The sequence below is a fragment of the Somniosus microcephalus genome, chromosome 14 (assembly GCF_052327205.1).
Source record: "Somniosus microcephalus isolate GS21.2 chromosome 14, FLI_Smic_1.0, whole genome shotgun sequence".
Classification (NCBI taxonomy): domain Eukaryota; kingdom Metazoa; phylum Chordata; class Chondrichthyes; order Squaliformes; family Somniosidae; genus Somniosus; species Somniosus microcephalus.
The window spans coordinates 80,197,655-80,341,833 of record NC_141000.1 but is presented as its reverse complement, the minus strand read 5'-3'; positions in this window follow the sequence as shown (position 1 = coordinate 80,341,833).

Here is a 144,179-nt window from a genome sequence, read left to right as displayed (position 1 = left end):
GCTGGACAAAGCTTTCAGTATGGCAGTATCACACGAAGCAGCTGCAAGGGGCGCTGCAGAGATACAATGGAGACCGCAAGAATATGGCACCAATGAAATGTCCTATGGAACAGGGAAGTGCTATCGCTGCGGCAGAACAACACATGACCAGAAAGATTGTTGGTTCAAGGACCAAGTGTGCAGACAGTGTGGGAAAGCAGGACACATAGCAAGAGTCTGCAGGTCTGGGAAGAAAACCAACAGTAAGAAATCTCCACAGGAGAAGTACAAAAAGGTACACCAGGTGATGGACAGTGGTTCAGACAAACAGAAAAGTGACACAGACTCCGGAAGCAAGGAGCTGGGTTGCCTGAAACTACATAAGGTAACCGAAATGGAGGATCACCAGACTATCTGGGTTACACTCAAGATAGACGGAGTCCAAGTGGAAATGGAATTGGACACAGGGTCAGCTCTAACAGTCATAAATCAAAGAGACTACAAGCGGCTATTTTCACACGTACCCTTGAAAGCTACAGAGATTGTCTTGAAGACGTATACGAGGCAAAAAGTCTACCCCAAAGGAAAAATAAGGGTGAAAGTGACATATAAAGGCCAGGAAATACCTAAAATGGATATATATGTATTGCCAGATGGAGGACCACCACTGCTAGGCCGTGAATGGATCCGGAAGATACAATTAGATTGGCATTCCATACAGGCACTGAAGGCTGAGGCTAAAAAGGATGACGACGTCACACCTGGACGACTGTCAAAAATGCTAACTGACGCAAAAGAAGTGTTCCAGGAGGGACTAGGAACACTAAAAGGAATAACAGCAACGATTAAAATAGAGGAAAATGCAAGCCCAACGTTTCTGAAGGCCAGACCAGTGCCTTATGCGATCAGACCAGCTGTTGAAGCAGAGCTGGAAGGGTTGGAATGTTCAGGAGTACTGTCCAAAGTGGACTGGAGCGAGTGGGCTACACCCATCGTTCCTGTAATGAAGAGGTCGTTGAGTAATACGCCTGGGGAACCAAAGAATGTCTGCATCTGTGGGGATTTTAAGGTGACAGTGAACCCAGTCCTTCACATGATGCAATATCCGCTTCCACGAATTGAGGATATTTTCGCCTCGCTATCTGGAAGTAAACGCTTCACCAAAATTGATCTAGCCCAGGCGTACTTGCAAATGGAGGTAGAAGAAGCTTCGAAGCATTACCTTACGATCAACACTCATAAAGGTCTCTATCAATACAACCGGCTGGTGTTTGGAGTAGCCTCGGCTCCGGCTATCTGGCAAAGGGCGATGGATCAGGTCCTGCAAGGGATTCCAGGGTCCCAGTGTTATTTGGACGACATCTTGGTCACGGGCGAAAATGACGGTGATCACCTCGCCAACTTGGAGAAGGTGCTCCCCAGATTAAAGGAGTATGGGCTACGAGCTAATCGCCACAAGTGCGAGTTTTTCCAGAAACAGATCTCATATTGTGGCCACGTCATCGATGAAGAGGGGTTACATAAGTTCCCTGACAAGATTGAGGCAGCAGTCAAGGCTCCAGCACCGGAAAATGTGTCACAACTGAGGTCGTTCCTCGGGCTGGTAAACTACTACCACAAGTTCTTACCAAATTTGTCTACGGTATTACACCCGCTGAACACCCTACTGCAAACAGGGGTACCATGGAAGTGGGATGACGAACGTAGATGAGCTTTCCAGAAGTGTAAAGAATTGATCACATCAAAAGAGGTGTTGGCCCATTTCAACCCAGCACTACCAATTCGTTTGGCATGTGATGCATCACCCTACGGTATTGGAGCGGTGCTGTCGCACAAATTCCCAGACGGGTTGGAGAGGCCAGAAGCCTTTGCGTCTCGGTCACTAACCTCAGCCGAGCACAACTACGCCCAGATTGACAGGGAGGCCCTCAGCCTAGTATGGGGAGTAAAAAAATTCAACCACTATCTGCATGGGCAGAAGTTCACCTTGCTGACTGACCACCAACCACTTGTCTCCATCTTTAATCCTAAGAAGGGTGTTCCAGTGATGACTGCACAGCGGTTACAAAGATGGTCCCTGTTTCTAGGGGCGAATCAATATGAAATAGAATATAAAGGCACGAAACAGCATGGGAACGCTGATGGGCTATCGCGCCTGCCACTGCCTACTGTGGAGGAAGCATCAGCAGTGGACCCTATCGAGATATTTTATTCGTCAATAATTGAACAAATCGAAGACCTAACTAAGAGCTGCTTAGGATGCCAGAAGGTCCAAAATGCACCACCACATGCCCCTCTACACCCATGGGAGTGGCCCTCCTCTCCATGGCAATGGGTGCATATTGATTTCGCTGGTCCATTCATGGACTCAATGTTCTTAATAGCAGTGGATGCTCATTCAAAGTGGCCTGAGGTGATAAAAATGTCTTCAACCACTACAGAGAAAACGATTGCAGTCCTACGGACCATATTTTCCAGAGACGGTTTGCCAGAGCAGATTTGCTCTGATAATGGACCACAGTTTGTGTCCGACGAGTTCCAAAAATTCATGAAAAGGAATGGGGTAAGGCATTACACATCCGCCCCGTATCATACAGCCACAAATGGATTTGCTGAGAGGTTCGTACAAACCTTTAAGAAGGCGATAAAGGCCATGTGCGACGATGAAATTCCACTACAGCATAAGATGGACAATTTCTTATTAGCCTACCGAAACACGACACATGCAGTTACCAACCAGACCCCAGCCATGATGTTCTTTAACCAAAGGTTGAGATCTCGTCTGGACTTGCTCAGACCAAATGTGCGAAGAAATGTTGAGGACAAACAATTCCAGCACATCAATGAGAAGCCGACAAGGAGCTTCAATGTAGGGCAACCAGTCTTGGCCCGTGACTATCGAACAGAGAAATGGCAACCCAGAACGATATGTACAAGGCAGGGGCCATTAATGTACACAGTGGATGTCGGGGAGAACATTGTGAGACGCCACGTCGATCAGATCTTAGCATCACAGGAACGCGTCAACCCCATGTCTCGAGTACCTGGGGATGAACCCAACATACCGGTAGCATCTACTTCAGACCCAGTAGCAGTGGAACCCGATGAACTACCCAATGAAAAGGGGTCAGAATCGCCTCTGCACCAAGAACAAGAACCTCCGGAAAGGCGCCATCCTGAAAGGGTCAGGAGGCCGCCCCAAAGACTGAATCTATAAATGGACTTTTGTTGTTTAATGTACATGTTGAAATGTTAATTGTTATTTGAATATTAGGGGTATTACTAATCTAAAAGGGGAGGAATTGTAGTGTATGTGCCTTTAAGTCAGAACTACTTTTACAGCTCCTGTATACTGTAGTACCGGCAGTGACCACACCGGTATATAAGCTTTGCGCATGCCTCTGTACCCCCAGTCTAGAGACTACCCTCCTCCAGTAAAGACCTGTTATTTGTTAATGTACAGCATCCGTGTGATTATTTAATAATAGCATATCCACTGAACCATGGATCCAACAGCCATTGAGAACAACATGAATGAAACCAACCCGCAACCCCTAAGCCGGCCAAGACAGCAATGATTCCAAAGACCAAACATGTACATTTTCAATACAAAAACTTATTTATTTTACAGACTCTGTGTGTGTCATTTCCTCATGATAAACTAATAGAAAGAAACACAAAAAAACAGTCATTACCATAACTGGTTCTCACAACCTGGGGATAATGTCCAAAACACTAAACAAAAGTTTGACCACGAACCTCGGCCCTTAATGAAAAAATGACCAACATTTTGTCACACCTCCTACTTCGAGGGTGATCTCCTTCTCTTGCGCACTTCCCCCTTTCCCACCCTACTGCTCCTCCGTAATGGGACCCCAGTGGCTGCAGCAAGGCTGGTGGGTGGCTGCTGATTGTCAGAACGTGAGACTGCAGATGCCCTTGAAGGACGGCCTCGACCAACTCTGGGCCTGGAGGGCCCAGCTGCAGACTGCACCAACTCTGCATGGGCAGCAGCAGTCTGTCCTACAGACGGTGGCAAGTGCAGTGGAGAAGTGACAGTGATGGCAGCAGGAATGCTGTCATCTTGAGAGAGGACAGCAACTCCCTGCTCGACCGACACACTGGCACTCCCACGGGGCAGCACTTCAGCATCCGGAGCAATCTGCTGGAGCACAGATTGCTGGCCTGCTGCAGCGCGGTCAGAGCCCCGGGGAAATGTGTCCAAACCAGCGAGGATGGCAGCAGTCAGTGCTCGCGTGGCATCAATCTGAGTCTGCATGAGAGCAGTCAGAGATGGGGTCATGGCAGCAGTGACTGAATTGCAGCACTAAACATTTGCATGGCATCCGCCTGAGCTACAGTGAAGTGCTCCACACTCCTTGCCAGTGATTCAATGCATTCGGGCACCCGTCCCACTGCACTCATGAGCTCAGTGTGCATGTCCACCGCCTGGGTGTTCATTTCAGTGATGAGCTGCTCCTCCTCTGCGTCCAATGCAGTAGTACTCGCTGGCCTACTCTCCCTCCGGGGAGAAGGCCCCCGAGCTTCCCTACCCCCATCGCGTTGCTGCAGCCCGCTGGGTCCTGGAACTTCACCCTCATCAGACCCTTCCCCCCCTGCTCCCCTCCAGGGAAGGCGTGTTCCCAGTGTGGGCATGGGCTTCCTCAAGAGAGGGTGGCGCTGATGCTCCGGCTTCATCTTCCTCCTCGCCTGCAGCTTCACTCCCACTGACAGCTTGAGGGCCCGTCTCCTCAGCTGATGAATCACAAGCTGAAAGCAGGGAGGTACAAGAGTGGCTTTAGCGTGAGGACAGGATGGCAGTAAGGGAGGAACGAGTGCAGCAATTTAGTAAGTTGGATTGAAAGTGTCAAAGGTTGGTGTTCTGAGGGGCAAGTGGAAGGAGAGAGGACAAAAAGGTGATGACCTTACCATTGCTGTCCAGAACGGGATCGGCCTCTCCAGTGTCAACGGGACCGATCACCCAGCTTTCCACAATCCTTTGGATGCGCGCCTCAAGATCGCTGAGGGTTTGCAGCTGAGGCCGCCCTCCACTCGTCCGTGACATCAGCGCCGACCTGTATGGCTGCTGTTTTATGAGCTCCTCCCCAACTGGTATTTTAATGTTGTATTTAATGTATTTAATATTGTATTTTAATATATCGTACTGTTAGTTTTTAGTATTCTACTGTTTAGTATTTAGCACTCTAGTTTTAGTATTGGTAATTTAGTTGTTTTAAAAAAAATATTCTACTGTTTAACCGACCTATATGGCTGCTGTTTTACGAGCTCCTCCCCAACTGGTATTTTAATGTTGTATTTAATGTATTTAATATTGTATTTCAATATATCGTACTGTTAGTTTTTTAGTATTCTGCTGTTTAGTATTTAGCATTCTAGTTTTAGTATTAGTAGTTTGGTTGTTTTTTAAAAAATATTCTGCTGTTTAATCCGACCTGTATGGCTCATGAGGGTAGCCGCTGTTTTACGAGATCGTCCACAACTTTCCACTTTATTTATTATTTTATTGTTATTATTAAACAATTTTGTAAGTACTGTTTCTTCGCTTATCCGCTACCACCGTCAATCACTTCTGGACATAAGATCGTCCGGAGATATAGGACCTACCCCCGATTTTTCGAACTGGGATTCTGCTGCTACTACCATCTACCTTCCCACCTGCTTACCTGACTTCATTCCTGTGATCAGGAAGCGACGACGGCGCAAGCGGGGCAGACGAGCAGGTGCATTAGTGAAGCTGAGGCGACGTGAACACCACCCCCCCTTCCGAGTATTCTCCCGGCGAATGTGCAGTCACTGGACAATAAGCTGGACGAACTCAGGGGGAGGCTCACCTTCCAGCGAGACATTAAGAACTGCAACGCCTTGATTTTCACTGAGACTTGGCTTGATCCATCGATATCGGCTTCGGCCATTCAACCAGAGGGATTCAACATTCACCGGCTAGACCGAACAAAGGACTCGGGGAAGAATAGAGGGGGTGGAGTATGCTTTATGATCAACAATTCTTGGTGTTCCGATGTGGAACTACTTACATCTTCTTGTTCACCCGATCTTGAACACCTGATGATCAAATGCCGACCCTTCTACCTCCCGAGAGAGTTCTCATCCGTGATCATTACAGCGGTGTATATTCCACCACAGGCCGACGCAAATAGGGCACTAAACAAGCTGTATGGGACCATTAGCAGGCTTGAAACTTCCCATCCAGAGGCTGCATTCATCGTGGCTGGCGATTTCAACAAAGCCAATCTGAAGAAAGTACTGCCTGTTAAGTCTGTGTGTTATAGTGAGAATTACTACACAGACCACAAGAGTAAATTCAACAGGTCTTTACTGGTTGGAGGTCGGACTATACTGAATACAATATTATTACACTGTGCTTATATACCGGTGTGGTCACCACCGGTATTACGTATACAGCAGCCAAAGAAAGTAGTACCTTTCTTAAGGTGGACCAGGCTTAAGTTCTCTTAAGGTGGAACAGGTTACATACGCCACAATCCTCCCTTTTTAGCTTAACAGTCATATCCCCAAAAAGACATAACATATATACATATATAACTTCAGGTATAACAGTTCAAAGGTTCAGTCTCTCAGGAGGCTTTCTGATTCGGCTTGGATAACGCCTTTCAGTGGTCTCTGATTCTTGTTGTTGAGGTGCCTCCTCTAGTTGGTTGCCAATGTATTGGGTGTCATCATCATCAAATACATTCTCGGCCGAGGTAGATGCTTCAGGTTCATGAACGTCTTCCACAGCTGTCTCTGTCACAACCATGGGTTCGACCCTTGCTCTCGACTCTACCAGTTGATCCGCATGACGCCTTATCACATTATGACCAATATCTACGGTGTACATCAGAGGTCCTTGTCTGGCCCGGATTGTTCCGGACTGCCATTTGTCGTTTCCATAGCCCCTTGCCATCACTGGTTGTCCTACGTCGAAAGTTCGAGTGGTCTTGCTGTTAATATGCCGAAACTGTTTGTTTTCCACTTCCCTCCGCACATTTGGTTTTAACAAGTCCAACTTGGACCGCAACCTCCTGTTATAAAACATCATAGCAGGACTTTGGTTAGTCACGGCATGATCGGCGTTTCTATATGACATCAGGAACTTGTCGACCTTGTGTTGCAGCGGAATCTGATCATCATTCATGGCCTTAATAGCCTTTTTGAATGTCTGGACAAATCTTTCAGCCAACCCGTTTGTCGCCGGATGATATGGGGCAGAGGTATAATGTTTAACTCCATTCTTCTTTAAGAATTGTTGGAATTCTTCCGATACAAACTGTGGTCCGTTGTCCGAACAGATCTGTTCTGGCAATCCGTTCCTTGCGAATATTGTTCTTAACACCGCAATTGTCTTTTCTGAAGTAGTGGTATTCATCTTGATGACTTCTGGCCATTTGGAATGTGCGTCCACCACGATTAGGAACATGGAGTCCATGAATGGACCAGCAAAGTCAATGTGTACGCGTTGCCATGGGGCTGAAGGCCATTCCCATGGGTGTAGCGGTGCTATCGGAGGTGCATTTTGCACTTTTTGACACCCAGCGCAGCTTTTCGTTAACTCCTCAATCTGTTGGTCAATACCCGGCCACCATACGTAAGCCCTAGCAAGACTTTTCATTTTAACTCCCCCCAGATGACCTTCATGTAGTTCTTTTAAAACTCTTTCCCTTAACTTGGGAGGAATAATCACTCTTGTCCCGTACATCAAAGTACCATGGCAGACGGACAGCTGGTCTCGCCTTGCCGAGAATGCCGGTAACAGAGGATCACCCCGTGTTGGCCATCCTTTCACTGTCACCTCGTAGACTCTGGACAGTGTCGGGTCATTCCTGGTTTCTCTTTCAATACTTGCGTTGGTGACAGGTAAACACTCGATAATGGTCGAATGAAATAACTCAACAGGGTCAACTTCCGTCGTGTCTTCATCTTCAGGTAGTGGCAGGCGCGACAGGCCATCAGCATTGCCATGCTGTTTCGTACCTTTGAATTCTATCTGATATTGATGTGCCCCTAAGAAAAGAGACCATCTCTGGAGACGCTGTGCTGTCATCACCGAAACACCCTTCTTAGGGTTAAAAATGGACACCAACGGTTGATGGTCCGTCAGAAGTGTGAATTTTTGGCCCTGTAGGTAATGATTAAACTTCTTCACTCCCCATACAAGGCTAAGAGCCTCCCTATCGATCTGCGCATAGTTGCGCTCAGCGGAGGTCAATGATCTGGATGCAAACGCGACTGGCCTTTCCATGCCATTTGGCAATTTATGTGAGAGTACTGCCCCAATACCATATGGAGAAGCATCACAAGCCAACCGAATAGGCAGTGTCGGGTTGAAGTGAGCCAACACTTCCTCTGAGGTGATCAATTCTTTGCTTTTGCGAAATGCCTTCTTACAGTTTTCGCCCCAGTCCCATGGTACCCCTTTCTGTAAAAGAGCGTTCAATGGATGCAGCACCGTGGATAGATTTGGCAGAAATTTATGGTAGTAGTTAATTAATCCTAGAAACGACCTCAACTGAGAGACATTCTCCGGAGCGGGAGCCTTTACAACTGCCGCTATCTTGTCAGGAGACTTATGAAGCCCCTCCCGGTCAATGACATGACCACAGTACGAGATCCGCTTCTGGAAGAACTCACATTTCTGCCGATTTACCCTAAGTCCATACTCTTTCAGTCTGTTGAGCACCAGTTCCAAGTTAGCGAGATGCTGTTCATCACCATCACCTGTGATCAGAATGTCGTCCAGGTAACATTGTGTGTCTGGAATTCCCTGTAATACCTGCTCCATGGCCCTCTGCCAAATTGCTGGAGCCGATGCCACACCAAAAACCAGCCTATTGTACCGGTACAACCCTCGCTGCGTGTTGATCGTGAGGTATTGGCGTGACTCTTCTTCAACCTCCATCTGCAAGTACGCCTGCGCCAGGTCTATCTTGGTGAAGTGTTTCCCGCCAGACAGTGAAGCGAAAATATCCTCAATCCGTGGAAGCGGATACTGCACCGTGTGAAGCACCGGATTAACGGTGATCTTGAAATCTCCACAGATGCGAACCTTCCCTGGATCTCCTGGCTTATTGTTCGCAGGACGTTTCATAACGGGAACAATGGGCGTAGCCCACTCACTCCAATCTACTTTAGACAGTACCCCTGAACGTTCTAGTGCTTCCAGCTCCGCTTCAACCGCAGGTCGTATTGCATAGGGTCTGCCATTAAAAAATTTTGGTTGTGCATGTTCATCAATCTTGATGTTTGCCGTAATTCCTCTCAGTGTTCCCAGTCCCGGCTGGAACACCTCTTTAGCCTCATCCAATATTCTGGACAATCGTTTAGGTTTGACAGCTGTTTCCCCGGAATCTACCGTTAGTGCTTTCAAGGAGTGCCAGTCCATATTCATTTTCCTAATCCACTCCCGTCCTAGTAGTGGTGGACCTCCTTCAGGTAGCACATATAAGTCCATTACTTGGCTTCCTTCACCCTTGTGGACCACTTCTACCTCTATTTTTCCGATGGGGTACACTCTTTGCCCCGTGTACGTTTTCAATATAATCTCCGTATCCTGTAAGGGAAAATGTTGGAATAACCTTCAGTAATCTTTCTTATTCATGACCGTCAATGCCGATCCAGTGTCCAATTCCATTTTTACTTGGACTCCTGCTATCTTAAGAGTGACCCAAATTGTCTGGAGGTCTGTATCCTTACCAACGTTGTGTATTCTTAAGCTATCCAGTTCATTACTGCTAGCGTCTGAATCTGACTTCTGTTCAGTCAAACTGTTCTTTGTCACCTTGTGTACCTTTGCATATTTTCCTTGCGGTGACTTTTTATTGCTGGTCTTCTTTCCTGACTGGCATACTTTAGCTATGTGGCCAAACCTGCCACACGTTCTGCATTCTTGGTTTTTAAACCAACACTGGTTCTGATCGTGCGTTGTCTTTCCACAACGATAACATTTGACAGAACTCAAACCCAATTTGTTTGTACCGAGTTCCGGTGGCCGTAGCTGCATTACTGCCGTGCCTCTCGCTGTGGCCTCGTGTGCTGCTGCCATAGTGACCGCCTTCTCGAGAGACAGCTCATTCTCCTCGAGCAGTCGCCTTTGTGTATCCTGTTTAAATAAACCACACACAAATCTATCTCGAAGTGCCTCTGTCAGTCCCGTTCCAAACTGACAATATTTTGCTAGCTTACGTAATTCCATCAAATATTCAGCATTGCTTTCATTTTGCCGCTGTCTTCTATCGTAAAATTTAAATCGTTCCGCTAGCATCAGCGGCGTGGGGCTAAGATGATTTTTTAGGACAGTAACAATCTGTTCGAACGTCTTATCCGCCGGTTCATCTGGTGATAACAGGTGTTTCAATTGCCCGTATGTCTTCGCACCCATTAAGTTTAGTAATGTTAGTGCTTTATCTGTCTCAGGAATTTTATTTGCCTTACAATAGTTTTGTATGCGTTCTACATACATAGCCCAGTCTTCTATATCACTGTCGAAGGCATTAATGTTCCCATGTTTAAGCATCGTAGCAATTTATCGTATTTTTAATGTTATCTAAGATGGCGGCTTCCCGCTCTTGCCGTCGTCCTCCGCCCACAAAATGGCGGTTTTCCCGCGCTTGGCGGTCTTCACCCGTCCCCCGACGCTGTCTCCGCTTCACCGCAGCTCTCGCGCCTTCAGTTTCCCCAGACGCTGCGCCTTTAGCCCGAATGCGGCCCTTATCTCCGGTCGCGATCGATGTCCCGCGCTGTGCCTCTCGCTCGAAAGCGGCCCGGCCCTTATCTCTGGTCGCGATCGACCTCACCGCCCTTATTCCTCCGTCTTCCCAGCCCCGTCTGTACAGCCAACGCGGTTGACTTTCTGTCGCGTCGCTGCCCGGCTTACCCACCACGAGGTAGTAGAAGAAGCTGACCGTCGCTGATGGAGGCTTCGAGGTCAGGATGTCTTCTGCACTCCGGTTGCTCGATGCCTGCCGCTCGACGTGTCTTCCCGTAGGTGATGAGGGTGGAAACCTCTCTTCGACGTCCTGTCTGTGGACGAAGTCGCCGTGGAAATTACTGCAGCAGGGTAAGAATCGGACTCGTCGCCACTGTTAAGTCTGTGTGTTATAGTGAGAATTACTACACAGACCACAAGAGTAAATTCAACAGGTCTTTACTGGTTGGAGGTCAGACTATACTGAATACAATATTATTACACTGTGCTTATATACCGGTGTGGTCACCACCGGTATTACGTATACAGCAGCCAAAGAAAGTAGTACCTTTCTTAAGGTGGACCAGGCTTAAGTTCTCTTAAGGTGGAACAGGTTACATACACCACACTGCCTAAAAACCATCAGCATATCACCTGCCCAACGCGAGCCAAGAACACACTAGATCACGTTTACACTCCGTTCCGGGATGGATACAAGGCCCTCCCCCGTCCTCCCTTCGGCAAATCAGATCACGACTCCATCCTGCTGCTACCCACCTATAGGCAGAAACTGAAACAGGAAAAGCCTGTGATGAGATCTCTACAACGGTGGTCGGATCAATCAGACGCTATGTTACAAGACTGTTTTGATTCCACTGACTGGGATATGTTCCGGAATGCCTCGGACATCAACACGTATATAGATTCAGTCATTAGTTTCATAAACAAGTGCATAGATGACGTTGTTCCAAGGATTGTTGTACGAACATTTCCCAACCAGAAACCATGGGTAAATGGCGATATCCGTGCTATGCTAAAAGCACGGTCCATCGCATTCAACTCTGGGGACATAGATGAGTACAAGAAATCAAAATACGAGCTAAGAAAAACCATCAAAAATGCAAAAAAAAATACACGGATAAAGTGGAGTCACACTATAATAGCTCAGATTCGCGAAGGATGTGGAGTGGACTACAATCTATTACGGACTACAAAGGGAAACCCAGCTGCGTCATGCCCAGCAATGCCTCTCTCCCGGACGAGCTTAACACTTTTTACGCCCGGTTTGAGGCCAACAACAACTGGCCTGTTACAAGGGCGCCCGCGGCTCAGGACGACCGGGTCTTCTCAATCTCCGTGGCTGATGTGAGCAAGACTTTTAAGAGAGTGAACACCCACAAAGCACCCGGTCCAGATGGAATCCCTGGGCGTGTCCTTAGAGCATGCGCTGACCAGCTGGCAGCCGTGTTTATGGATATATTCAACCGTTCACTGTACCAGTCTGTAGTCCCCACCTGCTTCAAGATGACATCGGTTATTCCAGTCCCCAAAAAAACAAAAGTAACCTGTTTAAACGACTACCGCCCCATAGCACTCCGGTCATCATGAAGTGCTTTGAGAGGCTGGTCAAAACCCACATCAACTCCTTACTAACTGACACACTGGACCCACTCCAATTTGCTTACCGCCCAAAAAGATCTAGGGATGATGCCATCACCACTGTACTGCACACTGCCTTATCACACCTGGATAAGAGGAACACCTATGTGAGAATGTTGTTCATTGATTATAGTTCAGCATTCAATACCATTATCCCCTCCAAGCTTGTCAACAAGCTCAGTGAGCTAGGACTTAACACCTCCCTATGCAACTGGATCCTGGACTTCCTGACGGGCAGACCCCAGGTGGTGAAAATAGGCAGTAACACCTCCTCAACACTGATCCTGAACACGGGAGCTCCCCAGGGTTGTGTGCTCAGCCCCCTTCTGCACTCCCTGTTTACTCACGATTGCGTGGCCACGCACAACTCCAACTCCATCATCAAGTTTGCTGATGACACTACTGTTGTAGGCCTGATCACAGATGGCGGCGAGACAGGCTACAGGGAGGAGGTAAGAGCTCTAGCAGAATGGTGCAAGTACAACAACCTCTCCCTCAACATCAGCAAAACAAAGGAGATGATCGTGGACTACAGGAAGCGGCAGGGGGAGGGACACACCCCAATCTACATCGAAGGGGCTGAGGTGGAGAGGGTCAGCAGCTTCAAATTCCTGGGTGTATTCAGTACAGAGGACTTAATGTGGTCTCATCACATCGACGTCATAATGAAGAAGGCATGCCAATGCCTGTTCTTCCTCAGGAGACTGAAGAAATTTGGAATGGCCCCCCAGATTCTCACCAACTTCTACCGGTGCACCATCGAGAGTATCCTGTCCGGCTGCATCACTACCTGGTATGGCAACTGCACCGCCACAGACCGCAAGGCTCTACAGATGGTGGTGAAAGCTGCACAACATACTATAGGAATTAAACTACCTACTGTCCAGGATATCTACCCCGAGAGGTGCTGGGGGAAGGCCCTGAGAATCATTAAAGACGCGAGCCACCCCAGCCACAACCTCTTCGCCCTGCTCCCGTCTGGTAAGAGATACCGAAGCATACGGTCTCGTACCAGCAGGTTTTGAAACAGCCTCTACCCCCAGGCCATAAGACTCATGAACGTATAATTTATTATTATTTATTACTGTTGTTTTATTTATTATTACTGTATTTCTATTAGTATTTTATCATTGTTATGCCATATTTATTCCAATGTTGGGAGGACTCGTAAAAATCAACATTTCATTGTGCAGTACACACGTCTGCTGCATATATGACAAATAAAATTGAACTGAATTGAATTGCTGCTGTCTCCTATTATGAGATAGCTTGGCCTGCAAGAAAAAGGACGGCGTCTGAGTAAATATACAGCCATGGTCTTGCCTGATGTGCCTTCCATAGGTGAATAGCCCTTACTGTATGCAGCCATGGTCTTGCCTGATGTGCCTCCCAAAGGTGAATAGCCCTGACTGTATAGAAAGTGTGGAATGTGCGTGTGTGTTTCATGAGCGGGCCATAGGTGTTGGATGAGTGTTGGGCATTGGGGTTTTAAGAGCCTCTGGCCATAGAGTGAGGTTGAGCTGGAGGGATGGAGAGGTATTGAAAAAAAGCCACTCACCCTGACGACCCGAGTGAGGTTGTTGAGCTTTTTTCTACATTGTATATGGGTCCTGGGCACCATGCTCCTGGAGGAGACACTCTGAGCCACCTCCCTCCACACTCTTCTGTACTCGCGCGGCAAAGGCCTCCCGCCACTCTCTGGGTACAGTATTGATCTTCTGCGCTCCACCACGCCAACCAGAGCCTCCAAGGCCCGCTCGCTGAAGCGCTGTGCTCGCTCCCTGCCCCTCTCCATAGTCCTTGGCTGCAAGATTTAGCCACAGGTCTCTCCAGGCCGAGATTCAAGGCTCCAATGCACAGGGTGTGGCTGGAGAGCAAGATCAACCCTCCCCTTTAAGAACTGGCCAGCGCCAGTGTGTCTGTGTTCCATCTCTAACTGACATTGCCTGCGCTGCGCCCGGGCTCTGAGTTAGTGCCTTGCTCCCCGGCCTTTGCGCCTTAAGACAGGTGTGTAGCTCCTGATTTAGCGCTCCAATCAATTCCCGGGGCGATAAAAGCCAAGTTTGCAGTTGGAGGCGATAATTAGCGCCAGGCACTAAACTTTGCACACGGCTGATAATCGCACCCCAAACGGGGCGATACTGAATTTTTCTCCCTAAAAGTCCTTATTCAGTCTGAAATTTGGTACTGCAGAGTGTATCCAGGTGCACTTTAATGTTAAGGAGGGGGCAAAGAAAAAATGTTTTAAGCCCTGTGCTCGAAACAAAAAGATATCAGCAGAATTTGATCGCATGGAACGTGAGGGCAAAATTGAGAAAATCGCCCACAGCGACTGGGCAAGCCCGGTCATGCTTGTGGTAAAACCTAAACAGAATGCACGTCTTGCAGGACCTGTTTCCCATTTTCGATCGCCCCAGTACTTTACTCGCCATGTGTTGAACTCACACAGCACAACATGGTGCTAACCGGCAGGAAGAACCCCCATACTTACCTGAATGTGGAGCCAGGAGGAGCAAGAGTTCTCCTCCTGACCGCGCATTAAAAACCGTAGGCCCCACACCCATGCGCCCCCCGCTACCCACTCCCTGGGGTACCATTCCACCCTCCAACCACCAATCACCGCGGTATTACAGGCCTCCCTCCACTGATTAAAGGGGAGGGGCCTGGCACAGTGCGCACCGGAGCCCTGCTGGACCACCGGGGAGCGGGGCGCCGGGAAAACAGCCCAGCACTCAAGAGGAGCGCCGGGCTGACCGATTGCCACCGGCACCCTGCATGAGGAAGTGAAAGGGGGCAGGTGTTGGCCGGCGGCTGAAAGAAAAATGGCTGCCCGGCACCTGCCCTTTAATTTGCGCCGCCGCAGCCGCAAAAACGGCCCCTGACCCTGTTGGACATATCGTCCGGTGGTAGGTCAGGGGGCGCAACTGAAGTTTGCGGCCAGGGCATGAGCGGGGAGCTGTGCTTGGTGATGACGTCATTGCTGGACGGCGCAGTGCTGCGGGGCGCTACCAGGTACCGCTGCCACTAACCTCCCACTGAATTTCGCAGGAGGCGTTAGTGGCGCAATGCTCAGGCGCTAACAGGAGGCGCAAAGCAACCCAATTTTTCCCCCACAGTCTCTCACCCACCAAGGCAGGCAGTTTCTATCCCCGCCCTCTCAGCTTCCAATCCCTCCCCGATCCCCCCTTTCCCCCGCCCCCACCCCGGGCCACGGTTCTGGCATCACAAGTGGGTAATGGCTAGCTTCCCTGTCCTACTCACAGTGTAAAATACTTTTCCAGATATTTATCATGTCACTGATTAAATACAATATTCTATTCCATCTGTTTAGTTAAATTTAATAAGCTAATAGCTTTTATAGCTTAAGACAATGAATTTAAACTATTGTATGATGTTATTTTGCAATTATGATCCCATGCATGTAGGAATATGATTTTTATTTCCAGTTTTATTTTTCCACACAATTTATAAAGCAAAATAAAAATGGGAAATGCAGGATAACACATTTTATCTCATTTATAATTGATAAGCTCTTCATAATTCACTTACAATTCTGTCACCTGTGAATTATGAAGTGTTCAGTTTCCATAGATTTAGTTTCAACCCAATGTAAATGATTTTTTTATACTCTTAATTTTATTTTTCCCTATCCTTGTTTGGCACATGCAGAATTGTAGACAATCTGTTCCCCACAACACACACACAACATGGGCCTTATTGACATAGCCATTTTGAATTATTTAGACAATAAATGGAATTGATAGATTAAACAATTAGTTTACTCCAGGTACTGTAGTAACAAGCATAGATGTCCTCCAGTTCCATTTTAAATTACATTCAAGGTCTCATTTGTAATAAGTGAGTCATTCATCATTACTAAAACACTTTTTAAATTTAATCATTTCACACCTGCTCCTATGGGTCCCACAAAATTAATTTCAATCTTACCTTTTCAGAGCCTCTTTGTCACTGTCGCTCCTGGAACAGCATGCATAGCGCACACTAAAATGGCAATTGGCATAAGGCCCTACATATTAAGAAGAGCCAACCACCTGAAACATGAAGGCACTTTAAGCACCCAGTGAAAGTCGCAGCAGGCTGATTGCCGGGATTAACGGGCCGCTAATGTTACTGATCCCATTTTTATGCCCTTACCACACAGTTAACGTTGAATTTACCAGGTGAAAATCGGCCCCTTTATTTATATATACTCAATTTTTTTGTTTATATCCATGAGCAATGCCATGGGAGATCAACTAGTTAATATCAAAATTACCAAAACAATTCTTGCAGCAGCATAATTCTCCACAGAAATGGTTTACGTTTAGAGTTACAAAGCCATTTTTTGTATATTAGGTGGCACAACAACAATGCAACTAGAATGAACTCTAACAAGCACAGTTAGTTTATGAATTTGACCCTTATGGTTGCTGGGGGGTTAACAAAGGCTTGAGAGGAAATTGCCTCAATAGCCAAGTCACAGATTTCCAATCGCTTAATGCAACAACCCGGAAAGTAACTGAGGTCACAATCTTGGTCTGGTTAATATATCACCATGGGAACTATATGTTCTAACTGTCCACATCTCTTACAAATGGAACAAAGTTCCAAAGCAAGGCGGCTTTGAATGGAAAATAACCTTTGCTAAGATTGCCCCAGGCTCATATCAGAATTCTGCAAGGATGTGAGCTAAGTGGCATTACCTTTCTGATGGAAAAAATTCAAGCAATTTATTTTTTAAGAACCTCTATGTCACTAAATTACTCAAACACGATTACCCATAGATTGGCAACATTCCTAATCTTTCATGTAAAATACTCTGAAGATTAAACAATTTTGCTTTGGAGACAATTCTGGCAGTCCAATCTAAAGTAGTGTTGGTTACATAAATAGTGATTTTAAGGTTTTACACCATAATTAAAATGCGCAATAATTATTTCTTAGAGTTACAGAATTATCACATACGCAAATGAATAGACTAATTCTACTACAAGTGGTTACAATTATTTTATTTTGATTTTATTAAAATGTAAGTGAGATATCACCCAGATATTAAAAAGAATAAACACATATTAATTGTGCATTATTATTCTAAAGGGGGTGCATGAACAGAGAGACCTGTGGGTAAAGGTGCACAAATCGTTGAAGGTGGCAGGACAGGGTGAGAAAGCAGTTAAAAATGCATAAGGGATTCTGGGCTTCATAAATAGAGTCATAGGGCTGGATTTTGTCACTGGGACGGGCTGGGGTCATGTAATCCGCTTTTTGTGTTAGCCACCCGATTCTAAATCGATGTGGGAGAATGAAGCGATTTTAACTTAAGTGGGCAATTGAGTTCCAGCATGTGGAAACCCATGGCCCAATTAGTTTTTTCAGTCTGAAACTCGCCTCCGATGACATCATTATTGCTGCTGCATTTAAGGTCTACAACAAACCTTGCTTCTTCTGCAGACTGCCAACCTTTTGGCCTTTCATGTTAGAGGGACCTGGAGGCAGAATGACCAGCGAGAGACCTAGGTCTGCTCCCAGGTTTGATGACGTTGCCCTGTAAGCTTTAGTGGAGGGAGCAAGAGCCAATAAAGAGGTGCTCTTCCCTTCTTCAGGGAGGAAGAAGCCTCCCCAGCAGACCAAGGCTGTGTGGATCCAGGTAGCCCAGGAGGTCAACTCTTTGTCGATAACCCGCAGAACCTGGCTTCAGTGCAGGAAGAGGTTTCATGACCTTCTGCACACAGGAAAAGTGAGTATGACTTTCCCATCACCCTCAATCTGATCCCCATTGCCTCTCCTCACCAGCACTCAGCTTTAGCAATCTCTTCCTCCACATCCCACTTGACACTGACATCCATGCACCCTTACCCATTCCCTCTCTCTCTGTGGTCACATTCACCTAACTATTCGACTATGCAGCCCTCACACTCCCTATCACTGTGAAACAACTTACAAAACACAGGGAGGGCCCTTGGTCTTGCCACCTCACTCCATCTTTGTCTCCTTCTAAGCATCTATGCTATGGATTCTCTACACTCACTCCTTCATTCTCACTCAAACTCCATTTGTCTCCCTCATTGCAGGAAAAGAGAGCTCACAATAAGAGGGAAAGAGCGAGGACAGCAAACTGGTGACAGAATAGTTTACCATCTCTCTCATTGACATTGCATGAGTCGCTGATAATGATTCTGAAGCTCTAACAGATGGACTTATGATCATCTGCAATATGCAATGTACATGTAACCTTGGCATCACATCTCTGACTCTTTCCTTTATTCCCCCACAGGACCATCGACAGCACCCGTCCCCACTAGCCAGGAGGAAGAGCCTGAGCATCCAGACTCCTCAGAGGAAGCTGCAACCTCTAGGGGCGCAGCGTCAGCAGAATTCAGTGCGCCCAGCACCAGCGCAGACACTCACACCTCGGTGGGACCTTCACGAGATAGAGTAGTGTTGTCACCTGGTGTATCACAGCTCAAAAGTGAGCATCAGCAGATGGTGGAGACAGGGACAGCAGTGGAGAGTCCTCATCGGAGGGCGCAGGACTCTGCCAGCTCGGCTCAGCTGCATGTCGACCCTCTGCCTCTGGGCCACAAGATCAGCGGTGCTGGAACTCCAGGAACAGATGCAGGAGTCTCTGGCAGGTTTTGTCTCCAGGGTCGCTGCGAGTGTGGAGCGAATGGAGGAGTCCATTGTGAACATGAGCAGAGCCTTTGTGGAGTCATTGGCGCATGAACGCATCACCATGGAAAGGATGGCAACCTCCATGGAGGTGATAAGTCGCCAGAGTGCAGAAAACATGGTGAGTGTTCAGAATAGAATGACGTCTCTGGAGGAGCGATGGTCATCTATTGAACAGAGAAACCAAACCTTCATGGAAGTCTTTCTGAGTAGGACTGCCAGTGCAGATACGGGTCCCCATGGCCCCCCTGATGTGCAGCATGTTGCTCTCAAGCCACTTGCAGGCGCTGAGGGGGACCTGACCCATGAGAGGGAAGTTGGTGGCAGACACAAGGAAGTGGGGGCTCCTCTCCAAGTGCTCACACTTCCATGCCACTGCAGAACCCTCGGTCAGAGCCCCACCAGAGTCCACACCCAACTGAGATCAGTGCCTCAACCCCTGCACAGCCGCAGGCGGCAGCAGACTGTTGGTGAGCCCTCACAGGTTCGCAACCCCAGAGGACGCCCGCCAAAGGTGTCGAGACAGGAGCATCAAAAACTGAGCAAGGGGCCTCCACATCTGCTGAAGCCACAGGGGAAGCACCACGTAGGAGCACGCGTAAGAGAAAGATACTGCACAAATAGTCACAAGGGTAGTCACTTGGGTGAAATTTGATGTTTTAAGTTAAAAAGCCATCAGATGGTTACTGTAAATAAAAAATCTGATGGCTACTGCTGCAGTTGTGGCGTGTGTCATTTCGCTAATGGGACTTCCACATTGAGGGCTTAAATTACTTGGTATATGCCTCAGTTGAGGAAGTGTTCAGTGAAGGTGGCGAGAGGGGTTTCCCAGGAGGTCACACTGGAGATGGGTGTCAGGCTCCAAACTTCCACAGCTGTGGTTATGCCTTCTAAAAGTTCCCCCAGACCTGAGACAACAAAGTCCTGCCACCTGCAAATGATGGTTGATCAAATATCCTATTTAATGGTGGAGCTGCAGCTAATAGTCAGCAATGCAATTGTGCTCCCGCCAGGTTTCATGTTTCAAAGCAGGTGTGCTTCACGTCGGAATAGGGTTAAAATCACAAAGGCCTTTCAAAATGGGATAATAGAGGCAATTTAGTGCCTGTTAAGGGCCTTAAGGGCCTATCCCACCTCTTGGAGGCGGGACGGAGACGGGAGCAGTAAACACGATTTCTTGAAAATTGCTTGGAGGCGGGATGGAGACGAGTTGGGCCCACCCACCACTTTTTGCAATTTTAACACCCCACACGCCTCCATTCCCGCCTCCACGGCCCTGTGAAATTCGAGCCAATAGAGTACGAAAGCAAGGAAGTTATGATGAACCTTTATAAAACACTGGTTCAGCCTCAACTGGAGTATTGTGTCCAATTCTGGGCACTGCTCTTTCGGAAGAATGTGAAGGCCTTAGAGAGGGTGCAGAGAAGATTTACAAGAATGGTTCCAGGGATGAGGGACTTCAATTACATGTTTAGACTGGAGAAGCTGGGGTTGTTCTCCTTAGAGCAGAGAAGGTTGAGAGGAGATTTGATAGAGGTGTGCAAAATCATGAGGGGTCCGGACAGAGTAGATAGAGAGAAACTGTTCCCATTGGCGGAAGGGTCAAGAACCAAAGGATGCAGATTTAAGGTGATTGGCAGAAGAACCAAAGGTGACACGAGGAAAAACTTTTTTACACGAGTGGAAGAGCGGGGGAGTGGGACTAGCTGAAGTGCTCTTGCAGAGAGCCGGCACGGGCTCGACAGGCTGAATGGCCTCCTTCTGTGCTGTAACCATTCTATGATTCTATGATTAGTATTAGTATTATTAAAAGAAGGTTAAGTTGCCCATTAATAATAGTTATGACCTAGCAATTCGAGACCACTGGAAACCTGCCGGTGGCACCATGAGCCGCAGTTAACTGCCGCAAAATTACTGGCGCTGGCAGCATCGGTAAATTGGTCTGCTTGGTAATTAACATTAGCGCAGCGCTAAACTCACTGTGCAAGGCTGGTTCTCCTGGTGGTAGTCCCAACAGGAGGCCAATGTAGCATAGCTTTAGCATCATTGCAGCAAGAACAGCCTTCTCTTAAAGCAAGGCTGTCATTTTAGAAAGCAGCGAGGTCCCTTAAAGGGGAACTGCCTTCTAAAGTGAAAAAATTTAATTCATTTTTTAAAAAAAGGCAGTTTTTAGCCCTTAGAGCTCAACTGCCTTCTCATTGAATCATAGAATGGTTACAGCACAGAAGAAGGCCATTCGGCCCGTCGAGCCCGTGCTGACTCTCAGCTAGACCCACTGCCCCGCCCTTTCCCCGTAGCCCTGCAAATTATTTTCCTTCAGATACTTATCCAACTCCCTCTTGAAAGATAAGATTGAGTCTGCCTCCACCACCCTTTCAGACAGTGCATTCCAGATCTTAACCACTCACTGTATAAAAAAGTATTTTCTTACGTCGCCTTTAGTTCTTTTGCCAATCACCTTAAATCTGTGTACTCTGGTTCTCAACCCTTCTGCCAATGGGAACAGTTTCTCTCTATCTACTCTGCCTAGGCCCCTCATGATTTTGAACACCTCTATCAAATCTCCTGTCAATCTTCTCTGCTCTAAGGCAAACAATCCCAGTTTCTCCAGTCTATCAATGTAACTGAAGTCCTTCATTCCTGAAATCATTCTCGTAAATCTTCTGAAAAGAAAATTAACATTAAAATGAATTCCCAAATAGGCGTCTTCAGCTCTTAAAACTGAATTGTCTTCCGCACCTGAAAAATGGAAAAAGTGCTTCAGCAAGAACACAAATGGCTCAGCAAGCCAGGGAAGGGACACTTACGGCCTCACACACAGCACTCCAGCTTTGTGCTTGGGGCCAACATTGCAAGAGAGGTCCTGTACCCACAGGTACTCAGAGGCCCTCCAGAAAGAACAATGTGGGACCAGATCACCGAGGCCGTCACTGCCAGCAGTGTTACCCCCACGACCTGGCTCCAGTACCCAAAGAAGCTTCATGACCTCAAACCAGTGGCCAAGGTCAGTGAATGCATCTTCAAAAGCCATCTCCTACCAACTGCACCACTAGCCTTGCACACTGCTCAATGCATGACCCCCCCCCCAATCATTCACCGACCAAAAATCTCTACCAAACACAAGGCACACCTCCCATTCCTAGCTTCACCGCACCCTCTTGGAGGAGATGGTGCTGGCCATTCTTGGCAGGGGCATGGCTGAGCCCTTGGCCAGCGGTGGGGCTGAAAGGATACAAGATGCTGGTATCATATGTTATCCTCCTTCTCACATGCACCTCTTGCTTTCCCACCCTCCCCTCACCACAACTCCACCCTTGTGCCTTCCTCATTTCACACACCCAAGAAATGCAGTCTGCTCAGCCAATGGTTGACCAAGAAGAGGGAGAGGAGAGTGAAGAAGAAGAAGAAAAAGAAACTTCGTCACTCGATTTCACACTCCCAGTCACCAGCTCCTCACAGTCGACCTGCAAGGTCATTTGCAGTGTCCCCCACTGAAAGGTAGCAGCCTTCCACCAGCCATGCTGCAGCCACTGGGGTAGCACTGTGTGACATCAGTAGGATAGGCAAAGGCACACATGAGACAGTCACTAAGGGAATGCATAAGGGTGATGAGTTGATTTCTTGATATCATATTGGATGGATAGATGTATAAAGTTGGATTGTAAAGTTTGCTTTGTGGTGGTTTTTATTTCAGTATTGTGGCCAAGAGGACACTGTGATGGTCAGTAACAGAGGGAAGGTAAGGTGTGAGCCAAATGTTGAAAGGGGAATTGGTGTTGTGGTCACTGGTACCGCAGGCAGATGATTCCATCCCGGATTAACCGACCAGAAATGGGCTGTCTGGGTTGCATCCTTCCTTCCGCTTCCTCCTTGTCTACATCTTCCTCTCCTGCGCCTGTCTCTTCCCTCTGCGAGCAGATGCTGGAAATCTGAAATAAAAGCAGAAAATGCTGGAAATACTCAGCAGGTCAGGCTGCATCTTGATCTGAGCCGTGAACTCTGTTTCCCTCTCCACGGATGCTGCCTAAGCTGCTGAGTATTTCTAGCATTTTCTGTCTTCTCAGAGGCCTTTCTTTACCATCTGAGGCCTTGCAAGCATCTACCAGTACTCCTTGCACACTTTAAAAACTTTTAACATGTATTGCACCAAGCCACTACTTAAATAAAATATTAAAAAATCCAGTCCAAAAGCTTAACTGCAAACTTACCTAAAAGATGTGTGTGTCCCTTTTAGAAGTTCTGACAGCGTCTCTGTCAGTCTGCTGCACGCTTGCTTTTCAGAGTGAGCTTAGGATCCTGCACGAAACTCAACGCAAAGGTCCAAGTCCGCAAAGCGTGGCGTTAAGTCGGCGACATCACACTCTCTATATTTGCATGTCCAGGGCCATCACTGCCATCGGCAGCACTATGGCCTTCACCAAAATGGTGGCCACTGAATGCTGAAGGGGCATTAGAATTATTTCAGGATTCCGGTGCTAATGGGTGGCGGTATGTAGCCCAAATTCTGGGCCATAGTTTTTCTTACACTATATAGAAATAAATTATTTTTGGCAGCCCAGTGCCTCAAATGGTAATGCAGACTACCTAGTGTCGTACTGTAAGGGGTGGTGTGTGTGGTCAGCTTTGCCTCTGATTCCCTGAGCAGTTCGAATCACTCCCACTCCTTTGGTTCTAGACTTTGGACTTATTTGGGGGTTGTAATGAAATTGCAACAGACACCTGGGTTGGTCAAAAGAATTGAGATCTTTATTTTTGAGACAGGAAAATATACAATACAATAAAACTTATACTCTAAAAGGGTGGGGAACACTCAGAATATACGAGATGGAATTACAATATACAAAAATCCCTTACCCTCCCAACCCCACTATCCTAACTAGGTTGAAATCCAGAGGACCAGGAAATGCTCACCAAAACGACTTTCTTGACAGATTGTAGAGGTTCGCGATTTCGGGGTTCTCCTTAGTTGTGGCGGTTGGGGCCTGCTGTACCCTGGACGTGATAGAAGACTGCACCTGCGCTGGGTCTTCAGTTTGGATTTGTCTGCAGATGCAGTTAGCTGCGTACTTTGGATGTATTGGGTAAGTACCCAATTTTCTTTGGCTAGGTAAAGTTTTAGGGTCTTTTGTGTCCAAATCTTACCCGGGGGTAAGTCAGACTAGCCTGTAGAGTGGAAACAAATTTTGACTTTCGAATTTTCGGTGGTTGGTTTCTTGTTGGTCGCAGTGGCCCAATATTACCTGGTTGGTGGTAATATTGGTACAGGAAACTTTGGTTTATCCAGAGGTTATATGTCCGGAATACTCGATCTAACGGCAAAAATCAGGAGCCATTTTCTATAAGTTTTTTTAGTTCTCGTTGCTTTTTTTTTCCAAGTCAGGCACTGCAAGGTCTGTAGCTATAGCAACAGCTTCAGCTAGACGCTTGCAGCTGCAGCCGACTGTTTTGAAGCTGTTGCTAAGCAATAGGGTTTGTTGATTCACACGGAGCTTTTCAGTTCCGTATGTTTCAACATTATGCTGGTATGTCCGGCACTTTTGATGGTACGGCACCAGCTCGGTCCCGTCAGTGCCGGATATCAGAAAGTTTCCTGTAGTTGTTGGTTTCTTGAAGCCTTTGGTTGCTGCGACTTTCTTTTCTTCTGTTTCTCCTTCTTTCTTCAAGTCTCCGATTCTCCGACTCAGTACGATAATGATGAGATCTTTTTCTGAACCGTACTTTCTCTCCTGTACTGAACTTGAGCCTTCTTTCTGTGTAACGACTCACTGATGCTCTTTCACTGCCGAATGTACTGATTCACTGAACAAGTAGGCCTCAATTATACTGGTTTGAGGCCTGGCTTATCTGACCACCAAATCTCTGGTTCCTTTGTTAAGTTTTGGTGGGCTCATTATTTTTAATATGTTTTAAAACTTTAACGAGCTTTGGGGATGGCCCATCTATTCTTAATTGGCCTTTAACTGGTTTCGGGATTGCCTTGAAACCAGTTTAAAATGTAAAACGTTTTGGAAATCTCTCTGATTGGTTTTGAACTGCTGTTTGATTGTTGTTTCCTGTTGGGCCATGTTCTTTCTTTTGTTTTGCTGTGGGCATGTACTGTTTTATTCATATACTTTGGGGCTCTGCGAGTTTCAGCGGGAACAGATTTTATTGTCTTTATGTAAAGGTTAAGGTGGTCCAGGACATTCCCAGATGGTCCAATATTCAAGCTGTCTGTTTTCGGGGGCCCATCCCACCTTCCCTTTGTCACAGCTTTTCGCAGGTCTAAAAATGTCTTTCTTTTTAAACCAGCCAAATCTTCCTGGGGTTTTGATTTTTAAATCACTTTGGCCCAATTTCCTTCAAACAGTCCAATATTCTCTCCTTTCTTATTTTGGGGGAAATTGCATAATTTTGCGAGCCTTACACACCCCCCTGTGATACTTTATCACTATAGTATCATGCAGTTGTGAGCAAAATGTTCTGATCCTCGGGAACCAACCTTCCCCTGTATTATCTAACGAAATACCCAACAACAAAACACTCTCCTATTCCCTTTAGGTGTAGTGTTTATCAAAATACATAATACAAAACCTTTATTACATTCACATCCAAGCATGGAGGGAGTCCAACACCCCTGCACCACTTGGCAAAATTGCATACACATAGGAAAAATAAATGACACACACACTCATCGAACTTTATTTTTAATAATGGTCAAGGTTTGTTTTATACCTGGTCATAGACTTTATTTTTGGTTTTGTCCCATGCTCCCTCATGTTGAGAGCGGAGCATCTGGTGCCTTCCTTTGCACTTTGTACACAACAGGTAGAAAACTATGCCCAGCTGGCAAACCACTAAAATGTGTGAAGCCAGCCTAATCCAAGAAGGGACCTCTATATTTTCAAAAATATCCCACAAGGGTGGAACTACAATATCCAAGATTTTGGCCCCTATCTTGACTGTCTTCTGCTCTAGTGTATAGAAATGTTTTTGTGAGATGACCACTGCTTTTAATAGGGCGGTAAGATGTCCTGGTAGAGGGGGAATCTCATAGCCGAAATGTGTCACATAATTTTGCAGGTTGGTAATGTTTTCCCTGACAGTGAGGTGAACAGTTGAGGGTTCAGGGATGGGTACAATCCGTTCCTGGGCCACTTGAACTTCTGCCTCGGGTTTAAAACAGAAACTGCTGTCACTCACCGGACACCAGATGTACTGTCCATGCCGGTAGTGGGGCGCACTTGTGGTGACACAATATGTCCCACCCCCTATGAATGCTACCTGTGGGGAAACATGGCCTTGTGCCATTACCTCCATGGTACAGTTCACAGGTTGTGTGCCAGCAGCTTTAAACCCGCACTGTGGTCTCGAATAGGCATTCAAGTGCTGGGGACACAGTATTATGTGTGCTCCCCGGCTCCGGCACCCAGAGAGGTCTGTACCTGTCATAGCGTGCTCCCACTTTATGACATAAGGTGGGACCTCTGCAAAGCGGACGTGTGCACCCCCTTGAATGATCCCAATGTTCTCCACCCTGTATACCAGTGCGGGTCGGGCTGTCCCACCCATGACCGGCATCCTCACTACTATCCCCATGATAGTGTGATTGGAATGTCCACAATCCACTGGGACAGGGTAGGCTTCAGAGGCTAGGCGGAGCTGAAACAGACTCAGCGAATTACTAAATGGGTGGAGGGCTGCGAGGTGCTTGTGCTAATCCAGGAGGGGACTAAACCTTGTTTTAAATCCTCCAGGTTGCTGCGGCCCTCGCCCAGCAACCATGCCCCGTATAGCACGCACACCTCATTCTGTGCAGCTTGATCCGAAGCATTTCTGCCCTCCCGTATGAGTGTATCTACTGTTTTGGCGTATCTCTCTAGCTCAGCTATTATCTCTTTTAAATGGACCGTCATGGCCTGGTCCTCATGCAGCTCTGAGCCGACCATTGTGTTCTTCTCTGTTAGGAGTTTTCTTAACTGGGTCTTTAAACCATTTAACTGAGTTTGTAACTCTATATCGTCTAAGCTATTTATTACTGAGGATCCTGTACTATAAGCTGTAAAAATATCATTCCAGGTTCCCCTCCTTTGTCTCCCCGCGCCCATATTATGTTCAGGATGTAAACTGTACAGTTTCGCTTTGTCCACACTGGCAAAGTCAAATTCATAAAACTTTCTAAACATTTCCTTCAGCAGGGCCTGGTATAGCTGTTCTGTCTCCTTAGGGCACCACTCAGGTAAATGCACCTCAGTCAGTTCAGGATTACTGAGGCCACTGCATAGTGCACCCCCTGGTACAGCAGCTTATCGGTTGGCACTAGTACTAACCCATTCCCTGGTCCCTTGGTGGTGGTAGGACTCCTCTGGATTATAGTCCGTGATGTTGTGGTCGTGGGCAGGGGCTTTCGGGGGCGGGTTACAAGTTCAGTGGCATTCACTGGGATCGGGGAGTGTGGGACCGCGCACGCATGCAGGCTGGAATCCCACTCCATCCCCTCCCCGGCATCTTGCCATTGCTGGTGGAAAATGATGGATATGCCTGTGGGGCAGACCTTCTCTGACCCCCACATACAAACATAAATCCCCTGATCCGGTTCCCACCACTTGTCCCAGCGCACACTCAGTCCCCCTTGGGTCCCTGTAATCGTCCGATGGGTATTGTTCCCCAATCGTTCCCAATCGACTGCAGGGTTTCCTATGTCCTTGCTCAGCTTTCTGAGCCACCACCACCTATCCAAAGGAATCTGTCCCTTACATGTCAAGCACACACGTTTCCCCTCAGTGACGCTGACCCTTGTAGCAACGACCTGTACCCTGGGGCACAGGAGGGACGCCTCCCCGTAGGTGAACCCCGTCTGGCCAGAGTATTGTGTGGAGTTAGACCCCAGCCACCCTGGCCACCTTCCCTCGTGGAAGTAGATGGTGAGCTCCTCCACACCCCGTTCGCCACCCCCTGCGGTAACGATCGGTGCTCTCTCTCCTGAGCACCCATAGATGTGGGAGTTCTCCACATCTCCTTGGTCACTGATGCTCACCCCTACCAGGGCGAGCAGGAGCAGAACCTTTCTCATCCCGATTTCCTTTCTGTAGGCACACACACAAACAAAATAGCCATGTCCCGAGAAGGTTCTCTGGCCTGACACAGTTATCAAAATTCAAAACTTAAACTTATCCTATACTAAAATTAAACCACTAAAATCCCCAACTTCCAAACTGTAAAACACTCTTAACCTACTTCAGAAAGCTATATACATCCGCCGCCCGTCTCCGGATGGCCAGGCTAATTCCTGTTAGGCCTGTACCTTTTATGGAATCTGGGCAGCTTGTACGCCTGGGCGTAAGGTGACCTGTGCCACCAGACCCGGAGAGTCCTCCTTAAAATACCTGGGAGTTTCCCTGACTCCCAGTTAATCGGGGGAGTGTGTCCTTCTGTGCTGCAGCACACTACCCCTTTCTGTGTGGCTGCCAAGTCCCTATCCTGTCCTGTGGGTTCCCCGCAGCCTGATGCCGCAGGCTGGGGACCTTTCTCTCTCTCTTTGCCCAACACTACCTCTCCTGTGAGTCCCTCACCTTGGGAGGCTGTAGGCTGGGGATCCATATCCTTAGACTTGTCCCTCACCTTTGTTTTTCCCCTTTTGTTAAGGGTTCTCCTGGGGCTGGACCGTTTAAAGTGATACTCGGGTGACCAAGGTAGTCTAGGCTGTGGTGTGCGAGGGGACCTCCTTAAGGCTCCGGCTACTGGGGGTGTACCTGAGTCCCACTTAATTGGTGGGAGGACCTCTCCAGTCACACACATCACTGCTCCCACCTTTGCGGTCTGTGAGTCTAGCCTTAGTGCAGTTAACCCTTGCTGACCATTCTCCACTCTCAGCATTAAACAGCTTGCACTGATTAATGTGGAACCACTTTGTGCGGCGGGGCATCTTGATGGCATACACCATGGGGCTTGCCATGTCCTCCATGTTGTATGGTCCCATATACAATGGTTCGAAACTTCCCAACCGGGCAAAGTTCCTTACCATGACCTGATCCCCTATCTCCCACTTGTGGTGCCTGTTGGGTTCTAGCAGCAATCGGTTGCTCCAATGCTGTTTTCCCATGTTGCTAGCAGCCTGCCAGTGAATCTGTTTAAGGTGCTCAAACAGATTCCTGACAAAACTGTCCCGGTTCACCTCTCTGAGCTGACCTTCCGTGAGCACCAGGGTTAGCACATGCGTGGGGGTCCGCATAACCCTGCCAGTCATCAGCTCGTGTGGGGAATACCCTGTGCTTTTTGACTGGCTGGCTCGGATCCCCATTAGGACCAACGGTAAGACTTCCACTCACTTCTTGGGTGAGTCTCCCATCTCCTGGTGCAGCTTTTCTTTTATAGTGTGGTTTAAACGCTCTACAGGGCCCAGTGACTGTGGGTTGTAGGCGATGTGCCATTTCCCTTCAATGCCGAGTACCATGAGGGTCTCTTACATGACCTGTCTGGTAAAGTGACTCCCTTGGTCAGACTCCACATATTGTGGGAGTCCCCATCATGAGAACACTTCCCTGACCAGGATCTTAGCTTTACCCAATGCGGTAGCTGTACAGCAGGGAAAAGCTTCTACCCACATTGAGAACACATCCACCAGGACTAGGCAGTACTTGTAGCCTCCCTGGGCGGTGGGTAGGGGCCCGATGTAATCGATCTGGATCGACTGCCATGGTCCCTCTACCCTCCTGATGTGTCCCAAAGATATCTTCCTTTTCTGGGGGTCAGGGTTATTGGCAGCACACTCCAGACAGTCGGCACAGAACTCGCGGACCTGTTCCCTCAGTCCTGGCCACCATCCTGCCTGTTCCACCCGCTGCCAGGTGGCCTCAGGCCTGGGATGCCCTGCTGCTGGACCCTCATGGGCCAGTTGGAGGAATTCCCTTCGGTGCTGCTGCGGCACTACCCATTGCTTCCCCCTGAACAGCATGCCTTCCTTGACCGTGATGGTTGCTGTACCATATGGGCCCTCTATTTTCTCCCCCTTGGTGAGCTTGTTCAAGACGGACGGCTCTGAGGATGGGATCCCGTACCTGGGCCTGCTTTAGGTCCGGGAACAAGGCTACCCCTTGTGTGCCTCCCTTGTCCCGGATTGCGGCTACCAAACCTGTCTGGTAGGGGTCCCAAAACTTTCCTTCCCTAGCTCCCTGCTTGGCCAACTCATCTGCCCTTTGATTACCCTCCCTCATGGGTTCTGTCTTTGAATGGACCTTAATCTTATGGATATAGACCTTCCCTTCTTTTCCTACGGCTGTCATGATTTTCTCCAGCAGAGGCTTGATTGCCAGGGGTCTCCCATCGGCGGAGGTGTATCCCCGACGGGACCAGATGGCCAGGTATTCCGTACACGAATTGCACGTGAACATGCTGTCCGAGCAAATCGTGTATGGGGTAGGGAATTTCTCTGGGTGTGTAACCACGTACACTACCGCGGACATTTCAGCCTGCTGGGTGCTCATGGTGCTGGGGAGTTTAATTGCCAGGGCAATGTCTGTCCCTGGGTCATAAACTCCACACCCTGTGAGTCGTTTCCCAGCAGATACTGTGCTGGAACCATCCACATAGATTTCGCGGCCTGTGGGGTGTATCCCGGCCCGAAAACCTATGTTGACTTCCCATACCCCTTCAATGGAGCACCCTTAAGTCCATCTGGGAGAGAAGCAGGGTCCAGCGAGCAATGCGGGCACTGCTCACTGTCCCATCTTTAATTCTCCCATCTAGGAGCATCTGGGTGGGCGTGTGATGGGTGAGGAGGGTGATGGGCGAGGTGCCTGTGAAGATCAATGATCTTTTCACAGCCCAGTGAGTGGCGAGGAGGTGCCTCTCACAGTTGGAATAGCCCTTTTCCACATCCATGAGTATTCTGGAGGAGTAAACCACCGGTCTCAGCTGACTGTGCCGCTCCTGGAGCAGCACTGCACTCAGACTGTCCTCGCTGGCTGCTACCTCCAAGAAAAACTATTTCTCCCCATCAATGGCCCCTAGAGCTGGTGCGGTCTGCAGATATTGCTTGAGGCTTACAAATGCTGCCTCGTAACCCTCATCCCAAACCCACTCCACCCCCTTGTGTAGGAGTCGGAGTAGAGGGGCTGCTGTGGCGGCGTAATCGTCAATAAAATCCCTGCAGTACCCTGTCAGCCCTAGAAAAGATCTGACTCCTGTCACTGTACTGGGGGCTGGTAACTCCTGCTTCCCTTCTGGCTTTATCTATGGCCCTTTCCCCTGCTCGTACAGCCAGCCCTAGGAACTTGACTTCCTTTTGGTCGATCTGTATCTTCTTGGGGTTTACCTTAAAACCTTCCTGCTTGAGCTACTCCAGCAGTTCAGCCAGCAGTGGATCGTGTTCCTCTCCTTCATCAGTGAATAGGAGCAGGTCATCCACATACTGGACTAACTGTCGGGGTCGGCTGAAGCCTTTTAAGCAATCTGCCATACACTGGTGGAAGATGTTGGGGCTATTGTGGAACCACTGTGGTAGGCAGTTCCAAGTGTATTGTTGGCCTTTAAACGTGAAGGCGAACTTGTACTGGTCCTGTCTCCGCAGAGGGATGGACCAAAACCTGTTGGAAATATCCAGCACCGTGAAGGTGGTCGCGGAGGCTGGAATACTTCCAATGAGGTCGGCGACAGCTGCGACTGTGGGTGCACAGGCGGGGATGTTCCTATTGAGTACCCGATAGTCCACCGTGGCTCTCCAGGAGTTGTCCGGTTTCCTAACCGGCCACAGTGGAGAGTTTACATGGGTGACTATTGGTCTCAATACCCCCTGTTTGACCAGAGAGGTCATGGCCGTTTCCATGTCTGCCTCTGCCTCTTTGGGGAAATTATACTGCTTTTGTAGTCGGGTCATGGGGTCCCCATCTACACTCACTTCGACCCCGTTCACCCTCCCACAATCATGCTTATGAGTGGCAAATGCGCCGAGGTGTGCTCGCATAAATGCCTGGTACTCCACTGGAGTGTTACTGACCATTTGCTCGAGGTCGTAACCCTCCTTGGGTTTTAGGGTACCAAGGTCCCCTTGCCCTGTTTCCCTGGGATAACTGCCACTTCACTCTCTTTGCCGGTGCATGCTCCCCACAGACAGTGGTTCCTAAGATCCACTAGGATCCTGTCGGCTATAATATAATCAGCCCCCAAGATCCCTCTCCCTTCCTGCTCCCACTTCTTAAAACACAAGTCCACTTGGTATGGAGTGCTCCTAAATGAATAGACAGCGGGATAGAGAACGAGCCAACCTGCTCATTACCTGTGAACCCCACTAAGCTGTATGGGACCCCGTTAGACAGAGGTGAGGTAGCGGGGTTATCTGAGTAGACTATGGTGCTCGAAGCTCCCGTGTCCAACAGATAGGTCCCCTTTCACCTTTTCCACTTCCATCTTAACAAGTGGTCTTTTCCATACATCGTACTCAAGGGGACACAGATAGACCGGCTGCGCTGGCTCCAGTCATAAGTCTGCGTTAACTGGGGGGGCAGATGGAGTTTAAGCACCCGTGGCTGTGGCTACCCTCCCTGGGCCAGCCAACAAAACTCGAAGTGCAGCTACTAACTGTTGTGTATGTAACCTGTTCCACCTTAAGAGAGCTTAAGCCTGTTCCACCTTAAGAGATGTACTACTTTCTCAGGCTGCTGTAGACGTAATACCGGGGGTGAACACACCGGTATATAAGCACTGTGCAGTAATCTTGTATTCAGAATAGTCCCTACCTCCAACCAGTAAAGACCTGTTTTATTGTTACTGATTAAGTCTGAGTATTAATTACTTGAACAACTCACAGACTTAACACTGGCGACGAGTCTGATTCGGACCCTGCGGCAGTCACTCCACGGCAGCTTCGTCCACAGCCAGGATGTTGCAGAGAGGTTTCCACCCTCTCCACCCCACTGGAAGACATCCTGACCTCGGAGCCTCCATCGGCGACCGTCAGCTTCTTCTCCAGCTTGGTGGTGGGTAAGCCGTTATCTGAGCCGGGCAGCGACGCGACAGGCAGTCGACCGCGTTGGCCGCACGAACGGGGCTGGGGGAGCCGGAGGAATAGGGCGCGAGAGCTTCGAGCGGGAGGCGTTTCAACAGAGCGATCGCATCTCCTGATAAGGGCCGAGAGCCGCGAGAGCGATCGCATCTCCAGATAAGGGCCGAGAGCCGCTTCGGTCGGGAGCCACTTCGCGATCCAGCGATCGCATCCGCTGATAAGGGCCGCACTCGGGCGATTGCGGCGAAGATAAGGGCCGCACTCGGGGGCTGAAGGGAGACGGCGTTGGGGGGATGGGTGAAGACCGCCAAGCGCGGGAAAACCGCCATTTTGTGGGCGGAGGACGACGGCAAGAGCGGGAAGCCGCCATCTTGGATAGCAGTAAAAAAAAAAAAATCTGAGAAATTGCAAATCTGATAAAGTACTACAATGCCTAAACACGGGAACATTAGCAACTTTGATAGTGACATCGAAGATTGGGCCATATATGTTGAACGAGTTAAAAATTATTGTAAGGCCAATAAAATTCGTGAGGCTGATAAAGCACTAACATTATTAAATTTAATGGGTGCGAAGACATACGGGCAATTGAAACACCTGTTATCACCAGATGAACCGGCGGATAAGACGTTCGATGAGATTGTTACTGTCCTGAAAGATCATCTAAACCCCACGCCGCTGATGCTAGCGGAACGATTTAAATTTTACGACAGAAGGCAGCTACAGCATGAAAGCAATGCTGAATATTTGCTGGAATTGCGTAAATTAGCGAAATATTGCCAGTTTGGAACGGGACTGACAGATGCACTACGAGACAAATTTGTGTGTGGTTTATTTAAACAGGATACACAAAAGCGACTGCTCGAGGAGAATGAGCTGACGCTTGAGAAGGCGGTCACTATGGCAGCAGCACACGAAGCCGCAGCGAGAGGCACGGCAGTAATGCAGCTACGGTCACCGGAGCTCAGTGCACACAAATTGGGTGTGAGTTCTGGCAAATGTTATCGTTGTGGAAAGACAACACATGATCAGAACCAGTGTTGGTTTAAAAACCAAGAATGTAGAACTTGTAGTAGGCTTGGACATATAGCTAGAGTATGCAGGTCAGGGAAGAAGACCAGCAACAAGAAGTCACCGCAAGGAAAATACGCAAAAGTACACAAGGTGGCCGAACAGGAGTCCGATTCAGACGCTAGCAGTAATGAACTGGCTGGCTTAAGCAGTATTGAACTGGCTAGCTTAAGGGTACTCAACGTTGGTAAGGGTGCAGACCTCCAGACAATTTGGGTTACTCTTCAGATAGAAGGAGTCCAAGTAAAAATGGAATTGGACACTGGATCGGCATTGTCGGTCATGAATAAGAAAGATTACAGAAGGTTATTCCAACATATTCCCCTACAGGATACGGAGATTATATTGACAACCTACACGGGGCAGAGAGTGTACCCCATCGGGACAATAAAGGTTGCAGTGGCCAACAAGGGCGAAGGAAGTCAAATAATGGACTTATATGTGCTACCGGAGGGAGGTCCACCACTACTAGGCCGGGAGTGGTTTAGAAACATAAATATGGACTGGCATTCGCTAAAAGCCATAAAGAGTGAGAACTCGGTGCAGATAATCAGCCCAGACTCTAGAACTGATGATGGTAAGACCAACCCATGTGCAAAAGACAAAGTTTCAGCACAGAATTCCACTGAGCAACAACAACATAGTTTAACAGAGAATTCTGAGTCTGTCAAGTCTACTGATATGCACATTTTTGAGGGACACTGGGCTCGAACTCAACTCCATTTCAAACTACAACAGCAATTAGAACAAATGATTCGCCGTTTTGAGCAAGAGATGAATGAAATAAAAAAGTTCTTTGTTACAGAGTGGGAGAATCTGGAAAGGCAACAGAAGCAACTGATGGAGAAAATGGAGCAGGAGCACACCAACCACCTGCGCGAGGAGGCCGAACGAATCAAAGCTGATTCAGGTTCTGAAGGTGCGTGCCATAATCTGGTGTCAGAAGAGTTAACGGTCAGCCAACTCCTTCATATGCTGAGGGACAAGACTCTGAAATGGGAAAAACTTGAACACGAGCTGCGATCTTCAAAGGAAAAGGGTTCGGAGCTCTCAAAAGTCATTGAGATGGCTGATGTGACGACACAGACTGAAACGACTGCAACAGAGCAGCCATTGGATGCCAAAAGTACGCTGACTCATGTCAATGTAGAACAACAGACCGCTGAAACAGCTGCTCCGGTAGAGGGATTGCATAGTCCGATCAATCAATCTCCAAAGGAAGTTGAAGTATTAAAATCACAAATGAGGTCACTAGTAAACGACTTGCTGAAAGCCCAGAAAAAGCTGGATGCAGAGGTACACATGAAGAAGTCTCTTCAGGAAAGATGTCTGGATTTGGAACAAGAGCTGGCTAACGTCCAGCTGGGTATGGAGGAAATAGACGACCCTCTCGCTGACCTGTTGGACGACTCCGAATATTACTATGTCCTGTCCTGCCCAACTTGTAACTTCGACTCCCACCATACAGAAATCATGGAGGAGCACCGAAAGTCTACGGAACATCGGGAGAAGGTGGCTCTACTACAAAAAAAGGAGGAAGAGAAGGAGGAACTGCGCATGCAGCTGGCAGCTGTGGCAGCTGACAATGGAGCCCAGAGAGTCTCCAAGAAGCAGAAAAGGAAAAGTAAAAACAGAAGATGACCCATCTGAACTATTATCACCTCTACCAGATCACACACGTGGTCCCTCCGAACGGAGCCAAATCAGTTCGGAAGTTCAAGCTGTTAAATCCATGAAAGGACTATTGAATGAGTAACGTGAACCGACTACACCACAGAGATTGAATCTGTGAACTGTTTTCCGCAGAGACTGAATCTGTGATATGTTACGTTAAACCTGAAGTTATATATGTATATATGTTATTACGTTATGTTAAATGGGGGGGATGACTATAAAGCTAAGAAGGGAGGAGTGTTGTGTATGTAACCTGTTCCATCTTAAGAGAGCTTAAGCCTGTTCCACCTTAAGAGATGTACTACTTTCTCAGGCTGCTGTAGACGTAATACCGGGGGTGAACACACCGGTATATAAGCACTGTGCAGTAATCTTGTATTCAGAATAGTCCCTACCTCCAACCAGTAAAGACCTGTTTTATTGTTACTGATTAAGTCTGAGTATTAATTACTTGAACAACTCACAGACTTAACACTAACGTATCTACTATGGGGGGAGAGGTCGGTGTTTCTGCCTTTGGGGCAGGAGCTGGGGCATTCTTTCCTGCACTATCCTTCCAAGGATTTTTACAGTCCCTTCTCCAATGCCCACTTTTCCCGCACCCGAAGCAGTTACCCCTCGTATCGGAAGGGTTACCCCCTTCCTGGTGCCATTCCTTCTTGCCCTGGCTGGGTTTTAACTCGTGAACTTTCCCTTTAGTTTGTGATTCTTCCACCCCTCTACCGTTGCGGCAAGCCAGGGTCAGTTGTCTGACCACTGTCTCCTCGGTGACTTGGGGGCCTTTTGGGTCGAACCACAGCTCGGCCTTGGCTCTGATCCGTGGCAAGCTGTTTGCCACCAGACTGCGGAGCCAGTGAGCCAGCTCATCCTGGTTCAAGTTAGCCCGGTCGAGATCCCCATTACAGGCACTCCTGCACACAGGCCACAGCCTGTCTGCGAAAGCCTGTGGGGTCTCACCTGCTAACTGTGTAGTCTTCTCCACCCGGGAGAACGGACTACCATCATTCATCCCCATCGCCTCCAGAATTTGATCCCGGATGGCAGCGTACCCTCCCTGTCCCTTCTTGCACTCAGCAGAGAGGGACTGGTACGGCTTGCCATCCAAGGTGAACAGGAGCGTGCCTTTTGCCCTGGACAGAGCAAGTTTTAAACTGTCTATCTGCTTTTGACAGGGGCCGTGATCTCCCGCTTCAAAATCCCTAGTGCTTGCTACTTTATAAGCTGCCTTTACATCTCTGAATCTTTCCTCCTGTTCTTTTAACTGTCTGGCTAGGCAAGCGTTCTCCTCTTTCAGTACTAGCTCATTTCCTTTTGCTTCGGTGACTTGACACCAAAAATACTCATGCCTGTTCCTGTGTTTCTCTACTAACTGTAATTTCTCTTGGTTCTGGGCTTGTAATTCCTGCAATAGTTCTTCCCCTGCCATAGCTCTTGCCTGAGACAGTTTGGCTGCCTTCTGCAGCTCTGCTGTCAAAGCTTTAACATGCTGATCTAAAAGCTGGATCTGTCGTAGGGCACAGACCAACCAGATGACCTTCTCTACCGACTTCTTATGATCCTTGCTCTCAGTCCATTTGGCTGCAGCGTCCATGGGATGCCCAGCATGCAACAGACTGGTCACCCACTTCTTTGTGATATTCACCTTCTCAAAAACGTAAGAGGAAATCCTCTCTTCCATCTTTGTTCTTTCATCGAACACAGGGGGCTAGATTTTTGGGGAGCCATCAGGCGGGGTTTCAGGCATGTGGGGAGGGAAATCCTGAATTTGGGGGTCCTGACACCATCCCGCCCAAAACCTCGCCCCATGTAAGTTTCAGGGGCGGCGGGTACCCGCCCCGCACTGGGTCCCGCCGAAACCAGGCGGGAAGGGATTAGTGCCAATTAACTGCCTGTTAACAGGTAGTTAACAGGCAGTTTTTAGCCTAATCCCTATTTTGAGGGGTTTCGTGTTGGTTTCCCGACGGCTCCAAACCACGCCAGGTTAGAGCAGGTGGGCCGTCGGGTTGAAGGAGTTGGAGGGGTCGTGATGTCGGTGCTCAGGTGAGTGATGGGTGCATGAGTGCAAAGGTAAATGTGTTTGGTGTGTCTAAAGTGTGTAAAAAACTTTTACTTACCTGTACTTACCTTAATAGCCTTTCTTCCTGTAGCCGTCGGGAGCGCATCACTCAGCCGGAACTTAAAGCTGAACGGCTGCGATCTGTCAAAAGTGACAGCCTTCAGCTTTGAGTGCCAGTGTGAGTTCTAACTGAGCCTGTGCAGAATGACTCATGTCAGAACTCAGGCTGTCAGTGTTTCACAGCTTCAAACAGCTGTGAGACACTGATATTTCATCTGTCAAGGACTCTTGACAGATGCAATTACAGTCTGTGACGTCACCTGTTGCCGGGTGGCCCTTATTTGGCCTGCTGAGCCCGCTGGGCGGGCTCAACAAGGTCAATCAAGGGAAAATCACACGGGTTGGCCGGATGTCGAAGTAGGCGGGCCAAAAACCCGAAAGGGGAAGTCCCGCCTTCTTCCCGGCAGGATCGGCAAAATCTACCCCAGGTTCTATTGCATTGCTTTCCTTTTGCCAACGTCCTGCCGCAGTCGCCATTTTCTGTAAGGGGTGGTGTGTGTGGTCAGCTTTGCTTCTGACTCCCTGAGCGGTTCGAATCACTCCCACTCCTTTGGTTCTAGACTTTGGACTTATTTGGGGGTTGTAATGAAATTGCAACAGACACCTGGGTTGGTCAAAAGAATTGAGATCTTTATTTTTGAGACAGGAAAATATACAATACAATAAAACTTATACTCTAAAAGGGTGGGGAACACTCGGAATATGTGAGGGAGAATTACAATATACAAAAATCCCTTACCCTCCCAACCCCACTATCCTAACTAGGTTGAAATCCAGAGGACCAGGAAATGCTCACCAAAATGACTTTCTTGACAGATTGTAGAGGTTCGCGATTTCGGGGCTCTCCTTAGTTGTGGTGGTTGGGGCCTGCCGTACCCCAGACGTGGTAGAAGACTGCACCTGCGCTGGGTTTTCAGTTTGGGTTTGTCCGCAGATGCGGTTAGCTGCGTAGTTTGGAAGTATTGGGTTAGTACCCAATTTTCTTTGGCTAGGTAAAGTTTTACGGTCTTTTGTATCCAAATCTTACCCATGGGTAAGTCAGACTAGCCTGTAGAGTGGAAACAAGTTTTGACTTTCGAATTTTCGGTGGTTGATTTCTTGTTGGTCGCAGTGGTCCAATATTACCTGGTTGGTGGTAATATTGGTAGTTGTTGGTTTCTTGAAGCCTTTGGTTGCTGCGACTTTCTTTTCTTCTGTTTCTTCTTCTTTCTTCAAGTCTCCGATTCTCCGACTCAGTACGATAATGATGAGATCTTTTTCTGAACCGTACTTTCTCTCCTGTACTGAACTTGAGCCTTCTTTCTGCGTAACGACTCACTGATGCTCTTTCACTGCAGAATGTACTGGTTCACTGAACAAGCAGGCCTCAATTATACTGGTTTGAGGCCTGGCTTATCTGACCACCAAATCTCTGGTTCCTTTGTTAAGTTTTGGCAGGCTAGTTATTTTTAATATGTTTTAAAACTTTAACGAGCTTCGGGGATGGCCCATCTATTCTTAATTGGCCTTTAACTGGTTTCGGGATTGCCTTGAAACCAGTTTAAAATGTAAAACGTTTTGGAAATCTCTCTGTTTTTGAACTGCTGTTTGATTGTTGTTTCCTGTTGGGCCATGTTCTTTCTTTTGTTTTGCTGTGGGCATGTACTGTTTTATTCATGTACTTTGGGGCTCTGCGAGTTTCGGCGGGAACAGATTTTATTGTCTTTATGTAAAGGTTGAGGTGGTTCAGGACATTCCCAGATGGTCCAATACTCAACCTGTCTGTTTTCGGGGACCCATCCCACCTTCCCTTTGTCACAGCTTTTCGCAGGTCTGAAAATGTCTTTTTTTTTAAACCAGCCAAATCTTCCAGCGGTTTTGATTTTTAAATCACTTTGGCCCAATTTCCTTCAAACAGTCCAATATCTCTCCTTTCTTACTTTGGGGGAAATTGCGTAATTTTGCGAGCCTTACAGTACTGTGCAAGTGAGACCAGGAAGATATCAAGTTTAATCCTCGGTTTGTGCAATATTCTGAGCAAAACGGGGGAAAAATCAGCCAACATGCCCACTCCTGGTCACTATCTATTAATTACTGGAGTTTGGCAAAGTGCTTTGAGGCAGCAATCTGAGATATACACAAGTAACAACAAAGAAATGTAAATTGTTATCGTGGTTAGGTCAGGACAGGATAGGAAACTGTTGTGATGTCCCCCAATTGTTGAATAGCTTCCTGGCACCCAGTACAGAATTTAGACAGTGAGGCCGAAATTCTCCCAGACAAGTGAGACCTCACACACAGTGGGAAGTTCAGCAGAAAATTGCGGGTGCATTGCCTATGGTTGATTTTTCATCCATTAATGTCAATGGACAGAAAAATGTGGGCAATGTACCTGTGATTTTCTAATAGGCCACCTGTTGGAAATGATGTCCCTGCTTGTGGCTTGAGGCCTCCGAAAAGTCCACTTGCACTGTCTAGATTCACACATGAATTATGGTCAGGCATCAGAAGGCAGCTGATGCCCGTGGAACCATTCCCGAGAACAAGTCAGTGCCTTTGTGGGGCGTTGGGGATTTGGGGAATTGAAAAAATACATTGTTGAAAGCCAAACATCTGTGAGGTCCAGGATTACAGTTGAGGTGAGAAAAATGTGCTGAATCCATTCGTGACATTGCTATCCATAGCGACAACATTTTACCCACTTTTCATTTGCTTGCACAGCTTTTGAGCATTGTGCTTTCCATAATTTGTCATGACATTCTGAGCAACAAATCTGAATGCAGCTCCAATAAGATCCTATAACTAGTTGTAAACCCAATCATAAGGCACTTTACCTGTACTTAAGGGTTGAAAATTCATGACAACAGTTGAGGAATGAGCAATACTAGTTGGCAAATTACAGCTGCTAGGCAACAGCATAAAGTGTGGTTTTCTGATGAAGCCCTTCAGGCACTCATAACGTCAGTAATGCAGCACAGAGCTGATATATTTGGGGCAGCCGGACAGATAACAATGTTACAGCACAGATGGCAAGCCTGGAATGCTCTGACAAATAGTGTAAATACTAGAGCCAAATTTCCCGTCCTCACCTTACCCTCAAGTGCAACTCGGGCAGTGCGATGCCTAAGTGGTCCTAAATCCTCTGCTTGTCTTAGTTCATGTTATTCGCATGTTATGCGGGTCATATAATAGCTGGGATTGGGTGCATGCCCAATAAGGGGAGTGAAATTGTATGCTGCTGCTGGTCATGCAAGGCAAGAGAAGTTATTTGACACTGCTAGCATTTCACAGCACACACCATCACACACTCTAACCCTCCCAAGCACCAACTAAAAGACCTCAGAGACCTAAATGCACCTCAGGGAATTTAGAGAGTGAGCCAGATGGGAGGGCACGGGGAGACATACCAAGCACAAGTCAGCAAGAGTTGGTGTTGGAAGATGAGGACAAAGATGTTGCTGGCCAGACTATTAGGATTCATCACCTCTTGATTAAAGAATATAGAAGAATTTAAAAGAACAATGCTGGCACACAATAAAGCATTGGTGTAGGCATTCAGGGCCATATCAGACATTGTACTGCAGATGGCGGTTCAGATGGAGCTGTCCACCAGCAGCATGGTCAGGACATTTGAAGACAGTTTAACAACACTATAGGTTACCATGGAATGTGTGGCTGCTCCAGGGACATCTCCAACAGAGGTCTCTGTGACAGAGGCCCTAAGACCAGCCTGTGCTTCTTCCATGAATGGTCAGACTGCTTCTATGGGGTGCCAGATTGGAGCGGGCTGCCTCTTCTAGCTTTGGCAACTGGAAATGGACAAACATGAGTCAAGGGCTCAAGGGTCTCATTGGTACCATTAATTCTGCTTTCCAGTAGATTAGTGGCCATGCTGCTCCAGTGTCCACTACCCAGTACTAATGATATGGCAGGAATGCACACAGGTGATGGTGCTGTATCTCAGTATAGGAGCACATACCTGCCCTCTCACCAGCCCTTCCAAAGCGTTCACATATGACACAGGCCTTCTCAAAATGTGGACATCGTTGGTAAGGCTGGCATTTTTCCCATCCTTAGTTACCCTGAGAGGGTGGTAGTGGGCTTTCTTGAACTGCTGGAGTCTATTTGGGGCCCCCATTCCCTCCCTGCCTCCCCATAAAAATCGGGGCCTATGTGTGATTTGTTCGCTTCTGTGCATAAAGAGGTGAAAGATGTCACAGGACACACAGGACAGACCTAATAACTAAAGCAAATTACAGATTATAAACTCACTATTAGAAACTTATCTTCATATCAGGGTCAGTGAAGATACCCTTAAGACAGTAAGATGATAAGCCTCACTTATGACAGTAATTTCAAATAAAGAAGCTGAAGTTTATGGAGTAAAAGGGCAAAACAGATTCAAAGTGTGACAGCTTCCTGTGGCTGCTACAAATAATGGTGGAAAATGAGATGGGCACTAATGTGGGCAGACCTCTGCTAAAACGGAACTCCAGCCCATTTTCCAATCCAGGCCATCTGATAGGAAAATCTAGGCTTCCTTGTTCTCATTGTATCTGGTCTCAACTGGGTCTCAGGCATCATGAATAGCTGGTGCTGCAGCAGGTAGGCCAGATCCCTGAAGCCAACCATCCAACCCTTGTTCTCCCTTCAACAGTCCCGACACATGATTGCTGCCAAATGAAGGACTCCTGCAAACTCCCTGGATGTCCAGCATTCACATCAATAATTCTTATATGATTATCATGTACCATCGGATTATTCATGGGGAAATTTCACCTCCTGTACGTGTTTGTCACAGCACATGGCACAAAAGTGTGCGGAACAGTACATGGATACAGTCAATCACACCTTGTACCTAGAAAAAGCTCCATTAAAAACTTCCTTTGCCTTTCCACCTGCTGCTGCTGAACAAGGTACAGAGAAACTGATTGCTGTAGGGGGTTACTTGTGAAAAACCAGCATCTGTCACATTCCTGATGGCACTTTGGACTACAAATAGGCTCAGGCCAGAGATATCCCCTGGCAGGAAATGAAAATACAAAAGCAAAATACTGCAGATGCTGGAAATCTGAAATAAAAACAGAAAATGCTGGAAATACTCAGCAGGTCAGGCAACATCTGTAGAGAGAGAAACAGAGTTAACGTTTAAGATCGATGACCCTTCGTCAGAACTGGAAAAAGTTAGAGATGTAACAGATTTTTAAGCAAGTGCATGGGCAGGGAGAGGGGGGAGGGGAGGAAAGAACAAAAGGGAAGATCTGTGATAGGCTGGAAGGCAAGAGAGATTAAAAGACAAAAGGGATGATGGTGCAAGGCAAAAGGAAATGGTAATGGGACAAGTTAAGAAACAAAAGATGAGTCTAGATGCGGTGTAAATGACAATGGCAGAATCATCAACAGCTGCCATGTGAAAACAAAATAGGGGCCGAGGTTATGATCTGAAATTGTTGAACTCAATGTTGAGTCCAGGAGGCTGTAAAGTGCCTAATCGAAAGATAAGCTGGGAAAAATTTGGTTGGTCAGCGCCTCCCGTTAGCGCCTCCGGGGGCGTTAACAACTTACTGCCTGAGTGTGGGGATTTTAGCGCCGCTTGCAAAATTGACCTGCCGGTTTGCGGTGGCACGAAACATTACCGTCACGATCTCCTGTGCCCGGAGATCGCGACGTCATCCAAGCGTGCATCACCCCGTTAGGGCTCCGGATCGGAAATTGATTCTTGCCCCCTGCCTCAGCACCTGCCGCTAGGAACAACAGGTAGAGAGGGACGGTTTGCAGTCGGCTGGGAGCTGGGGGAGCTATTTAAAGGCGTGCGCTTCCTGCTTTTTCCTGTCGGCATACGCCGGTTGAGAGAGGGAGAGAAGCGTCTGGAGACATTTAACTCTGTCCTACTTGAAGGAGTTTTGTTCGTCAGCAAGACTTTTCAGGTTCCCATTTCTGTCAGCTTTATTACTGCCACATTTAGAAGATTAATGGGGGTTGTACTAGCACAGGGCCTCGTCCTCCAGCTTCACCGTCGGAGGCAGCGGAGGCGGAGAGAGAGTGGAAAACGTGGCCAGAGCGAGGAGGGCCAACAAGGCTCTGCACAGGAGACCTTGCCCTCCCATGGAATTCCAGGAGCAATTCTCATGCATTCATCTGTCCGAGGAGCAGTGTTTTAGAAGGCTCCGCTTCAGCAGAGCTCCAGCCTCAGCTCAGGACCAGGATGTCCCTGTCGGTGGCAGTGAAGGTGACAGTGGCTCTCAATTTCTATGTCAGCGGCTTCTTCCAGGATTCAACAGGAGATATTGCGAACATCTCCCAGTTCGCTGTCCATTGCTGCATCCAGGAGGTCACAAATATTCTCTACAAAAGGAGAAGTGAGTACATCTCATTCCCCATGACCCGAGACAAACAGCATGAACGCGTATGTGGCTTCGCTAGGATAGCGGGCTTCCCCATGGTTCAGGGTGCCAATGACTGCACGCAGGTGGCATTGCGGGCACCTCATGAAAATGCAGAGGTTTTCCGCAATCGCAAAGGCTTCCACTCTCTGAATGTCCAGTTGGTGTGCGACCACAGACAGTGCATCCTCGCCGTCAATGCTGGCAGCAGCCACAATACATTCATCCTGCACCCGACTGATGTCCCAGACCTGTTCCAACCACCGCATCAACCTCATGGTTGGCTCCTCGGGGACAAGGGTTATCCTTCCATGAATGCCTCATAAGACAGCGCTTCTGATGAAAGACAGAGAAGATGGCTTTTGGGATCAATAACCACATCATTACAGCCATCCCACAACCCCTATTACCGGGCAAAGTTCCAATGAGTAACATGAGGAAATTTGTAACGATTCAATAAAAACTTTAATTTTTCTGAACAACTGTGTCGTATTAAGCACAACCAATATCAAACCAGCACAACAATTCATTAACAAGCAAAACTGGTTCTTAGCACAACAAAATAAATCTTAACAGAGTGAACAATATATTTACATACACATCCAACTTTGCTGCAAACACTCCCCCCAGAATGGGAGTGGAGGGGAGAATTAAAGTGGCAGGCAACCTGAAGCTCGGGGTCACCCTTGCAGTCTGAATGGAGGTGTTCCGCAAAGCGGTCACCCAATCTGTGTTTGGACTCCCCAATGTCGAGGAGACCGCATCGTGAGCAGTGAATACAGTATACTAAATTGCAAGAAGTACAAGTAAATCGCTGTTTCACCTGGAAGGAGTGTTTGGGGCCCTGGATAGTGGGAAGGGAGGAGGTAAAAGGGCAGGTGTTGCATCTCCTGTGCTTGCACAGGAAGGTGCCGTGGGAAGGGGAGGGAGTGTTGGGGGTGATTGAGGAATAGACCAGGGTGTTGCGGAGGGAGCGGTCCCTTCGGAATGCTGAAAGGGGAGGTGAGGGGAAGATGTGTTTGGTGGTGGGATCACGCTGGAGGTGGTGGAAATGGCGGAGGATGATCCGTTGAATGTGGAGGCTGGTAGATTGATAAGGTGAGGACAAGGGGAACCCTATTGTGGTTCCGGGAGGGAGGGGAAGGGATAAGAGTAGAAGTGCAGGAAATAGAAAGGTCGAGGGCCATGTCAACCACGGTGAAAGGGAATCCTCAGATGAGGAAAAAGGAAGACATATCGGAAGCACTAATATGGAAGGCGGCACTGTTAGAGCAGATGCGACGGAGACGGAGAAACTGGGAGAATGGAATAGAGTCCTTACAGGAAGCAGGGTGGGAGGAAGTGTAGTCCAGGTAGCTGTGGGAGTCAATGGACTTATAGTGAATGTTTGTCAATAGGAAATGAAAATACCCTGCAGTGTCGAAATTCAATCATGTTATAACTTTAACTAATAGTTGACATGGGGGTCCTGTTCTAAGAGATGGTAGGGACAGTTTTCCAACTTAGCACCACCCTTATCAGGCACTACATTTCCGAGAATGCCAGATCGCTGACGCCAGAACAGTAAATCCTGTGGCTGCGATATGGGTGCATTTTATGTGCTTTCTTTGAATGGCTTCTGTACTTCAAGGCTGTCGACTTTTCTTATTTATGCACTTCATTGACGTTAGTGCTGGCTGCTCCCAACATGCTACTGCAGTCAAGCAAAACACACTGTGCCAGAAACTGTACTTCTGCCAAGCCCTGCATATCATTCTACTAACAAGCAGCATGACCCCAACTCTTAGGTAGAATCAAACACAAATATACATCGTCCCATAACTGATATTTTGCAAGCAGTTAAGAAGTAGTAGGGGAATTGTGCTGAAAAAGATGTTACTTTCACTATTGCAGAAAAATAACTTTAGCAATCTCAATGCATGGATGAACTTTATTCCAATCAAATCCTGGCATTACAGGGGAAATTTTACCAGTGTTTTGGCCCTAGCTCTGATCTGTGTCTAATGCATCAACAGAGTCCTACAAAATGACCTTTCCGCATCAGTAATATTGAAATAATTTGTTTCATAGCCATAGTGACGAGATTAATTTTTACACTGAAATGTTCGATCAGTTGGGTATGGTTCATGCAGGATAACAATTTCATGTGTACAAATAAAACTGAGACAAATCTAAAATAAGAAGAGAATTCATTAATAGGTAACAGAACAAAGAAGCAAAGCCAGTCTGAGCCCTCCAAGGTGGATAAGCTACCAGAAGCCATAATACGGAATAAAGTTATACCTACTTAGACAGACATGAGTTAACTAAAAGACAGTCAGCACAGATTTGTAAAAGGCAAGAAATTAGCAGAGACTAGAGAAACAGGGATTCTTTTTACTAGAACAAGGAAAGCTAAAGATGTTCACAATTATGGAGGGTTTGATAGGGTAAATAGGGAAAAACTATCCCCATTAGTCAGTGGGTCAGTTATTAGAGGGGATAAGTTGAAGATCATCACAAAAAGAATGAATCATAGAATCATGGAGTAGTACAGCACAGAGGGAGGCCATTTGGCCCATCAAGGCGGCACTGGCTCTTTCGAAGAGCAATCCAGTTAGTCCCGCTCCCCCGCTCTTTCTCCACATCCCTGCATTTTTTTCTCCTTCAAGTATTTATCAAATTCCCTTTTGAAGACTGCTATTGAATCTGTTTCCACCACCCTATCAGGCAGTGCATTCCAAATCCTAACCACTCGTTGCGTAAAAATGTTTTTCCTCATGTCGCCTTTGGTTCTTTTGCCAATTACCTTAAATCTGTGTCCTCTCGTTATCGACCCTTCAGCCATTGGAAACAGTTTCTCTTTATTTACTCTATCTAAATCCTTCATGATGTTATCAAATCTCCTCTTAGCCTTCTCTGCTCAAAGGAGAACAACCCCAGCTTTTCTAGTCTATCCACGTAAGTGTAATCCCTCATTCCTGGAACCATTCTAGTAAATCTCTTCTGTACCCTCTCCAAAGCCTTCAATTCCTTCCTAAAGTCTGGTGCCCAGAATTGGACACAATACTCCAGCTGGGGCCAAACTAGGTTTTTATAGGTTTAGCATAACTTCCTGGCCTTTTGCCTCTATTTATAAAGCCCAGGATCCCATATGCTGTTAACTACTTTGTTAACCTGTCCTGCCACCTTCAAAAATTTGTGCACAAACACCCCGAGGTCTCTCTGTTCTTGCACCCCCTTTAAAATTGTACCTTTTAGTATATATGGGCCTAAAAATTTGGTTGCTTTGTGTCTCCCGTTAGCGCCCTAAGAGGGCACGGCACCGCCAATGCCTCCCGTGAAATTCAGCAGGATGTTAGTGGCAGCAGTAACCGTTAGTGCTCTGCAGCACTGCGCCGCCGGCGATGACGTCATCGGCGTGCACAGCACCTTGCTCGCACCCTGACCGCGATCTTCGGTAGCATCCCCTGACCTACCGCCGGACGCTATGTCCGACGGGGCCAGGGGGGTCTACCTGCAGCCAGGGCGGCGCTAATTAAAGGCGAGGTGCCTGGCAGCCATTTTTGTTGCTGGCCGCCTGCCAGCACCTTCGCCCTCTGCTGTCCCCGGCCTCTTCTGAAGCCCCACCGCGGAGTGCCAACTTGAGTGCCAGGCTCTTTTGCTGGCACTCCAATCCCTGGTGGCCCAGCTGGGCCCCGGGTCGCGCTGCGCAATGAAGGGATAATTACAGTCCTAGCCCTTTTGGGCTACCCCAGATCAGGCGTATTCCCCAGACGTTCACCTTCAACCTAAGTTAGAGATAGCCAAATTCTATAAGACGCTTAAATGGGTCTAAATGTTCAGGCTATCTCTCCCTAAAGGAAAGGAACAACTAAAGATGTTACCATCCTCCGGATAGCACTTTTAATAAGTTGAACTAGACTGTAACCTTCCGGATATTATGAGGGTCCAGAATACTCCCCAGAATTCTGCAACTCCTTACAAAAGAGTGTACAGAATTTGTGGGTTCACGAGTCTATACAGAATTACTCTTGAGACAATTCTAAAAATATATAGTTTTATTTAAGAGCTGACATTCAGTTAACATCTGTTGAATCAGTCGCAACATTAACAATTCAAAGTACAATTACCTTACATTTCTTATTTCTCAGAGATCCTTATTCTCAAATCTTTACTTCATTACATTTCTTATTTCTTACTTATTTCTAAATCCAGAACATCCACCAAAATCAATCTGACTTCCCGAGACTCATAGTTAAAGACCTACAGAGATGCCTCTGGAAAGTTGAGAAACGCTTTGCCCGTTCAGCGTGTTCTGACTTCTGTTAAAAAAGGTCTTATTTTTATACCCTTTTGGCAGTGGTTTCTTCTTTGATGTTCTCTGCTGATGTCAGCTAATTGTCTTTATTGATACCTCTGTTTGAATGCTTTCTATCTTACTATCAATTCAATTATTGCATGCATAATTATTTCTCTACCTTTAAGTGTTTCAAAAACCATCATAAAAACAACGACAGCTATGGTTTCTGTTTGATGCCATTCTTATCGAAGATTCTTCATTCAATTCCTAATGTTGGCTTTACTGGTTTTTAGCAGACATTTTGACTCTGTGGTGATCCAAGTTTAATACAAACACAATGCAATTGCTTGGTGTCTCTTATTGAAGTTATATTTTCAAAGCCTTCTTTTTAGTATTATATTTACAATATGTAAATAAAACCACTTTAACTGTGTGTTTACTTGTTTTCTAGCTATCTCAATTGGTTGCATATTTAATCGTGTTTCCTGTCTTATTTGATGTTACTTTTACAAAGGCACATGGTTTAATCAATATTTTATGTTCCTGTTCGACGTGTTGGTTTTTAACACCTCACTTGGGTCTTCCATTGTGTTACACCCAAACTCTAGACTCTTCGGAAGCAAGTCTTTGCTTTTCAATAGGGTCTTAGTTTCTTGGTCAATATCCCTTTCCCATTTCAAAGCCTGTTTACAAATTTGTTATCAACTGATCTTTATCTCAGAAGCCTGCATTCTGTTTACAGCCTTGTCTGCTGAGACTTGTGTCTTTTTAAACCCAGTATATTCTATATTAATAATATTAGAAATCTGTTCATGGTATCGTGTGTTTCTCTAAATCATGGCTATTCCTTCACAGCAAGGCCCCTCCCCTTTAAGAAGGGGAGGAAGGCCTGCAGTACCGCGGCGCGACATGCCGCAGCGCCATGTAGCGCCGCAATACTCGCAGCAGGAACACTAATTTTTTCAGGGAGCTAAAAGTAGCGCCCCGGCGAAGTTAGCGCCCCAAAGGGGGTGCGACTCAATTTTTCCCCATGGTCTCTCTTCATTTTCCTAACAAAATGCATCACCTCACACTGCTCTGCTGTGAATTTCATCTGCCATGAGTCCATCCATTCCACCAGACTGTCTATGTCTGCTTGATGTCTATTACTATTTTCCTCACTGTTTACTACACATCCAAGTTTCATGCCATCTGCAAACTTAAAAATTGTACCCTGTACCCCCAAGCCCAAGTCATTAATGTATATCAAAACAACAGTAGTCCTAGTACTGAACCTTGAGGAACGCCACTGTATACCTCCCTCCAGTCCGAAAAACAGCCATTCACCACAACTCTGTTTTCAATCCCTTAGCCAATTTTGTATCCATGCTGCTGCTGCCCCTTTTATCCCAGGGACTTCAATTTTGCTAATATGCCTAATATGTGGTACTTTATCAAACGCTGTTTGAAAGTATAGGTTAAAATAATCTTTTTTATGCAGAGGATTGTAAGGACATAGACTGCCCTAATAGAAACAGTAGTGGAAGCAGAATACAAAAAGGAAGTGGATAAATACTTTTAAAATCTATATATATAAAAGGATACTTCTGTCTGTCATTCCGTCTGTCTTTCTGTCTGTCTGTCTGTCTTGAATTAACTCAAAAGTTATAGAGCGTACCTACACGTGCGTTACGTCGAAAGAAAGCTGACGATTCCAGAACCGTCCTAAGCATATTTACGTTTCGGCCGGACAAAAATTGCGCCCGCGGTGTCCAAAAAACGTTCAACATTCCGCTCATTATCCGCTCATTAGCATCGAGTGACGTCGAGGTCGACCAATCGTATGGCGGGTTCCTGGCACGTGCGGCCGGGCCCTCCTACGGTCGAGTGACGGGACGATTGACCAATCCTACGCTTCAGTGACCTGACGGTCCACCAATTGGTGCCTGTGTGGGCGGGCCTTATCGTTCTGAACCGAGGTGAGTCGCTGCCATCTTGATTCCAAACTTTTCATTTCTTTTTCCCGCTTTCTGCGTCTTTAAAAAAAAAAGTTCCTTTTAAAACAGAAATTCTTTTTAAAAAAAGTTAATTACTTTCAGAAATTGTTTTAAAAAAAAGTTAATTACTTTCTAAATCTTTTATCTAATCTCATTAATTTTCCTACCTTTCCCCGTTTTTGCAGGTAGGCCTCGAAGCCTGGGCGTCTGTTGGCAGCCATGCTGGACCCTAGGCAATTGTTTTGTGGCAAGCTCCTCCCACCCCTCACCCCCCCCCCTTCGGTCTCCCCCATCACGTGATGTTTGACCAATCCTATGGCGTGTGTGGGCGGGGCCTGATGCTTAATAAGACAGAATAAATAAAAGTTACTTTAGTCTTCGCGAGCACTGGAGTGACTGCAGCAACTATTGCAACGTAAGTGAAGAGATAGAGAATAAATAATTCAGTTTTTATATCTTCTAACTTTATATCTTCTTTCCTTAAAAAACTTTCGGTTTTCAAAAGGCGAAAGTTTTTTAAGGAAAGAAGATATAAAGTTAGAAGATATACAAAAGCCGAAAGTTTTTTAAGGAAAGAAGATATAAAGTTAGAAGATATACAAAAGGCGAAAGTTTTTTAAGGAAAGAAGATATAAAGTTAGAAGATATACAAAAGCCGAAAGTTTTTAAGGAAAGAACATATAAAGTTAGAATATTTCCGATTTTGTACCTTGCAGCTACTTTTTTTAAAAGTAAAGAAATGTTGCAGTTTTTAATTAAGAAAAAAAAAAATTCCGTGCTTCCAACCGACATGAGAAAATGGCTGCCGGCTTCTTCACGCACCTTCAAGGCTGGCCGCACCCGCCCTGAAAGCTGGCAGACAGCTTTTTTTTCTTTCTCCCCCCCCCCCCTCTCAAGGGTTAACCCGGCAACCAGCTCTGGAGATCGGGAGGGGAGGAGGGTTATCCCGGCAACTGGGCCCCGCCATCTTTCATCCTGGCAGCAGTTCAATGCAGCGACACCACAACGCCATATTTGATCCTGGCGGCACGGCAATTTCCTCGTGACGCCATCTTTGATCATGGCGGAACTTCAATGTGGGCCCGAACAGCGCCATCTTTAGTCTGGCCTGCCCGGTTTCTTCCTCCTTCCCTCTCTCCTTCCCCCTCCCTCCCTCTCTCTCCCCCCCCCACCCTCCCTCCCTCTCTCTCCCCCCTCCCTCTCTCTCCCCCCCTCCCTCTCCCCTCTCTTTCTCCCCTCCCTCTCTCCCTGCACCCCCGTCTTCCCTCCCCTCCCTACCCCCCTCTCTCCCTCCCTCCCTCGCCCCCCTCCCCTCTCCCTCCCCCCTCCTCCACCACCCCCTTCCTCCCCCACCCCCTCCTCTCCCCTCCCTCCCCCACCCCCTCCCCTCCCTCCCCCACCCCCTCCCCTCTCCCCCCTCCCCTCTCCCTCCTCCCCTCCCTCCCTCCCCTCCCCCCTCCCTCCCTCCCTCCCCCCTCCCTCTTCCCCCCAGTCGCTCTCTCTCTTCCCCCCAGTCACTCTCTCTCTCTCCCCCCCCCCCCAGTCGCTCTCTCTCTCTCTCTCTCTTCCAACAACAACATGCCCTCGAAAAAGCCTCGGCACCGCCGGGCACTCCAGCTAGTAATTTTATAAAGGTGTTTGGGGGAAAAGCAGGGGATTGGGATGAAGTAAATAGCTATTTCAGAGAGCTGGTACAGATATCATTGGCCAAATGGTCTCGTTCTGTGACGTGACATTCTATAATTCTTACGATTTGACTAACTGCCCTCAAATGTGAACATTGAAATGACACAGCAAGATATGAGGAGAAGCTCTGGACTGTTCATTGCTCCTGGCATGGTCACAGAGCATTGTATGATTCACACTAGCAACGCTTACAAAAATATATACTGTAGTAAAAGAAAATCTTTGCCAAATCATTGATGATAATGTCGAAATCATAGAATGGTTATATCTAAAACCAAACTGCCTAGCATTTAGTAATTTATTACCGATCAGCTATGGAGATTTTCATTTGAAATTATTTACTTGAACCCTGGTTGCAGTGAAATTGATCTCTAATTATTGATATTTGATCTGAAGTCACAGCTGGTTAGTGGGGGGATGTTTGAACATTTCTAATGTTACTATATCTGACATTAGTGATAGGTTTATAATATGACTAAGAGTTGGAGTAATCAAATCTAAGACTAGAAGCAGGAACATCCTTAGCGAAGGCACTTGACCTTTTTAATTCACTTGGGACCATATCTTTGTGTTAGTTTTATGACAAAGTAGACGTGAGCAAATAAATGAGCAAGATCAGTAGAAATTGGCAATGGACTTCTTCCACTTTTACTGGTATTCCAGGGTAGATTTTATGATTCCTGGTGCAGAGCTTCATGCAATGGGAGTGCATGTCAGGAATTTGGATGTGGAGATAAGTACACCTGATTTGTGGCATACATGCTGAATGGATAGAAAACTGTGCTGACTTCTGCATCCCATTTCTTGATATGCACTCTCATCATGTGTAGCTTTTTGGCAGAAATGCTAAATCATAACGTTTACCTCTGTGAATTTTGCTCCCATACTAAATATTTATGTCTCAGAATTAACCCTTTATAAATCTACATATTAAAGGCTGTTAAGGCCTTATTATAGGTCAAATCCCACAAGCATGGATGTAAATGAAAATGGATTTTAGAGCTCACATTCAGACCTGTGAGTTAGTTGTACAAAGAAAGAACAAAAATTATGTCTCACCACAGCATGGATGGAAATGAATATCAAAGCAGAGTATTCATTTCCACAGCATGGGTACAGTAATCATTGCTGGTTGTCTCAAAAAGCAGTAGGAGTTCCAGGACCAGGTGGCCCAATTGAAGAGGGCAAAGGTGGTGCATCAGTCACAGAACAAACTACCCAAGGCAACAGGACTACCACAACAGATGCAGCTATCTTGCCTCAGTGAAGCAGCAGTGCCTGCAGATTCAGTCGGGAGACTGTGACTAAGGTGAGACAGCTGGTTCATGACGACCTTCAGGGATAATCTGCACTGCATTACCAACAACTTGCATTTAACAAAGGAAAATATCCCACGGAAAAGAACACGGAAATTGAACAAAAGGAGAGATTAGGAGTAGCCTGCCGCCATCTCTCCCTCCTAATTGCCAGTCTGACCACCGCCCCCCCCTGTAAAGTCTGTGAGTTGTTTAGTTAATTAATACACAGACTACCAGAGTAACTTAAAACAGGACTTTACTATTCGAAGGTCAGGGCGAATCTGCCAAATAAATCCTGACACAGCACTTATATACCGGTGTGGTCACCGTCGGTATTACAGTATACAGAAGCCAACAAAGTAGTGCCACACCTAAAATAGTTCTCTTAAAGGTGAACGGTTACATACAATGGTTTTCTTAAAGGTAGACAGATACATACACTACAATCCTCCCTTTTTAGCTTACAACATACTTAGTTCCCCATTAAACATAACATATATTCAACGTCATGTAAAACAATTCACAGGTATAATCTATGCGGGAAACAGTTTACAGATTCAGTCTCTGCGGGAACAGTTCACAGATTCAGTCTCTGGTCTTGACTCGGTCCGAACAACATCTCTGTGGTGTAGCCGGTTCACATTGCTAGCGTGACTCATCCAATAGTCTTTCCCTTGACTTAACAGCTTGAACTTCCGTCCTGCTGAACCAGCAGTGCTGACTTTTACAAACAGCTGGACTGCCTTGGTAATTTTTCCTACTTGCCAACTGATTTGGCTCCCTTCGTAGGGCCCACGTACATGATCTGGTAGAAGTGATAATGATTTAGATGGTTATCACCTTCTGCTTCGTCTTTTTCTTTTCTGCTTCTTGGAGACTCTCGGGGCTCCCTTATCAGCTGCCAGCTGTAGCGCCACCATCTCCCTATGTTCCTTAGACTTTAAGTGCTTCATCCTGATTTCTGCACTTTGGGAGTTTTCATCACAAGCTGGGCAGACCAAGTCCTCGTAATATTCCGTGTCACTCAACAGGTCATGGTAATATTCGGTGTCGTCCTGAACTAGTCTAGCGAGAGGGCCTGCTACTTCTTCCTTACCCAACTGGACGTTAGCCGACTGTTGTTCCCTCCCTAGACATCTTTCCTGAAGAGACTTCTTCATGCGTTCATATTCATCCCGCTCTTCCTGGGTTTCCTGCAAATCCTTCACTAATGACCTCATTTGTGATTTCAACACTTCCCCTTCCATCGGGGATTGATTGATCGGGCTATTCAATCCTTCTACTGGAGCAGCTGTTTCAACATTCTGTTGTTCACATAGACGTGCTTCAGCGTACTTTTGGCATCCCAGTAAAATCTGTGTTGCAACCTCAGCTATTTCCATAACATTTGAGAGCTCCGAACTCCTTCCCTTTGAAGATTGAAGCTCATGTTCAGATTGTTCCCATTGCAGAGTCTTGTCCCTCAGCATATGAAGGAGTTGGCTGACCGTTAACTCTTCCACGGGAACACTGTGGATCAGAGTCTTCTCCATTTCATCCACCTTTTCCTCCAATGCTTTCACCTTCTTTTCCTCTTGTACTTTGGCTTTCAGCGCGCGGAGAAGTTGCGCCTTGATGCTCTCTAGCTCATGTTCAGGGGCCATTCTTACAGTCTCTGTGTTTCTTACAGTTTCCTTTTCTTCCACTGAAAGGATTCCCAGTTGAATCTGTTCTTCAAGTTGTTGAACCTCGGTCATTGCCGCCTCATATTTGTCTTGGGTTTCCTTCAATATTTTTATGAGTTCTTGGACATCTTGTCTTTCATGTTCTGCCATGTCTTTCACCTCTAATTTCTCATCTATGGATGGAACTTCTACCGATGAGTCTGTCTTGGCCTTGAGCTCATCAAGAATTTCCTGCAGCCTTTGGACTTCTTGCTCATGTTCAACCTTTAGTTGCTCATATGCTTCTACTGAAACTAGCTTTTCGGAGGTTGCCGAGTTAATCCCCTCCAGGATTGTAGCCTGGGCCTGTTCATACTGTTCCTTCAACTTCTCAAACTCTGCTTGTAAGGAGTCGTAGAGAAGAACGGGAATAAAATCCTGGCTTCCTGAAGATTCCTCTTCATTTGCTCCTTCCTGCAAATATTCTAACTCCTGAACAGCATAAGGGAGATGTGATCGGTAATTGGTCACAATGGCTCTATGGTCGCTCTCTGCTTGAGCTAGCTGCTTCTGTTGTCTTTCCAGATTCTCCCATTCGGTGTCATAGAACTTTTTCATTGTTTTCATCTCTTGTTCGAGACGGTAACTCACTTGTTCTACTTGCTGTCGTAATTTGAAATAAAGTTGAGTCCGAGCTCGGTGTTCGTCAGTCATGGATATGTCCGTAAACTGGACAGACTCAGAATTCTCTGTCAAACTATGTTGTCGTTGTTCGGTGGAGTTCTGTTCTGAAACTTTGTTCTTCTCTGGAGCATAAGCCTTTATGCATGCCTTCGTTCTTCCAACCTTAGTCGGCAAGTCCATTTTAGCCTTGTCTTTCATATTTGGGTTGGTCTTATCGTCATCCGTTTCAGAATCTGAGCTGATTGTCTGCACCGAGTCCTCACTCGTTATGGCTTTTAGATCGTGCCATTCCATGTCTATTTTCTTGATCCACTCCCGTCCTAGAAGTGGTGGTCCTCCCTCAGGTAGTACGTATAAGTTCACTCTTGGGTGTTCTTTACCCCCATCTCTCACCTTGACTCTTATCTTCCCCATGGGGTATACTTTATGCCCCATGTATGTCTGCAATACGAACTTGGTATCTCTTAAGGGTATATGTGAGAATAGCCGGTGGTAATCCCTTCGATTTATGACTGATAGAGCTGATCCAGTGTCCAACTCCATTTTCACTTGGACTCCAGCTATTTTTAGCATGACCCAGATAGTTTGTAGGTCAGCTTCCTTACTCACATTGTGAATTCTCAGACTGCCCAGCTCCTGGCCGTTTGGGTCTGAGTCCGAATTCTGTTCGTCTGAACTCTTCTCAGCCACCTTGTGTACCTTGTTGTACTTTTCCTGTGATGGCTTCCTTTGGTTGTTGGTCTTCTTCCCTGACCGGCATACCTTAGCTATGTGACCCAGTTTGCCACATTTCCTACATTCCTGGTTCTTAAACCAGCATTGGTTCTGGTCGTGTGTTGTCTTCCCACAACGATAGCATTTTGTTTTACTCGAGGTAATTTGATCCACACTGAGTGCCGCTGCCTTTAGCTGCATTTCCGCAGTTCCCTTCGCTGCGGCTTCGTGCGATGCTGCAATAAGGACAGCCCTGTCAAGTGTAAGGTCGTTCTCTTCGAGTAGTCGCTTTTGCGTTCCTTCCTTTGACAACCCGCACACGAACTTGTCTCGCAATGCCTCTGTCAGATTCCCTCCAAACTGGCAGTGTTTCGCTAGTCTACGCAGTTCGACCAAGTATTCTGCGTTGCTTTCGTCTTTCCTTTGCGTTCTCGCATAGAATTTGAATCGTTCCGCCAACATCAACGGTGTGGGGTTCAAGTGATCCTTCAGAACAGTCACAATATCATCGAAAGTCTGATCCGCCGGTTTAGCTGGTGCTAGTAGATGCTTCAAGAGCCCGTATGTCTTCGCGCCCATCGAGTTTAGCAAGGTTATAGCTTTGTCATCTTCTTCTATTTTATTGGCCTCACAATAGATCTCAATGCGTTCCACATACGTGGCCCAGTCTTCTACCTCGGAATTAAAATCGTTGATGTTACCACGCTTAGGCATCTTCCTCTCTTCCTGATAACACCACGAATTATTTCTTTAAATTTTCTTTTATTTTTTTTTTCCCAAGATGGCGGTTCCCGCAAAAATGGCGGTTTCCCGCGCTTATCTTCTCTCCCCGCCCACTTCAATGGCGGTTTCCCGCTTCTGTCTTCTTCCCCGCCTAATGGCGGCTTCCCGCGTTTCTTCCCTAGCGGGAGGGGTACACTTTCCCCACGGGTGACGGCCGCTGGCTTTCAGGTTCACAGCCTGCGCGTCGGCTTCAGGGCTTTCCCTTTCCTCGGCAGGGCAACCGGCGCTGGGTACACCCCGTTGACGGCGAACAGTTTCAGCCGCTGGGCTGGCTCTCGCTCGGTTCCCCTTGCTCGGGCTCTGTCTCTCTCCCGCTCGCTCGGCTCTACCGGCGCTGGGTACACCCCGTTGACGGAGAACAGTTTCAGCCGCTGGACTGGCTCTCGCTCAGTTCCCCCTTGGTCGGCTCTGCCTCTCCCGCTCACTCGGCTCCCAATCGCGCCTCCCAGCCCTCTCGCAGTCCGGTGCTTCCCTCCCCGGCTGCGGCTGAGTTTATCTCTTCCCGCGCCTACGCTCCCGGTCGCAGCGCTTTGTGGCTTCGGTCACTGCCCGGCCTTTTTCGCCGGTCGCGGTCTAGCTGTCTCACGATGCCGTTGCGTCCCCCAGCCTGTCTGTACCGCGGCTTCCTTGCTCCACGCTGCCCCAGTCTCAGCGCCTCTGGACCCGACTTCTGTCCGGCTCCTTTCCCCCTCGACCGTGGTCGAGTGCACCGCCCTTATCCTCCGGTTATTCTTTTTACTTTCCCTTACTCACAGTCACTGTGGCCGCCTTGCTTCGCGTGCTGATCGGCTCACTCCTCACTGTGGCAGAAGGGACAGTCAGTGCCTGTTGCTGATGGAAGTCTTTGTCTCTAACTTCTTCTTCCTTTCTAGTTCTGCAGCCTCGAGTTTTCTCCCAGCAGAACGACGAGGGCGGTTGCCTCTTCTCGACGCTCGTTAACTGCTTCGGAAGTATTGTTGCCGCAGGGTACGATCGGACTCGTCGCCACTGTAAAGTCTGTGAGTTGTTTAGTTAATTAATACACAGACTACCAGAGTAACTTAAAACAGGACTTTACTATTCGAAGGTCAGGGCGAATCTGCCAAATAAATCCTGACACAGCACTTATATACCGGTGTGGTCACCGTCGGTATTACAGTATACAGAAGCCAACAAAGTAGTGCCACACCTAAAATAGTTCTCTTAAAGGTGAACGGTTACATACAATGGTTTTCTTAAAGGTAGACGGATACATACACTACACCCCCCTTCAGCCCCACGATCTCCATCCCTCCCTCCCCATTACCGGTACGACCCTCCAGGCTGCAGCAGGTGACATCAGCGACATATCCAAGTTTGCAGTCCCGCTGTAGCAGGGAGGTCACCGAGATGCCACACACCAGGAGGAACACCTACATCTCCTTCCTTATGGACAGAGCAAAGCAGGACAAGAGTGCACTAGGCTTTGCCTGCCTAGCAGGCTTCCCCAGGGTGCAAAGTGCCATAGACTGCACACATATTGCCTTGCATGCCCCCTATCACCAGCCTGGCATTTTTATCTATCATAAGGGATTCTACTCCCTGAACATACAGCTGGTTTGCAACCAAAGGCAGCACATCATGAAGGTCTGTATCTAGTATTTTGGCAGCAGTCATGACACTTGTATCCTGTGCCAGTCCTCTGTGCTGCCTTTATTCCAACCAAGTCAATAAGATACAGGCTGACTAGTGGGCAACAAGGACAATTCCTTATTGAAATAGCTCATGGCGCTTGTCAGGAACCTGTGCACAGCTGCAGAGCTGACCTAAATTGAGGGCTATGCTGCCACAAGAAACATCATTGAGCAGACATTCGGCATGCTCAAGCAACGCTTCCGCTGTTTGGACTGTACCAGAGGAGCTTTGTAGTACAGCCCTGAGCAGGCATCCTTATTTGTGGTCGTCTGTTGCATGCCGCACAACTTCACCATCATGAGGGACGAGTCTTTACCACCACCTGGGCAGCAACAAGTGCAGGAAAGGGAGCAGGAAAGCTCAGCAAAAACTTGAGAACCTGTACTGGGTATTGGTGGCACCAATCTAATACATTCTTCAACAATTGTGCATTTGTGTTTTTTGATAGGTTGCCCAAATGGTCAAGTTGTTTAGAATAAAAATTTGTCTGTGAAGGTAGTCACAATGGTTTAGGATCAGGCCACTACAAGTGAATCAACTCACGGCTAATATAAATTGATAAAGAGAAGGTTTAAAGGAGAAGCAAAAGACCATGGAGAAGATTTCCTGTTTATATGTTCTTTATATGTGTAGTTGTGGCATAACTACAAATAGTGATTGATGGAAATCTTCCGTCTATGTGTGTGTTCATGTATGTATCAGTGGGAGAGGGGCAGGAGAGGGACAGAATTAATTAGAGGTGGCTATTTGCACTTCTTTCAGAGTTTGATGCCAGTTTCAGAAAAGTGAGATTTTTGCTATTTGTAAAGCTAAATACTGCTCATTTATTGGGTAACCATGTCTAGTGTGTGAGCTTCCTGAGACTGTCAGGAAATACGGACATGTTTGCCTGCCCTCACTAGGAAGTCACATACCATTAAATTATGACGGAAGGTAGATATTTAGACCTAGAAATTTGTGTTCACCATGAAAGTTGCCAGTGTCACCAGCAACTGGAGCTAACAGCCACTGAAAATGGCCGCATTGCTAAGGAGAATAAATTCATCTGGGGGGCTGGAGATTGGTGGCGCAGCACTAACCTTCCATGCAACGCCCTCCTGGTGGCATTAATGGAGACCTCTGAGGCGAAGTTCCCATTCTGAAGTGGCGTTCGAGCTTCTTACAGGCTGTGGTGCTCGCAAGGAATTGTGGCAATTAAAAGGGCTATGAATTAAAGGGGTAATGCATTCCGAACTAATACAAAAGTAAAATTCAGTGAAAAAATGCCTTTCAAAAAAAATTTAAAATTAAAATGAAGTTCCAAATGTGATTATTCAGCTCTTAAAGCTGAATTTCCTTCCAAACCTCAAAAAGTGGGGAAACTACTTCAGCACTAACACAAATGGCTCAGCAAGCCAGGGAAGGGGCACCCAGAGTCTCGCACGCAGCACTCCAGCTTTGTGCAGGCAGTCAACACTGCAAGACAGGTCCTGTACCCACAGGGGCCAGGAGGCCCTCCAGAAAGAAGGGTGTGGGACTACATCACCGAGACCGTCACTGCCAGCAGCTTCACCCCCACCACCTGGCTCCAATGCCCAAAGAAGCTTCATGACCTCAGACCACTGGTCAAGGCAGTGAATGCATCTTCAAAAGCCGTCTCCTACCAACTGCACCCCTAGCCTCACACACTGCTCAATGCATGACCCCCACCCCCAATCACTCATCTACCAACAATCTGCACCAATCACGAAGCACATCTCCCATTCCCAGCCTCACCTCAACCCCTTGACGGAGACAGTGCTGGCCATTCTTGGCAGAGGCATGCCTGAGCCTTTGGCCAGCGGTGGGCCTGAAAGGATACAAGATGGTATCCTCATACGTTATCCTCCTTCTGGCATATACCTGTTGCTTTCCTGCCCTCCCATCACAACTCCACCCTTGTGCCTTCCTCATTTCACACACCCAAGAAATGCAACCTGCCCAGCCGGTGGTTGACCAAGAAGAGAGGGAGGAAAGTAAAGAAGATTCCTTCCATCAGCCATGCTGCAGCCACTGGGGTAGCACTGCATGACATCAGTGGGATAGGCAAAGGCACACATAAGACAGTCACTAAGGGAATGCATAAGGGTGATTAGTTGATTTCTTGATGTCATATTGGATGGATAGATGTATAAAGTTTGATTGGAAGGTTTGCTTTGTAGTGGTTTTTATTTCAGCATTGTGGCCAAGAGGACGCTGTGATGGTCAGTAACAGAGGGAAGGTAAAGTGTGGGACAAATGTTGAAAGGCGAATTGAGGTGTACCCCCCGGCCAGAAAGGGGCTGTCTGGGTTGCATCCTTCCTTTTGCTTCCTCCTCTTCTGCTTCTTCCTCTTCTGTGTCTTCATCGTCCCTCTGTGAGCAGATGCTCTAAATCTGAGATGACAGCATAAAATGCTAGAAATAGTCGTCAGCAGCTCAGGCAGCATCTCAACCTGAAACATGAATTCTGTTTCTCTGTCCACGGATGTTGCCTGACCTGTTGAGTATTTGCAGCATTTTTGTCTTCTCAGAGGCCTTCCTTTACCACCTGAGGCTTTGCATGCATCCAGCAGCACTCCCTGCACACTTAAAAAACTTTTAACATCTATTGCAAACTGCCACTACTTCAATAAAATCAACAAAAACCGAGTCCAAAAGCATAAATCCAAACTTACATGAAAAATGTGTATCTCCCTTTAAGGGGTGCTGACATCACCACTATCAGCCTGCTTAGGACCCAGTGCTGAATTCAGCGTTAGGGTTGAAGTTCGGAGTAGTGACGTTAAGTTGGCATTGCACGCTGATTGATGTCACCACGCCGCCTTTTTTTTCCCAGGGCGCGGCCAGTTACCCGCAGCACAAAGGGAAGCAGGAAAATGGTGGCTGCTGCAGGATCCCGCCACCAGCTGCGGAAAGAGTGGCCGCCATTTTTTCACTATTTCATGGTGCCATGGAGTGGCAGTAAGTACCTGAATTTCTAGCCCTTAATTTCTAGTGGATCAGAGGCAGACTTCCCACTCAACTCCAAAGAAACATGGAATATTAATCAGAACTAGACTGGCAGCTTTTGTCCCCTTCCCTCCTCCTGATCACCACCACCACCACATCATCTGGAGTTGAATGGTAAGCCTAGAAATTGCTGTCAGTGTAAAGGAATATGCTGCTGGTAATTGTGAGAGAAGCAGGAGCCATGTCGGGTGTGTAACTTAGTGCATGGTTACTGGTCACTAAACACTCTGAGCCATATTACTGGCAGCAGGAACCGGATCCTGTGCTCTAAAGTACACAGTAATTAATCTTATTGATTACCCATTAAGCGGGGGGGGGGGGATAAACAATATTTATGAGCTTCTGCATAGTATGTGTGGTGCATTCTTTCTGCTCAGAGTTCTGCTGGCAATGAAATAAACAGAAGAATCTACCATTGTTGGTGTGTTTCCAAGTCCAGGTGGCGTGAGGCTGCTGGCTATCCTGGTGAGAAATTTATGGCAGGACAACGTGTTCTGTACAGTTGAGGTGTTACAGTACACAAATGAAAATTGCCATTTTTTTCCTTTTGCACACACAAACCACATTTTCCCTTTAAAAAGAAACAGCTGCAGCTGAACTCAAAATGGTTTGGAGTTTGTGCCATATTTGTCTTTTTGTTAATAAACCAGATTCAGAAGAAAATTGGATAACCTCAATCATGTTTTTAATTCTGCCAGGAAGTCATACCTACGGCAAGAAACAATTAAGAAAAAAATGAGGGATGGGAACTTAACAGATATTCTTTTAAACCGTAACCTGGAACATCAATCAATTAAAATGAGCTTTTCTGAAAAGTATGTGTATCTCCATGTGAATTGCTTTGGGACCTCCACTAGTGAATTAAGTGAGGATAGCCAGAACAACAACAACTACAACAACGTGCATTTATATAGATTCAGCGATGGTAATGCTGTTGAATGTCAAGGGGCAGTGGTTAGATAATTAAAAAGGATATTAGCAAAGCAAAGAGAGAGCATGAAAAATTCTTGGCAAGTAAAATCAAGGAAAACCTAAAGATGTTTTATAAATATGTTAAGAGTAAGGGGATAACTAAAGAAAGGGTAGGGCCTATTAGAGATCACGAGGGTGTGGAGGCGGGAGACGTCGGTAGGGTTCTTAATGAATACTTTGCGTCTGTTTTCACAAAGGAGAGGGGCGAAGCAGACATTGCTATCAGGGAGGAGGAGTGTGAAATATTAGATGAAATAAACATAGTGAGTGTTGAATCCGTGATTCTTAAAGTATGATGTTTTCCAATAACTAGACGGAGGCTGTAAATTAACAATCAACAGGTGTTTACTGGAGGAGGGTAGTCTAAAGACTAACAGTACAGAGGCATGCTCAAGGCTTATATACAGGTGTGGTCACTGCCGGTACTTACAGTATACAGGAGCTGTAAAAGTAGTTCTCTCTTAAAGGTACATACACTACAATTCCTCCCCTTTTAGATTAACAGTACCCATAACATTCAAATAACAGTTAACACTTTAACATGCACATTAAACTGAAATAGTCCATTTATAGATTCAGTCTTTGGGGCAGCTTCCTGATCCTTTCTGGATAGCGCCTTTCCTCAGGTTCTTGTTCTTGAGGAGGAGGCGATTCTGGCCCCCTTTCGTCGGTTAGTTCATCAGTTTCCGCTGCTACTGTTTCTGAGGTAGATGCTACCGGTATGTCGGGTTCATCCCCAGGTACGCGAGACATGGGGTTGACTCGTTCCTGTGACGCTAGGATCTGGTCGACGTGGCGTCTCACAATGTTCTCCCCGACATCCACTGTGTACATTAATGGCCCCTGCCGTGTGCATATCGTTCCGGGTTGCCATTTCTCTGTTCGGTAGTCGTGGGCCAAGACTGGTTGTCCTACATTGAAGCTCCTTGTCGGCGTCTCATTGATGTGCTGGAATTGCTTATCCTCAACATTCCTTCGCACATTTGGTCTGAGCATATCCAGACGAGATCTCAACCTTCGGTTAAAGAACATCATGGCCGGGGTCTGGTTGGTAACTGCATGTGTCGCATTTCTGTAGGCTAACAGAAAATTGTCCACCTTATGCTGTAGTGGAATGTCATCGTTGCACATGGCCCTTACTGCCGTTTTAAAGGTTTGTACGCACCTCTCAGCCAATCCATTTGTGGCTGGATGATACGGGGCGGATGTGTAATGCCTTACCCCATTCCTTCTCATAAATTTCCGAAATTCTTCGGACACAAAACTGTGGTCCGTTATCAGAGCAAATCTGCTCTGGCAAGCCGTTCCTGGCAAATATGGTCCGTAGGACTGCAATCGTTTTCTCTGTAGTGGTGGAGGACATTTTGATTACCTCAGGCCATTTCGAGTGCGCATCCGCTGCTATTAAGAACATTGAGTCCATGAATGGACCAGCAAAATCAATATGCACCCGTTGCCATGGCGAGGAGGGCATGTGGTGGTGCATTTTGGACCTTCTGGCATCCTGAGCAGCTCTTTGTCAGGTCCTCGATTTGTTGATTGATCCCCGGCCACCACACATAAGCCCTAGCAAGGCTTTTCATTTTCACCCCTTCCAGATGGCCTTCGTGATCTCATTGAGCACTCTCTCCCTTAACTTGGGTGGAATTACCACTCGGGGTCCACACATCACTGTCCCCTGGCATACTGACAGCTGTTCTCTTCTGGATGAGAATGCTGGCAACAGTGAGTCGCCGTGTGTTGGCCATCCCATCACCGTCAAATCATATACCGAGACAGTGTCGGATCATTTTGGGTGTCCTTCTCTATATCCGCGTTAGTTACTGGCAAGCGTTCAATTATCGACGAATAAAATATTTCAATAGGGTCCACTGCTGGTGCTTCCTCCGCAGTAGGCAGTGGCAGGCGTGATAGCCCATCAGTGTTTCCATGCTGTTTCGTGCCCTTATACTGTATTTCATATTGGTTCGCCCCCTAGAAAAAGGGACCATCTTTGTAGCCGTTGTGCAGTCATCACCGGAACGCCCTTCTTTGGATTAAAGATGGAGACAAGTGGTTGGTGGTCAGTCAGCAAGGTGAACTTCTGCCCATGCAGGTAGTGGTTGAATTTTTTTACTCCCCATACTAGGCTGAGGGCCTCCCTGTCAATCTGGGCGTAGTTGCGCTCGGCTGGGGTTAGTGACCGAGACGCAAAGGCTACTGGCCTCTCCAACCCGTCTGGGAATTTGTACGATAGCACCGCTCCAATATCATAGGGTGATGCATCACACGCCAACCGAATTGGTAGTGCTGGGTTGAAATGGGCCAACACCTCTTTTGATGTGATCAATTCTTTGCACTTCTGGAAAGCTCATTTACATTCGTCATTCCACTTCCATGGTACCCCCGTTTGCAGTAGGGTGTTCAGTGGGTGTAATACTGTAGACAAATTTGGTAAGAACTTATGGTAGTAGTTCACCAGCCCGAGGAACGACCTCAGTTGTGACACATTTTCCGGTGCTGGAGCCTTGACTACTGCCTCAATCTTGTCAGGGGACTTTTTAACCCCTCTTCATCAATGACGTGGCCACAATACGAGATCTGCTTCTGGAAAAACTCGCACTTGTGGCGATTAGCTCGTAGCCCGTATTCCTTTAATCTAGTGAGCACCTTCTCCAGGTTGGCGAGGTGATCACTGTCATTTTCGCCCGTGACCAGGATGTCGTCCAAATAACACTGGGTCCCTGGAATCCCTTGCAGGACTTGATCCATTGCCCTTTGCCAAATAGCCGGAGCCGATGCTACCCCGAACACCAGCCGGTTGTATTGGTAGAGACCTTTATGAGTGTTGATCGTGAGGTATTGTTTTGAGGCTTCTTCTACCTCCATTTGCAGGTACGCCTGGGCCAGGTCAATCTTAGTGAAGCGTTTACCTCCAGATAGTGAGGTGAAAATATCCTCAATCCGTGGAAGCGGATATTGTACCGTGTGAAGGACTGGGTTCACTGTCACCTTAAAATCCCCACAGATGCGGACCTTCTTTGGTTCCCCAGGCGTATTACTCAACGACCTCTTCATTACAGGAACGATGGGTGTAGCCCACTCGCTCCAGTCCACTTTGGACAGTACGCCTGAATGTTCCAAACCTTCCAGCTCTGCTTCGACGGCTGCTCGGATCGCATAAGGCACCGGTCTGGCCTTAAAAAACTTTGGGCTTGCATTTTCCTCTATTTTAATCATTGCTGTTATGCCTTTTAGTGTTCCGAGTCCCTCCTGGAACACTTCTTGTGCGTCAGTTAGCATTTTTGACAGTCGTCCAGGTGTGACGTCGTCATCCTTTTTGGCCTCAACCTTCAGTGCCTGTATGGAATGCCAATCTAATTGTATCTTCCGGATCCATTCACGTCCTAGTAGTGGTGGTCTTCCATCTGGCAATACATATAGGTCAATTTTGGGTATTTCCTGGCCTTTGTACATCATGTTCACCCTTATTTTTCCTTTGGGGTAGACTTTTTGCCCCGTGTACGTCTTCAAGACAATCTCTGTAGCTTTCAAGGGTATATGTGAAAATAGCTGCTTGAAGTCCCTTCGGTTTATGACTGTTAGGGCTGATCCTGTGTTCAATTCCATTTTCACTTGGACTCCGACTATCTTGAGCGTGACCCAGATAGTCTGGTGATCCTCCATTTTGATTACCTTATGTAGTTTCAGACAACCCAGCTCCTTGCTTCCAGAGCCTGTATCACTTTTCTGTTCGTCTGAACTACTGTCCATCACCTTATGTACCTTTTTGTACTTCTCCTGTGGAGATTTCTTGCTGCTGGTTTTCTTCCCTGACCTGCAGACTCTTGCTATGTGTCCTGCTTTTCCACACTGTCTGCACACTTAGTCCTTGAACCAACAATCCTTCTGGTCGTGTGTTGTTCTGCCACAGCGATAACACTTCCCTGCTCCATATGACATTTTATTGGTGCCATATTCTTGCGGTCTCCATTGTATCTCTGCAGCGCCCCGTGCGGCTGCTTCGTGTGATACTGCCATGCTGAAAGCCTTGTCCAGCGTAAGATCCTTTTCTGATAGAAGCCGTTTCTGGGTTCCTTCACTTTGAAGCCCACACACAAACTTGTCCCTTAACGTATCTGCTAGTCCCGTTCCAAACTGGCAGTGTTTCGATAGCTTGCGCAGTTCCGTTAAGTACTCAGCATTACTTTCGTCTTTATGCTGGTTCCTTTTGTGGAACTTAAATCTTTCTGCTATCAGCAGCGGTGTGGGGTTTAAGTGGTCCTGTAGGATTTCCACTATGCTTTCAAAATCCTTATCCACTGGCTTCTCTGGGGTTATTAGGTTTCGCAGTAAGCCATAAGTTTTTGCACCCATGGAATTCAACAAAACCAGTGCTTTCCTAGCATCTGGCACTTCATTCGCCTTGCAGTACACCTCAATGCGTTCCACATATGTCGCCCAATCTTCAACTTCATTGTCGAACGCAGTGACACTGCCACTCTTCGGCATCCCTGGGTGTGGTTAAACTGTCTAAAATGGCATCTCCCGCGCTCTCCCTTCTTCTCCGCTGGCTCAAAATGGCATCTCCCGCGCTTTCCTTTCTTCCCGCGCTCGCCCTTCTTCTCCGCTGCGGCTTCTAAAATGGCGTCTCCCGCGCTCTCCCTTCTTCTCCCCGGCTCAATGGCGTCTCCCGCGCTTCCTTTCTTTCCCCGCAGACGCCGCTCAGCCCTTGAGCCCTGGCTGTGCTTTACCCTCTCTCTCTTTTTTGTTTTCCGTCGACGCCACTCGGTCTTCAACCCCCGGCTGCGCCCTGTGCGCTTCACCCTCTCTCCTACCCCGTCGACGCTGCTCGGCCTTTTCTGTGCCGTCAGTCAGCTCCAGCCACCGCTGTCCGGGAAGGGTCTGCGCTGTACCTGTTGTCAGTCTGTTGCTGGATCGTCATGGCTGGAGAACCAAGCCCTGCTCTCAACAGCCTCCCCTGCGATGTTCACTCTCTGCCGGATGACTGGGCGGTTGCTCGTGGTCGACGCCCGTGCTTCTGGCCTCGACTTTCTTCCACCGTCCACCCGGAACGAATCCTTGAAAGGAAATGCAGAGTTGCAGGTAGATTCGAATCGACCTCGTCGCCACTGTTGAATCCGTGATTCTTAAAGTATGGTGTTTTCCAATAACTAGACGGAGGCTGTAAATTAACAATCAACAGGTGTTTACTGGAGGAGGGTAGTCTAAAGACTAACAGTACAGAGGCATGCTCAAGGCTTATATACAGTTGTGGTCACTGCCGGTACTACAGTATACAGGAGCTGTAAAAGTAGTTCTCTCTTAAAGGTACATACACTACAGTGAGAGAGGAAGTATTAAGGGGTTTAGCAGCTTTAAAAGTGGATAAATCCCCAGGCCCGGATGAAATGTATCCCAGGCTGTTAAGCGAAGCAAAAGACGAAATAGCAGAGGCCCTGACCATCATTTTCCAATCCTCTCTGGCTTCAGGTGTGGTGCCGGAGGACTGGAGGACTGCTAATGTGGTACTCTTGTTTAAAAAGGGAGAAAAGGATTGACCGACTAATTACAGGCCAGTCAGCCTAACCTTGGTGGTGGGAAAATTATTGGAAAGAATTCTGAAGGATAGGATAAATCTTCATTTAGAAAGACACGGATTAATCAAGGATAGTCAGCACGGATTTGTTAAGGGAGGGTCGTGTCTGACAAACTTGATTGAATTTTTTGAGGAGGTAACAAGGAGGGTAGATGAGGGTAGTGCATTTGATGTAGTGTATATGGACTTTAGCAAGGCTTTTGCAATGCCCATCGTTAGTTATTTCTCTTTAAATCATTCTTGATAAGATTACTTAAGCAGTTTAAGTAAAGGGGAAAAGTTAAATATTTGGGATTCTGTTGGTTTAAGAAGAGTAAAACAAGATTACACTGCAGTAGGAGTAAATTGGCACAGCAGGCAGTAGAAACCAGTTTTCTAACCAATCAGCAGGGGTGACTCATTTGGCTGTAAACAAACAAACAGTATAAAAAGACCAGTCCTAGTGCGAGCAAGCACTGAGTGCGAGTCATCAAAGAGTGCTCTGAGTTTGGGTAAGTGTGAGTTAGGGTAAGTGGGGTGTTAGGTGCTCTTTTCAAACTTTAACTCTGTGGGTTGTAGTTAATAAGGCCTTTCTGGTGCAGAGTGACTGTTGGTAAACCATTTAACTGGTGTTACTAGAGGGATTGATTTAATTTAAATCCAATTAATTAAAGGGGATATTAGCATCTAAAATTGGGCAGAGGGTGTCCATAACTAACAATAAAATATTAAATTAATTACATAGAATGGAGCAGGTGATGTGTTACTGTTGCGAGATGTGGGAGCTGGTGAACCCCATTGAGACTCACGGTGATTACGTCTGTGACAAATGTCTGCTGCTACAGGAACTCCAGCTCCGTGTTGATGAGCTGGAGTCTGAGCTTCAGACACTGCGACACATCAGGGAGGGGGAGAAGTACCTGGACTCTATGTATCAGGAGGTGGTCACACCTATGAAGTTAATTAATTCAGATGTAGCCCATTGTCAGGGACAGGACGGTGTGACTACGAGTGAGGCAGGTACGGGGATCCAGGAGGTAGAGCTGGAGGAGCCGCAGCCCTTGTTCTTGCCCAACAGGTTCGAGGTTCTTACTCCCTGTGGGGACAGGAGCAGGGACAGCAGGGAGGATGAGCAACCTGGCCACAGCACCGTGGAATGGGGGGCCATTCAAGAGGGGGGAGTAAATAGAAATGTTGTAGTGGTAGGGGATAGTATTATTAGGGGGATAGATAGAGTTCTCTGCAGCCGAGAGCGAGAGTCCCGAAGGCTGTGTTGCCTACCCGGTGCCAGGGTTAAGGACACCTCCTCTGGGCTGGAAAGAAACTTGCAGTGGGAGGGGGTGGATCCAGTTGTCGTGGTCCATGTTGGTACAAACGACGTAGATAGGACGAGGAAGCCGGTTCTGTTAAAGGAGTATGAGCAGCTAGGGGTCAAATTAAAAAACAGAACCTCAAGGGTAATAATCTCTGGATTATTACCTGAGCCACGAGCGAATTTGGCTAGGACAAATAAAATTAGAGAGTTAAATGCGTGGCTCAAAGACTGGTGTGGGAGAAATGGGTTTTGCTTCCTGGGACACTGGCACCAGTACTGGGGCAGGTGGGAGCTGTTCCGTTGGGACGGGCTTCACTTGGCCAGTGCTGGGACTAGAGTCCTGGCGGATCATATAACTAGGGCTGTAGAGAGGGCTTTAAACTAACTAGTGGGGGGGAGGTTCCTAGAGAGCAAATAATAAAAATGACAACAGAGAAGGTCATAGACTTAGGTAGCAGTGGGGAAATTAAAAACCAGAGCATGTCAGGAAGGGGCAGAAGGTATGGAGTAAAAGGTAAAGTAATAAAAAGGGCAAAAGCAGGAACTAAGTGTCACAAAACATATTTGAAAGTTCTCTATCTGAATGCACGTAGCATTCGTAACAAAATAGATGAGTTAATGGCACAAATAACTGCATATGGGTATGATCTTGTGGCCATTACAGAAACATGGCTGCAGGGTGACAATGCCTGGGAATTAAACATACCAGGTTATTTAACGATCAGGAAGGACAGGCAGGAAGGAAGGGGAGGTGGGGTGGCTATGTTAATAAAGGAAGGAATCACTGTAATACAGAGAAATGATATTGGGTCAAAAGATCAGGATAATGAAACAGTTTGGGTGGAGGTAAGGAATAATAAGGGGAAAAAAACACTAGTGGGCATAGTCTATAGGCCTCCGAACAGTTGCAACTCTGTTGGACGGAGTATCAATCAGGAAATAGTTAAGGCTTATAATAAGGGGACATCTATAATTATGGGGGATTTTAACTATCATATTAATTGGACAAATCAAATTGGGCAGGGCTGCCTTGAGGATGAGTTCATTGAGTGTATTAGGGATGGGTTTCTTGAGCAGTATGTAACTGAACCGACCAGCGGGCAAGCAACCTTAGATCTGGTCCTGTGTAACGAGACAGGATTAATTAAAAATGTCCTAGTAAAGGATCCCCTTGGAATGAGTGACCATAACATGGTTGAATTCCATATTCAATTAGAGGGTGAGAAGGTTGGATCACAAACAAGCGTGCTAAGCTTGAATAAAGGAGACTATGAAGGTATGAGAGTGGAATTGAGTAGAGTGGATTGGGAAAATAGATTAAAGGGTAAGACGATACATGATCAGTGGTGTACATTTAAGGAGTTATTTTGCAACTTCCAAAAAATATATATTCCACTGAGAAGAAAAGGGTGTAAAAGAAAAGACAGCCATCCGTTGCTAAGTAAAGAAATTAAGGATAGTGTTCGACTAAAAACAAGGGCATATAAGGTAGCCAAATCTAGTGGGAGGATAGAGGATTGGGAAAACTTTAAAAGACAGCAAAAAATAACAAAAAGATTGATTAAGAAAGGGAAGATAGATTATGAAAGTAAATTAGCAAAAAATATAAAAACAGATAGTAAGAGTTTTTATAGTTATATAAAAAGAAAAAGCGTGGCTAAAGTAAATGTTGGTCCCTTAGAGGATGAGACCGGGAAATTAATGGTGGGAAATATGGAGATGGCAAAAACACTGAATGAATATTTTGTATCAGTCTTTACAGTAGAGGACACTAAGAATATCCCAACACTGGACAAACAGGGGGCTAAAGGGGGGGAGGAGCTAAACACGATCAAAATCACTAAGGAAGTGGTACTCGGTAAAATAATGGGACTCAAGGCGGATAAATCACCTGGACCTGATGGCTTACATCCTAGGGTCTTGAGGGAAGTGGCGGTAGGGATTGTGGATGCACTGGTAATAATTTTCCAAAACTCCCTGGACTCAGCAAAGGTCCCGGCAGACTGGAAAACTGCTAATGTAACACCCTTATTTAAAAAGGGCAGTAGACAGAAGGTTGGAAACTATAGACCGGTTAGCCTAACATCTGTGGTAGGTAAAATTTTGGAGTCCATTATTAAGGAGACAGTAACAGGACATTTGGATAATCATAATTTAATAGGACAAAGTCAGCATGGTTTTATGAAGGGGAAGTCATGTTTGACAAATTTGCTGGAGTTCTTTGAGGAAGTAACATATAGGGTGGATAAAGGGGAACCAGTGGACGTCGTGTATTTAGACTTCCAAAAGGCATTTGACAAGGTGCCACACAAAAGATTATTGCTTAAGATAAAAAATCACGGGATTGGGGGTAATATTCTGGCATGGATAGAGGATTGGCTATCTAACAGAAGGCAGAGAGTTGGGATAAATGGTTCATTCTCAGACTGGCAATCAGTAACTAGTGGTGTTCCGCAGGGGTCAGTGCTGGGTCCCCAACTCTTTACAATCTATATTAACGATTTGGAGGAGGGGACCGAGTGTAACATATCAAAGTTTGCAGATGATACTAAGATGGGAGGGAAAGTACTGAGTGAGGAGGACATAAAAAACCTGCAAGGGGACATCGACAGGCTAAGTAAGTGGGCAGAGATTTGGCAGATGGAATACAATACTGGAAAGTGTGAGGTTATGCACTTTGGCAGGAAAAATCGTGGAGCAAGTTATTATCTTAATGGCAGGAAACTGGAAAGTACTGAAGTACAAAGGAATCTGGGGGTCCTGGTGCACGAAACTCAAAAGGTTAGTATGCAGGTGCAGCAAGTGATTAAGAAGGCCAATGGAATGTTGGCTTTCATTGCTAGGGGGATAGAATATAAAAATAGGGAGGTATTGCTTCAGTTGTACAAGGTATTGGTGAGACAGCACCTGGAATACTGCATACAGTTTTGGTGTCCATACTTAAGAAAAGACATACTTGCTCTCGAGTCAGTACAAAGAAGGTTCACTCGGTTAATCCTGGGGATGAGGGGATGGGCATATGAGGAGAGGTTGAGTAGATTGGGACTCTACTCATTGGAGTTCAGAAGAATGAGAGGCGATCTTATTGAAACATATAAGATTGTGAAGGGGTTGGATCGGGTGGATGCGGGGAGGATGTTCCCGATGATGGGTGAAGCTAGAACTAGGGGGCATAGTCTTAGAATAAGGGGCTGCTCTTTCAAAACTGAGATGAGGAGGAACTACTTCACTCAGAGGGTGGTAGGTCCATGGAATATGCTGCCCCAAAAAGCTGTAGAAGCTACATCATTACATAAATTTAAAACAGAAATAGACAGTTTCCTATACGTAAAGGGAATGAAGGGTTACGGGGAGCGGGCAGGAATTTGGACATGAGTCTAGGTTCGGATCGGACATGGCCCTGTGCATAGCGGAGCTGGCCCAGGGGCCGTGTAGCCTGATCCTGCTCCTATTTCATGTGTCTAATTCTGTTGGATTCAGGAGATGGTTCTGTGATTGGCGGTTAAGATCAGATCAGCCATGATCTTATTGAATGGCGGAGCAGGCTCGAGGGGCCGATTGGCCTACTCCTGCTCCTATTTCTTATGTTCTTATGTTCTTAACCCTGCACTGTTGCAGATCTTGCTGAATTCAACAACAAGGCGCAAAAATGTGTCCAGTTCTGGCTGGGCTATGTATAGACTGTCCGTGGACACGATAAGAAGAAGCAAGGCTTTTGATAAGGTTCCACATGGCAGACTGGTCACGAAGTTAAAACCCCATGGGATCCAGGGCAAAGTGTCAAGTTGGATTCAAAACTGGCTCAGAGGCAGGAAGCAGAGGGTAATGGTTGATGGGTGTTTTTGTGACTTGGAGGCTGTTTCCAGTGGGGTTCTGCAGGGCTCAATGCTAGGTCCCTTGCTTTTTGTGGTATATATCAATGATCTAGACTTGAATATAGGGGGTTGTAGGAATGTCTAGTTCCTATCCAAAAGACTGAGGTCCACTCAGGCGATCAAATAAACGAGGTTTAATGAAAAGGCGGAAGTGGCCCCACCAGGTCCACATGCACCTGATCAAACCTACATTCTGGAACAGTGAAAGTGGCCAATGGAGCCTTGACGTGACGCTGCACCTTGGCCTTTTGGCAGACCACGCAGGTGTTGGCCCAGTCGCGGACATCCATGTGCATGCCCCGCCACATGAATTTGGACGACATCAGCCGTTGCGAGGCCTTCATGCCAGGGTGCGACAACCCGTGTATGGCGTCAAAAACTTTTCGGCGCCAGGCAACCGGCACGATAGGGCGAGGATCTCCCACGGAGACGTCGCAGAGTAGCGTAGTGCCCGCGGCATGGAATTTGACGTCGGCCGCTTGGAGGCTAGAGGGGTTGGTTCTGTAAGATTGGACTTCTGGATCTGAGGCTTGATCCGCAGCCATGTCGATGCTGAGCTGGACTGCATGAACGGTCGCACGGGAGAGGCAATCCGCCACCAGGTTGTCTTTACCGGACACATGCTGAATGTCAGTGGTGAATTCTGAAATAAACGTCAACTGACGTTGTTGCCGAGCTGACCACGGTTCGGCGGTCTTGGCCATAGCGAACATTAGTGGCTTATGGTCCACAAAAGCCGTGAACGGACGGCCCTCTAGCAAGAACCGGAAATGGCGGATGGCCAGAAAAAGGGCCAGCAACTCCCGGTCGAACGTGCTGTACTTCCGTTCGTTTCGCCGTAGTTGACGGCTGAAAAACGCCAGCGGTTCCCACGTCTCATTCACCCACTGTTCCTGCACTGCGCCGATGGCGTAGTCTGACGCGTCGGTGGTAAGGGCGATGGTGGCACCTGGCAGCGGGTGCGCCAGCATGGTTGCATTGGCTAAGGTGCCTTTTGTGTCGACGAACGCCCGGTCCATGCTGACCGTCCAGCTAATCGGATCCTTGCCGGACTTGCCCTTGAGGGCCTCGTACAGGGGCTGCATGAGCAGAGCTGCATTAGGGACGAACCGGTGATAAAAATTTGCCATCCCGAGGAACTCCTGCAGGGCCTTGACAGTCTGCCGGTGCGGGAAAGAAGTAACTGCCTCCACCTTCATTTGCAGGGGAATTGCGCCGTCCGATGTGATGTGATGGCCTAAAAAATCAATCTGCTGCAGGCTGAACTGGCACTTGGCCGGGTTGATGATCAAGCCGTGTTGACTGAGGCGTCTAAAGAGGGTGCGTAAATGGCAGATGTGCTCCTCTTTATTAGGGCTGGCGATGAAGATGTCATCGAGGTAGACAAATAGAAACTTGAGGTCCCAAAGCACAGAGTCCATCAAGCACTGGAAAGCCTGTGCAGCGTTCTTCAATCCAAACGGCATCCGCAGAAATTCAAACAGGCCGAATGGGGTGATGACTGCAGCTTTCGGGACGTCTTGCGGGTGCACGGGGACCTGGTGGTAGCCACGGACAAGGTCGACTTTTGAAAAAATGGTATTTCCCGCCAAATGGGCAGAGAAATCCTGAATATGAGGGATCGGGTACCGATCAGGAGTAGTGGCGTCGTTCAGGCGTTGGTAGTTGCCGCAAGGCCGCCATCCGCCGCCAGGCTTCGGAACAATGTGGAGAGGCAAAGACCAGGGACTATTCGACCGGCGAATGATCCCTAGCCGCTCCATCGTGTCGAACTCCGCTTTCGCAGCCGCGAGCTTGCCAGGTTCGAGGCGTTGGGCCCGTAGTGGTGATGTGATGTTCAACACCATGTTTCGTGGCCGTGGAAGAGAAAGTGGGTCTGGTCAGGTCTGGGAAATCTCCAAGGAGGTGAGTAAAGTCATCCGGAGGTGGCAACGCACAGGAGACAGTGCGCGACACGGCGTTACCACGGTGGCACGGGATGGAGTGAAAAGTGGCCGCATTGATCAACTGGCGGTACCTTACATCCACCAGGAGGCCGTTGGCGCATAAAAAATCCAACCCGAGGATGGCTTGAGAGACTTTGGCTGTGATGAAATCCCAGTAAAACCGTTGGCTGCCGAAGCACACCTGGACCCGCCGTCTTCCGAAGGTCCGAATGGCCCGCCATTAGCCGCCTCGAGGGAGAGGCCATGCCCCCCGGCTTGTATATCAAGATTTGACGCAGGTAGGATGCTACACTGCGCCCCGGTGTTGCAGAGGAAACGTCGACCAGATAGGGAGTCGATGATGAAGAGGAGTTTTCCCGAATTACCGATTGCCATCGCAGCCGTGGGGCACTCGTTATAACCGGTCCTCTTTCGACAGGGTTGCTGTTGGGTTTTTTTGAGCGAAAAGCTGCAGGGAGGGCGGCAGCATCTTGCTTTCGCATCAAAATGGGCGTGGTAGAAGCACAACCCCGCAGGTTGAGGGGCTGGAGCAGCGTCTGTGGGGGATGGGCGCCTTGTGGCAGCGCAGTACTCCTGTGTCACCGCGAAAATCCTGTCCGCTTCGGCAGCCAGCTCTGCGCAGTCTGTGACTTCCGACCTGGCTAGGGCAGCCTGAACTTGCTCCGGTAGCTGGCTGAGGAATAGCTCCCTGAAGAGGAAGCATTCCGGTTCGGAGCCCAGGAGCATGAGCATTTGGCTCAAAAGCTTGGACGGCTTGGAGTCCCCAAGGCCAGGCATAGCGAGCAGCCGTCGGGCGCGCTCCGACTTCGTCAGCCCGAAGACCTGTAACAACCGTGCCTTTATCGTTTCATACTTGCGATCTTCTGGTGGATTACCAAGCAGGCTGACGATCCGCGAGGCTGTGGCGCTGTTGAGGGCGGTACCACATAACAGTAACGGGTCTGATCCGCAACGATGTTCCTGATTGCGAACTGGGCTTCAGCCTGGATGAACCACGCGGCTGGCTGTTGCTCCCAGAACTGTGGTAGCTTCAAAGCAACGGCGTTCGTTTCCATGTTCAGTAACTTCTGCGAAAACCGTTCGCAAAAGTCGGGGTCAACAATGTAGGAATGTCTAGTTCCTATCAAAAAGACTGAGGTCCACTCAGGCGATCAAATAAACGAGGTTTAATGAAAACTAACAGAGTTTAACGGATAATTACAGGAGAACATCGAATATAGGTCTAGTCAGTTCGGAGGCTCCATGAGGACTGCTTGGACGGTCCCGTGGCTGACGTCATGACGTCATCACGTTTTTCCCACCGGTGGGGGATCACGTGATGAACGGCGTGACGTCTTCGTGTTTACCCACGCTATTAAAGTGATCGCGCTCTGTACATGTAAACAGTGAAAACAAAGATACAGACTGTAGCTAACATATTATTAAAGGGAATTATATACAATTGATCGGAGTCCCTTCGTGGCTCCGCCACAGGGTATGATTAAGAAGTTTGCAGATGATACTAAAATTGGCTGTGTGGTTGATACTGAAGAAGGAAGCTGTAGACTGCAGGAAGACAATCAATAAATTGGTCAGGTGGGCAGAACAGTGGCAAATGGAATTGAATCCGGAGAAGTGTGAGGTAATGCATTTGGGGAGGGCTAACAAGGAAAGGGAATACACATTAAATGGTAGGACACTGAGTAGTGTAGAGGAACAAAGGGACCTTGGAGTGCATGTCCACAGACCCCTGAAGGCAGCAGGCCAGGTAGATAAGGTGGTTAAGAAGGCATATGGAATGCTTGCCTTTATTAGCCATGGCATTGAACACAAGAGCAGGGGGGTTATGCTTCAACTGTATAAAACACTAGTTAGGCCTCAGCTAGAGTACTGCGTGCAGTACTGGTCACCACATTACAGGAAAGATGTGATTGCACTAGAGAGGGTACAGAGGAGATTTGCAAGGATGTTGCTGGGTGTAGAGAATCTTAGCTATGAGGAAAGACTGGATAGGCTGGGTCTGTTTTCTTTGGAACAGAGGAGACTGAGGGGAGACCTTATTGAGGTGTATAAAATTATGAGGGGCCTAGATAAAGTGGATAGAAAGGACCTATTTCCCTTAGCAAAGGGGTCAAAAACCAGGGGGCACAGATTTAAAGTAATTGGTGGAAGGTTTAGAGGGGATATTTCTTCACACAGAGGGTTATGGGGGTCTGGAACTCACTGCCTGAAAGGGTGGTAGAGGCAGAAAACCTAACCACATTTAAAAAGTACTTGGATGTGCACTTGGGTTGCTGTAACCTGCAGGGCTACGGACCAGGAGCTGGGAAGTGGGATTAGGCGGGATAGCTCTTTGTTGGCCAACGCGGACACGATGGGCCGAAATGGCCTCCTTCCGTACTGTAACTTTCTATGATTTAGTGACTCTCTTGTTGGAGATAGTCATTACCTGGTACTTGAGTGGCTCAAACGTTACTTTGCACTTATCAGCCCAAGCCTGAATGTCTTGCTGCATGCGGGCACAGACTGCTTCATTATCTGGGGAGTTGTGAATGGAACTAAACCTAAGAACATAAGAACATAAGAAGTAGGAGCTGGAGTAGGCCATACGGCCCCCCGGGCCTGCTCCGCCATTCAATAGGATCATGGCTGATCCAAATCTAGACTCACGTCCACTTCCCTGCCCTCTCCCCGTAACCCCTAATTCCCTTATCTGCTAGGAAACTGTCTATCTCCGTTTTAAATTTATTTAATGTTGCAGCTTCCACAGCTCTCTGGGGTAGCAAATTCCATAGATTTACTACCCTCTGAGTGAAGAAGTTTCTCCTCATCTCAGTTTTGAAAGGGCAGCCCCTTATTCTAAGATTATGCCCCCTAGTTCTAGTTTCACCCATCAGTGGAAACATCCTCACCGTATCCACCCGATCAAGCCCCCTCACAATCTTATATGTTTCGATAAGATCGCCTCTCATTCTTCTGAACTCCAATGAGTAGAGGCCCAACCTACTCAACCTTTCCTCATACGTCGACCCCCTCATCTCCGGAATCAACCGAGTGAACCTTCTCTGAACCGCCTCAAGAGCAAGTATATCTTCTCTTAAATATGGAAACCAAAACTGCACGCAGTATTCCAGGTGTGGCCTCACCAATACCCTGTATAACTGCAGCAAGACCTCCCTGTTTTTATACTCCATCCCCCTTGCAATAAAAGCCAAGATTCTATTGGCCTTCCTGATCACCTGCTGCACCTGCATACTAACTTTTTGTGTTTCATGCACCAGGACCCCCAGATCCCTTTATACTGTAGCACTTTGCAGTTTCTCTCCATTTAGATAATAACTTGCTCTTTGATTTTTTCTGCCAAAGTGCATAACCTCACACTTTCCAATATTATATTCTATCTGCCAAATCTCTGCCCACTCACTTAGCCTGTCTATGTCCTTTTGCAGGTTTTTTATGTCCTCCTCACTCACTGCTTTCCCTCCCATCTTTGTATCGTCGGCAAACTTGGATATGTTGCACTCGGTCCCTTCCTCCAAATCGTTAATATAGATTGTAAAGAGTTGGAATCCCAGCACTGACCCCTGCAGAACACCACTAGTTACTGATTGCCAGCCCGAGAATGAACCATTTATCCCAACTCTTTGTTTTCTGTTAGATAGCCAATCTTCCACCCATGCCAGTATATTACCCCCAATCCCGTGATTTTTTATCTTGATCAGTAATCTTTTGTGTGGAACCTTGTCAAATGCCTTTTGGAAGTCCAAATACACTACATTTACTGGTTCCCCTTTATCCACCCTGTATGTTACGTCCTCAAAGAATTCGAGCAAATTTGTCAAACATGACTTCCCCTTCATAAAACCATGCTGACTCTGTCCTATTAAATTATGTTTATCCAAATGCTCTGTTACTGTTTCCTTAATAATGGACTCCAACATTTTGCCAACCACAGATGTTAGGCTAACTGGTCTATAGTTTCCAGCTTTTTGTCTACTTTCCTTCTTAAATAAGGGTGTTACATTAGCAGTTTTCCAATCTGCCGGGACCTTTCCTGAGTCCAGGGAGTTTTGGAAAATAATCACCAATGCATCCACAATCCCTACTGCCACACTGTTCAATCATCAGCGAACATCCCCATTTCTGACCTTATGATGGAGGGAAGGTCATTGATGAAGCAGCTGAAGATGGTTGGGCCTAGGACACTGCCCTGAGGAACTCCTGCAATGATGTCCTGAGGCAGAGATGATTGGCCTCCAACAACCACAACTATCTTCCTTTGTGCTAGGTATGACTCCAGCCAGTGGAGAGTTTTGCCCCTGATTCCCATTGACTCAATTTTACTAGGGTTCTTTGATGCCACACTCGGTCACATGCTGCCTTGATGTTAAGGCAGTCACTCTCACCTCACCTCTGGAATTCAGCTGTTTTGTCCATGTTTGAACCAAGGTTGAAATGAGGTCCGGAGCCAAGTGGTCTTGACGGAACCCAAACTGGGCATCAGTGAGCAGGTTATTGGTGAGTAAGTGCCGCTTGATAGCATTATCAACAACCCATTCCATCACAAGGCTGATCGGGCGGTAATTGGTCAGATTGCATTTGTCCTACTTTTTTGTGGGCAGGACATACCCTGGGCATTTTCCCACTTTGTCGGGTTGATGCCAGTGTTGTAGCTGTACTGGAACAGCTTGGCTAGAGGCGCAGCCAATTCTGGAGCACATGTCTTCAGCACTGCAGCCGGGATGTTGTCGGGGCCCAAAGCCTTTGCTGTATCCAGTGCGCTCAGCCGTTTCTTGATATCACGTGGAGTGAATCGAATTGGCTGGGAACTGGCTTCTGTGATGGTGGGATCCTCAGGAGGAGATCGATATGGATCGTCCACTTGGCACTTCTGGCTGAAGATGTTTGCAAACACTTCGGCCTTGTCTTTTGCACTCACATGCTGGGCTCCACCATCATTGAGGATGGGGATATTCATGGAGCCGCCTCCTCCCATTAGTTGTTTAATATTCCACCACCATTCACGACTGGCTGTGACAGGACTGCAGGTCTTTGATCTGATCCGTTGGTTGTGGGATCACTTAGCCCTGTCTATAGCATGCTGCTTCCACTGTTTAGCATGTATGTAGTCCTGTGTTGCAGCTTCCCCAGGTTGGCACCTCAGTTTTAGGTACGCCTGGTGCTGCTCCTGGCATGTTCCTCTACACCCCTCATTGAACCAGGGTTGGTCCCCTGGCTTGATAGTAATGGTAGAATGAGTGATACGCTGAGCCAAGAGGTTACAGATTGTGGTGGAATACAATTCTGCTGCTGCTGATGGCCCATAGCGCCTCATGGATGCCCAATTTTGAGCTGCTAGATTTTTTCTGAATCTATCCCATTTAGCATGGTGATAGTGCCACACAACACGATGAGGGTGTCCTCAGTGTGAAGATGGGACTTTGACTCCACAAGGAGTGTGTGGTGTTCACTCCTACCAATACTGTCATGGACAGACACATCTGCGATGGGTAGATTGGTGAGGACGAGGTCAAGTAGGTTTTTCCCTCATGTTGGTTCTCTCACCACCTGCTGCAGGCCCAGCCTGGCAGTTATGTCCTTCGGGACTCGGCCAGCTCAGTCAGTAGTGGTGCTACCGAGCCACTCGGTGATGGACACTGAAGTTCCCCATCCAGAGTACATTCTGTGCCCTTGCTGCCCTGAATGCTTCTTCCAAGTGGCGTTCAACATGGAGGAGCACTGATTCATCAGCTGAGGGAAGGCAGTAGGTGATAACCCTTTCTGTTGGGTCTGTCCTGCCGGTGGGACAGGACATACCCGGGGATGGTGATGGAGGAGTTTGGGACATTGGCTGAAAGGTATGATTCTGTGAGTATAACCATGTCAGGCTGTTGCTTGACTAGTCTGTGGGACAGCTCTCCCAATTTCGGCACAAGTCTCCAGATGTTAGTGAGGGGGACTTTGCAGGTTCGACTGGGCTGGGTGTGCCTTTGTCGTATCCAAATCCGGTGCCCAGGTCGATGCTGGGTGGTCCATTTGATTTTATTCTTTTTATACTTTGTTGTAGCGGTTTGTTACAACTGAGGAACCCGACGCTGTGTATACAGATGATATCACTGAATTGAGTCATCCAAACATATTTCACTAAAATAGTCCTGCTAAGGTTGGACACCATTAACTGTACTTTCCTAATTTTATTGATAACACATCTAAACTTTAGGTGACCAATTCTTTATCCTGTAATTATTTTTTTTAATTCTCTTCAGGAGCTGGTGGTTATGAAGTCTGGATATATTGCAAAATCTTTAAATGCAACATGGATAGTGTGGCATTTTTCAAAAGAAATATGATCAAACAACTCAATTATGATGTTACAGTAATAAAAGTAAATATGACTTAATTAGTGTTTGATTTCAGTAGACGTTCCAAGCTACTACTTGCTCCTGAACTGCCCTTTATGCTTTGAAGCAGCAAAGCTAATTCTTGGTTAATTTCCCTGGTAATTTAAATGAAATGCCCATGCTGCGCCACACTGAGGTTTATCACTGGGGGATTTTTTAAAAACTGTTTATTTTTCAGATTTTAACATGTAGATTTTTAACATATAATATGAGCTTAAATTATGCAGCAATTAAGAAGATTTTTTTTGAAACACAACGCACCATTTTTTGAACAGATAACAAACAGAATGAAATAGATAATGGTCTATAATTTGCGGCCCCTACAGGCGCGTACAAGGTGCGTAGGCGCCTGTAAGGGCTGCACAGGTTCCGGGTTTCCGCACGCGAAGCGCAGGCACGAAAACGCAGAACTTGCGATCTGTCAAGTATTTTCTCGACAAATCCAACACATTACAATAAAAGCTACCAGCGTAAGAGTTTAAAAAAACATAAAAATAATTTTTTATCAATCATTTATACATTAAATGTGCAATAGGTAAGTTTATTTTTAGCCCCTTTAAAACATCTAAATTTATTTTTCAAAAAATTAAATTTTTGTTTTAAATATTTAATTAAATGGCATTGTAATTAATTTTAAATATGTAATGGTTCTTTTTTTTATTTATTTGATGTGTAGATGTATTTTTTGGGGTATGCTCATTCGTGCTTGTGGAGTTTCCGTACATACAGAATCCCCAAAAGCATGAATAGGGATCCCCTTCTTTTATTGATTGGGCCGGCCCACATGATCCCAGGGGCGCTTGCGAACCACCTGCACCCCTGGGATACGTGGACCTCTACCCGCGCGTACCCGGAGAGGCCCAGGACCGTGAGTTTCTGTACCTCCCGGACCACCAGGCAAATTCAGGACCAATATGTCATGGGAAAATATTAGGTACAAGATGAACATAAAAAACATGGAATGTGAATTGTCACACGGCCCTGCAAGCTCACACCTTGCAAGAACAATGTAGTATCAGCTGTGGCTCAGTGGGTCGCACACTCGCCTCTGAGTCAGAAGGTTGTGGGTCCCACTCCAGGGATTGATCACGTAAAGCTAGGCTGACACTCCAGTGCAGTGCTGAGGGAGTGCTGCACTGTTGGAGGTGCTGTCTTTCGGATGTGATGTTAAACCGAAGCCCCGTCTGCTCTCTCAGGTGGGCGTAAAAGATCCCATGGCACTATTTCAAAGAAGAGCAGGGGAGTTATCCTCGGTGTCCTGGCCAATATTTACCCCTCAGCCAACATAACAAAAACAGATTATCTGGTCATTATCACATTGTTGTTTGTGGGAGCTTGCTGTGCGCAAATTGGCCACTGCATTTCCCACATTACAACAGTGACTACTTAATTGACTGTAAAGCGCTTTGAGACATCTGGTGGTCGTGAAAGGCGCTATATAAATGCAAGTCTTTCTTTTTAGTATCTATTTTATCATGCATTCAATATCCCAGCAGAATTTTTTTGTTAATTGTCAAATATTCTAAATCTAGAATATTCATCCACTATTCATCTCCACTATTTAATTTTGACCAGTCCATCATCCAGACACATATTCACTGTCCACTCCCCAGTAAGGACCCATTGGCCCCGATTTTAGCAAAGGACAACCTAATTATTACTTTGGATTGAGCACCTGAGAGGGTACAGACACTGGGATTGGTTATACTGGAGAAAGGGGAAATTTTATTCAAGATTCTAAGTGGGGTTCGTATAATGATCATTAATAATACTTATGACATTATCACAAACTCGAAAACAAGGAGGTACAGACTTGAGCTTATCAAAAGGAAGGTAATCTGATTTGGTGGAAATATGGAACAGTCTGGTGAATGCAACCGAGGTAGATAGTGCTGGAAAATCAAGAGGGCGCCAGATATTTGGCAGAAAAAGCAAATATGGGGTATGAAAGACAGAAAAGTGTGACATTTTTCACATTTTAGGACTGGACAGATAATCACAATGGTCTGTTCTGGTCCTAAACATTTCTATGTTCTTACTTTATCTATTTCAAATTAGACCTGTTCCAACTATATTTTACAATAGTGTAAGATCTAAGTTATGCTCAAATATCCGACTTTGGCTCAGATTTGTTTTTTAATCTTTAGAGACGTTTGGGGGATTATTTTGTATTTATTTTAGCAGATGGTCCCTTTAAATTCAAATCTGCCTGAGTTAGTCTCTGGTTGCTAGCCAATCTTCTATGAACACTGTACAGAACAAGCAACAGTAAGTTAGGAAGGATGACAAGAACACAGACCAAACAGGAAGAATCTGCAAAGCAGCTGGTAGGAAATAATGGGGCAGTAATTCCTCCCCAAACGCGTGAGTATGGAAGGGGTACTCACGCGTCTGGCCGGAGGAAATGCTGGTTTTCAGCATGCACAGCGCATGTGCTGAAAACCGGCATTTCCTCTCCTCTAACCCAAGAGGTGAAGAGGCTAGCGCGTGCGCTGTAGGGGCAGCACGTGCGTCTTGGATTTCCTCTGTTTTGGGGGATTTGCGCATGTGTAAAGGCCTCCGGTCTTTACGCTTGTAAAAAGCACACGTAAGTATTTATTTTTACAGGTAAGTGGTGTTTTAGTGCAATTTAGATTTTTTTTCCCACAGGTTTATTATTTTAAAGAATCTACAATAAGGTAAGTTTAGTTTTAGACCATTTTTATTAAAAATTTATTTTTTTCAAAAAAAAAAATTATTGTTTAAATTATTTTTTTAAACTTATTTATACTTAATTTAACGATTGGGATGTTTTTTTAAATTTTATTTAAAGTTTAAGTAGTGTTTTGGGGTGCAGTACTTCTCATGAGTTTGACAGTTCTTACTCTCAAACTTATGAATGAAGTTTCCCCTCCCCTGATTGGCTGAACAGTGCTCACCTGATCCCAGCCGGCACATCGCACTAACTACGCCGCTGGGTCAGGTTAGCACAGCGCGCCGACATCAGAACCGGGCCACTGACAGGAAATCCACTGCGGGCCAGGTTTCAGATGTCGGCGCGCCGGGTAAGTGCACATTGGGGGCTTGCACGCGCGGCAAGCCCCCGACACCAAGTTCTGGGCCAATGCTTTTGAAAAAAATTATGGGTAGAATCCCATTTACATGACACATTTAATATATTTATAGAAATATACACACCACTCACTATATAAATATGTATACCATCTTTATAGATTGTATCACTGAAGTTCCAAGGAAAATAATGCTTCTGAGATTGGCCAGTAGTTCTAGATCATAGATTTATCTGGTGATTGTGAAGAAGACAAAGTGATTACTAAATTATTACTATTCTCTCATAATTGAAGGGAGAGATGATTGTATACAAGATATTTGCATTAGGATGCAGTTAAACTTCATTAATCTAACCAGTTTTGACAGAAAATAAATTGTTAGATTAATGAGATTGCTGAATTCTTTTTTTTATATGTGAATTTTAAACTCATCAAAATAAGAAATGTTAGTGCTGGGGAATCAACCTTTTTGTTTTTTTGCACTAGTACCATTTAGAGTCTAGTTGTAATGTTTAGTTTAAAACTGCTGTGGACTGGGTAATGTAGTGGGTTAGAACACTGCACCATGTACACTGCCCTTACAGAGTGTCTCACTCTTAACTTCCTAGTACTGTTTCACACACCAACTATCCTTTTAGTCTGTCTGGGTGATACGGCCTATCTGTGATAAATTACAGACAGCTTTCTGTTGTGGACTTGGCCCAGGATGGATGTAGCAGCCTTGATGGATGAATTGGATTTTTCCGCCCTGTACTTTCTTATGCTTTTAAACATTGAGAGGACTCAAGCACATTTCACTTATGACCCCTACAATCATTAGAGAGGAGAGACTTTAATCCCATCAGACAAACGAAGATGAAAGAAAGGAAAAGACCAGCTGGTCCATCGAGCCTGTGCCATCCTGGCCTGGTGTAACGCTCACACACGTTTCCCCATTTGCCACCCCATGCAGTCACACAGTCTCCTGGGAGAGGCAATCAGTGAAAGCCTTAGGCCAATTTTGGAAAAAACACACTGCGATATTCCTCTCCAATCCACAAAGGTGGTCAAAGACCATATTGACGGGTGACACAACCCAAAATGACCCACCTACCTATATATAGCGACGTTTGTCACCCTCAGAAACTCATCCAGGTCCCTTTTGAATTTTGCAGCAATCTGCACTCACTGCACGTGCCAACAACTTATTCCAGAGGTTATTGACTCTCTGCAAAATGAAGTGCATTCCAGCATCTTTAAGTTATTCTTGTGTGCCCCTGGTACCCCCTAATCTATCTAGCTCAAATAGTCAATCCATTTTGACCAAGTCTATTTTTTTCAAGGGACCAAAATTAGACACTCTATTCTAGCTGTAGACTGATCAAGGGCTTATCTAAAGGAACAATAATGTTTTTGTTGTATATTTAATTGATCTGGCAATACATCATAACACTCTGTTTATTTTCAAAGTAATCATGCGGCACTGGTCATAGACCTTCATCAGGAAAGTGATGGAAGGTGTCATCGGCAGTGCTACAAGTGGCACTTACTCACCAATAATCTGCTCACCAATGCTCAGTTTGGGTTCCGCCAGGACCGCTCGGCTCCAGACCTCGTTACATCCTTGGTCCAAACGTGGACAAAAGAGCTGAATTCCAGAGGTGAGATGAGAGCAACTGCCCTTGACATCAAGGCAGCATTTGACTGAGTGTGGCATCAAGGAGCTCTAGTAAAATTGAAATCAATGGGAATCAGGAGCAAAATTCTCCATTGGCTGGAGTCATACCTAGCAAAAAGAAAGCTGGTTGTGGTTGTTGGAAGCCAATCATCTGAGTCCCAGGACATTGCTGCAGGAGTTCTTCTGGGCAGTGTCCTAGAGCCAACCATCTTCAGCTGCTTCATCAATGACCTTCCCGCCATCATAAGGTCAGACGTGGGTGTAGTGTCCGAGGATCAATAATACTCAGACTGCAGGAGAACAATAAAACAGGTATTTACTGAACAGAGAGTAATTCAAGACTGAAGTACAGAAGCCTGCTATGGCTTTATATACAGGGGTGGTCACTGCCGGTACTGCAGTATAGAATCAGTTCTTCTCTTAAAGGTACATACACAACAATTCCTCCCCTTTTAGATAAACAGTACATAACATTCATTTAACAACTAAATAATAACTAATTACAATTACAATTTTCCCTGTACTATATACATCAACTGAAATAATCATTTATAAGTTCAGTCTTTGAGGAGGCTTCCTGATCCTGACTGGATAACGCCTTTCTCGAGTATCCTGTTCTTGCGGCGGAGTTGATTCTGGCTCATTGTCATTGGTTGGTTCGTCAGCTTCCAATACCACTGCTTCTGAGGTAGACGCAATCTGTACTTCGGGTTGATTACCAGGTGCACCTGCTCGTGGTATGGGTTTGGCTTGTTCCTGTGACTCTAGAATCTGGTCAGCATGGCGTCTCACGATGCTCTCTCCAACGTCCACTGTGTACATTAGTGGTCCCTGCTGTGTGCATATCGTTCCTGGCTGCCATTTTTCTGTTCGGTAGTCACGGGCCAAGACTGGTTGCCCTATCTTGAAGCTCCTGGTTGGCTTCTCACTTATGTGCTGGAATTGCTTATCCTCAACATCTCGTCTTATGTTTGGTTAGAGCAAATCCAGGCGACATCTTAGCCTTCGGTTGAAGAACATTATGGCTGGAGTTTGGTTGGTGACTGCATGTGTCGCATTCCGGTAAGCAAACAAGAAATTATCCACCTTGTGTTGTAGTGGTATGTCGTCATTATGCATTGCCTTTATTGCCTTTTTAAAGGTCTGAACAAGCCTCTCAGCCAATCCATTTGTGGCTGGATGATATGGGGCAGATGTGTAATGTTTCACCCCATTATTCCTCAGAAACCTCCGGAAATCCTCGCACACAAACTGTGGCCCATTGTCGGAGCAAATCTGTTCTGGCAAGCCATTCCTGGCAAAGATGGTCCGTAGGACTGCAATAGTTTTCTCCGTGGTGGTGGAGGACATTTTGATGACCTCTGGCCATTTTGAATGGGCATCCACAGCGATTAGGAACATTGAGTCCATAAATGGACCAGCAAAATCAATGTGTACCCGTTGCCATGGAGATGAGGGCCACTCCCATGGATGTAGCGGAGCCTGTGGTGGAGCGTTTTGGACCTTCTGGCATCCTGTGCATCTCTTGGTCATATCCTCGATTTCTTTATCGATTCCCGGCCACCACACAAACGCCCTGGCTAGGCTCTTCATTTTTACCCCTCCCAGATGACCCTCATGAAGCTCATTGAGCACTCTATCTCTCAACTTGGGTGGAATTACCACTCGGGATCCACACATCAAGGTCCCCCGGCACAATGACAGCTGTTCTCTCCTTGGCGAGAATGCTGGCAACAGTGAGTCACCATGTGCTGGCCATCCCTTCACTGTCAAATCATAGACCCGAGAGAGTGGCGGGTCATTTCGGGTTTCCTTCTCTATACTTGAGTTTGTAACAGGTAGACATTCGACTATGGTCGAATGGAATATCTCAACAGGGCCCACTGCAGGTGCTTCCTCTACCGTAGGCAACGGTAGGCGCGACAGCCCATCAGTGTTTCCATGCTGTTTCGTACCCTTGTACTCTATGTCGTACTGATGTGCCCCTAGAAAAAGTGACCATCTTTGCAGCCGTTGCGCCGTCATCACCGGAACGCCCTTCTTTGGGTTAAAAATGGAGACCAGGGGCTGATGATCAGTCAGTAGGGTGAATTTCTGCCCGTGCAGATAGTGATTGAACTTCTTCACCCCCCACACCAGGCTGAGGGCCTCCCTGTCAATCTGGGTGTAGTTACGCTCGGCTGAGGTTAACGAGCGCGACGCAAAGGCTATTGGCCTCTCTGAACCGTCAAGGAATTTGTGTGACAGCACCGCTCTGATTCCGTAGGGAGGCGCATCACACGCTAACCGAATCGGTAGTGTTGGATTGTAGTGGGCCAATACCTCTTTTGAAGTGATTAGGCTTTTACATTTCTGAAAGGCACGCTTACACTCATCACTCCATTTCCATGTTACTCCAGTTTGCAGTAGGGTGTTCAGTGGGTGCAGAATTGTAGATAAATTCGGCAAGAACTTATGGTAGTAGTTCACCAACCCGAGGAACGACCTCAGTTGCGACACATTTTCCGGTGCTGGAGCCTTGACTACAGCCTCAATCTTGTCCGGCGACTTATGCAACCCTTCCTCATCAATCATGTGGCCACAATACGAGATTTGTCTCCTGAAGAACTCGCATTTGGGGCGGTTGGCTCGTAGCCCATATTCCTGTAATCTCGTGAGCACCTGCTCCAGGTTGGCAAGGTGTTCACTGTCATTTTCGCCCGTAACCAGGGTGTCGGCCAAATAACACTGGGTCCCCGGGATCCCTTGCAGGACTTGTTCCATCACCCTCTGCCAAATAGCCGGGGCTGATGCTACCCCGAATACCAGTCGATTGTACTGGTAAAGGCCTTTGTGAGTGTTTATCATGAGGCATTTCCTAGATGCTTCTTCCACCTCCATTTGTAGATACGCTTGGGCCAGATCAATCTTTGTAAAGTGTTTCCTGTGGTGTATGTAACCTGTACCACCTTAAGAGAACTACCTTAAGAAGATGGACTACTTTCTCTTGCTACTGTATATTGTAGTACCGGTGGTGACCACACCGGTATATAAGCTCTGTTTAGTCATTTGTAAAGCAGTTTAGCCCTGACCTTCAAGTAGTAAAGACCTGTTTAAGTTTTTCCTGTTGTCTGTGTCCAGTTATTTAAAATAAGTATATCTGGAACACACAGACTCAACAGTGGCGATGAGTCGATCTTACCCAGCGGCAATTGCATCCAAGGCAGCTTCATCCCCAGAACGGGCGTCGAGAAGAGGCATCCGCCCTCATCATCCTGCTGAGCACCGCATTCACACGGGAGGCATCGAGAACCCAGGTTGGAATTGCTGACCACGAAGTCCACCATCAGCGACAGGCAGTGATCATCCTTCTTCCACGGCGGTGGGTAAGCCGATCTAGCGACACGGGCAGAAAGTCGGCCGAGCTCTCAGTGGAGAAGGGGGGCGAGACCGGAGGAAAAAGGGCGGAGAACTCGACCGCAGCCGGTGTAAAGGGCCGGGCTGCAATCGGAACAGACGCGCAGCAAGAAAGGAAGCGCTAATACCCACGAGGACAGCGGGGAGTAAAAGCAGCAGCATCGGGGGAAATTAAGGACCGTTGGGAGGCAAGAACAGCAACAGCGCGGTAATCGCCATTGTAGCCAGCGGGGGAAGAAGCCAAGCGCGGGAACCCGCCATTTTAGTCGGCGCAGGAAGAAGACAAGCACGGGAAAAGCCGCCAAGCGCGGGAAGCCGCCATTTTGGAAAAAAAAAATACTTAAAGAAACTTACAAGGATGCCTAAAAACGGTACCATCACTGCTTTTGATAGCGATGTCGAAGATTGGGCCACTTATGTGGAGCGTATTGAAGTTTATTGTACAGCAAATGAGATACCGGCTGAAAAGAAAGCACTAACCCTATTAAACTCGATGGGTGCGAAGACGTACGGGTTATTAAGGCACCTTGTAACACCAGATAAACCAGCGGATAAGACTTTCGCGAATATTGTTACTATCCTGCAAGAGCATTTAAACCCCACGCCGCTGCTGATAGCGGAACGATTAAAATTTTACAGAAGAACGCAGCTGAAAGAGGAAAGCAACGCTGAATTCTTAATTGAACTGCACAAGCTATCAAAGTACTGTCAGTTTGGTACAGGACTAGCAGATGCTCTGAGAGATAAGTTCATGTGTGGACTATTAAAAGAAGGAACTCAGAAGCGACTGCTAGAGGAAAAGGACCTTACGCTAGATAAAGCTGTCACCATTGCAGCATCGCACGAGGCGGCAGCACGAGGCACCGCAGAAATGCAGCTAAGGCCATCGGAACTCAGCACCAATCAAATGGCATTGGGTGCAGTAAAGTGCTATCGTTGCGGAAGGACAATGCACAATCAGAACCAGTGCTGGTTCAAAGATCAAGAATGCAGAAAATGTGGCAGACTCGGTCACATAGCGAAAGTATGCCGGTCAGGAAAGAAGACCAGCAACAAAAAGTCACCACAGAAGAAGTACAAAAAAGTACACAAGGTGACAGAGAACAGTTCGGATGAACAGAAGACGGATTCAGACTCCAGCAGTAAGGAACTGGGTTGTCTAAGAATACATAATGTGGGTAACACAGCAGACCACCAAACTATTTGGGTTACACTCCAGATAGCAGGAGTCCAAGTGAAGATGGAATTGGACACGGGATCAGCATTGACGGTCATGAATAAGCAAGATTACAAAAGGTTATTCTCACACATTCCCCTAAGGGATACGGAGATTGTATTGAAAACATACACGGGGCAAAGAGTATACCCCATCGGAAAGATAAAAGTAAAGGTGGTCCACAAGGGTAAAGAAAGCAAAGGAATGGACTTGTATGTGTTACCTGAGGGAGGTCCACCACTACTGGGACGGGAATGGATCAGGAGAATAAATATGGACTGGCATTCCTTAAAAGCACTAACTGTAGATTCCGGTAAAAAGGACGATGTCAAACCTAAACGACTGTCCAGAATATTGGACGATGCTAAGGAGGTGTTCCAACAGGGACTGGGAACACTGAAAGGAATTACGGCAAACATCAAGGTTGAAGAACATGCAAACCCGAAATTTTTCAAAGCCAGACCGGTACCTTGTGCGATACGACCTGCTGTGGAAGCTGAGCTGGAAGGGCTAGAACGTTCAGGAGTACTGTCAAAGGTGGACTGGAGCGAATGGGCCAACACCATTGTTCCCGTCATGAAGCGTTCATTGAGCAACAAGCCAGGGGAACCGGGGAAGGTTCGCATCTGTGGCGATTTCAAGATCACTGTTAATCCGGTTCTTCACACGGTGCAATATCCGCTTCCGCGGATTGAGGATATCTTCGCTTCGTTGTCTGGTGGGAAACACTTCACCAAGATAGACCTGGCGCAGGCGTACTTACAGATGGAAGTTGATGAAGCGTCACGCCAGTATCTCACGATCAACACGCATAAGGGCTTATATCGGTATAATAGACTGGTTTTTGGAGTGGCATCGGCTCCAGCGATTTGGCAAAGGGCCATGGAGCAGGTATTACAGGGAATTCCTGGCGCACAATGCTATCTGGACGACATTCTTATTACAGGAGATGATGATGAGGAACACCTTGCTAATTTGGAACAGGTGCTCACCAGATTGAAAGAGTATGGACTTCGAGTTAATCGCCAGAAATGTGAATTCTTTCAGAAGCGAATCTCGTACTGTGGTCACGTCATTGACCAGGAGGGGCTTCACAAGTCACCTGACAAGATCGAAGCTGTTGTGAAGGCTCCCGCTCCGGAAAATGTATCCCAGTTGAGGTCGTTCCTAGGGTTGATTAACTATTACCATAAGTTTCTGCCAAATTTATCCACGGTGCTACACCCGCTGAACGCTCTTTTACAAAAGGGAGTGCCATGGAAGTGGAGCGAGGACTGTAAGCGGGCTTTTCACAAAAGCAAGGCATTGATCACCTCTAAGGAAGTGTTGGCTCACTTTAACCCAATGCTGCCTATTCGTTTAGCTTGTGATGCTTCTCCATATGGTATTGGGGCAGTGCTATCACATAAGTTGCCAAATGGCTTGGAAAGACCAGTCGCGTTCGCATCCAGATCATTGACCTCCGCTGAGCGCAACTATGCTCAGATAGATAGGGAGGCTCTCAGCCTCGTGTGGGGAGTAAAAAAATTTAATCATTACCTGCAAGGCCAAAAGTTTACGCTGCTGACAGACCACCAGCCGTTGGTTTCCATTTTTAACCCTAAGAAGGGTGTTTCGGTGATGACAGCGCAGAGGCTCCAGAGATGGTCCCTTTTCCTAGGGGCACATCAATATGAGATTGAATTCAAAGGTACAAAGCAACATGGTAATGCTGATGGGCTGTCGCGCCTGCCACTACCTACAGCGGAAGAGGCACCGACAGTTGACCCTGTTGAGTTATTTCACTCGACCATCATCGAATGTTTGCCAGTCACCAATGCGTGTATTGAGAGAGAGACCAGGAATGACTCGACACTGTCTCGGGTCTACGAATTGACAGTGAAGGGATGGCCAGCACATGGCGAACCACTGTTACCGACATTCTCAGCCAGACGAGAACAGCTGTCCGTTTGTCAAGGAACATTGATGTATGGAACAAGGGTGATTATTCCTCCTAAATTAAGGGAGAGAGTTCTAAAGGAACTGCGTGAAGGTCAACTGGGGGGAGTCAAGATGAAAAGCCTTGCTAGGGCTTATGTGTGGTGGCCAGGTATCGACAAACAAATAGAGGATCTGACTAAAAGCTGCTCAGGGTGCCAAAAAGTTCAAAATGCACCTCCAATTGCACCGCTGCATCCATGGGAATGGCCGTCAACCCCATGGCAGCATGTACATATCGACTTTGCAGGTCCATTCATGGATTCCATGTTTTTGATAGCGGTAGACGCACATTCTAAATGGCCAGAAGTGATTAAGATGGTGACCACTACCTCGGAAAAGACGATCGCAGTTCTTAGAACCATATTTGCAAGAAATGGATTGCCAGAACAGATATGTTCAGACAACGGACCGCAGTTCGTGTCAGAAGAATTCCAGAAATTCATGAAGAAGAATGGGGTGAAACACTATACATCTGCCCCATATCATCCGGCTACAAATGGGTTGGCCGAGAGATTTGTGCAAACGTTCAAAAAGGCGATAAAGGCCATGAGCGAAGACCATATTCCACTACAACACAAGGTGGACAATTTCCTAATGGCATATCGAAACGCCACACATGCAGTGACAAATCAAAGTCCTGCCATGATGTTTTATAACAGGAGGTTGCGGTCCAGGTTGGATTTGTTAAAACCAAATGTGCGTAGGGAAGTCGAAAACAAACAGTTCCAGCATGTAAATAACAAGACCACTCGGAGTTTCGAAATAGGACAACCAGTGTTAGCCCGGGACTATAAGAATGAGAAATGGCAATCTGGAACAATTCGTGCCAGACAAGGACCCCTGATGTACACGGTAGAGATTGGTGAAAACGTAATACGACGTCATGCTGACCAACTTGTAGAATCGAGAACAAGGGTCGAACCCATGGCTACGGCAGATACACCAGTGGAAGAAATTATTGAACCTGTAGCATCTACCTCAAACGCGAACGTACATGAGGATGTTCAATCCATAAGAGATCAATTAGAGGAGTCACCCCAGCAACCAGAATCAGAGACCCCTGAAAGGCGTTATCCAACTCGGATCAGGAGGCCTCCTCAGAGACTGAATCTTTGAACAGTTGCATGAAAGTTGTATATATGTTATCCATGTTATGTTTAAATTGGGGTGTACACTGTTAAGCTAAAAAGGGAGGAATAGTGGTGTATGTAACCTGTACCACCTTAAGAGAACTACCTTAAGAAGATGGACTACTTTCTCTTGCTACTGTATATTGTAGTACCGGTGGTGACCACACCGGTATATAAGCTCTGTGTAGTAATTTGTAAAGCAGTTCAGCCCTGACCTTCAAGTAGTAAAGACCTGTTTAAGTTTTTCCTGTTGTCTGTGTCCAGTTATTTAAAATAAGTATATCTGGAACACACAGACTCAACATTTTCCTCCAGATAGTGAGGTGAAAATATCTTCTATCCGTGGAAGTGGATATTGTACTGTGTGCAGGACTGGGTTCACAGTTACCTTGAAGTCCCCACAGATACGAACCTTCTTCGGTTCCCCAGGCGTTCTGCTCAATGATTTCTTCATTACAGGAACGATGGGTGTGGCCCACTCGCTCCAGTCCACCTTGGACAGCACACCCGAATGCTCCAGACTCTCCAGCTCTGCTTCAACGGCTGGGCGGATCACGTAAGGTACCGGTTTGGCCTTAAAAAATGTTGGGTTTGCGTTATCTTCGATTTTTATCATTGCCGTTACTCCTTTTAGAGTCCCAAGTCCTTGTTGGAACACCTCTTTCGCGTCAGTTAGAATTTTTGACAGTCGTCCAGGTGTGACGTCATCATCCTTTTTATCAGTCACAGTTAGCGCCTGAATGGAATGCCAATCCAATTGTATTTTTCGGATCCATTCACGTCCCAATAATGGTGGTCCTCCATCTGGTAGTATATATAGATACAGTTTCTGTGTTTCCTTGCCGTTGTATTCAACTGGCACCCTTATTTTTCCTCTGGGGTAGACTTTTTGCCCCGTGTATGTCTTCAATACAATGGACGTGTCCTTCAAGGGTATGTGTGAGAATAGCCGCTCATAGTCTCGTCGATTCATGACAGTTAGGGCTGATCCTGTATCCAATTCTATCTTTACTTGGGACCCTGCTATCATGAGGGTGACCCAAATGGTTCGGTGATCCTCCTTTGCGATCACATTGTGTAACTTTAGACAACTTAGTCTCCTGCTCCCGGAGTCATTATCACTCTCCTGATCTTCCGAACTACTGTCTGTCATTTTTTTTACTTTCTTGTACTTTTCCTTAGTAGTTCTTGTAGTGTTGGTTTTCTTTCCCAACCTGCAGACTCTTGCTATATGTCCCATTTTCCCGCATTGCCTGCATACTTTGTCCTTAAACCAGCAGTCCTTCTGGTCATGGGTTGTTCTGCCGCAGCGATAGCACTTTTCTGCTCCATACGCCATTACGTTAGCGCTGTATTCTTGTGGTTTCTGTTGTGTTTCCGCAGCTCCCCGTGCTGCTGCTTCGTAGGATACTGCCACGCTGAAAGCCTGTTCTAGCGTCAGGTCCTTTTCCGAAAGTAGTCGTTTCTGGGTTCCTTCACTCTGGAGCCTGCAGACAAACTTATCCCGTAAGGTGTCTGCCAGTCCTGCTCCGAACTGGCAGTGCTTCGATAACTTGCGTAGTTCCGTAAGATAGTCAGCATTGTTCTCATCTTTGTGCTGGTTTCTTTTATGGAACTTGAATCTTTCTACTATCAGCAGCGGTGTAGGGTTTAGGTGTTCCTGTAAGATATTAACAATCTCTTCAAAACTTTTCTCCATTGGTTTAGCTGGGGTAATTAAATTCCGCAATAGGCCGTACGTTCTCGCGCCCATCAAATTTAATAATACCGACGCCTTCTTTCCATTGGCCACCTCATTGGCATTGCAGTACACTTCAATTCTTTCCACATACGTGGTCCAGTCTTCTACCTCGTTGTCGAAAGCAGTGATACTGCCACTCTTCGGCATCTTGGGTGATTTAAAATGGCGCCTCCCGCGCTTTTTCTTCTTCCCCAATGTAATAAAATGGCGCCTTCCGCGCTTTTCCTTCTTCCCCAATGGAATAAAATGGCACCTCCCGTGCTTTTCCTTCTTCCCCTTGCTGCCACGCTGCTCCTAGCATTCTACAGGGTAATGGCGGTGACCCACGGCTTCGGCGCATCTCACTTTTCCTTCCCCGCGTTCTATCCTCTCCACGCTGCCCTGTTCTCGAGCACCGACTGCGCCCTGTGCGCTCCACCCTCCCTCTCTCTCTTCCTCCCGACGACGCTGCTCGGCCCCTTTGCAGAGCCGCTCGATCGAGTCCGAGCCCGCCGCAGTCCGGAAGGGTCAGCGCACTACCTGCTACCAGCACGACTTGCTGGAACACCTCGACTGGGGAGCCAGGCCCAGCTCTCCACAGCCTCCCCTGCAAGTCTCCGATGGATCCCTGGGCGGTTGCCCGCGGTCGACGCCCGCCGTTCTGACTTCGACCTCCAAGAAGCTTCTCTTCAGGGAAAAGATCCCCGTGAGGTGATGCAGTACTGCAGGTGAGTTCAAACCTGCCCATCGCCAGTGTAGTGTCTGAGGATCACTAATACTCAGACTGCAGGAGCACAATAAAACAGGTATTTACTGAACAGAGAGTAATTCAAGACTGAAGTACAGAAGCCTGCTATGGCTTTATATACAGGGGCGGTCACTGCCGGTACTGCAGTATAGAATCAGTTCTTCTCTTAAAGGTACATACACAACAGTGGGGATGTTCACTGATGATTGCACAGTGTTCAGTTCCATTTGCAACTCCTCAGATAATGAAGCAGTCCGTGCCTGCAAGGTCAAGGCGTGGACGACGTTCAGGCTTGGTCTGATAAGTGGCAAGTAACATTTGCGTCACACAAGTGCCATTGACCAGAAACTTAACTGGACCAGCCACATAAATACTGTGGCAACAAGAGCAGGTTAGAGGCTGGGTATTCTGCGGCGAGTGTCTCACCTCCTGACTCCCCAAAGCCTTTCCACCATCTACAAGGCACAAGTCAGGGGTGTGATGGAATACTCTCCACTTGCCTGGATGAGTGCAGCTCCAACAACACTCAAGAAGCTCGACACCATCCACGAAAAAGCAGCCCGCTTGATTGGCATCCCATCCACCACCTTAAACATTCACTCCCTCCACCACCGGCGTACTGTGACTGCAGCGTGTACCATCTACAAGATGCACTGCAGCAACTTGCCAAAGCTTCTTCGGCAACACCTTCCAAACTCGCGACCTCTACCACCTAGAAGGATAAGGGCAGCAGGCGCATGGGAACACCACCACCTCCAAGTTCCTCTCCAAGTCACACATTATCCTGACTTGGAAATATATCGCCGTTCCTTCATCATCGCTGGGTCAAAATCCTGGAACTCCTTCCCTAACAACATTGTGGGAGTACCATGACTTCACGGACTGCAGCGGTTCAAGAAATCGCCTCACCACCACCTTTTCAAGGGCAATTAGGGATGGGCAATTAATGCTGGCCTTGCCAGCAATGCCCACATCTCATGAACGCACAAAAAAAATTTACTCTTATCAAAATCCTTCATGATTTTGAACACCTCTAGCAAACCTCCTCTTAAATGTCTCTGCTCTAAGGAGAATGATGTTTGCTTTTTTGCTAATCAAAATGATTTCAAACCCCGAATAACATTAATAAATAAAGCTTGTATGTATAAGACACAGAAATAAAGTGAAAAAAATAGACTTTTGTATCTGTTTTACATTTTAGGAATTTTTAGACAGCTCTCTCGAAAACCAGACAGATGGCATGCCTGCTTCCAGGGTGTTTGCCTCTTGCTTCCCGAGTCGCTCTTTGTATGTTTTGCTTTTTTTATCCACAGTCAAACTACTGTATCAATTGCAAGACACCTCCAAGAATCAATTAGAACAGTCTTCATCTAATTGCTTTTGCAGTCATTTAGCTATGCATGGTGTGCCATTTTCTGTGGCAAAATTGACTTTAAATTTACAGTACACTAAAGAAATCATGTTATTGGGCCCTGGAGTCCAACTGTAAACCACATGAAGTTGCACCTGAAGGCCTTGGTTTTCCTTCGTATTTGCACCCAGAGACACGTGTAACCTGGGCACAAAGAAATTACGTGGCTTAAAACATTGCGGAAATTTGGGTGTAAGTGAGTGACGCACATAACTACAATATGCCCAAATCTCCTCGATCTTTTATGGCCATCTATCGACCCTTTCGCCTGAACATATCACCATCCATAAAACTCCTCCCCCCCCCAACCAAGTTACAGTCTCATGTATGAGTTTCCTGCAGTTGTGCTTGCTCAGAGGCTCACTTAAAGTTACAACCAGATTTTCAGCAGCAGCAAGAAACAAAGTAATTTTTCGCGAATTTTATTACAATTTTTTGTGCGTTTAAAAAAAAAATTATCCTCACCGTGGCCTGCGGTGTATTTTCTGTTCTTTTATTGCATTTTTATGGCATTATAAACTTAGAGAGGATAAGACCCCTGGTCCAGATGGATTGCATCCATACATATTAAAAGAAGCTAGGTAAGAAATAGCACAGGCACTATTACACATATATAAAAATTCATTAGAAAAGTGAATAGTGCCAGAGGACTGACAAACAGCTAATGTGATTCCTATATATAAAAATGGAGATAGAATAAGTCCAGGGAATTATAGACCAATTAGTTTAACGTCGGCAGTAGGAAAGATAATGGAATCCTTACTCAAAAATGTAATAGAAAAACATCTAGAAACTGAAAATATAACAGAGTCATCAGCACAGATTCCAAAAGGGAAGATCATGCTTGACCAACCTTATTGAATTCTTTGAAGGAGTAACAGAAAGGGTAGATAAGGGCAATGCAGTAGACGCAATATATTTGTATTTCCAAAAAGCCTTCAATAAGGTACTGCATGGTAGACTCATGACCAAGGTCAGAACATGCCGAGTCAGGAGACAAGTAGCAGAATGGATCGCAAGCTGGCTACAAAACAGAAAACAGAGAGTAGAGGTTAAAGGGTTACTCAGATTGGCAAAAGGTGGGAAGTGATGTCCACAAGGATCTATGCTAGGACCACTGTTGTTCACAATTTACATAAACAATTTGGACTCAGGAATCAGATGACTCAAAATTAGGGGTATAGTTAATACAGAGGAAGACTGTGACAAAATACAGAAAGACATTAATAAACTTGCAGAATGGACATGTAATTGGCAAATGAATTCCAATATAGATAAGTGTGGAGTAGTACATTTTGGTAGGAAGAATACCACATACTCCTTGGAAAATAAGTGCGATAGAGGAACAGAGGGATCTGGGGGGGGGGGGTACAGATAAACAAATCACTAAAAGTAGTGACACAGGTTAATAAGGCCATAAAAAAGCAAACAAAGCACTGAGGTTCATTTCTAGAGGGATAGAATTGAAAAGCAGAGAAGTTATGTTAAACTTATATAGAATCTTGGTTAGACCACACTTGGGCAAAAGCAGGCTGTCTGTGCATGAATGTTCCTCCTTGTCCCACAAAAATGTAAGAATAAAACCCAAAAAGTACCCTCTCTGAGCATCTGCTCATCACCTGGAAAATCAAGACAAGCATGCACTCCGCATACTCTGCCTATTTCTCCATGAAAATTGTAATTGGGATCCCTCTACCAATGTAGAACCCCGATTTGCATATTTAAATAGCCTCCTGACTGTTCTGGGTGGGCGTGCTGGGTTCCCATTTAAAGCTGTCTGAAAGTTGAATCAGGTGGGGAAATGGCTGGCTGTGGTCCCCACAGATTTTCCTCTGCTGGTTGGCAATTTTTTTTTAGGTGAGAAAGAGCCAGCCGGCAGTTGAAAATATCCCTGCCCGCCCTGCAGTGTGTTAATTCACATTGTCATCTTTTCATTCTTTAATCCAATAATGCTGAATGAGCAAGGTTTTTACAATGTGAGAACGTTGCTTACCTACAACAATTTGAGTGATTAAATATTTCACACTGAGTTCTTCAGGCCATGGATTATCTCAACATTTTTTGAAGTCTTAAAGTTAAATATAAAAAAACTAAACACTGTGTGGATTTCTGTAGGGTATCCTTTGTCTAATAATTTGAAAATGCCCCAATATAGAAAATGGTGACAAAATAGTAAATTTTTTTACTATTCAGAGGTGAATTTGAGAAACCCATTTTTTTCTGGAACGGAGTTAAATCAAAATCTGATCCCATTTGTTCATCCTTTTCAGTACCTTGCACCATTCTGTGTGATTATGATCTGACTTTTCTTCCTATTCGCTCTTCATTGTTATTTATTTACCCCAGACCTCTCCACACCCAAAAATCTCAACTCTTTCATGAAACATATTACTGTGTGAAAAAATAAAACTGAATCAAAATCAGGAGATCACAAAAGAAGAAAAAATGAATAAAACCAAGAGACAACAAGAAATAGAAAATAAATCAAGGCAAAGTGAAGATGCAGAAATGAGCAAAGAGAAAGCTGGAGAGATTTTTTTTTAAATGGAATCATATAGTAAGATAAGCCTTAGGAGCATAAGCAGAGAGGAAAGAAAAAATGAAACAGTGAAATGAAAAAAAGAACAAAAATAAGAAAGAAAATGGGTTTGAAAGACAACGTAACAAATATAGAAAAAGATTATACCGGTGAAGAGGAAAAAGGGGAAGAGGAAAAAGGGGAAGAGAAAAGAAAAAATAAAGATATTGTACATCAATGAACCCATATGAAGAGTGCTCGGTGATTTTGAAACACGATTCATCTGACAAAACACACACTAAGGTCTTCTGTTAGTTCCCAGGATGCTGTACTTGCTTTGAAAGCACATCTTGGAAAGCACTGCTTTCCACACATACAGATGAGCTCTCAAAGCAGACACTCCATCATGGTAACCATATTTCCGAGCTTGTTTCCCTCATGCTATGTATTCTTCTGCAGTGTGCCTTCCACTTTTTGTTTAAGGCTATACCTCTTCAACCAATTAAACTTTTAACATGATTAATGCCAATGAGAAGTACCATGACAATTTTGTAGAATTTAATTTCCTATTCAAGCGATCCATAATGTTAACATATTTATATTTTTGAAGGATCAGTGGTGAGATATTTGAAGCAATAATTTAAACAGCACAGTGATTTATAATAATTGTTTGTGATTTAATCTTCTCCCAATCAAAACTGAAAGTCAGTCGTTCCTGTTGGTTACAATGGGCCCAGAACTTGCGGTCCTGATGATGACGAACTGGTAGCGTTCACCGTCATTTCGCCTTTGAAACTGACCGCAACTTCAGGATTTAGTGCATGTGCAGCCCAACGCGGAAATCCTGAAGTTGTGGACTGTCATTCCCTGCTCCTCCACAGGCTGTGCTGTGCACTTTCAGCTTCTGCCTTAAAGATCGCTTCTCGGTCTTTTGGCTAAGATCAAGCGTAGTCACACCCCAGTAATGGGGTGGTGATGGTTACCCCCAGCTATGGGGCTGCGTAAAAGAAAAACCCAATGTGTATGTCCTAATCTTTATTTCGCTCTCTGTAAATTTTTTAAAAAGTGAATGATTATTAGTGCTTTCTATTTCCTGGTTCCCTGTCTGTGAGAATACTGCATTGTGATTGGCTGCTTAGACAGCTTGTTGACATCACAGCAGCTCGCACTATGGGATTCCCACTACACTACGTTGATTTCAACTGTGCGTCAGAAAAGCCTAACTTCTTGCCACATAGATTGCGTTAGTGTATTAGTAGTCTATTACTAGTGTATTACTAGTCTATAGTGGTGACTATCAAGCGGGCTGCTTTGTCCTGGATGGTGTCGAGCTTCTTGAGTGTTGTTGGAGCTGCACTCATCCAGGCAAGTGGAGAGTATTCTATCGCACTCCTGACTTGTGCCTTGTAGATGGTGGAAAGGTTTGGGGAGTCAGGAGGTGAGTCACTTGCCACAGAATACCCAGCCTCTGACCTGCTCTTATAGCCACAATATTTATGTAGCTGGTCCAGTTAAGTTTCTGGTCAATGGTGACCCCCAGGATGTTGATGTTGGGGGATTCAATGATGGTAATGCCATTGAATATCAAGCGGAGGTGGTTAGACTCTTGCCTGTTGGAGGTAGTCATTGCCTGGCAATTGTGTGGTGCGAATGTTACTTGCCACTTATCAGCCCAAGCCTGAATGTTGTCCAGATGTTGCTGCATACGGGCATGGACTGCTTCATTATCTGAGGAGTTGCGAATGGAACTGAACACTGTGCAATCATCAGCGAACATCCTCACTTCTGACCTTATTTTGAAGGGAAGGTCATTGATGAAGCAGTTGAAGATGGTTGGACCTAGGACATTGCCCTGAGGAACTCCTGCAGCGATGTCCTGGGGTCTTCAGGAATTAAAAATGAGTCTCCTGGCCACTGCTGCGAACGACCCAGGACAAACATTTTTGTTCATTTTCTTTGAACACTTTCATTTATTAGCTATAAAAATATTGGAGATGCCATAAAAGGCTGTTTGACAGAGCGGTTGGAGGTCATGTAATGAAAGCTCCAGGAATATATCCAACCAGAGTTGGCAACCCCACCTTGGATACACACTTTTTCAAGTTCAGTGTGTACAGCAGGTAAGCTTTTGGATCATAGAGGACAGAAGTGCGTTTATGGAAACTGCTGTTAAACCATTGAGAGGGAAATGTTGCTAAAATCCCAGGGGTAGTTTTGACTTTGGGCAATAGTGTTAAATGGGCGATATTGATTCAGCCGCCCATTATACATCTCTTGCAATTTTCATTGACTTCAATGGCAATAAAAATCAGAAGAGATGTATAACAGGCAGCTGAATCAGTGTCACCCATTTTACACTATCGCCCAAAGTCAAAATGACCCCCTTTGAAATTATAACATTTACATTAACATTAACATTAACTATATATAATTTTCATTATATAGGGTATAATTTTCTTACTTGAACCAATTTTCATACAGATTTTATTTTAAGTGACTGTATAAGAATGCTTTTCAGTACATTGAAATCAAGGTTGGCTACTTAACATTGAAAAAACTTCCAGTGATTTCAATTTTAATTGAGGACCAGAGAGATTTACATGTAAACTAAGGCTTCAGGAAATAACTCTGAAGCCATAAATGTTTAAATGCATAGTGACTCATGGAAAGACAAATCTGACCTAAAGGGGGAGAAATTCGGTATCGCCTGTTTGGGGTGCAATTATCGGCCGAGCGCAAAGTTTAGCGCCTGGCGCTAATTATCGCCTCCGACTGCAAACTTGGCTTCTATCGCCCCTGGAGGTGATTGGAGCGCTAAATCAGGTGCTACACACCTCTCTTAAAGCGCTAACGCTGAGGAGTGAGGCGCTACCTCAGAGCGCTGGCGAAGCTCATGTGATGTCAGTCAGCAATGGAATACAGACACACTGGCACCGGCCAGTTCTTAAAGGGGAGGGTCAATCTTGCTCTCCACCCACACGCTGCTCATTGCAGCCTTGAATCTCAGCCTGGAGAGACCTGTGCATCAATTCTGCTGGGAAGAACAATGGAGAGGCCCAGGGAAAGAGCTCAGAGTGCAGCCCCCAGAATCTCTTCTAAATCGATGCAAGGAAGGTCAAATCAAAATGAACCTGCAAAGTGCTGCTCAGTCACCTAAAACTCCTTCACACAGCGTTGAATCTCTCCAGAAGTCTCTCTCTCTCTCTCTCTCTCTCTCTCTCTCAGAATGTGTGGTGCAAAAATGTCGCTGACAAAAAAAGGCAGGAAGCAGCCGCCTTTAATTAGCGCTCCCCAGTCCCTTCCCGACTGCCAAACGCTCCCCTCTACCTAACGGCAGGCGGAATGGCAGGGGGTGCCACTCAATATTCGCTCCGGGGCGCTACCGGGGCATTGCACACTTGACTAACGTCACGATCTGTGGGCGCAGGAGATCGTTGCGGTAGTGTTTAGCACCGCCGCAAAATGTCTGGTCAATTTTGCGAGTGGCGCAAACATTGCCGCGCCCAGGCGCTAGTTGCTTTGTGCCCCATTAGCGCCTTCTTAGGGCCTTCTTAGGGCGCTAACGGGAGGTGCAAAGCAGCCAAATTTTTCCCCCAAATTCCATTCAGAAAATCCAAAAAGGTTCAGATTTGGATTACTTTACATTTCTGAGGGGGATGCCACAGTAAGGCTGCAATTTCGCCGACCGAGCCGGGTCCAGGGCAGGATTGGTCGTTGTCAGGCTATGAGCCCGCTGTCATCTACATCTCGTCGAGAAAAAATATTTTGCATTAATGGGCCTTGTTAAGCCCGCCCTTCTTGTTCCCCGACCCTATTACAAGGTGCGGGTCAGGTGACGTCAGTTCTTTTGCCGGTACAGGAAACTTTCGATTTACCAGCACCTAAATAACCGGAAATCTCGGTTAACCGGCAAAATTCAGGAGTAGGTTTTACTTCATATTGTATTTGCCTTCTTCCATCTGTTGCTGTGCAAGGGTGTGGCTGCAGCTGTTGCTAAGCTACAGAAACGCTTGGAACTTGTGGCCATTGTTCTACAGTTGTTGCTAAGCAACAGGGTTTGTTGCTTTATACAGAGCTATCAGCTCTCCCTATCTTTTACTATAGCGTTCGGTTATCCAGAATTTTTGATGAACCGGCACCACATCGGTCCCGTCCGTGCCGGATAAAAAAAAGTTTCCTGTATATTTAAAGGGCCCAGGGCCCCACTTCATTCCACTTCCTCAATTTCAAGCGTGCAGTGCAGAGATACTTCGTTTTCTTCAGAAAATGAGCTCACAAAGGCAGAGGGCTGCTCCTCGCTTCAGTGATGACTCCCTCCATGTTCTTGTGGAGGGAGTCAGAGCACGCAGGGAGGTTCTCTTCCACACCAGTGGGCGGAAGAGACCTCCCCCGGAGACCAAGGCAGCCTGGCTGCAAATAGTTGAGGAGGTCACAGGAAAGGTGTGTGGTGATGAGGACCTGGGTTTAGTGCCGCAAGTGTTTTCATGATCTTCTACGATCTGGAAAAGTGAGTATAAAGCCACACTTACCTTCATGCTGCTGTGTCTGTTATCACTTCCCCATCACTCAGCATTCCCAACCCTACTCCTGCACATCACAACTGAATGCAACATCCCTTGCACCTTCATCCACCCCTCTCTATCTATCTACATTATTGCATCCCCATCTTACTGTGCACCCCTCACACTCACCCTCATCCTAATGTCATGACACCAACTAGCAACACTAAAAGAGGCAACTTGTTACAGCCACCCCACTCCATTATAGTCTCCCTATAAAGATCTAATAAATCCATTCCTTACACTCATTCCATCACTCTCACTCAACCTTCTCTTCTTTCCTTCCTTGCAGGAGAAGAGAGCCCACAGCAAGAGGGAGAGGGAGAAAAAGGAAGGTGGCCCTCAATCATTGGCCATTCTCACTATTGCAGAGGAGGCTACCCTGGAGATCACTGGAGCGGTGGACCAGCCGGAAGTGGGGATGGAGAGAGGGGCTCATCAGAACAACCTGGTGACAGAATCATTTCCCATACACCTACATGTCATTCATCAGTCACTCATATGGGGGTTGCCGTCAACAGGAATTGATTGCTCATAATGTGTATAATGGTATGTGTATGCAATGGGCATATATATCAAACTGATGTCTTCACTCTCCCATAGGTCCATCAAGAGCCCGCTCCCCAATGTCCATGAGGAACAGCAAGAGCACACCTCAGAGGAGGCTCCAGCCTCTGAGGGCACAGTGTCACCTCTGACAAGGCAAGCCAGCACCAGCGCAGATACAATCACCTCGGTGGGTCCATCACGAGATAGAGTAGTGTTGTCACCTGGTGTCTCACACATCATATGTGAGCAAGAGCAGATGGTGGAGACAGGGTCAGCAGTAGAGACACCTCATCGGAGGGCGCAGGAGTCTCCTAGCTCTGCTCAGCTGCATGCAGAATCTGAGCCTCGGGGGCCATCAAGGAAGCGGGCAGTCCTGGAGCTGGAGCAACAAGTGCAAGAGGCTCTGACAGGTTTTGCAACCGCGGTGACTGCGAGTGTGCAGAGAATGGAGGTGTCTATCTCAAGCATGAGCACCACCGTGGCACACACGCTCACGACTGTTGGTTCCTCCATGGATGCGATGACAACCTACATGGAGGACATAATGCGCCAGTCGCATGAGCACATGGTCTCAATTCAAAATAGATGGGCATCTATGGAGGATAGATGGATATCTATGGAGGATAAATGGGCATCTATGGAGGAGAGAAACCAGAGGCTCATAGACATCCTTGCTAGGAGGAATATCAGTATGGACAGGGGTCCTCATGGCCCCACTGATGTGCAGCAAGGTGCTCTCCAGCTACTTTCTAGCAGAGAAGTGCGGGTGGCCCATGAGAGTGATGATGGTGGGAGGGCACATGGAAGTGGGGGCTCCTCTCCAAGCGCTCACACTTCAACCCCCTTGCCTACCCCTCAGTCAGAGCCCCAGATGCCTCCACAGATAGCGATGGCCGAGTCTGCCACTGCACAGTCACAGGAGAAGCAGACTTTGGCGGGATCTACACAGGTTCCAAAACCCAGAGGACCACCGCCAAAGGTGTCTAAGCAGATGCAGCAGGAAAGTGAGCAGGCTGCCTCTACCTCTGCTGAAGCCACAGGAGTTGCACCACATAGAAGCACTCGGAAAAGAAAGATGCCACACAAATAGAATCACAAGGGTAGTCGTTTGGGTGTTTCTTTCAATGTTATTGACAAGTTTCTGTTAAAGTAATTTTGTGAAATAAATCTTTAAATTTGTTAACTTTGTGGTCCTTGGCAAATGTGTGTTGACACTTGGAAGTGGAAGAGTGGATGGTCACGTCTATTTTAATCTCCATCAATGGTGGAGAGATTGATACGATAGGACTGGTCATTGTAGGGATGGTTAATGGTGTTGATGTGGTCTGATGTCAATGTGACAACGCATGTGGCAGCCACATGTCTGTGTTGTGTGAACTCACCTAAATCTGGCCATGATGAGGTGATTCCTGGCCTCACAGGCAGCAATGTGGTTGTGTACTGGTGGCATTGGTGCCGCCGACTGCTCAAGGTCTTCATCATCAAACTCATGCTCCTCCGAAGAGGCTGTGCACTCTGCGCCTTGTTCCTCATGCAGTGTTAATCCTCGCTGCTGCGCTATGTTGTGCAGGGCGCAGCAGACCACAACGATTCTGGAGACCCTGGCTGGTGCATACTGCAGGGCTCCTCCTGATCTGTCCAGGCATCTGAAGTGCATTTTAAGCAACCCTATCATCTGCTCTATGACACTTCTGGTGGAGATTAGGCATCGATTGTAATGTTCCTCAGCCTCATTTATTGTCCTCCTCAATGGTGTCATGAGCCACGTCTTTAGTGGATAGCCCTTGTCTCTAAGCAGCCAGCCGCAAAGACTGTTTGAAGGTCTGAAGAGCTGAGGAACAGTGGATTGGCGCAGGATGTAGGAGTCATGGCAGCTCCCAGGGAAATTGTCGCGCACATGGAGAATGATCTTCCTATGGTTGCAGGTCATCTGCACATTGAGGGAGTGGAAGCCCTTGCGGTTGATAAACATGGCTGGGTTATGATGGGGTGCCCTGATGATCACATGTGTGCAGCCGATTATGCCCTGCACCCATGGAAATCCAGCCAGAGCCGCCAAACCAACTGCACACTTAGCAGCACTGGCTTCATCAGTGGCAAAGTTTATATAATTTGCTGACTTGTCAAAGAGGGTATCGGTCACCTGTGTAATGCATCTGTGTGCAGCCGACTGCAAGATGCTGCAATTGTCTGCTGCAGATGCCTGGAAGTAGCCTGAGGCGAAGAAGTTGAGGGCAAGGGTGACTTTCACAGCTATTGGTAAGGGGTGTCCACCCGCTCCTCTGGGCTGCAGCTCTTGCTCCAGCAATCTGTAAACGTCCACCATGACCTGGCGCGATAGCCTAAGCCTCCATTGGCACTGCTGCTCAGTCATGTTGAGGAATGTAGGAAGTCACACAACACCAGGTTATAGTCCAACAGTTTTATTTTAAATCACAAGCTTTCGGAGCGCTGCTCCTTCGTCAGGTGAAGTGAAGAGAAGAATATAGGCACAGCATATATAGTCAGAGAAAACTGCCAGAAGATTGCAGGTAATCTTTCTAACTGCCCTTTATCACACCTCGGCAGAGAGATAATCACAGCAATCAAAGGTGTGAATGGTGTCCAAACAGGTCAGTCAGGAAAACATTACATCAAAGAACAATGAGGTGGGGTCACAAGGGGTCAAATGTTGCAGATGCTGGGGTCTGTATGAAAAACAGAAAAAAACCAAAAAACTTTGCTGGAAATCACAGCAGGTCTGGCCGCATCTGTGCAGAGAGAACAAGCCAACGACGACTCGAGTCTGGATGACTCTACGTCAGGTGGGGTTACATGTAGTGTGACATGAACCCAGATCCCGGTTGAGGCCGTCCTCATGAGTGCGGAACTTGGCTATCAGTTTCTGCTCGACGATTTTGCGTTGTCGTGTGTCTCGAAGGCCGCCTTGGAGAATGCTTACCCGAAGATCGGAGGCTGAATGTTCTTGACTGCTGAAGTGTTACCCAACTGGAAGGGAACACTCCTGTCTGGCGATTGTTGTGCGGTGTCCATTCATCCGTTGTCGCAGTGTCTGCATGGTCTCGCCGATGTACCATGCTTTCCTGCAACGTATGAGGTAGACAACGTTGGCCGAGTCACATGAGTATGTACCATGTACCAGGTGGGTGGTGTCCTCACGTGTGATGATGGTATCTGTGTTGATGATCTGGCATGTCTTGCAGAGGTTGCCGTGGCAGGCTTGTGTGGTGGCGTGGAGGTGAAGAATCACTGAAAAGATTACACGATGACATCAACAAGTTCCATCCCACCATCAAATTCACCATGGACTACTCCTCAGAATCGGTTTCATTCTTGGACACACGAATCTCCATCAAAGACAGACACCTCAGCACTTCAGTCTACCGCAAGCCCACGGACAACCTCACGATGCTCCACTTCTCCAGCTTCCACCCTAACCACGTTAAAGAAGCCATCCCCTATGGACAAGCCCTGCGAATACACAGGCTCTGCTCAGACGAGGAGGAACGCGATGGACACCTACAGATGCTGAAAGACGCCCTCGTAAGAACGGGATATGACGCTCGACTCATTGATCAACAGTTCTGACGGGCCACAGCAAAAAATCGCATAGACCTCCTCAGAAGACAAACACGGGACACAACCAACAGAGTACCCTTCGTCGTCCAGTACTTCCCCGGAGCGGAGAAACTACGCCATGTTCTCTGCAGCCTTCAACATGTCATCGATGATGACGAGCACCTCGCTAAGGCCATCCCCACGCCTCCACTACTCGCCTTCAAACAGCCGCCTAACCTCAAACAGACCATCGTTCGCAGCAAATTACCCAGCTTTCAGGAGAACGGCGACCACGACACCACACAAGCCTGCCACGGCAACCTCTGCAAGCCATGCCAGATCATCAACACAGATACCATCATCACACGTGAGGACACCACCCACCAGGTACATGGTACATACTCATGTGACTCGGCTAACGTTGTCTACCTCATACGTTACAGGAAAGGATGCCCCGGAGCATGGTACATCAGCAAGACCATGCAGACACTGCGACAACGGATGAACGGACACTGCACAACAATCGCCAGACAGGAGTGTTCCCTCCCAGTCAGGGAACACTTCAGCAATCAAGGACATTCAGCCTCCGATCTTCGGGTAAGCATTCTCCAAGGCGGCCTTCGAGACACACGGCAACGCAAAATCGTCGAGCAGAAACTGATAGCCAAGTTCCGCACTCATGAGGACGGCCTCAACCAGGATCTTGGTTTCATGTCACGCTACATGTAACCCCACCTGATGTAGAGTCATCCAGACTCAAGTCGTCGTTGGCTTGTTCTCTCTGCACAGATGCGGCCAGACCTGCTGTGATTTCCAGCAAAGTTTTTGGGGTTTTTTCTGTTTTTCATACAGACCCCAGCATCGGCAACATTTGACCCCTTGTGACCCCACCTCATTGTTCTTTGATGTAATGTTTTCCTGACTGACCTGTTTGGACACCATTCACACCTTTGATTGCTGTGATTACCTCTCTGCCGAGGTGTGATAAAGGGCAGTTAGAAAGATTACCTGCAATCATCTGGCAGTTTTCTCTGACTATATATGCTGTGCCTATATGCTTCTCTTCACTTCACCTGATGAAGGAGCAGCGCTCCGAAAGCTTGTGATTTCAAATAAAGCTGTTGGACTATAACCTGTGTTGTGTGACTTCCTACATTTGTCCACCCCAGTCCAACACCGGCATCTCCACATCATGTTGAGGAAGCTCATCCTCTGCCTATAATCCCTGTGTTGGGGGTAGCGCCCCGGTGAAGTCCAGCCCTGCGCTGATGCCCTCTGCCCTGTGCTGCATCAGGTGATTGAGGAGAAGGTTGGCGCTCTTGCTGTTGTTGTTGCTGCTGGGGTACCTGGTTCTGCTGGTGTTGGGGCTCATCGTGGTCAGATTCTGAGGACCAAGGTGAGAGAGTGTAAACCGTAACCTTTCTGATGTAATAGGTGGCAGGCGATGGAGAGGTGACAGAAGCAAATCTGACAATGGTGAGAGAGGTTGTTCCAATGATAGAGAGTTAGCTCAAAACGCTTGCAAACACAAAGCTCTATGGGGGAAAAATTGGGTTGCTTTGCACCTCCTGTTAGCGCCCCGAGGGGGCGCATAGCACCTAGCACCCGGGTGCGGCACCGCTAACAACTCCCACGAAATTCAGCAGGAGGTTAGCTGCGACGGTGGTAGCCAGTAGCGCCCTGTGGCGCTGCGCCTCCAGCGATGACGTCATCACTGTGCGCAGCGTCCTGCTTGCATCCCAGCTGCAAACTTGGCTCATGCTCTGTGACCTACCACCGGGCGCTATGTCCGACAGGGTCAGGGTGTTGTGTTTGCAGCCGCGGCGATGAAAATTAAAGGGCAGATGCCGGGCGGCCATTTTTTTAAGGCCGCCTGCCAGCACCTGCCCCCTTTTGCCTGCTCCTGCAGGTTGCAGGCTGCAATTGGTCAGCCTGGCACTCCTCTTGAGTGCCGGGCTCTTTTGCCGGCACCCCGCTCCCCGGTGGCCTAGCAGGGCCCCGGTGCGTGCTGCGCAAGGCCCCTCCCCTTTAATCAGAGGAGGGAGGCCTGTAATACCACAGCACGTAGCGCCGCGATATTGAACGGTAGTGCCCCAGGAAGGAGGTGGAGCGTTTCCAGTAGCGCCCCGCCTCCTACATAAGAACATAAGAAGTAGGAGCAGGAGTAGGTCATACGGCCCCTCGGGCCTGCTCCGCCATTCAATAGGATCATGGCTGATCCGAATCTAGACTCATGTCCACTTCCCTGCCCTCTCCCCGTAACCCCTAATTCCCTTGTCTGCTAGGAAACGGTCTATCTCTGTTTTAAATTTATTTAATGTTGCAGCTTCCACAGCTCTCTGGGGTAGCAAATTCCATAGATTTACTACCCTCTGAGTGAAGAAGTTTCTCCTCATCTCAGTTTTGAAAGGGCAGCCCCTTATTCTAAGATTATGCCCCCTAGTTCTAGTCTCACCCATCAGTGGAAACATCCTCACCGCATCCATCCGATCAAGACCCCTCACAATCTTATATGTTTCGATAAGATCGCCTCTCATTCTTCTGAACTCCAATGAGTAGAGTCCCAACCTACTCAACCTTTCCTCATACGTCAACCCCCTCATCTCTGGAATCAACCGAGTGAACCTTCTCTGAACCGCCTCGAGAGCAAGTATATCTTTTCTTAAATATGGAAACCAAAACTGCACGCAGTATTCCAGGTGTGGCCTCACCAATACCCTGTATAACTGCAGCAAGACCTCCCTGTTTTTATACTCCATCCCCCTTGCAATAAAAGCCAAGATTCCATTGGCCTTCCTGATCACCAGCTGCACCTGCATACTAACTTTTTGTGTTTCATGCACCAGGACCCCCAGATCCCTTTGTAATGTAGCACTTTGCAGTTTCTCTCCATTTAGATAATAACTTGCTCTTTGATTTTTTCTGCCAAAGTGCATAACCTCACACTTTCCAATATTATATTCCATCTGCCAAATCTCTGCCCACTCACTTAGCCTGTCTATGTCCTTTTGCAGGTTTTTTATGTCCTCCTCACTCACTGCTTTCCCTCCCATCTTTGTATCGTCGGCAAACTTGGATACGTTGCACTCGGTCCCGTCCTCCAAATCGTTAATATAGATTGTAAAGAGTTGGGGTCCCAGCACTGACCCCTGCAGAACACCACTAGTTACTGATTGCCATCCTGAGAATGAACCATTTATCCCAACTCTTTGTTTTCTGTTAGATAGCCAATCTTCCACCCATGCCAGTATATGACCCCCAATCCCGTGATTTTTTATCTTGATCAGTAATCTTTTGTGTGGAACCTTGTCAAATGCCTTTTGGAACTCCAGATACACTACATCCACTGGTTCCCCTTTATCCACCCTGTATGTTACATCCTCAAAGAATTCGAGCAAATTTGTCAAACATGACTTCCCCTTCATAAAACCATGCTGACTCTGTCCTATTAAACTCTGTTACTGTTTCCTTAATAATGGACTCCAACATTTTGCCAGCCACAGATGTTAGGCTAACTGGTCTATAGTTTCCAGCTTTTTGTCTACTTCCCTTCTTAAATAAGGGTGTTACATTAGCAGTTTTCCAATCTGCCGGGACCTTTCCTGAGTCCAGGGAGTTTTGGAAAATAATCACCAATGCATCCACAATCCCGACCGCCACTTCTCTCAATACCCTGCTTGGGGCGCTATCATTCAATTTCCGGCGCGGGGGCGCTAACTTTTTCGGGGTGCTAAAAGTGGAGCCCCGGCGAAGTTAGTGCCCCAAAGGGGGCGCAACCCAATTTTGCCCCCATATGTCTTCCAAATACAGTAACCAACAGTTTCTGAGCTCTGAAAGTGAACAGCTGCAACATGCTATCCTTTATACAATTTCTGCAGCTGCAAGGTATTCAGGTAATTCAATGCAGAGTCAACTCACGACATGGTGAGCTGACGTGTTCCCCGAGCAACAGGTAACCCATGGGGGAGCAAGTAAAATTGAAATGTAGGCTTAAAATAACAGTTAATGGGATGTTAACAACCCATTTAATGATGTGAATTGCCTCCCCCACCACTTGGTGTAGGGTCTGTTCAGCGTCGACAGACCCGACACCTGGGAGACTGGCGTGGAGGCAGGTTGACAGCGGGTTCCCTACCTGCTGTCAATCTTTGTTATTTTGGCAGCGGACCCGCCTCCGAAACCGCCCTCTGAGCGCCGGCAAAATTCAGCCCTAAGTTTCCCGCTAGGCCCACCTAACGAGGAAGAGGATTGGGGAAGATTAGGTCCAAAAAGCATTTAAACTACTTTTAACTTTCCTTATGAGGCCAGGGAGAGCTTAGGCCTCCTCTGCCTCAGAGCCCTCATCCCCTACCTGATCATAAGGCCCCCGCGGGATGGCCCCAGCTGTCTGTCCCACCACTTACCTGGCCTTGAAGGGCAATCTTTGGACCACATGCCTTTCTGCCGCTTCCGGTTGAATACCCGCCCAGAGCAGGCGGGAAGTTGGCCGGAGGGGGGATTTAAATGGGGTCATGGTCGGGCCTCATTCTACCGAGAAATTAGCTCGGCAGTACATTGGAAACCCGCTAGCAGTTTGATGCGCTATCAATTACTCAAAAGACTGAGGTTAAGCGAGTAACTAACAGGCTTTTATTAACAAGAGAATGAAGGTGTGCCTCGAGTGGTCGACCAGTCCAGAATACAGAGGGACTGTGGAGCAGTCACCTTTATACCTGGACTCGTGGGAGGAGTCAGCCGAGGCATGTACAGACATGTACACAGTGGAATACAAACACCCACACAGGCAGGTATAACAGTGGTTTACCACATTCACCCCTTGTTTAAAAATGAGTCCGGCGGGGTGAAGTGTATTAAAAGTTTGTGTATTGGAGTCTCTCCGGAGGTCTTGTCTGCTGCTGTGATCGACGTGGCGACGGCAGGGGTAGTGAAGCTTCCGGCGTCGAGTCCCGCGTAGGCTGGGGCACTGGTGTGTAGTCCTCGTGGGTGTCGAGCGGGTCGCGGGGCCCAGGCGTGCCGTCTGCTGGGGTTGTATATTGGATCGTGGGGGGGGGTGGTAGTGGGTAGTGGGTTACTGGGGCCCCCAAGGGTGCGAGGTCTCGTATGGAGACTGTGTCCTCCCGCCCGTCCGGGTACGCAATGTAAGCATACTGGGGGTTGGCGTGGAGGAGGTCGACCCTCTCGACCAGGGGGTCCGTTTTATGGGTCCTCACGTGTCTTCTCAGTAGGACCGGCCCTGGGGACGTCAGCCATGGTGGTAGCGATGTCCCCGATGTGGACTTCCTTGGGAAGACAAACATTTTCTCATGAGGGGTGGCGTTAGTGGCAGTGCAGAGCAGTGACCGAATAGAGTGGAGCGCATCGGGGAGCACATCCTGCCAGCGGGAGGTCGGAAGGCCCCTAGACTTTAAGGCTAGCAGGGCGGCCTTCCAAACTGTCGCATTCTCTCTTTCCACCTGTCCGTTCCCCCGGGGGTTGTAACTGGTGGTCCTGCTTGTGGCAATACCCCTAGCGAGCAGGTACTAGCGGAGTTCGTCGCTCATAAACGATGAGCTCCGGTCGCTATGGATATAGCTGGGGAAACCGAACAGGGTGAAGAGGTCGTTCAGACATTTAATGACCGTGGCACTCATCATGTCCGGGCAGGGGATGGCGAACGGGAAACGGGAGCACTCATCAATAATGTTGAGGAAGTACACATTGCGGTCGGAGGAGGGGAGAGGCCCTTTAAAATCAACGCTCAGGCGCTCGAAGGGGCGAGTGGCTTTTATCAGGTGAGCCCTGTCTGGTCTATAAAAGTGCGGTTTGCACTCAGCGCAGACTTGGCAGTTCCTGGTCATGGTCCTGACCTCCTCAATGGAGTAAGGCAGGTTGCGGGCCTTGATGAAGTGGAAGAACCTGGTGACCCCCGGGTGGCAGAGGTCATTGTGGAGGGCCCGCAGTCTATCGATCTGCGCGCTGGCGCAGGTGCCACGCGATAGAGCATCCGGGGGTTCATTGAGCTTCCCGGGCCGGTACAAGGTCTCGTAATTGTAGGTGGAAAGTTCGATTCTCCACCTCAAGATCTTGTCGTTTTTGATTTTGCCCCTCTGCTTGTTGTTAAACATAAAAGCAACTGAACGCTGGTCAGTGAGCAGGGTAAATCGTTTTCTGGCCAGGTAGTGCCTCCAATGATGCACAGCCTCCACAATAGCCTGGGCCTCTTTCTCAACAGCGGAGTGTCTGGTCTCCGGGCCCTGGAGGGTTCGTGAAAAGAAGGCCACGGGTCTCCCCGCCTGATTAAGGGTAGCGGCCAGGGCAAAGTCGACGCGTCGCTTTCCACCTGGAAGGGGATGGATTCATCCACTGCGTGCATGGTGGCTTTGGCAATGTCTTCCTTGATACGGTGGAAGGCTAAGCGGGCCTCTGCCGTCAAGGGAAAAGAGGTGGACTTGATCAGCGGACGGGCCTTGTCCGCATAGTAGGGGACCCACTGGCGTAATAGGAGAAAAACCCTAGGCACCTCTTCAGGGCCTTGAGGCAGTGGGGCAGGGGAGTTCCATAAGGGGACGCATCCGGTCGGGGTCGGGACCGATGACTCCGTGTTCCACAACACAGCCAAGGATGGCGAGACGGGTTGTGCGGAATATGCACTTCTCCTTGTTATACGTCAGGTTCAGGAGTTGGGCGGTGCAGAGGAATTTTTCGAGGTTTACGTCATGGTCCTGCAAGTCATGGCCGCAGATGGTCACATTGTCCAGATATGGGAAAGTGGCCTGCAACGCATTTTGATCGACCATCCGGTCCATCTCCCTTTGGAAGACGGAGACCCCGTTGGTGACGCCAAAGGAAACCCTAAGGAAGTGATAGAGGCGGCCATTTGCCTCAAAGGCAGTATACTGGCGGTCCTCAGGGCGGATAGGGAGCTGGTGGTACGCTGATTTCAGGTCAATGGTCGAGAAGACGCGGTACTGCGCGATCTGGTTGACCATATCAGCTATGCGGGGGAGTGGGTAAGCGTCCAGCAGGGTGTAGCGATTTATTGTCTGGCTGTAGTCGATGACCAGGCGCTGCTTCTCGCCGCTCTTAACGACCACAACCTGGGCTTGCCAGGGGCTGGTGCTGCCCTCAATAATCCCCTCCTTCCGGAGCCGCTCCACTTCGGTTTTAATGAAAACCCTGTCCCTGGCACTGTATCGCCTGCTCTTTGTGGCGATCGGCTTACAGTCGGGGGTGAGGTTAGCGAACAGTGGCGGGGGGGTGACTCTGAGTGTGGAGAGGTTGCACCTGGTGCGCGGCGGGCAGTTTGGAAGCTGCTGGCTGCGGACTGTGAGTGGGGGGAGGGGTCCACCGTACGCCATCGTAACACTTTTAAGGTGGCACTGAAAATCTAACCCCAGTAGAACGGCAGCGCAGAGGTGGGGCAGGACCAGAAGTTTAAAATTATCGTACACAGTCCCGTCTACTAAGAGTGTCACCACGCAGTAGCCGCCAATGTCCGCCGACTGGGACTCGGAGGCCATAGAAATCCGCTGGTGCGCAGGCAGGACTGGGAGAGAGCAACGCCGCACCGTGTCGGGGTGGATGAAGCTCTCCGTGCTCCCAGAGTCAAAAAGGCAGGTTGTTTCGTGACCATTTACCTTAATGTCCACTGTGGACCGGGCCAGTTGGTGCGGTCTCGCTTGGTCCAGCGTAACGGAGGCCAGCGTAGGGGTCGGTGTGTCGCTGCGGGTATCAGATGAGGCGGTGTTGGGGGCCTGCTGCGTCCCGGCTGGCGTCCAAGATGGCGGCGTCCATGATCCCCATGTGGCTGGAGGCGTCCAAAATGGCTGCTGTTCCGGTGGTTCGCACATGGCTGGGGAGGCCCAAGGTGGCGGCCCGCACGGCCCATACGCGGCGCTGCTGGGGTTCGGGGTGGCTTTGGCCCTGCAGACGCTGGCGTAGTGTCCCTTCTTCCCGCAGCCCGAGCAGATCGCATTTTTCGCCGGGCAGCGCGCTCTGGGGTGTTTGGCCTGGCCACAGAAGTAGCATTTCTGGCCTTGGGACACTGCTGCGGTAGTTGGGCCGTTGCTGGGATGTGGCTGGGGTGGCACGGCGCTATGAGACGATCCTACCGTGTCCCAGGCTGTCATTCCCCGCGGCGTCCACGGTGCAGAGGAGTAGGCATCCATGCCCCGGTAGGCTGCGTCCAATGATAGTGCAAGTTCAGAGGCCTTGTTGAGGTCAAGGTCACTCTGCTCCAACAGTCGCTGTCGGGCATAATTGGACCTGTGGCCCGCTACAAAAGCGTCCCGGATAAGTTCCTCTGTGTACACGGCGGCCTTTACATCCTTACAACCACAGGCCCGGCCAAGCACAGACAGTGCCTGAAGGTATTCCTCGGTCGATTCCCCAGGTTGTTGTTTACGACTCCCCAGGAGGTGCCTGGCGTACACCTCGTTCACTGGGCGCGTGTACTGGTCCTTGAGGAGCTTGAGAGCAGCCGTGTACGAGGTCGCGTCCTGGATGACCGAGTACGCTCGGTGGTTCACTTTGGAGGTCAGGACATCCAGTTTGTCCTCATCCGATTTGACCGTTGCAGCGGAGGCGATCAGAATACAGAGGGACTGTGGAGCAGTCACCTTTATACCTGGACTCGTGGGAGGAGTCAGCCGAGGCATGTACAGACATGTACACAGTGGAATACAAACACCCACACAGGCAGGTATAACAGTGGTTTACCACACAGTTAAAATCCAGGCCAATTATTTTGCATTATTTTCAAACTTGAGTCTTGAACTTAAATAAATCTGAAATGACCAAGAACCAGCAAATTAAGCAGCAACATTTTAATTAGCATTGGTTACATTGATGCGTTTTAATGTTAATTCTTTGTTCAATAGACAAGTTATTTGATCTAATTTTAGACACAGTGATACAAATCAAGAGTGACTAGAGCAGCTTAGTTGTGATGAGCCTCCTCAGATCTTATAAAAGATGAATCAATCAATTAGAACAGGGGACATGGTGCTATTACTATGATTCGGAACCTGAGAATGGAGAGATTAAAACCTGGAATGGTCTTCCTTTGTGTTTGTCTGACCAGAAAACAGTAATTGACTGTTTATTGATTGACATTTATTTTTAGTAAGTACACTTATAAATAGGATTTTGTTTTATCCGTTGACTGTAGCAAAAGATGATTACTTCATAAACTACAGTTCAGTAAGCCTCACTTTTCACATCAATCGTTGCTGTGAGTTCGGCTGCGGGTGGAAGCTAAAGGTAAATGGAACTGACTATAAATTGTGAAGATTCCATGTGAATGATTTTAGCCAGAGAAGTTAAGTGGGCATCATAAATTCTTAACTATTTTTAATAGCAAAGTATACTGTGAATTGCCCCGAAAACCCGTGTTTCCAGTAATCTGGAACATGATGACACCGTGTGGAGGAGGCAGTTGTGGCAGGGCCCTGTTATGCTAAGGTTCCACTCCATTAGAAAAAGTCTGGGGTTTCCTGGGGAGTGTCTACATTTGGCCCCTTTGAAATTGGTGTCATGATGGAGGCGACACTGGCAGATTGATGTCAAATGCCAGAATTCCTGCTCGTCCTATCACTGGTGCCCCCAACATACTGTACACCAGCATGAAGCAGATGTACAACATTTTTAATAAGGCAGAAGTGGGACACACCAGTTTCTTTATCGCAGCCAGTTGCCAAGTGATCATAAGGAACGTGGCCTTTGTAGAAAAGGCAAGACCTTGATTTATTCTTTATTTCTTCTGTGTACCTGCTGACAGTGCACCCCAATGGCTTGCCAACACCACAATTTCTGGTCCTTTACTTGATGGGTACCCCAGCTGTGCTGATACTGGCACAGGTGCCCATCGACTTTATTTAAATAACTAGAACCCTGAAATTTTGACAGGGTCAGGCGAGTAACTGTGTGGTGTGGTCCTGGTCTGCCAATGTTATGTCAGTGATGTGCTGATTTTCAGTCCCAATAGGGGGAATTTTAACCCCCAAAAATGGATGGATTTGGTTCGGATGGGAGATTAAAAAGCAAAAAATCTGAAACAGCAACCCAACCCACCTTGAACCCACACACTTCCGGTTTTAATGGAGGCACAACGAGGCGCGGGGAACCAATCACCTTGCAGGAGGTGGGTTGTTTATTTAAATATTATAATGAGGCTACATGCCTTCATTTTAACAGTGATTCTATTTTTAACTACAGCCGGCCGGGTTTCCCCGGCGGGTGAAGAAGGTGGGAATGGCTGAATCCATCGGTAAGTGCCTTTACAGTACTGCTTGTAGGCCAGGAAGAGCAGGAGTGTTTCCTCCAGGCCCAACAAGCTAACCCAGTAAACAACCCCACTGCCCCACACCCCCGGGATCTTACTGCTACCTCCCCCTCCACCATTGGGTCCCCTCTGACCACCATCTGCTCCCCGACCACCATCGGAACCACCCCCCACCCCAACCACTATCTGGCCCCCTCCGCCTCCCGACCATCGGACTCCTCTGACCACCACCTGCCCACCCGACCACCATCAACCCCCCACCCCGTTGGAACCCCACTGTCCCCGCGATCAGAACCCCTCCCCCACCCCCACCCATGATCAGACAGCCCCGAGCACCACCCCACTTCCCATGATCTCTCCCACCCCTCCACTAGACCTACCTGCTCTCCTCGGCTGCGGCCTTGTGCTGCAGGACTTCCCGCCTGACAGGCCCTGTTAATCAGGCTGGCTGTGGGTGGCAAACCTATAGAATTTTTTTTTAAGATGTTTAAAAACAGCAGTACATTTGGGAAACCCGTACTTCCAGGTTTCCCGACCTCAAAACAGCCCCCCGCATGGAATGCACTTCCGAGTTAATATCCAACCCAATATATCCAACGGGTGGGAAAAAAACATTTCTGACAGCGGGTCAGGAACCCGTTGTCATCCCGCCGCCATGCTACTTTCCCAGGTGTCGGGTCTGTCAGGGCTGAACAATTTAGGTCATTACGACCTTGTTAACAGCCCATTAAACAGTATTTTGAGCTCACCTTACCATTTTATGAGGTCGTCCACGGGGTCCACGCTGCTCAGGGAGGTCGGGAGTTGAATCAGCATGGGATCATCTCATTACTTGACAGCTGAAAATGTGCTATAAAAGCTCCCATCTCACAGCTGTTCACTTTCCAAGCTCAGAAGCTATTGCTTACTGCATTTGGAAGACAGATTGAGCTTTATGCAGCTTGCAAGTGTTTGGAGCAAATTCTCTATCCAGTGTCACCTCATTGGAACAACCTCTCTCAACATTGACAGATTGCTTCTGTCATGTCAAGTTCACTTGCCATCTATTACATCAGCATCAGTGTCCTTTAAACTATCTCACCTTGGTCCTCAGAACCCCACCATGATCAGCCCCAACACCAGCAGCACCAGGCACACCAGCAGCACCAACAACAACACCAACCTTCTCTGCAATCAACTGATGCTGCACAAGACAGAGGGCATCAGCACCTGACCACAATGCTGCCCGGGAGGCCAGGGATGGCCTCACCATGGCCAGATTTACTGTACTTGGCGATGTACACCCTGGCTGCCGCATGATGCGCCAGGTTGGCACCAGCCCACACCAACACCATAAAGCATCCATACAATGCCCAAGCCAATCCTTTCACATTCATCACCATTGCGGGGGGTACCGTTATGTCTCACCATTCACTGCAACTCACTAAGCCACTTCCAAAGGTGCACACGAATCTGTCCAAGAACGCAAAGTGTTGAAAATAAAAGTTTCAATGTTTGACACCACATTAACAGAAACTTTACATGAACATTGCATGAAACACCCAAGTGCCTACCCTTGTGTGTTGTTAGTTGGTATGATTGGACTAGGATGAGGGTAAGTGTGAGGGGTGGCTAGTCAGATGGGGAAGTGATAATGTAGATAGAGAGGGATGGGTGGAGTTGCAAGATAAGTTGGAGTGAGTAAGGATCTGCAGGAGTAGAGTAGGGTAGAGAAGGCAGCGTGATAGAGATGTGATGAGAGGCACAGCAGGATGAGGTTGAGTGTGGCTTTGTACTAACGTTTCGTGATCTACTGAGATCATTGAAAGGTTTGTGCCACTGCAGCCAGGTCCGCCAGATGACATCCCTGCTTGTGTCCTCCTGTGCCATGTGCAACCAGGCTGCATTGATCTCCTGGGGAGGTCTCGTCCACCCATGGGAAGGGAAGAGGACCTCCATGTGTGTTGTGACTCCCTCCATAAGCATATGGGTGCAGCCATGCACCATTGTGCAGTCATTGTCAGTGTTTGCAGCACCTCAATGCTGTAGAACACTGACAGTACAACTATCAAAATAAATTTGCGCATGGTCCCTTTAAGAAAACTGACTGATGACGCGTCATCAAATGACGTCATCAGACCCGCTTCCTTCAGTTGGCTGGGAAACTCGCTGGGCGGGCTTAACAAGCCCAATCGGGGAAAGTCATGTCGGAGGCCAGGATGGAGCCAACAGCGGGGCCAAGACCCGCCATGACATCGCCCGCCACAGACCCACCGAGGTAGGGAAAATCGCGGCCTAGGTTTCTGGGTCACATTCATTTTAATATCCTATTCCTTCCCTCCATCTCCAGGAAACCAGCTGATGACGCATCATCAAATGACATCATCAGTCCCACTTCCTTCAATTGGCCGGCAAACTCGCTGGGCGGTCTGGAGCCAGCAGCGGGGTCAGGACTCGCCACCGACGTCGCCCGCCCCGGACCCGCCGAGGTAGGGGAAATCGCGATCAATACGTTCAAACTTGCAGCCACTTTAAGAAATTTGAGCCAAATGTATTAAATATTTTTTTTTTGTTTTCTGCTTAATATGTTTCATTTAAAATGTGAATTTTTCAAGGAATCAGAATTGAAACTTTTTTTTTTAAATTAGAGAGACTGAAAATGTGCAATTTTTTTTAAGATGGAATAAATGTCTTCAGTGTGGATTTTAACTCCTGGGCAGAAAGCTACCGAACGACATGGCTGGAGTCTCAGTGGGAGGACCCGATGATTTGAATAGCTGGACCTCATTAACATCCTGCTATCTCAGCATAAGCTGGGAGTGCAACCTGGTACAAACTGTTCCGCATGACTCAGTTACTCCCTGTATTAATCCAGTAAGCCAGCAGGGGAACTGTATCAATTCTTCATAATGGGCGCTGCAGCTTCTGATCGCTACTGGTAATCATGAAATGTAACCTTCCCGGCTTATAATTGTTTTACTCATAATGCAGATTGGACATACGTTGCTTTTCTTAGAACAATTCTATCGCAAAAGAATTTCCTTTTGGAGGTGGTTGAGAAGTTGGTTGAGCCTCTCTAACCATATTGCATCATCATGAACCAGCATTTTACAAAGAAATAGAAAAAAAATCAGAATTATACCTCCCATTATAGTAACTAGTATATCACTATGATACTTTTATAGTATCATTAAAATGAGAATTTCCATACTCTCCTTGATTTCAAAGGTGTTGGATAAATAATGCCAGGGCAGCTAACCAAGCTCTGATATTCATTTAGGGTTCTGCTAAAGCTATTGAGACAGTTATGTTACATTTTTCTATGGTCTTATGAAACTGTCTTTCTTAGTATTTCTAAAACCATGATCAAATCTTTTCACACCATTATTCATCATATATTGTCACAAATAGTTATTTCTGATTTCTCTCTAGTGGTGATAAAACATTCTTATCACATTTAAAATGTGTGCTGCATATCTTTGCCTCTTTCAATTGATTTCCCTTAGAGTCTGATTGTTGGCTTGCTGCTTGCTCTTCCTGCAATTGGTAAATGATTTGCCTAAATACATTGAATGATGTTGCAGTCAAATGTGTGCATGTGACATTGTCTTCCATCTCAATTCTAAAATCTTTGAACAAATAGCATGCCAAAACTGCAATTAAACCTATTCATTTATTTCAAAATATTACAAAACCTGGAGCAAAGATTTTGCCACGATTGAGTAATTTGTATTATTTATTTTTCTGAAGTGTAAACTTGTTTTGCATTGTGTGTTTAATTTTCGTGACAGTTTCTTCCTCCATGTCAGATCTATATCCAATTTGCCATTTAAATTCCTTAATAGGGTCCCAGCTTTAAGCCACCAGGTGCTATTTTACATATTTTACTTTAGTAGAAAACAATCTGAGAATTACTGATCAAGAGAAAGCACAAGCCAATATAAGCTCCAATATATACTGTAATGATTTAGATGCAGCAAAGATAACTGGTGTACTGATGAGTCATTGTAGATGAACTGTTTTATGCATGGCTGCTGTCAGAAATGTATTTTAAAATAGATGAAGTATGGCCAGTGTCATTCTGATCTTGAATACGATCTGAGTAACCACAGCAGCTAAATCATTGGTATGCTTCTCCATTCCAAACAGGTCCAGGGCCTGAGCCTAATGGCATTTCTCTATTCCCTGTAACTAAATATAAAACACTGTTGATTTCTACCTGAATTTGGACAGAAGTCTTATGTATCCCTTGTTGCAATGTCAGCCTCAGCCTTGATTAATCCACAAAGTTCGAATAAAATCATGTACAGTTCGCCAAACCTGGTGTGGACAACCTCTTATAAGGTAAGTTTACAGCCTTTGGGGGAAAAATTTGGTTGATTAGCGCCTCCCGTTTGCGCCCTAAGAGGGCGCTAATGGGGCGCAAAACAACAAGCGCCCGGGCGCGGCGATGTTTACGCCGCTCGCAAAATTGACCAGAGTTTTTGTGGCAGCGCCAAACTCTACTGCCACGATCTCCTGCACTCGCAGATTGTGACATCAGTCGAGCGTGCAACGCCCCGGTAGCGCCCCAGACCGGATATTGAGTGGTGCCCCCTTCCTTTCTACCAGCCGCTAGCAACGACAGGTAGAGGGGAATGTTTTGCAGTCGGGAAGGGGCTGGGGGAGTGCAATTTAAAGGCAGCCTCTTCCTGCCTTTTTTTGTCGGAGACATTTTTGCACCACGCATTCTGAGAGAGAGAGAGAGAGAGACTTCTGGAGAGATTCAACACTGCGTGAAGGAGTTTTGGGTACTGAGCAGCACTTTGCAGGTTCTTTTTGATTTGACATTCCTTGCATCGATTTAGAAAAGACTTTGGGGGCTGCACTGATTCGGGACGTCATCCTGCACCTGCAGAATCACAGGCATCAGAGACGCAGAGAGAGTGTGGCAAACATGGCCAGACGGAGGAGGGCCAACAGGCCTCTGCACAGGAGACCCTACCTCCTAGGGTATTCTGGGAACAATTCTCCTACATTCATTTGTCTGAGGAGCAGTGTTTGCGCAGGCTGTGCTTCAGCAAGGAGGTGGTCACCGAGCTCTGCAACCTGCTGCAACCAGATCTGCAGCCTCAACTGAGGACCAGGACATCTCTGTTGGTGGCAGTGAAGGTGACAGTGGCTCTGAATTTTTATGCCAGCGGCTCCTTTCAAGCAGCTACTGGGGACATCTCTTGAATTCAGAAGAATGAGAGGGGATCTCATTGAAGCATACAAAATTATTACAGGGCTTGATAGGGTGGATGCTGGGAGAATGTTTCCCTTGGCTGGGAAGTCTAGAACCAGGGGCCACAGCCTCAGGATAAAGGGTAGGCCATTCAGGACTGAGATGAGAAGAAATTTCTTCTCACAGGGTGGTGAATCTTTGGAATTCTCTACCCCAGAGGGCTGTGGAGGCTCAGTCATTGGATATATTTAATACAGAAGTCGATAGATTTCTGACTAGTAAAGGCATCAAGGGATATGGCGATAGGACCGGTGAATAGAGTTGAGGCAGAAGATCAGCCATGATCTTATTGAATGGCACAGCAGGCTCGAGGGGCCGAATGGCCTACTCCTGCACCTATTTCTTATGTTCTTATGTTCTTATCTTACATTGCCAATATCTCCCAGTTCGCTGTCCATTGCTGTATCCGGGAGGTGACAAATGCCCTCTATAAAAGGAGACGCCAGTACATCTCTTTCCCCATGACCCGGGCCAAACAGCATGAACGCGCATGTGGCTTTGCTAGGATAGCGGGCATCCCCATGGTGCAGAGCGCCATTGACTGCATGCATGTGGCATTGCAGGCACTGCCTGAAAATGCAGGGGTTTTCCAAAACCGCAAGGGGTTCCGCTCCTTAAACGTCCAGTTGGTCTGTGACCACAGACAGCTGATACTTGCTGTCAATGCCCGCTATCCTGGCAGCAGCCACGATGCTTTCATCCTGCGCCAGACTGGTGTGCCAGAACTTTTCCAGGCACAGCATCAGCCAAGTGGCTGGCTCCTCGGGGACAAGGGTTATCCACTCTGCACCTGGCTGATGACACTGCTCCGTAACCTCAACATCCAGGCGCCTATTCAGAAGATGGAAGCGGAAGAGGAGGAAGCAGAAGCAGCAGCACCCCCCAGGCATCTGTTCGGAAGAAGACGGAAGCAGAAGAGGGGGACGCGGAAGGAGCAGCGCCCCCCAGGCGCCGGTTCAGAAGACGGAGGCAGAAGAGGGGGACGCGGAAGGAACAGCACCCCCCCAGGCACCTGTTCAGAAGAAGGCGGAAGCGGAAGAGGGGGACGCGGAAGGAACAGCGCCCCCCAGGCGCCGGTTCAGAAGACGGAGGCAGAAGAGGGGGACGCGGAAGGAGCAGCACCCCCCAGGCGCCTGTTCGGAAGAAGGCGGAAGCGGAAGAGGGGGACGCGGAAGGAACAGCACCCCCCCGGCGCCTGTTCGGAAGAAGACGGAAGCGGAAGAGGGGGACGTGTAGGGGGTGGCGTGTGCCCAGTCAGCTTCGCCTCTGACTGTCTCTGAGCGGTTGGAATCGCTCCCACACCCCTGGGTTCTAGACACCGGACTTGGGTATAGGCGGCGATACAGAAAATAGAGTAGACAAGTGGTTTGGTGCAAGAAAACCGCAATTATTAGTAAAGGCACAATAAAACACAATCTTACTGAGAATTACTGGAATAATTACAGGCATATAAAATTACACTTATTTGGGAATAGGGAACACACGGCACATCGAGGGAACAAACACATTAAAAATCCCCTTATCCTTATCCCACCCCAATACCTAACTAGATTAAGCTACGAGGGGCCAGGAATTCATGCTCACCAATGGGGTTTCTTTTACGGTTCGAAACCTGTCGATTAAGCCGGTCGTGGTTTTTGGGGTTCGCTCTTGTCCTTTGGGCCTGCCGTCATCACGTGGTCACAGGGCGCGGCGATGGAGTTGTCTGTGCAAAGTACCCTTCTTTTCCTTCGTCAGATTAAAGTCTTTTGTTGAGTACTTCACTTTGCAGGAAATGGTTGTTCTTCTGGTGGCAGTTTGGTTGCCGACGGTTTTGTTGCGGTTGGGGCTCGGTTGGCGGTTTTTACCGTTAATATGATTTTACTACCCAAGCTTCAAACGCCAGCTTATAACTAGGACGCTTGTCCACCAATGCTTCTTCTTGCTGCCCTTCTCTGCCTATCGGTTTTACCGTTCGTCTCGCCTCGTCTGCCCGGTTGCGGCCCCGTGTGTCCTGTGCGTGTTCGAATCTGGTTCCGTTCTCCTCCCGCGTTTGGCCCCCGGTGTTGTAATGGGCGTCCTCGGTGTTGGGAGAGGGCAAGAGAGCTAGAGGCAAGAGGCAAGAGAGCGAGAGCTACCGGTGGGCCTACAATTATACCCGGTTCTTCAACCCTTATCTGCGCGCCAAATCAGGTCAGTTCTTTGCCTAACTTTTGGCGGGCTCGTCTAAAATGATTATAGTCATTTACTTTAATGACTTCTGGGGCGGTTGTCTCCTTGTTTAATGGCTTCGATATCCTGGCTGTTTGTTATTTATGAAATTTAATCGTCTTTCCTGGCTTGGCAGCTACCTGTGAGCTGTTACCGATTATTTATGCGAGAAGTTAATGGCCTCAAGATTAGGTCCATCCTGACTTGATCTGTTCCAAGGTGAAGAATACATATTCTGTGTTTACCTAGCTGTCTGGCTTTAGAAAATGGTAATGTCTTTCACAGATCCATGCATGTTAGGTTTCGTTTCAGGATTTCAATGGGCCTGCCTTCTGCAGGGCCTTGCTTTTAAAATCCTGCAAGCCTTGGTCACGAGGTTTCAGAAGCCATTTTCTTTTGGGTACCCTTTTTAATAACTTGTCCATACAGGGTCCCTTTATCCATAACTTTTGGGGAATGTAGGAATTTTGAGAACCCTACACCCCCCCAGTCACCTGTTTGGAAGAAAGCGGAAGAGGGGGAGGCGGAAGGAGCAGCACCCCGCAGGCGCCTGTTCAGAAGGGGGGGACGCGGAAGGAGCAGCACCCCGCAGGCGCCTGTTTGGAAGAAGACGGAAGCGGAAGAGGGGGACGTGGAAGGCGCAGCACCCCCCAGGTGCCTGTTCAGAAGAAGACGGAAGCAGAAGAGGGGGACGCGGAAGTAGCAGCATCCCCCAGGCGCCTGTTCGGAAGAAGACGGAAGCGGAAGGCAGTTGAGAGCAGGTAGGCCTCACAGCGGCGGCGAGGCTATAAAAGGCGACTAAGAGCAGGTAGGCCTCACAGCGGCGGCGAGGCTATAAAAGGCGGCTGAGAGCAGATAGGCCTCACAGCGGCGGCGAGGCTATAAAATGCGGCTGAGAGCAGATAGGTTTACCAATCTCAGAGAGGGAGAGAAGTAAAAAGTAATTGAAGTGTGACATCACCAGAAAGCAGGTAAGTGATTGGTTGGTGAGTATTTCTCTCTTTTTTTTAAACTCAACTCTGTGGTTTATAGTTTCTAGGGTCTCTGTGGTGTAGCAGGGACTGTTTGTAAACCAGGGCCCTTAAATATATTATTTATCTGTAATGTAATTGGTGGGATTGATTTGTTTAATTTAATTTCAATTAATTAAAGGGTAAGTCATGGCAGGACAGCCCGGTGCCGTGGTATGCTCCTCCAACGCTATGTGGGAACTCAGGGACACTTCCTCTGTCCCTGACAACCATGTGTGCAGGAAGTGTGTCCACCTGCAGCTACTGGCAGACTGCATTGCGGCGCTGGAGCTGCGATTGGATACATACTGGACTATTTGCGATGCTGAGGACATCGTGAATAGCACGTTTAATCAGTTGGCCACACCGCAGATAAAGGTGGCACAGGCAGAAAGGGAACGGGTGACCAACAGGCAGAGTAGTATGCGCAGGCAGGTAGTGCAGGGGTCCCCTGTGGCCATCCCCCTCTCAAACTGATATACTGCTTTAGATACTGATGGGGGGAATGGCTTACCAGGGGAAGGCAGCAGCAGCCAACTTCCTGGCAACAGGGGTGGTTCTGCTGCATAGGACGGGAGGAAAAAGAGGGGGAGAGCTATAGTAATAGGGGATTCTATTGTAAGGGGAATAGATAGGCGTTTCTGCGGCCGCAAACGAGACTCCTGGATTGTGTGTTGCCTCCCTGGTGCAAGGGTCAAGGATGTTGCGGAGCAGCTGCAGGGCATTCTGGAGAGGGAGGGTGAACAGCCAATTGTCGTGGTGCATATAGGTACCAACGATATAGGTAAAAACCGGGATGAGGTCCTAAAAGCTGAATATAGGGAGTCAGGAGGTAAATTAAAAAATAGGACCTCAAAGGTAGTAATCTCAGGATTGCTACCAGTGCCATGTGCTAGCCAGAGTAGAAATAGCAGGATAATTCAGATGAATATGTGGCTAGAGGAATGGTGCAAGGGGGAGTGATTCAAATTCCTTGGACATTGGAACTGGTTCTGGGGGAGGTGGGACCAGTACAAAACGGATGGTTTGCACCTGGGCAGGGCCAGGACCGATGTCCTAGGGGGAGTGTTTGCTAATGCTCTGGGGGAGAGTTTAACTAAAATAGCAGGGGGTTGGGAACCTGAGCGGGGAAACAGAGGAAAGGGAAACAAGGATAAAAGCAAAAGACAGGAGGGAGAAAAACAAAAGTGACAGGCAGAGAAATCAAGGGTTTAAATCAAACATGGCCACAGTAAATAATAATTCTAAAAGATCTAAGAGCGTTAAAAAAACAAGCCTGAAGGCTTTGTGTCTTAATGCGAGGAGCATTTGTAATAAGGTGGATGAACTAGCTGCGCAAATAGAGGTAAATGAATATGATATGATTGGGATTACAGAAACATGGCTCCAGGGTGGCCAAGGCTGGGAACTCAACATCCAGGGGTATTCAATATTCAGGAAAGATAGGCAGAAAGGAAAAGGAGGTGGGGTAGCATTGCTGGTTAAAGAGGGGATTAACACAATTGAAAGGAAGGATATTAGCTCTGATGTGGAATCTGTATGGGTAGAACTCAGAAATAAAAAGGGGCAGAAAACGTTAGTGGGAGTGGTATATAGACCTCCAAACAGTAATGCGGAGGTCGGGGATGGCATTAAATGGGAAATTAGAGAAGCGTGCAATAAGGGCACAGCAGTTATCATGGGTGACTTTAATCTACATACAGATTGGGCTAACCAAATTAGTAACAATACTGTGGAGGAAGAATTCCTGGAGTGTATATGGGATGGTTTCCTGACCAATATGACGAGGAACCAACTACAGATCAGGCCATCTTAGACTGGGTATTATGTAATGAGAAAGGATTCATTAGCAATCTTGTTGTGCGAGGCCCCTTGGGTCAGAGCGATCATAATATGATAGAATTCTTCATTAAGATGGAGAGTGAAATAGTTGACTCAGAGACTAGGTTCCTGAAATTAAATAAAGGAGACTACGATGGTATGAGGTGCGAGTTGGGTAGGGTTAATTGGAGAATGTCACTCAAAGGGTTGACGGTGGATGGGCAATGGCAAACATTCAAAGATTGCATGGATGAACTACAGAAATTGTTCATCCCAGTTTGGCATAAAAATAAAACAAAAAACGTGACTCAGCCATGGCTAACAAGGGAAATTAGGGATAGCATAAGATCCAAGGAGAGGACATATAAATTGGCCAGAAAAAGCAGTAAACCTGAGGATTGGGAGCAGTTAGGATCCTACAAAGGAGCACAAAGGGATTAATTAAGAGGGGGAAAATAGAGTATGAGAGTAAGCTTTCAGGGCACCAAAAAGCTGACTGTAAAAGCTTTTATAGTAATGTGAAGAGAAAAAGATTGTTGAAGTCAAGCGTAGGTCCCTTGCAGTCAGAATTAGGGGAATTTATAATGGGGAACAAAGAAATGGCAGACCAATTAAATACATTCTTTGGTTCGGTCTTCACAAAGGAGGACACAAATAACCTCCCAAAGAGGTCGGAGAACATAGGGTCTAATGAAAGGGAGGAACTGATAGAAATCAGTATTTGTAGGGAAATAGTGTTAGGAAAATTGATGGGATTGAGGGCCGATAAACCCCCAGGGCCTGATAATCTACATCCTAGGGTACTTAAGGAAGTGGCACTAGAAATAACAGATGCATTGCTGGTCATCTTCCAAAATTCGATAGACTTTGGAACAGTACCCATGGATTGGCGGGTAGCTAATGTTACCCCACTGTTCAAAAAGGGTGGTAGAGAGAAAACGGGGAATTACAGACCGGTGAGCCTGACATCGGTAGTGTGGAAAATGCTAGAGTCCATTATAAAGGATGTAATAGCAGAGCACTTGGAAAAAAGTGACCGGATCGGACAAAGTCAACATGGATTTACAAAAGATAAATCGTGCTTGACTAATTTACTGGATTTTTTGAGGATATAACTGGTAAAATAGATAAAGGAGAACCAGTGGATGTGGTGTATTTGGATTTTCAAAAGGCTTTTGAAAAGGTCCCGCATAAGAGATTAGCGTGTAAAATTAAGGCACATGGGATTGGGGGCAAGGTATTGACTTGGATAGAGAACTGGTTGGCAGACAGAAAGCAAAGAGTTGGAATAAACGGCTCTTTTTCCGAGTGGCAGGCAGTGACTAGTGGGGTACCGCAGGGATCAGTCCTTGGACCCCAGCTATTCACAATATATATTAATGATCTGGATGAGGGAACTAGATGTAATATCTCCAAGTTTGCAGATGACACAAAGCTGGGTGGGCGTGTGTGCTGTGAGGAGGATGCTGAGAAACTCCAGTATGATTTGGACAGGTTGGGTGATTGGGCAGAAGCATGGCAGATGCAATATAACGTGGATAAATGCGAGGTTATCCACTTTGGTGTCAAAAACAGGAAGGCAGATTTTTATCTGCCATGCACTCCTTCCATGGCAAGAACATCCTTCCTCAGATAAGGCGACCAAAACTGCACACAATACTCAAGATGTGGTCTCACCAAGGCCCTGTACAACTGCAGCAAGACATCCTTGTTCCTGTACTCAAACACTCTCGCTACGAAGGCCAACATACCATTGGCCTTCTTAACCGCCTGCTGCACCTGCATGCTTACTTTCAGCGACTGGTGCACAAGGACGCCCAGGTCTCGTTTCACTTCCCCTTCTCCCAATCTATTGCCATTCAGATAATACTCTGCCTTCCATTTTCGACACCAAAGTGGATAACCTCGCATTTATCCACGTTCTATTGCATCTGCCATGCTTCTGCCCAATCAGCCAGCCTGTCCAAATCATCCTGGAGTTTCTCGGCATCCTCCTCACAGCACACACGCCCACCCAGCTTTGTGTCATCTGCAAACTTGGAGATATTACATCTAGTTCCCTCGTCCAGATCATTAATATATATTGTGAATAGCTGGGGTCCAAGGACCGATCCCTGCGGTACCCCACTAGTCACTGCCTGCCACTCGGAAAAAGAGCCATTTATTCCAACTCTTTGCTTTCTGTCTGCCAACCAGTTCTCTATCCAAGTCAATACCTTGCCCCCAATCCCATGTGCCTTAATTTTACACACTAATCTCTTATGCGGGACCTTTTCGAAAGCCTTTTGAAAATCCAAATACACCACATCCACTGGTTCTCCTTTATCTATTTTACCAGTTACATCCTCAAAAAATTCCAGTAGATTAGTGAAGCACGATTTATCTTTTGTAAATCCATGTTGACTTTGTCCGATCCGGTCACTTTTTTCCAAGTGCTCTGCTATTACATCCTTTATAATGGGCTCTAACATTTTCCACACTGCCGATGTCTGTAATTCCCCGTTTTCTCTCTACCACCCTTTTTGAACAGTGGGGTAACATTAGCTACCCACCAATCCATGGGTACTGATCCAAAGTCTATCGAATTTTGGAAGATGACCAGCAATGCATCTACTATTTCTAGGGCCACTTCCTTAAGTACCCTAGGATGTAGATTATCAGGCCCTGGGGGTTTATCGGCCCTCAATCCCATCAATTTCCCTAACACCATTTCCCTACAAATACTGATTTCTATCAGTTCCTCCCTGTCATTAGACCCTATGTTCCCCGACCTCTTTGGAAGGTTATTTGTGTCCTCCTTTGTGAAGACCGAACCAAAGAATGTATTTAATTGGTCTGCCATTTCTTTGTTCCCCATTATAAATTCCCCTAATTCTGACTGCAAGGGACCTACGCTTGGCTTCACCAATCTTTTTCTCTTCACATATCTATAAAAGCTTTTACAATCAGTATCTATAAAAGCTTTTACACTCAGTTTTTATGTTACCTACAAGCTTACTCTCATACTCTATTTTCCCCCTCTTAAGTAATCCCTTTGTCCTCCTTTGCTGAATCCTAAACTGCTCCCAATCCTCAGGTTTACTGCTTTTTCTGGCCAATTTATATGTCCTCTCCTTGGATCTTATGCTATCCCTAATTTCCCTTGTTAGCCAAGGTTGAGTCACCTTTTTTGTTTTATTTTTATGCCAAACTGGGATGAACAAATTCTGTAGCTCATCCATGCGATCTCTGAATGTTTGCCATTGCCCATCCACCGTGAACCCTTTGAATGACATTCCCCAATCAATCCTACCCAACTCTCACCTCATACCATTGTAGTCTCCTTTATTTAAATTCAGGACCCTAGTCTCTGAGTCAACTATTTCACTCTCCATCTTAATGAAGAATTCTATCATATTATGATCGCTCCGACCCAAGGGGCCTTGCACAACAAGATTGCTAATTAATCCTTTCTCATTACATAATACCCAGTCTAAGATGGCTTGATCTCTAGTTGGTTCCTCGACATATTGGTCCAGGAAACCATCCCGTATACACGCCAGGAATTCCTTCTCCACAGTATTGTTACTAATTTGGTTATCCCAATCTATATGTAGATTAAAGTCACCCATGATAACTGCTGTGCCCTTATTGCATGTTTCTCTAATTTCCCATTTAATGCCATCCCCGACCGCATTACTGTTTGGAGGTCTATATACCACTCCCACTAACATTTTCTGCCCCTTGGTATTTTTCAGTTCTACCCATACAGATCCCACATCATCAGAACTAATATCCTTCCTTTCAATTGTGTTAATCCCCTCTTTAACCAGCAATGCTACCCCACCTCCTTTTCCTTTTTGCCTATCTTTCCTGAATATTGAATAACCCTGGATGTTGAGTTCCCAGCCTTGGCCACCCTGGAGCCATGTTTCCGTAATCCCAATCATATCATATTCGTTTACCTCTATTTGTGCAGCTAGTTCATCCACCTTATTACGAATGCTCCTCGCATTAAGACACAAAGCCTTCAGGCTTGTTTTTTTAACGCTCTTAGATCTTTTAGAATTATTATTTACTGTGGCCATGTTTGATTTAAACACTTGATTTCTCTGCCTGCCACTTTTTTTTACTCCTTCCTGTCTTTTGCTTTTATCCTTGTTTCCCTTTCCTCTGTCTCCCCGCTCAGTTTCCCAACCCCCTGCCATTTTAGTTTAAACCCTCCCCCAGAGCATTAGCAAACACTCCCCCTAGCACATCGGTCCCGGCCCTGCCCAGGTGCGAACCGTCTGTTTTGTACTGGTCCCACCTCCCCCAGAACCGGTTCCAATGTCCCAGGAATTTGAATCCCTCCCCCTTTCACCATTCCTCTAGCCACGTATTCATCTGAAATATCTTTCTATTTCTACTCTGACTAGCACGTGGCACTGGTAGCAATCCTGAGATTACTACCTTTTGAGGTCCTATTTTTTAATTTAACTCCTATCTCCCTATATTCAGCTTTTAGGATCTCATCCCGGTTTCTTACCTATATCGTTGGTGCCTATATGCACCACGACAACTGGCTGTTCACCCTCCCCTTCCAAAATGTTGTGCAGCCGCTCTGAGACATCCTTGACCCTTGCACCAGGGAGCCAACACACCATCCTGGAGTCTCGTTTGCGGCCGCAGAAACACCTATCTATTCCCCTTACAATAGAATCCCCTATTACTATAGCTCTCCCCCTCTTTTTCCTCCCGTCCTGTGCAGCAGAACCACCCCTGTTGTCAGGAAGTTGGCTGCTGCTGTCTTCCCCTGGTAAGCCATCCCCCCCAACAATATCCAAAGCGGTATATCAGTTTGAGAGGGGGATGGCCACAGGGGACCCCTGCACTACCTGCCTGTGCCTACTACTCTGCCTATTGGTCAGGGAAGCGGAAGAGGGGTCGCGGGCAGAGCAGCACCCCCCAGGCGCCTGTTTGGAGGGGGACGGAAGCAGAAGAGGGTAGACTGGGAGGAGCAGCACTCCCCAGGCGCCTGTTCGGAGGGGGACAGAAGCGGAAGAGGGTACGCGGGAGGAGCAGCACCCCCCAGGCGCCTGCTCGGAGGAGGACGGATGCGGAAGAGGGGGAGGCGGGAGGAGCAGCACCCCCACCCCCCCAGGCGCCTGCTCGGCGGAGGACGGACGAGGAAGAGGGGGAGGCGGGAGGAGCAGCAACCCTCGGGCACTTGCTCGGAGGAAGATGGAAGCGGAAGAGGAGGAAGCAGAAGAGCAGCACCCCCTGGGCGCCTATTCAGAAGATGGCTTCTGGCATGGAGAACAACATCATGGAAAGCAACCTGCAACCCCTATAGCCGACCAAAGCAGCAATGATTCCAAAGGCCAAACATGTACATTTTGAATACAACAACTATTTTATTTAACAAACTGTGTGTGTGTCATTTATTCAGGACAAAGTAATAGAAACAAACACAACAAATCATTAATTAACAGAGCTGGTTCTCACAAGCTGGAGATAAACGCCAAAACACTAAACAAAAGTTATCAGATGAATCTCGACCTTTACTACAAACATTCCCACCATTTATTTAGATCTCCTACTGTTTGCCCTTCGAGGATGATCTCCATCCTTTGCGCACTTCCCCCCTTCCCACCCTACTGTTCCTCCGTAATGGGGCCCCAGTGGCTGCAGCAAGGCTGGTGGAAGGCTGCTGAATGTCAGATCCTGAGACTACAGATGCCCTTGATAGACACCCTTGACCAGCTCTGGGCCTGGAGGCCCCGGCTGCAGACTACACCAACTCTGCATGGGCGGCCGCAGTCTGGGCTGGCTGTGTTGCAGGCGGTGGCAAGTGCAATGGGGAAGCAGGAATGCTGTCATCCTGAGAGAGGACAGCACCTCCCTGTTCGACCGACACACTAGCACCCCCACTGGGCAGCACCTCAGCATCTGGAGCAATCTGCTGGAGCACAGATTGCTGGCCTGCTGCGACACCGTGAGAGCCCCGGGGAAAAGTGTCTGAACCAGCGACGATGGCAGCAGTCAGTGCTTGCATTGCCTCAATCTGAGACTGTATGAGAGCAGTCTGAGATTGGATCACAGCAGCCAGTGACTGAATTGCAGCACTAAGCAGTTGCGTTGCGTCCGCCTGTGCTGCAGCGGAGTGTTCCACATTCCTTGACAGTCCATCAATGCTTTCAGGCACCCTTCTCATTGCACCCATGAGATGAGTGTGCATGTTCACCGCCTGGGTGTTCATTTCCATGATGAGCTGCTCCTCCTCTGCGTCCAGTGCAGTAGGACTCGCTGGCATACTCTCCCTCCAGGGAGATGGCCCCCGAGCTTCCCTACCCCCATGGCATTGCTGCAGCCCGCTGGGTCCCGGAGCTTCACCCTCATCAGACCCTTCCCCCCACTGCTCCCCTCCAGGGAAGATGTGGTCCCAGTGTGGGCATGGGCTCCCTCAGGAGGCGCTGGCGCTGAGGCTCCGGCTTCCTCTTCCTCCTCGCCTGGGGCATCGCTCCCACTGGCAGGTTGAGGGACAGGCTACTCAGCCGGTGGTTCACTATCTGAAAGCAGGGAGGTACAAGAGTGGCTTTAGTGTCAGGACAGGGGGACAGTAAGGGAGCAAGGACTGGAGACATTTAGCAAGCTCGATTGAAAGTGTAAAAGACTGGTGTTGTGAGTGACAAGTGGAATGAGAGAGGAGAGAAAGCTGATGACTTTAACATTGCTGTCCTGAAGGGGGTCGACCTCTCCAGTGGCCACGACACCTATCACCTGGCTTGCAACGATCCTGTGGACGAGCGCCTCCAGGTCGCTGAGGGTCTGCAGCTGCCATCTGAGTAAATGTGCAGCCATGTGCTTACTTGATGTGCCTCCCATAGTTGAATAGCCTTTCATGTACGCAGCCATGTGCTTGCCTGATGTGCCTCCCATAGTTGAATAGCCCTTAATGTATGCAAGGTGTGGAATGTGCGTGTGTGTTTTATGAGATGGCCACAGGTCTTGGATGAGTGTAGGGCATTTGGGGTTTTTAAACCCTCTGGGCACAGAGTGAGGTTGCGATGGAGGGATGTAGAGGTATTGAAAAGCAGCCACTCACCCTGACCACCCGAGTGAGGTCATTGAACTTCTTCCGACATTGTTTATGGGTCCTGGGCACCATGCTCCTGGAGGAGACGTGCTGAGCCACCTCCCTCCACACTCTTCTATAATCACATTGCAACTCCTACCACTTTGTGGGTAGAGTATTGATCTTCGACGCTCCACTGCGCCGAGCAGAGCCACCAAGGCCCGGTCGTTGAAGTGCTGAGCTCGTTCCCTGGGCCTCTCCATTCTTCTTTGCAGCAGATTTGAAGTTCAGGTCTGTCCAGGCCGAGATTCAAGGCTACAATAAGCAGGGTGTGGCTGGAGAGCAAGATCGACCCTCCCCTTTAAGAACTGGCCGGCGCCAGTGTGTCTGTGTTCCATAGCTAACTGACATCACATGAGCTTCGCTAGCGCTCTGAGTTAGCGCCTCGCTCCTCGGCGTTAGCGCCTTAAGAGAGGTGTGTAGTGCCTGATTTAGCGCTCCAATCACCTCCAGGGGCGATAGAAGCCAAGTTTGCAGTCGGAGGCGATAATTAGCACTAGGCGCTAAACTTTGTGCCCGGCCGATAATTGCGCCCCAAACGGGGCGATACCGAATTTCTCCCCCTTTGACTTTCTTGGACCCCAAAGCCTAGACTTTAGTGCTGATTTATTGGTAGTTGCTGAAACTATTGCATAGATTGCGCGAAAGCTCAGTGCTGTTGTCATGTCTTCCTGTACTAAGTGTAAGGAAAGGGTTAATCAGACTGAATTGCAGTCTTCTAATGTAATATTACTATTGATTCTTCTTTATGATATAGTAATGTTAGCTTTTAGCTATGGTTTGTTAAGTATACAAGTATGATTCTTCAATTGTAATGCCTTAAAATAGTTTCATTTATACAGCAATTCCAAGAGTAATCAACTGCTTAATGAGAAAATATAATAGGAGACACTGGTAATAACGGGTTACTCGCTTCATCAGCACAGACCCAAGACAGGTGAAAAGCCCCTTTTGTACCAAAGAGAGAGAGAGAGAGAGAGATTTAACTCATTGGAAAGGAGGCCTTGGCGTATTACTTAAAATAAGCACCTGCCTGAGAAATAAGAGAACCTTGAACTGGAAAGTTAGGAAGTGAGCTTTCTGTCGTCAAGTTAGAAACAGACATGTTTTGAAGGTTGAGTTATTTTCACCCATGTCAATCAGTGTACCACAGACCTAAAGCAGAACATAATCAAATCAGTGTTGAATAAGACATAATCAAAGACACACTTGATGTAACCATGTAATTTAGAAACATGTGAGTTGTCACTTAGTTGGGTGAGAGAAATGTATAAGGAGTAGCAGTTTGTAATGAGCAGTTGGATTGATAATGGTTTGATCAATCTATATGCTGAGCTCAGAATTTTAATGCATTTGAGTCACCAACCATCAGGTGTGGTGTAAAGTGCTATCTGTTAAGTGCATCGTTAAGTATTACTGCAAGTACTATAGGCTTAATAACTCTATGAGTGCTTGACCTCAATATTTCAAGAACCTTATTGATTTTTGAAGATTGGATGGAACATCTAATCATCAATAAGAACCATCCTCTGACATAAGCATCTACACTTGGGGTTGGATTTTGCCAGCATTCAGAGGGCAGGTTTGGAGGCGGGTCAAAGGGTAAAATCGTTTTGATTGACGGCGGGTTGAGATCCCGCCGTCAAGTGTCAGGTCCCTGTTTTGCGCATGGACCCGACACCTAGCGGCAGGAAGAGGATTAAAGCCAATTACCTGCCTATTGACAGGTAGTTGATAGTAGTTGACAGACTCTTTTTTAATTTTGCCCCTTCTGCCTCAGGTTTCCCGACATCCGGACACCACGCCAGGTAAGTGTGGCATGTTGTGAGTCTGCTGTAATGTTTCTGGATTGATGACAGCTGCAGAATGGTGTGAAGGATCCAATGGTGCACTGGCGAGTCTCAGAGGAAAGAAAATGTTGGGAAATTCATTTTGAATGCATTTACACATTTCTTTAAGTAACAAGTTTTGAAATCCATGTCCAGTGCCACCTCATTGGGAGAACCTCGCTCATCAGTGGCAGATTGCTTCTGTCACCTCACCTGCAGCTACCATCTATTCCAGCCTATGGAAGGAGTCATTGGAGAGCCTGGGTGCAAGAGCTCACTTTGTACAGTGATCGTCAATGTTTGCAGCATCTCAATGCTGTCAAACACTGAGAAATCAGCTGTCAAAAGAAAATTGTGCATGGTCCCTTTAAGAAAACCGGCAGATGACGCATTATCAAATTACGCCATCTGACCGGCTTCCTCTTAATTGGTCGGCAAGCCTGCAGGGCGGGCTTAACAAGGTCAATCAACGTAAAATCGCATCCATGGGCCGGATGCAGTTGGGGGCGGGACTGAAAGCCGGAAACCACCTGACCCGCTCCTAACCCGCCTCCATTGAAAAAAATCGCGCCTTGGTCTTTTAGCTCAACAGTTTCTGATCATGGTTAACCGTCCCACTAACTTGATTGTGCCGGTGAAGCCACAATTAGTCCATAGTCTCTATCAGAATCATAATGATGGGGTCGATCTAACAAGTGTCATTCATAAGGAATAAGTCAATTATTTTGCTTAAAAACAAACACCGCTCCATATCTTCAAATAGGGCGCAGTTTGTTTACTCTTGCCTAGATAATGGCCCAGAAATTCGGGTCGGGGGCTTCCCGCGGGTGCAAGCCCCCGACCTACACTTACCTAGCGCGCCGGCAGTTGAGCTCTGGGCATGCGTAGAATTCCTCTCCGGGGCCTGGCCCAGAGGCCGACGCGCTGTGCTGGCGTGTCCCAGGGGCGTAGTTAGTGCGATGCGTCCCCTGGGATCACGTGAGCCATGGGCAGCCAATCGGAGGAGGGAAAAGCCCATTCATAAGATTGACAGAAAGACCTGTCAAAGCGTATGAATGCTGAGGGCCCAAGACAGTAGATAACCTTCAAATAATTTTTTTTTTAAATCACACTTTTTAAATAAACTATAAATTACATTAAATAACTATTTTAAACAATAATTTAAATTTTTGAAAAAAACTAATTTTATAAAAAAACAGGGCTAAAAATAAACTTACCTTGCTTTAAAGTATTTAAAAATAATAAACCTGTGGAAAAAATGTTTTAATTTTAATTAATTGACCACATACCTTTTAAAATGCAGTCCTTACGCCTGGTTTTTACATTTCTAAAGTCTAAAGACTTACCCTCACGGAAAAACCTGTAAAAAAAACGTAATTTCAAAGGGTACGCGCAGACTCCCGCGCGCACGCGTTCGACCTCTGAACCCCTTCATTCAGAGGATCGGAAGTGCCGGTTTCCCGCGCATGCGTAGTGCATGCAAGAAACCGGCACTTCCATCGGGTACACGCGTGAGTACCCCGTGCGTACTCACGCGTTGGGACCCGAATTCTGGGCCATAACATTTCCTCAAGGTTGACAGCTCTGGGTGGGAGGGCGTATCTCCTTGTTATAGGATTAGAATAAAATCTTTGGTTTGAACTTTGTGATTATTCTGTGTGGATATAGCATTGCATGTTCTTTATTTTATATTCTTACGCGAATATAAGTTATACTGATTGAACATAGTGACACTAATCGTACCTATTGGTCTGTACATTTCACCTTACTGGGGAAAATAGTAGTTTATGATTTGAACCAAGTTTCACCTCAGCAAGGGGTTGAGTTTTAACAACAACTCGCATTTATATAATGCCTTTAATGTAGTAAAACGTCCCAAGGCGCTTCACAGGAGTGTTATCAGACAAAATTTGACACCGAGCCACATAAGAATATATTAGGATAGGTGACCAAAAGCTTGGTCAAAGTGGTAGGTTTTAAGAAGCATCTTAAAGGAGGAGAGAGAGGTGGAGAGGTTTAGGGAGAGAATTCCAGCACTTAGGGCCGAGATAGCTGAAGGCACGGCCACCAATGGTGGAGCAGAGGAAATCGGGGATGCACAAGAGGCCAGTATTGGAAGAACCCAGAGCTCTCGGCGGGTTATAGGGCTGAAGGAGGTTACAGAGATAGGGAGGGGCAAGACCATGGAGGGATTTGAAAACAAGGATGAGAATTTTAAATTCGAGGCATTGCTGGACCCGGAGCCAATGTAGGTCAACGACCATAGTGGTGATGGATGAAGGGGCTTGGCGGGAGTTAAGATATGGACAACAGAGTTTTGGATCAGTTCAAGTTTACTGAGGGTAGCATTTGGGAGGTCAGGCAGGAGAGAATTGGAATAGCTGAGTCTGGAGGTAACGAAAGCATGGATGAGAATTTCAGCAGCGGATGGGCAACATCACAGAATAGTTCTCCTGATCTGTTTACACCATTTCTGCAGTGATTCTGTCAATCTTCCTTTAAAGCTATGCCAGGTGATTAGGAGAATCCCAGTGGAAATTCCACCCCGTAGTGTTAATCTGGTCACTTTTGAAGAGATTGAAGGAGTATTTGTGCAACAGACACAGAGGGCTGGATTTTCTCTGCGGAGGCGGGATGGTGGCGGGATAGCTGGTTGCTGGGTTCCAGTCCCGCTCCCGGCTGCAGCCACTCTGTCAAAGGGATTTTCCCTTGATTGGCCTTGTTAAGCCCGCCCTGCGGGCTTCCCAGCCAATTAACAGGAAGCAGGACTGATGACGTCATTTGAGTTTGACAGTTGTTCTGTCAGTGTTCTACAGCATTGAGGTGCTGCAAACACTGACGAGCACTGCACAAAGGTGGACGGTTGCACCCAGGATCTCCAAAAACTCCCTCTGTAGTGTATGTACCTTTAAGGGGAGAACTACTTTTTACAGCTCCTGTATACTGTAGTACCGGCAGTGACCACACCTGTATATAAACCCTGAGTAGGGATCTGTACTTTAGTTTTAGAGTAACCTTCCTCCAGTAAACACCTGTTGATTGTTCCTCTGCAGTCTCTGTCGATTTATTGAAGGACACCATACATCAAAATTCACGGATTTAACAGTGGCGACGAGTCGATTCGAACCTACCTGCAACTCTGCAGAAGAAGGCCGATTCCACCAGTGCGGGCGTCGACCATCCGGCGAGGACTTGAACATCACAGAGGAGGCTGTGGAGAGCTGGGCTTGGTTCCCCAGTCGCGACGATCCAGCGCAGCGGGCTGGCAGCAGGTACGGCGCAGACCCTTCCCGGACGGCGGCGGCTGGAGCCGACCGACGGGTCAGAAAAAGGCCGAGCAGCGTCGACGGGGTAAGAGAGAGGGTAAAGCGCACAGGGCGCAGCCGGGGTTGAAGACCGAGCGGCGTCAACGAGAGAGGGGAAAATGCGCAGAGCGTGGCCGGGGTTTCAAGGGCTGAGCAGCGTCCGCAGGGGAAGAAAGGAAGCGCGGGAGACGCCACTTTAAGCCAGCGGAGAAGAACAGAGCGCAGGAGATGCCATTTTTAGCCAGTCTAACCACACCCAGGGATGCCAAAGAGTGGCAGTGTCACAGCGTTCGACAATGAAGTCGAAGATTGGGCAACATATATAGAACGCGTAGAAGTGTACTGCAAGGTGAATGAAGTGCCAGATGCCAGGAAAGCACTGGTATTGTTGAATTCCATGGGTGCAAAAACGTACGGCTTACTGCGAAACCTAGTAACCCCAGAGAAGCCAGTGGAAAAGGATTTTGAAAGCATAGTGGCAATCCTACAGGACCACTTAAACCCCACACCGCTGCTGATAGCAGAAAGATTTAAGTTTCACAAAAGGAACCAGCATAAAGATGAAAGTAATGCTGAGTATTTAACGGAACTGCGCAAACTATTGAAACACTGCCAGTTTGGAACGGGACTAGCAGATACTTTAAGGGACAAGTTTGTGTGTGGGCTTCAAAGTGAAGGAACCCAGAAAAGGCTTCTATCAGAAAAGGATCTTACGCTGGACAAGGCTTTCAGCATGGCAGTATCACACGAAGCAGCCGCACGGGGCACTGCAGAGATACAACGGAGACCGCAAGAATATGGAGCAGTGAAGTGTTATCGCTGCGGCAGAACAACACATGACCATAAGGATTGTTGGTTCAAGGACCAAGTGTGCAGACAGTATGGAAAAGTAGGACACATAGCAAAAAACCAGCAGCAAGAAATCTCCACAGGAGAAGTACAAAAAGGTACATAAGGTGACGGAGAGTAGTTCAGACGAACAGAAAAGAGATACAGACTCCAGAAGCAAGGAGCTGGGTTGTCTGAAACTACATCATGTAATCAAAATGGAGGATCACCAAACTATCTGGGTCATGCTCAAGATAGACGGAGTCCGAGTGAAAATGGAATTGGACACAGGATCAGCCCTAACAGTCATAAACCGAAGGGACTACAAGCGGCTATTCTCACATATACCCTTGAGAGATACAGAGATTGTCTTGAAGACGTACCCGGGGCAAAAAGTCTACCCCAAAGGAAAAATAAGGGTGAACGTGATATACAACGGCAAGGAAACACCAAAAATGGACCTATATGTATTGCCAGATGGAGGACCACCACTACTAGGGCGTGAATGGATCCGAAAGATACAGCTAGATTGGCATTCCATACAAGCACTGACTGTAGATGCCAAAAAGGATGACGACGTCACACCTGGACGACTGTCAAAAATGCTAACTGACGCACAAGAAGTGTTCCAGGAGGGACTCGGAAGGCATAACAGCAACGATCAAAATAGAGGAAAATGCAAGCCCAAAGTTTTTTAAGGCCAGACCAGTACCTTATGCGATCCGCCCAGCCGTCGAAGCAGAACTGGAAGGTTTGGAAAGTTCAGGAGTACTATCCAAAGTGGACTGGAGCGAGTGGGCTACACCCATCGTTCCTGTAATGAAGAGGTCATTGAGTAATACGCCTGGGGAACCAAAGAAGGTTCGCATCTGTGGGGACTTTAAGGTAACAGTGAACCCAGTCCTTCACACTGTACAATGTCCGCTTCCGCGGATTGAAGATATTTTCGCCTCGCTATCTGGAGGGAAACGCTTCACTATGATTGATCTGGCCCAGGCGTACCTGCAAATGGAGGTAGAAGAAGCCTCGAAACAGTACTTCACGATCAACACTCATAAAGGTCTCTACCAATACAACCGGCTGGTGTTCGGGGTAGCATCAG